Source organism: Aulonocara stuartgranti, assembly GCF_965226115.1.
Source record: "Aulonocara stuartgranti genome assembly, chromosome: 3".
In the NCBI taxonomy this organism is placed as follows: domain Eukaryota; kingdom Metazoa; phylum Chordata; class Actinopteri; order Cichliformes; family Cichlidae; genus Aulonocara; species Aulonocara stuartgranti.
Genome location: NC_138941.1, coordinates 36,308,130 through 36,438,582, shown reverse-complemented (window position 1 = coordinate 36,438,582; position 130,453 = coordinate 36,308,130). Strand labels below are relative to the sequence as shown.

The 130,453-nt window shown below is 41.4% G+C and overlaps 2 protein-coding genes across 11 annotated transcripts; both read right to left on the bottom strand.

Annotated features, from left to right (window-relative positions):
- Nucleotides 1–30,597: 30,597 nt before the first annotated feature.
- LOC309703937 (protein Dok-7-like) lies at nt 30,598–103,617 on the bottom strand. Of its 6 annotated transcripts, none has more exons than XM_082528848.1 (13): nt 102,609–103,617; nt 102,468–102,513; nt 100,330–100,560; nt 90,869–91,069; nt 82,864–82,983; nt 69,468–69,566; nt 68,480–69,276; nt 66,552–66,600; nt 65,752–66,342; nt 63,494–63,582; nt 61,883–61,952; nt 53,080–53,283; nt 30,598–30,635 (listed from the first exon to the last, which is right to left on the bottom strand). In XM_082528848.1, the coding sequence occupies exons 1-12, from the start codon at nt 102,660–102,662 to the stop codon at nt 53,090–53,092; spliced, it is 2,541 nt and encodes an 846-aa protein (XP_082384974.1). In that variant the 5' UTR covers nt 102,663–103,617; the 3' UTR covers nt 30,598–30,635; nt 53,080–53,089. The 6 variants fall into 6 exon arrangements, with proteins under 6 accessions (XP_082384974.1, XP_082384976.1, XP_082384972.1 ...); XM_082528846.1 differs by lacking the exon at nt 30,598–30,635 and adding an exon at nt 47,328–47,514 and having other exon boundaries at nt 53,104–53,283; XM_082528847.1 differs by lacking the exon at nt 30,598–30,635 and adding an exon at nt 47,328–47,514 and having other exon boundaries at nt 53,104–53,283; nt 65,752–66,339.
- A 1,623-nt stretch (nt 103,618–105,240) lies between these two features.
- hgfac (HGF activator) lies at nt 105,241–122,371 on the bottom strand. 5 transcript variants are annotated; one of them, XM_082528861.1, is made up of 15 exons: nt 121,829–122,370; nt 121,671–121,722; nt 121,242–121,335; nt 118,177–118,250; nt 117,925–118,068; nt 116,045–116,176; nt 113,892–114,002; nt 113,184–113,358; nt 112,353–112,450; nt 111,454–111,495; nt 111,030–111,294; nt 108,241–108,380; nt 107,789–107,929; nt 107,245–107,387; nt 105,241–105,582 (listed from the first exon to the last, which is right to left on the bottom strand). In XM_082528861.1, the coding sequence occupies exons 1-15, from the start codon at nt 121,889–121,891 to the stop codon at nt 105,388–105,390; spliced, it is 1,869 nt and encodes a 622-aa protein (XP_082384987.1). In that variant the 5' UTR covers nt 121,892–122,370; the 3' UTR covers nt 105,241–105,387. The 5 variants fall into 5 exon arrangements, with proteins under 5 accessions (XP_082384987.1, XP_082384989.1, XP_082384988.1 ...); XM_082528863.1 differs by lacking the exon at nt 116,045–116,176 and having other exon boundaries at nt 121,829–122,371; XM_082528862.1 differs by lacking the exon at nt 111,454–111,495 and having other exon boundaries at nt 121,829–122,369.
- Between the last annotated feature and the right edge of the window lie 8,082 nt (nt 122,372–130,453).

Sequence of the window (130,453 nt, the reverse complement as noted above, 5' to 3'; positions counted from 1 at the left end):
CTGGGAGCTCCACTCATACTGATTGGAAATCAGGTAAAGACTATTCAGCAACACAACACACGTACCTTAGCAGCCAGACATAAGAGACACATTTTGGCAAAAAGAGGGACCCAGGGTATACATGCATATGACCCCCGGTTAAACTCTCCAACTAGGATAGACTCAATAGGAGTGCCCAGGGGAGTTACAAACGAGTATAAGCTGGCAGACCCAGTAGCTTCGGGGTTTGAAAGTATATTCCTTTGGATAACGCCTAATAAGAATGATGACCGCATTAACTACGTTCATTACAACTTGCTGAGACTCTCTAGCCTTACCAGGGACGCCATGGAACAACAATACTGCCCCAGATGGCTCAGTAACCCGAGCTCTGGAGGGCCTGAAAAGTTGTCTAAAACCATGCATGAGCACTCAGGTATTGAAAACCCGCTGGCATCCTGGATGGCATCCGTGTGTGGACAATGGAAAGGTGTGGCTATATCAGTGATGTGCTCATTGGCTGTATTTTTGGGAATATTGGTCATCGCTGGTTGTTGTATCATTCCTTGTGTCAGAGGATTGTTTGTAAAGATAGTGGTGAGGGTTGCGAACCCTGGCTGGGTTGAGGGCATCTACCAGATGAACCTGGAACCCATAGAGTGGGGCAGGGAGTGATACAACATGAAATATGGTGACATTCCTGTTGGAATGTCAAAAGAGGGAATGTTGGGATTCAGAGATTCTTTTATTGCTACCATATAATTTGCCTTATGAAGAATGTATTAATAAAATGTTTCACAGTATCATTTATCAGTAATATCTCTTACAGGGTTTATATTGCATTGAATATGTCTGTCATCACATTGACCTTTCTATTTTTACAGGTTGAGTTCATTTTATACACAATGCATAAATGTGCTTGGTTAAGAGTTGATGTTCCATTCTAGAAGGTTTTAAGCTTCACTGGTGAGAGTGTCCAGATGATACATGCTGAGAGAAGATGAGAACATAGCAGGTTAATTGCATGCATGCTTACAATACACATATTAATCTAGTAGCAGGTTTGAGTGAAGGCCTAAGCGTCTTCTACTTCAGTTTGAGACTGGCTGCAAAAGTACTCTACTTAGGGATTAATGACGAGGGTCCATTATTAGCTCTCAGAAATGCTAAGACCTGAAGTTATTACCTTAAAAGGCAAGTAATGTAGAAAAGAGAAGTTATATGTCAGTTTATAGTTATTAAAAGTATATGTGATGAACCCTTGTCTGTACGAGTTGAACTTTTGTCCGTCTGTCGCCAGGTATTTTTGAACTGTATTGACGTAGGTGTGATATTTTGTCCTATAAAACCAGAACCCAATGTATTCTTGTCAGAGCAACCCATTCCGTATGCTGATGGTTGGTTGTTCTCCTGTGATAATAAAACTCATCGTTTGATTGCACTTTTCCGGAGCCTCCGTCGTTTGTTGTCTGGTCTAAAGTTGATCGATCTCGCAACACACCCTATATCAAGTGTGCATAATTATTAGGCAACGTCCTTTCCTTTGGCAAAATGGGTCAAAAGAAGGACTTGACAGGCTCAGAAAAGTCAAAAAGAGTGAGATATCTTGCAGAGGGATGCAGCAGTCTCAAAATTGCAAAGCTTCTGAAGCGTGATCATCGAACAATCAAGCGTTTCATTCAAAATAGTCAACAGGGTCGCAAGAAGCGTGTGGAAAAACCAAGGCGCAAAAGAACTGCCCATGAACTGAGAAAAGTCAAGCGTGCAGCTGCCAAGATGCCACTTGCCACCAGTTTGGCCATATTTCAGAGCTGCAACATCACTGGAGTCCCCAAAAGCACAAGGTGTGCAATACTCAGAGACATGGCCAAAGTAAGAAAGGCTGAAAGACGACCACCACTGAACAAGACACACAAGCTGAAACGTCAAGACTGGGCCAAGAAATATCTCAAGACTGCTTTTTCTAAGGTTTTATGGACTGATGAAATGAGAGTGAGTCTTGATGGGCCAGATGGATGGGCCCGTGGCTGGATTGGTAAAGGGCAGAGAGCTCCAGTCCGACTCAGACGCCAGGAAGGTGGAGGTGGAGTACTGGTTTGGGCTGGTATCATCAAAGATGAGCTTGTGGGGCCTTTTCGGGTTGAGGATGGAGTCAAGCTCAACTCCCAGTCCTACTGCCAGTTTCTGGAAGACACCTTCTTCAAGCAGTGGTACAGGAAGAAGTCTGCATCCTTCAAGAAAAACATGATTTTCATGCAGGACAGTGCTCCATCACACGCGTCCAAGTACTCCACAGCGTGGCTGGCAAGAAAGGGTATAAAAGAAGAAAAACTAATGACATGGCCTCCTTGTTCACCTGATCTGAACCCCATTGAGAACCTGTGGTCCATCATCAAATGTGAGATTTACAAGGAGGGAAAACAGTACACCTCTCTGAACAGTGTCTGGGAGGCTGTGGTTGCTGCTGCACGCAATGTTGATGGTGAACAGATCAAAACACGGACAGAATCCATGGATGGCAGGCTTTTGAGTGTCCTTGCAAAGAAAGGTGGCTATATTGGTCGCTGATTTGTTTTTGTTTTGTTTTTGAATGTTTAGAAATGTATATTTGTGAATGTGGACATGTTATATTGGTTTCACTGGTAAAAATAAATAATTGAAATGGGTATATATTTGTTTTTTGTTAAGTTGCCTAATAATTATGCACAGTAATAGTCACCTGCACACACAGATATCCCCCTAAAATAGCTAAAACTAAAAACAAACTAAAAACTACTTCCAAAAACATTCAGCTTTGATATTAATGAGTTTTTTGGGTTCATTGAGAACATGGTTGTTGTTCAATAATAAAATTATTCCTCAAAAATACAACTTGCCTAATAATTCTGCACTCCCTGTAATGTCATTCAAACAGGGAAACTTGCATTTGTTCTGTATTCATTAAATAGAAGAGTGACTTCGGCAGGGTTCAATCCTTCTGATGTTTTCATTTTAATGACTTTTGCTTATAGCTAATGAAAACCACTGAGTGAAAAAAAAATCACCTCTTGTGAGTCATTTAGGTTTAATGACAACTTTTGTTATGAACAGTAACATTGTGTCAGGAAGGCTCTAAAACAGCGGTCCCCAACCCCTGGGCCTCGGACCGGTACCGGTCCGTGAGTCGTTTGGTACTGGGCTGCGAGAGTTGAGGTTCAGGTGTGAAATGTATGGTTTTCAGGGTTTTTATCGGTTTTCAGCGTTATTTTGTTATCGTTTTTATCGTTAACTCGGTTTTCCTGGGTCTTTTCACGTGTGTTATGAATAAATCTTCTTTTTTTTGGTACTAGTTTTATTTTATTGTATTTATCCGTGACACCTTAAAAGCCGGTCTGTGAAAATAATGTCGGGCATAAACCGGTCTGTGGCGCAAAAAAGGTTGGGGACCGCTGCTCTAAAACATCTTCATCATCCACATCCTCCACGAAACGAACCACGGAGTGCTTGAAGCTGCAGTTTTTTCTTGCATATAAATATAAATATAACACAAATAACAAGAAAATCATGTATATCTTCATACTTAAACAAAAAGGATAGAATAAAGTAATAATAATAATAATGGATTGGATTTATATAGCACTTTTCAAGGCACCCAAAGCGCTTTACAATGCCACTATTCATTCACACACTGGTGGAGGCAGCTACAGTTGTAGCCACAGCTGCCCTGGGGCAGACTGACAGAAGCGAGGCTGCCATATCGCGCCATCTGCCCTTCTGGACAACACCAGTAGGCGGTAGGGTAAAGTGTCTTACCCAAGGACACAACGACCAGGACAGAGACCAGGGATCGAACCGGCAACCTTCCGGTTACAGATACGCTTCCCAACCCCCTGAGCCATGGTCGCCCCGTGTAAGTATAGAGTCATTTGTTCCTATCCACTTACTTTAAATTCCATAATGTATATACAAGTATACACTCATATAAAATACACACATAAAACAATTTAAGCTCACAAACCAACACCCTGTGATTAACACCCCACTAAATCTTCAAGTCTTCACACACAAGAAGAGCAGGAGTCCCTAAACAGGTTATAGAGACCTAATCTTAACAGTAAATGTCAACAGAAGAGTCCAAAAATAAACTTGAATGAAAACTGAACCAAAAGCAGAGCCCAAAGGCTCTCAACATCACAGGGAAACAAGGTCTTTGTAATTTTGCAATTTGGATCTGAGCCCCAGAGCCCCACCACCCGGAAGATGGTGAGTGCATGAGAGTGGCTGGCTGGCACAGGATGGAGCACAGAGCTGCGGCTGCTGAAGGGAGTGGAGAGCAAGGATGGCCAGTAGGCGTAGAGTGCAGCAGAGAGTGGGACGGGCGATCTTTACTGAGAGAGAATGGAAAATGGAAAGCTGGGCAAAGCTCGACTACTTGTCAGTTGGCAAACTGACAAGTAGAGGAAGAAAACCTGAGACCAAGAAGTGAGGATAACTCTGAGGTCAACGATAACTCGAGGAAAGCTAGACAACAACAACTTTGTACCACATAGGAGGAATGAACAACTTGGCATCAAACGATGAGACGTGCCGGGTTTGAAATACTGCAGAGTCCTGTTGAGTGGATGAGTTTCAGGAGTGCTGTTTGACTGGCCTGACAGGAAGGAACCTGGCACCGCGCCTAGACAGATACAGGCAAGGAGAGAGAGAGAGAGAGAGCCAGGAAACACAAAGGAAACAGAAAGAAAGGGAGAGATACCGGCATCATCAGAACAGCTCTTCGTGATGGGTGTGTATACTTCAGTAGTCATGTTGGAGAGACAAAGAGATATCAGCAAATCCCACGAGGATGTAAAGTTACCAAATAAGATGGTCAAGTATGTGATATAACATCTCAGGAGCTTACTTTTTTTTACCTTGAAGAGTACCAATAACACAGTCAAACTTGGTTTCCAGTATGATAATCACGACATTCAGAATCATTGCTTTAATATGCTTTTAATCATGACTTTTTCTTTCTAGTCATACGTTTTATACATTGACATTACAGCACACACCTGGAAAATAATTATGTATAAAACTTGATTTGGCATTTCAAAGTTGAGATTAAATGTGTATTTTTACGCAAAGAGACTATATGAATCAGTAATAGGCAAAGAAACTTTTTAAAAGCATCTTCATTTTACTTTCAAAGCCAAAAACTTTCTTTTTTGAAGGAGTAGAAGTTATTTTGTTATGTGTCTGTGTTAACTCACAAAAATATGTAAAGAAACAAAATTAGTGATCTGCATTGCAACCACCCATGAAAGAAAAGGAATGAGACTTTTCTCGTACATAGCTTTATTTACCTACAGTTTAAGAAAAAATGCTTATTACAAGCTTAGTTCTGAAAAATGTAAATAAAACAGAATGGAGTCATTTGTAAATCTCGTAAACCCATATTTTATTTACCATAGATACAAACAACAGGCAACATGTTTAAACTGTGAAATTCTGCTATTGCATGATAAATGTTACTAATTTTGAATCGGATTACAGTAACAGTCACATAAAGTGATGAAAACTGAAACAAAAAGCTAACAAGTAAGTGGTACTAAAACATAAAGACAGAGCTGGAGAGCATTTTGAGACTTACACGTCAGTAACATGATCGGAGTTAGAAAGAGCATCCTCAAATAGTGGAACAACTTCATAATAATGATCCTCAGCATAAAACTGCATGAAATCTCATCATCTACAGTACATGCTGCAATCAAATATCTACAAAGATCACGGATTTCTACAAATTGACTGCAGATATGTTTCTCTTAAACTGAATATATTTGATTTTGAGCCTTCCCGAAAACTTACTACTAGATGGAAACAATCTGCCGACCTTGACAGGAGTTTTATGTGTTGATGATGTGAGCCGATTATGTGCATTTAATGTACTAATAACATTTGAAGCGTTTGTCTTCAGCATAGTCAGGAGTTATGACTGACTAATGAATGAGCTGTATTAGACCAGTGTTCGCCGGTTTCACGTCTGCCTGGTGTCAGCGTGAAAATCAAAACAGAAAGCATCGTCGAACATCCATATAATCCATGACATGTTTACATAGGTAAATATTTAATGACTTGTGTTTACCGATTTGGTCTTATCTTTGTATGTTGCTCATGTTAAGGATAGAAAAAAGTAGTTGTATGAATGGATATGAATGTGGCTTGTTGTATAAAGCATTTTATACAATATAAGATATACAATATATAAGTGTTCATCTACCATGTCTAATTTTAATATACGAACCAAACTTGATTAACAACTATTTTTATAACTGTTCAGCACAAACTCCAAACATTCATTGTTTTTTCTTTATTATTTTCTTTATTTGAAATTTTTTTCTCTTTGTTGTTATTGTTGTTGTGTGATTGCACATTAATATATATTTTTCTGATAAGCTAAAAAAACAAAAGAAAAACTATCCTGTTAGGTTATGTGGAAATATAACTTAATTATACCTATTACAAATCTATCAGAGGCTTTTTTTTATAAACCAGTTATTAAAATTAAGATAACCATTTGCAGTACTGAAGAACATTGTAGATATAAAGTGATTATTTTCCACATAATTGACATATTTAAAAATCTAGTGTTTTAAAAGTGGGCGCTTTAAACCATTAATAATCTATAGTCACATTACAGCCTTAATGATGCTGTAAATGTTTATGAAATATGATGCCAAGCTGACAATGCCGTCTTAGTCTGCCTTGTGAGTTTTACATTTATGGCTGAAAATTTAGTGTTTCAATTAACTGTTGACTGCATGTCGTCATCTCTCATAGTAAGTGTGCCGCAGCTCTTAGCATTCAGCAGTGTGAAACTGGAGAATTTCATGGATCAGGGAAACAAGGACATGTGGCACGTTTTTGTGCCTTCTCAAGTATTGCAGTTGTAACCTGCAGCAAATGCAATATGCATGCTGTGTTCATGGACAGCAGCTGTCATCCCTTCCATATTTTGAAAGTCTATGAAAAGCATTTGTGTCCGACATGGAGCTGCTCCAGTCATTGTGCCAACAAACCAGAGTCTGACATTAGATCAGAAAATCTGTCACATATGCAGGAAAGAAGTGCTGTTACACAGTGCTGTCAGTTTGAGCTAAAAAAAAAAAACATTTGTAGGAAGACTAAAGTGTCTTTGACCAGCCACAGTGATCAGTGACGTTATATTTTTAATACTTTGTATTCCAGGCAGGAGATGTATCTCTAAAACCTCTATAACACATCCCAGACTGTAGGTTTGTGGTATTAAACTGAGCTAACAACCACACTGAGTCAGACTGTGGTCAATTAAAGTAATTTTGTATCTTAGAGAAACTCAAGTGTGAGCTTTAAAAAGTCCACATGGTGTGAAATCACACTGAAACATTACACTTGGCCCTCATATACTTGAAGCAATAGTTCTGAGTAAAATGCATCTGAAATATATCAAATCAAAGTTTTATTTATTCAAATAATCAATCATTAAGAAAACTGTGCCTGCTATAAACTGAATGTATACCCATCAAATAAACTGAATTTGACCAACTTATAAATGATTTACACTGTGTAACAAAATTACATGGAAAGTTTAAATGCAATCAATTTACTTCGAGTCGGCATTTTGGGCACAAATATGTTTTTGGGTCGACGACTATGTGAGTTGGGACATGTAAATATCTGGTTATATATATATATATATATATATATATATATATATATATATATATATATATATATATATATATATATATATATATATGTGTGTGTGTGTGTGTGTGTGTGTGTGTGTGTGTGTGTGTGTCACGGCTGGCGGAGTGAGCCGTGTGGTGTGGAGGAAAAGGAGGACCCAAGATGCAGCAAACTGATGATACGAGTGATGTTTATTTACACGGTGGCTGTTTATCCTTCAAGCTCGGGTCTTCTACCAGAGGCCTGGGAGCTTGAGGGTCCTGCGCAGTATCTTAGCTGTTCCCAGGACTGCGCTCTTCTGGATAGAGATCTCCGATATTGTTCCTGGGATCTGCTGGAGCCACTCGCCTAGCTTGGGAGTCACTGCACCTAGTGCTCCGATTACCACGGAGACCACTGTTACCTTCACCCTCCACATCCTCTCGAGCTCTTCTCTGAGCCCTTGGTATTTCTTGAGCTTCTTGTGTTCCTTCATTCTAATGTTGCTGTCATTCGGGACCGCTACATCGATCACTACGGCCGTCTTCTTCTGTTTGTCTACCACCATTTTGTCCATCTGTATCTGGAAGTCCCACGGGATCTTAGCTTGGTAAATGGTAAAATTGTAAATGGTCTGTATTTGTATAGCGCTTTACTTGGTCCTAAGGACCCCAAAGCGCTTTACACTATACACAATCATCCACCCATTCACACACTGGTGACGGCAAGCTACAGTGTAGCCACAGCCGCCCTGGGGCGCACTGACAGAGGCGAGGCTGCCGGACACTGGTGCCACCGGGCCCTCTGACCACCACCAGTAGGCAACGGGTGAAGTGTCAAAGGACACAACAACCGAGACTGTCGGAGCCGGGGCTCGAACCAGCAACCTTCCGATTACAAGACGAATGCCCAACTCTTGATCGCCCCAATATTCTTCGGTCATTCTCCACCACCCTTGGGGGCATCTCCCATTTTGACCTCGGGACTTCCAGGTTATACTCGGCACAGATGTTCCTGTACACTATGCCGGCCACTTGGTTATGGCGTTCCATGTATGCCTTGCCTGCTAGCATCTTGCACCCTGCTGTTATGTGCTGGATTGTCTCTGGGGCATCTTTACACAGCCTGCACCTGGGGTCTTGCCTGGTGTGGTAGACCCCAGCCTCTATGGATCTTGTACTCAGAGCTTGTTCTTGTGCCGCCATGATTAGTGCCTCTGTGCTGTCTTTCAGTCCAGCTTTGTCCAGCCACTGGTAGGATTTCTGGATATCAGCCACCTCCTCTACCTGCCAGTGGTACATACAGTGCAGGGGCCTGTCCTTACACACACATACATACATATATATATATATATATACACACACAGTGGGGCAAAAAAGTATTTAGTCAGCCACCGATTGTGCAAGTTCCCCCACCTAAAATGATGACAGAGGTCAGTAATTTGCACCAGAGGTACACTTCAACTGTGAGAGACAGAATGTGAAAAAAAAATCCATGAATCCACATGGTAGGATTTGTAAAGAATTTATTCGTAAATCAGGGTGGAAAATAAGTATTTGGTCAATAACAAAAATACAACTCAATACTTTGTAACATAACCTTTGTTGGCAATAACAGAGGTCAAACGTTTACTATAGGTCTTTACCAGGTTTGCACACACAGTAGCTGGTATTTTGGCCCATTCCTCCATGCAGATCTTCTCGAGAGCAGTGATGTTTTGGGGCTGTCGCCGAGCAACACGGACTTTCGACTCCCGCCACAGATTTTCTATGGGGTTGAGGTCTGGAGACTGGCTAGGCCACTCCGGGACTTTCAAATGCTTCTTACGGAGCCACTCCTTTGTTGCCCGGGCGGTGTGTTTTGGATCATTGTCATGTTGGAAGACCCAGCCTCGTTTCATCTTCAAAGTTCTCACTGATGGAAGGAGGTTTTGGCTCAAAATCTCACGATACATGGCCCCATTCATTCTGTCCTTAACACGGATCAGTCGTCCTGTCCCCTTGGCAGAAAAACAGCCCCATAGCATGATGTTTCCACCCCCATGCTTCACAGTAGGTATGGTGTTCTTGGGATGCAACTCAGTATTCTTCTTCTTCCTCCAAACACGTACTCAAACCAGTACTCCACCTCCACCTTGCTGGCGTCTGAGTCGGACTGGAGCTCTCTGCCCTTTACCAATCCAGCCACGGGCCCATCCATCTGGCCCATCAAGACTCACTCTCATTCAATCAGTCCATAAAACCTTAGAAAAACCAGTCTTGAGATATTTCTTGGCCCAGTCTTGACGTTTCAGCTTGTGTGTCTTGTTCAGTGGTGGTCGTCTTTCAGCCTTTCTTACCTTGTCCATGTCTCTGAGTATTGCACACCTTGTGCTTTTGGGCACTCCAGTGATGTTGCAGCTCTGAAATATGGCCAAACTGGTGGCAAGTGGCATCTTGGCAGCTGCACGCTTGACTTTTCTCAGTTCATGGGCAGTTCTTTTGCGCCTTGGTTTTTCCACACGCTTCTTGCGACCCTGTTGACTATTTTGAATGAAACGCTTGATTGTTCGATGATCACGCTTCAGAAGCTTTGCAATTTTGAGACTGCTGCATCCCTCTGCAAGATATCTCACTATTTTTGACTTTTCTGAGCCTGTCAAGTCCTCCTTTTGACCCATTTTGCCAAAGGAAAGGACGTTGCCTAATAATTATGCACACCTGATATAGGGTGTTCATGTCATTAGACCACACCCCTTCTCATTACAGAGTTGCACATCACCTAATATGCTTAATTGGTAGTAGGCTTTCAAGCCTATACAGCTTGGAGTAAGACAACATGGATGAAGAGGATGATGTGGACAAAATACTCATTTGCCTAATAATTCTGCACTCCCTGTATTTCAACAGGGGGTTTCCAGCCCAACTGTTTTGGACAAGTGTTTTCTTGATAATTTTTGCACCACATCAAAATATGGTTTTATGACTTAAATCTTTTGCTTATCTCTTTTCCTCTTAATACCTAGACCTTTTGAAAATATCAGGGTAGACGTACATTTATTTTTGGCTTTTATTCTGTGATCAAGCAAAAGTTTCACCAATATTTGATATTCATTTTGGAAAGCGCATACACGGCGTCCTCTGGATTAAAAAGCAGAAGACTCAATCCAAAAGCCTGCATCTCTAATGCTGTGGAGATACCTATAGGAGCTGAACTGTCATATCAACAGCATTTGCCAATCTAACACCATCAGATTGTAGATCAACATAAGTGCTCATCTAAAACATCTTTTTAAAGTAAGGAACACCATGCTAAACCACACACTGTATCCATTACAACAGCAGGGCTTCATAGAAGAGTCTGGGTCCTGAACTAGCCAGCTGGCAGTCCAGACCTTTTACCAACTGGAAACATTTGGAGCATCTAGAGCTGCTAGAATCTCGTATCAGACGAGAAAGGGACAACACGCCTCTCCCAAAACTCCGGCAGCTGCTCTCCTCGGTTTCCAGATGTTTTCAGAAGCTTGTTAAAAGAAGCGGGCATTCTTCACAGTGGTAAACAAGGTGGTGTTCCAGCTCTTTTGAGACATGTTGCTGCCATCCAATTAAAAATAAATGTAAAATTTCTCAGTGTAAACATTTTAAATATGTTTTGTGTTCCGTAAAAGGCAGGATTATGGGATTTGCAAACTCCGTTGGGATTGGGAGTGTAATTGTTCTGGCCATAATCTAGAATTAGCAGAACACCTGATAGCTGTGTAAGACAAGAACACAAAAAGCTAGTTTTGGTCAATTTTCTTACCATGGAAAATATTTTTCGCATAAAAATCAATATTTGCCTGAATCTTTGAGCCTTACAGCAACGTGCAAATCGTAGACATGTGTTTGCACAATGAGGTTTACATAATATTTTTGAGTGAGTCAGTGTAGGTTTTTTTTCTAAATCATATAAACAAAACATCCAATCAGGCGGTGGACATGCCTGATTAAATGACATCCCCTTGAATGCAACCTCAGCTTGACTGTGTGTGACAGCTCTTTGCTTTGTTATGATAAATTTCTCCATATTTGTTCAAGGACTAGCATGCAAATGAAATGTCAAGAGGTTTCTTGTTTGGCTGCACATTAACTAATGGTTGTTTACGCTGTCTATTGCCTCCCATTGTTTTGAAGTAGACTAGTTCAAGTGGGTTGAGTTTTGATAAATTTATTCAGCGATTTTCTTTTTCTTTTTTTCTCCTTTTCTATTTTTTTATGTGGTTTTTATTCAAAAGCTCAAGCCGGCCATGATCTGCAGATCTGAGGATAATGCATGTCTTTCCATTTCAGTCAAACACATACAAACTGTCCTTTTACAGTGTGAGTCATAATGTGCAAAAAAGAGAGAAGGGCATGCACTCTTTATGTATTTTTTCCCTGTTCCCTGTTTTAAACCTCTCTGATATCTCAGTGACAGTAAGAATAAGCAACATTTAGAATATTTTTCATTGCTACTGACATCACTACCAGCAGTGATGTCAGCAGAGATGAATAAATTGTGATTACATTAATCAAATAAATCATCATAAAAATTATATAAAAATAAAATAACTTCTTTTGTCTCACTAATTAAAAAGTCCTTGTGTTTTATTTAGTTTTTTAGTCAAATAAAATATACTTACTAGTATCCCTAGCATGCAAGCTAATGCAAACTTAGTGAAAATTGTGTTTTTCCATCCACTATTTTCCCATGAACCTATGAAGTCTTTTTAAATCTTAATTTAAAAAAAGTATCAGGGCCATGTTCTGTTTTATTCTTCGACTTCTTTGTAGAGGGACACTTACCATATGCTCTGTCTGATTTCATGACCTTGTGAGGCATTCATTTCACTCAGCCTAAGCCGTGCACAGTGTGACAGCCAGGGGTGAGAAGTGCTTGTAGAATAGCTGCCTTTATGAAAGAATAAGAAAAATGCATAGCGACATCAAATCGTCACAAAATACATTCATCATTTCATTTGTCAATGGCAATAAAGATCGTTTTTCCACCAACAAAGACAACAATGACTGTTACCCTCAGTGAAGAATTGCATGTTCAAAAAAGTGCACCATAAACATTACTACATCATACAGTGCTGTGAAGAAGAGAGTTCTTGAAAAATTAAGTACATTCCACAATTCAGTAGCTGCTAGAATGTGGAAATTTCAACATCGCTTGAAAAAACTGACAGCTAGCAACGTCTCTCTCACCAGTAGGCTAAGTGATTTTTAGCCAATTACAAGCTGAATCTGATAGTTGGGGTTGTTAGCTAAGATATCGTCATTAAGAAGCGGCACAACTATGTCTATGCGAGCTAATTTGCAATGTGCACCGCTGGCCCGGCCATTTATTTTTTAATGCGCCCTCTCAGATTAACTCACTGCGTGTCATGCCCAGGGCTGGACTAGGACAAAAAATCGGCCCGGGCAGTTTGACTACAGACCGGCCCACCAGGTATTAAAGCCATAAAGCCTTTAAATGAAAACAAACGCTGTTGTGACAGTGATGTACAGTCTTGTTGGTATATGTATGATTTCTATACGTTGTACATCAGATAAAAACTTTGGTTGTAAGATTCAGATAATTATTTAATAAAGGCTAGACATTTTAAACGAGAATTAGAAAGAAAAGTATTTCCTTGTGCCCACCTCTCCCTGTTAATGCCCTACCTGGCCCCCTCGCAAAACTTTGCTAGACCCGCCCCTGCACAGTTACCAGCTGTCAGCTACATAAAAAAGGATCCTGGTGTTATTTGTCTCTCAGAAACAGTTCATAACTTCCCTTCAACTCATCCATGTCACCTAAAAGGTAAACCTGTTTCTCCATCACCTGTTCAGCTCTGATGATTCAGTAAGGACGTCTCCTGGTTTCATCTTCATGTTTCCCTCTCACCAGATATACAAACCGATATCATGACCAGCAGGTTTACAGCTGTGGCTCCAGCAAACATCAGCTGATACTAGAAATTAATATTAAATAAATTCTAACAACAGCTGATCAAGCTTAAACGTGCTGCTGTTGTTTAGCGCGACATCCGCTGGTTTCCTCTTTCTGGCGCAAAGTGGGCGATAAACAAACAAGAGAGAAAAGCCGATATGCTGATCACTGATCAGTTTTATGATTGAAGTAGAAACAGGAGAGGAGAGAATGAGAGAAGAAGAGGCAGCTGTGCAGCGTAAACACAGAATAACTTGTGCTTTGTGTCTTTTTCATTGTAGCTGAAGTCCGGGACAAAATGTTCCTTTTCACCTCAATACGAAACGCGTAATATTTTCTCTGAATATGAGACGATTCTGTTTTTTATTGGACGGTTGGCAACTCTAATAATTAACCTGATGAACAAAATAAAGTTCAACATCAGTAACATAGCACCACCCAGCTGTATAGAAACTCTGTCATGCTAGCTAGCACGCAGTACGAAAATAAACTCCACCTAAACTTGGTTCATATCTGACCCAGATGGACTGCAGGTTATAACTTCTTACCTGAAGTTCAGTTCACCTGACACTCTCGGACCAGCGGCCGCTTCGGGTCTCTCCTCTTGCCTCCCTTTTCCTTCATCCACCTGGCATCCACCACTTGCTAATGTTATTGAATCTGTGGAAGCTCCGTGATAGCCACCACACGAAGTAACGAGGATATTTAAATCCCAGTAACGAGTAGCGCGTTCCTGGTTTTGGCATAATAACTATTTACCGTGCTCGTTACCACAATAATAACGTAGTTACTGTAACGCGTTACTTAATAACGCGTTAATCCCAACACTGCCCGTGACCAATAAATATATAATTTTCTGTTGTAACCCTCAAAATGAAGGGTAATGTAACAATACTAATTTTTCACTTTTTCACAAAATGAAAACATCAGTACTTCCTGCATGCTCCCAGCACAGGGGAAACAAATTCTGTCGGGGATACCTACTTTGGCTGCGACCTGTATGCCCGATGGCCAGTCCAGCTATGGTCGTGCCATCAGTTAACCCCTGAACTATATTATTATGTCAGCCTCCCCTCATTCACTCATATCCCACTGACGAGCTAAAATGTAATTGAGGTAACTGAGAATGAAATCTAGGATGTATCCAGACATGTAAAAGTGCCAGAGAGAGTGAGCTCCGTAGACACTCTGGTTAGACAGACATTTACAATTATAACAAACCATTCACTGTCAAGTTCAACCAGTGCATCTTACATCACTAAGTGTAAACCGAGACAGGACTTTCGGACTTTAGCAGCAGCTTCAGCATCAGATTAGCTCATCATTTGAATCCAGTGGGGAGGAAATGGGAGCTAAATAAAATCAGAAGCACATATCAACATCCTTAAACTATCTACAAGTGAGCCAGGTGATGTGAGTGCAATTCAGCGCATGGTCAAATGAATTTCACTTGCCTCAGCAAATGACATCCACTAAAAGGAGCAACAGGTGGTAACAGTGATACTTGAGCTACATTTCAATAAATGCACCGTTAAGTGGTACAATTTGGAGACAGATGTAGAACAAGATACTTTTTTTTATCTGCGGTATAATTGTACATAATCTGACTGAAGTTGTTCTGTCAGTCAGCAGTATTCTTATTTTTTTAGCCGACATAGGCTAAAGTGTGGTAACAGCACGCCTGTAAAGCTTTAGCTTGTTAAGAATTCTTTTTAAGAGAATTTGAAGTGATGTGGTGTTTATTGCATTTGCAAACTCCAACCAACAGGAGCAAAAGCGGTAGATATGTTTTAGACAAGCTTCTAATGTAGCTAAAATTTGCTCATTAGTAGTTAGTCCAACTTACTAATTTAGTACCTCCACTAGGGACCAAGGGTTGTTAGCAGTTCCAGCATTCTCCAACGGGCTTAGTTTGTGGGTTTACAAATTGCAAGTTTTGAAAATGCCATGTCACGTCCACATCCACTCTGCTCTGCTGCTCTCACTCTTATTGTGAGAGCAGGCCCTGAGAGGGAGCAGGTCCTGGATCCTATTAGAGTGGGAGCTTGTTTTGCTCTTGATTAGATTTATGTACACCGTCCAAAAAATCCCGGCCAAATTTGCGTGGAGTGGAGCAATGCTTGTAAATCGTACTCCTCATCCTAAGAAATCACATTTCTTCAGATGTCCTGCTTGAAAATGCAAAGTAACAATGTCGACTACTATATTATTCTGTCACATGCTGAATGCAATGAGAATGCTGTTTCTTTATTTCTTTATGGATCAGTACTAGCTGCGGCTTTATGAGTTGGTCAGTGTGTCTGTATGTTTCATCACGGTAGAAATGAGGTCCTGGGGAAACAGAGGCGCTCATGAGTGCTTTGGCAGGTGTTTATATGTGCGTCTGTGGACAGATTGTGTTACCATATGGCCTGCAAACTCATCTCTCTCGACTGTATTATGGCTACCTCGAATAAGTGCTGCGTGACACTCGGCAAGTGCAGGAGCGCTCAGGGGACAGCGCCTTGCAGGCAGTTCTGTAATGTGGGCAAAACTTTTAGAATGCATTGACACCTTAATAAAACATTTTGTGATCTGTTCACAGGATGAAGGAAATAGAGCTGTAGAGTTTCACATCAGTACATCTGTTGACCGTTTCGATGGAACATTCGTGCATGGGATTATTTTTAATCACAGCTCTTTTAATTGAACATATGCCAGCATTAGAGATGCACACTGAAGAGGAGGCGACTGCACTGACAATACGCTGGGTTTTCCCTCGGCCCGCCGCAGATAGCAGATTAATATTAATGCACTTGTCTGTGGTAATGGGCTGTGTGTGCTGGCTTGAAACACTCTGCTGCAAGCTTCAGAGGATGAGTTTTGTCAGCAGTTTAGGAGTTTTGTTCTGTATCTGCGAAAACAGACACTGATCATTTTTGATAGCTGGCACTTTATCTCTAAGTGGTTGCTCTTATCGAATACCGAAAGAGATAAAACAAACCTGAATTCGTTTAAACTGATTAAAGAAACCGTTGTAGGGAAGTGTAAACAATCTAATTTGAAATAGACTGCTCACAGAACATGCTGACTATGACTTCCAAGAATATTTTTCACTTCTAATGAAACGCATTTAGATTTGGAGAATTTCAGGGACCTCACAAAAATCACACACAGGTTATTGAACATTCTGAATATTGAGCTATTACAACATTTTTATCCATCCGAGTTGCCCTTCTGTTTTGAGTTATCTTTTCTGAAGATGAATTATTTTTGAATTTACCTAAAATAATTGAAAATTTGATCAAGGGAGTGGCTGACAACGTCACACCCTGACATTCTTCCAGATTTGGGCAAAAAAGAGGAGGATAATCCAAACAAGGCTGATTTATCAGTTCACTGAGCTGTGAGCGGCTCAGCCGTGCTATACATCAGTGGGTCTTCTGAACCATCTGTGTAAATAATGTCTGACGCTGCATGAAAATGAAATAATGAATCACTGCCATCCCTCTGATGTCTCACAACTCTATCTGCTCACCCGCAATAAGCCACTTGTTTGAATCACTCCGGCGAAGCGAGGAAAAGCACGTGCGTGCCGGCGTTCTCCCCATCGTCGTTCCTGAAAGGCAACAGAGTCGCTGCACAAATTGAATTCCCTTAACAACAATAGCTCATTCTGATCATAACACTCAGAAAGCCAAGACTAATAGATCTTTAACTCAGCTGCCTGGCGCCTGCATTAGTGATGCTGCTCCTTTGCAGTGGAAGGCTGCGACCAAATTAGAATTTGATTGCTGTTGCATCACAGAAATTTTACCAGTGGAGACTGGGTTAAAAAGTCCGTTAATTGACTCCAGAAAGTAAATAGATTAATCATTAAGGCCATCGAGACCTGCCATGAATCACATTTATTAGTAATCGCATCAACAACAATTATAGGATGAGAAATCAACATCCCACAGCAAATGTTTTTCACCTCAGACATTAGTTAGGCTTAAAGCACAAACTCTCTACATTGACATCGGTATTTGAGACTTTCAGGATCAGTTTTCTTAATCTAGAGGCAAATTTTTTAAAGCTTCACCAGGTAGCAGGTGTTGGATATTATAACAGCATCATAAGTTACACATAATAGCCGTTAGGGTTAGAAGCAGTTAGAAGCTGAATCCTTTAAGAAGCCTGGAGAAATATTCCAACTACACCAACTAGAGGTTGGTGCTGGACTTATTGATGGAGATTATCAGATTTTAACATTTCCTCCTCAGGAGACATCATGAGTGTGCGCCAGTCAACCATGTAGTGAGTGTTTGTACGAAGTTTCATGGTAATCTGCACAATAGATTGAGTTTGTTCAGTCTAGCCCAGCTAATGCTACAGTCCCTGGAGCCAACTCTCCAACGTGGCAGTGACAGCTGATGGTTATCGCCATGTAACAGTTTAATAGCTACATTATGATCATCATTAGGATTAGAAAGACTTCCTTTCACACATGAATATTAGATAATACCACAAAAAATAGAGTCATGTCAGTAAATACTGGGACATTTATGGTTCAGTTTATATATTTGACATTCAAGTATCTTTTAAAGACTTTTATCTGCTCCTTTCATCAGCTGTATTAATTTAGTACAGCTGTGCGTACATACTTAATAAAAATGAAGCTGTGATGTACAGCCAGTGTCTTGTACTTCAAGATAGAATTGGACTAAAGCTTTTCTTGTTTTCTTTACCACTAAAAGTGCTTTAGACTACAATCATACATCTCTTATTCCACTGGTTGTCCACAACCATTTCAGAATGATCACATAGCCTAACATGTATGTCCTGTTGGATGGAGCTGGAGCTCCATGAGAGGACGTATGCAGGCACAGGAAGAGGATCCAAACCCCACAGTGAAAGGCGTCAGGCAACCAGGAGATGGTGAACATTGTCCTCTCAAGGGCAATCGCTTTTCATTCACAAAGCACCTCCAGGAGCGACGATCTGTTTGACATGTAACTGACATTTTACCTATACCACCAGGTCGCCTGTATCCTTAATGAATCTGCTGTACAATAACAAAAAATTATCTTACGCTGCATCGAATTAAATAAGACTGAACATGAGTGGTTTTTTTTACAAAGCAGGGCTCTGAATTTTAAGTGTGTCACCGTTAGATAAGAGAAATGGGCTCTTCTGTTTTTCTCAATCTTGCTGCTTGGTTACAAAAGTATTCACAATGCCTCAGGACTGATAAAAGGGACACACTTGGTTGATTATTAGTTGATTAGGCTTCTTATGAATCATCACACATTGTGCACAGAATGCATTTCTTCTCCCCCGAATTTAATTAAAATCAAACCCGTTGATGAGCCTCAGAAGTTTTCATTTTGTGTCGCACACAACTGTTAGCGAGTCCGTGTCAGCAGTGCCGCACACATCGCTTGATTTGCCATAACGACTTGTAACTGCGTGCCAAAGGCTTTTCGTGCAGGCAGAAATGCCATGAATTTCAAATTTTGTGCCCTTTATGAGGCCAAGCAAGATGCTTTGAAGCCTTAGAGCGTTTTCTGGGCAGCCCTAAGGGCAGAGTCCCTAATTGAAAGAGACAAGGAGAACTAGGAATAGGTAGCGTATAAGAGGCTAGAGCACTTCTCCTTCAACCAATCAAGTGTGGGATAAATGTCAAGCCATGGAAAGGCCAGGCTCAGAAAAGAAGATCGCAGTTGAATCCTTGAAATGTCAGCTAATATTTGTTTGATTGGGAGAAAAAATGTGTGCACATGAGGAAAACTCAAAGGCGAGTTAATAACTAACACCACACACAATCAACGCCATTATGTTGTGTTTTCGTTCTTAATCTTTTTTTTTTTTGCCAAGTGCTTAGTACAGGACTGCCTCACAAATTAATTGAAGGGTTTTCTAAATCTTTTACATATATTAGTAAAAATGGATTACAGTGGGATCCCGAGCCTTTTCCTCTGCCCCTCTGTGCCCTTTAATAAAGAGATGTTGCTTTCACTTCGTATCAGTAATCACATTTTTATGTGCAGAACATTTCTTAGTGCCTTTTCTTGCCAAATTCGATCAAATGTTCCTAGATAGGGTGGGGGTGGAACTGCACTTGTAAATGAGGGTAAAAGAAAATGACATCTCGCCACTATTTAACCTCACCAAACACGAGCCCTTTGAGTGTTTCTGCCACTTCGTCACACATGCAGCAAGAGAATAATGCATGCATGTCACAGTTTCAAAAAGTGCAGCTTGTACAAATTGCGTGACTGATGTTGAGAGGAATCTATTATGTTTTTCCTTATTTTCTGTCACATATATTGTCATGTTAAACATTGCCAAAGTTCTAAATAACTATGACCAGCTATGCAGGCTTCAGACTGCATTAAACACAGCCCCACCCACCTGCCTGCTGTTCAAACCTTATATTTATGAGGGGCGACGAATCAGAAGAGAGTTCAGGCAGATGAGCTGAGAGGCCTCACCGAGCCTCGGTATATAAAGAACTTAATATCTGTGAATTATGCATTGCTAGAGTTCAAAAATAAAAATATGGAGCTGGAGTACATGATAACTAGCTCACTCTAATGTTGCATATGACTCATGTAAAACTTAATTATGTTACTGAGAAGTTGGTGCCTGCAGCTTTTTAGCTAACAGCTCAGTGCGTCTCCATGTAATATTTAAAAATGATTAATTGCTGAAGAAAAGACCACTTTGTGGATTAATTTTTCATGTGAATCTAAACTCTGTTTCCTGCTTCGAATGGAAAAAGCACCTGCTCACTGCAGCAGGAAATATACATGCAGTGGCAAAACATGGATGCATGTTTGTGAATGGGGCTAAATGTCAAGCAAACAGAAATGGTTTTATTTTTTGAAAATTACAAATGGTCTGATCTTTTACAGACGGTGCACTGTACCTGTTCGTGGCAACAGCCTGACTATGGGAACCACCTGGATTTCAGTTTCCCCAGATCACTTCAGTATGTGGAGGATCTTGGGATCTAACAGCCAACCCGGTCACTAGCAGAAAACACAAACTATGTCAATGTAAAGAGATACTTTAAACCTCACAATAACTTTAACTTGCGTGATTCTGACAGAGGGAGGCAGAAATTAACCGTACAGGTGTCTCTGTAAAGTGCTGAGCCAATAGGTGTCACCAGGAGAGCTTCAACGCTCCTCAGCTGTGAGTCTCTGAACTCTACTAAATCTACTAAATATCTACTTACTTCTTTCAAAAGATATTTGGTGTTGCTCACGAAACATTTTAACAATGTTTGTTGAGCTGTGTTTAAAATTCCAATCCATGACATCTCACAGGTGTTTCGCTGGATCAGGATCTATGGACTGCATAGGTTACTGCATATCTTTTCGGTGCCATCAAACTACTCAGTGACCTATCGCGCCTTTGAACGAGGTTACATCACCCAGCGACGTTGCAGGTTTACATTCCTGCGTGTTTTCCCTTCAAGATGCCCTAAATCCTCTATGGTACAAACAGCAGTTCCCTTTAAGTGCTAAACCATGTCTGGGCAAAGATAAGTTACACCACTAAGCCTAAGCATCAACAGTAAAGAGCTTTTCTTGCTCGCTTGCAGAAGAGACAAGTGTCCATCTGCTCTTTGCTGGCTGGAATTGGAGTTGCCACTCTCTCTCCAAAGATTAAAAACACCAAGTTTTTGGCTGACATGTTTAAAGATTACAACAGTTTCCACAATCATGAAATATTTATTCCCGTGCATTTAGGCTTCGAGAAGAACATCTCTATTTTGCATGCAAATGAACTTGTCCTAATGTTACAGTGAAGTCAAAAAAGCCTATTTTTCCAACATTACCACAATCTGACTGCTCATAAGTGTCAGCTGCTTTGCCTTCCAGTGCATAAACAAATCCTTTCAAGCATTTTCAGTATTTCCCCCCATGTCCCTTGTCTCAACTCTGCCGCTTTTATGTTTGCCTGAAGGACTTTTGAGAGAGGAGTCAGGTTAAAAGGGGGTCAGAGGTCATTCTTTGAAGAGCTGGTACATCTGCGCCTGTCCCCCAACACTCCTCCAACCTGCCACGCTTGAATACTCGCCTGCTGCTTCATGGGTTTCACTACCTGATGAACAAAGGACGAGGGAAGGATACCGAATTTGCATCCTGCACACATGTGAATTTTCATTTAAAAGTAATATTAACTCCCGCAAGAAGGGAATGTAATTTATTTTTGGCATCTTTTGATGCCTCTTCCTTCTTTGTTCATCATATTGAAGGCAGGCATTTTTTATCTAAGGGCAGTGCTGTTTTAACAACTTGACAAAACATAGTATAGAAGATGGACGCAGCTACAATGATGTCAGCCCATAATTTTGAAGTCTCAAGAGCATTTCTGTTATTGCCATCCAAAAAATTAGATGTGATGAGGAAGGGCGAGCTCGACTGTGAGACTGCATGCTCACTGGTGATTGGTCGATAGGCTCTTAACCAGTGATCTGAACTTTCCCTTAAACTTAGAACTGGAAAATGTTTTGCAACCAGCTATCGCAATCTGGTGGCCCTCGGAGAGAATTTATGCTTTAAAATTGAGTCTGTCTTCAAAGGCCCAACGTTACGGGATTAAAAGCATTTTTACAGGCTGGTTAAAAAAACAAAGAGGTTTGCTGTTGATGGATAGTTCCCCTCTTCATAACATGTTTACAGTGGCTGAATTTTTTATAAGTCATCCATCTGGATACTGGAGTTAGGTGCATGGCTGCTTTGACTGACAGGTGTCTCAACATGGGCAGGTGGCGCTGCCAGGGCTCACCTCGACTAGCTGGAGTCACCCAGTCGTATCTCTCTACCTTCTTTGAGTTGTTGGTGTCGTTTTGGAACATGTCACAGTCTGTTTGTGTTTAACTTTTGGTGAGAGAAATTGGTTTTAGTCTTTAACAGCTACAGGCAGAAGATGGAGAACCAGCTTCAGCAAAACAACGTTGGTGAAGTCTGGAGAGGCCTCAGAACCATCTCAGGCCACAAACAGCAGAACTCTCTGCCTGGGAGGGATGTGAGGTGGGCAAATGAACTTAATCATTTCTTCAACAGATTTGATTCAACCATGAGACAGTCTACAACATCGGCTGCAGACTCACCCACCCCCACTGCTGCTGTTCCACCTCTGACACCTCAGACACTTCACACCTCCTCTATTCACCCTGCTCACTCCTCCCCACCCCCAACAACAGCATCCAATACACACTCAACACAAGGCTCCAACCTGTCTCTCTCAACCACCCAGGTTAGGAGGGAACTGAGGAGGATTAATGGCAAGAAGGCAGCGGGCCCAGATGGCATCAGCTCGAGGGTCGTCAGGTACTGCGCGGACCAACTGTGTGGGGTGATGGAGCACCTCTTCAACCTGAGCCTGAGGTTGGGAAGAGTCCCACAGCTCTGGAAAACCTCCTGTGTTGTACCAGTGCCAAAGACTTCACGCCCCAAGGACCTCAACAGCTACAGGCCGGTGGCTCTGACATCCCACCTGATGAAGACCCTGGAGCGGTTGGTCCTGGCTCAGCTTCGGCGCCTAACAAGCTCATCACTGGACCCACTTCAGTTTGCCTACCAGCCTGGCATTGGAGCGGATGATGCCGTCATTCACCTCCTACATCGTTCCCTCGCTCACCTGGAGACCGCTGGAAGCACTGTGAGAATCATGTTCTTTGATTTCTCCAGTGCCTTCAACACCATTCTTCCCTCGGTTCTGAAGGACAAGCTGGAGAACTCTGGAGTGGACCATCACCTCACTACCTGGATTTTGGACTACCTCACCGACCGACCACAGTATGTGAGGACTCAGGGCTGTGTGTCGGACAGGGTCGTCTGCAGTACGGGGGCCCCACAGGGAACGGTTCTGGCTCCGTTCCTCTTCACCATCTACACTGCAGACTTCTCCCACAATTCCACCCAGTGCTTCCTGCAGAAGTTCTCTGATGACTCTGCAATAGTCGGCCTCATCACTGATGGGGACGACAAGGAGTACAGAGGACTGACTCAAGACTTTGTGGACTGGTGCCAGCTGAACTACCTCCAGATCAACGCCAGTAAAACCAAGGAACTGGTGGTAGACTTCCGCAGGCACAAGCATTCTCCACTGCAACCACTGAACATCCAGGGTATGGACATTGAGGCTGTGGACAGCTACAGGTACCTTGGTGTTCATCTGAACAACAGACTGGACTGGACTCATAACTCAGACGCCCTCTACAGGAAAGGGCAGAGCAGGCTGTACCTGCTGCGGAGACTCAGGTCGTTTGGGGTGGAGGGCCCACTCCTGAAGACCTTCTATGACTCTGTTGTGGCTTCTGCTATCTTTTATGGTGTGGTCTGCTGGGGCGGCAGCATCTCTGCTGGGGACAGGAAGAGACTGAACAGGGTGATCCGAAGGGCCAGCTCTGTTCTAGGATGCCCTCTGGACCCAGTGGAGGTGGTGAGTGACAGGAGAACGGCGGCTAAGCTGTCATCCCTGTTGGACAACGTCTCCCACCCCATGCAGCAGACTGTGACAGCACTGAGCAGCTCCTTCAGTGGGAGACTGCGGCACCCACGGTGTGGGACGGAGAGATTTCGCAGGTCTTTCCTCCCCACTGCTGTCAGACTCCACAACAAAGACTTTAACTGAACAAACACACACATCCACACATGTGCAATAACACTAAGTGCAATAATCTTTTCTGGCATCGTTGTATTTTTACTCAGTTGTATATAGCATTCGTATTCTATTTTTATCTTATTGTATATTTTTATTCTATTTTATTCTACTGTATATAGTATATTATTTTATTCTATTCTGTACAGCTGTGTACAGTATTTTATTTTTATTGTATTCTAACTTTTGCTACATAACTTTTGCACTGTCCACTTCCTGCTGTGACAAAACAAATTTCCCACGTGTGGGACTAATAAAGGTTATCTTATCTTATCTTATCTTATCTTAACTGAACACTATTAATTTGTTTCTGTGCACTGGACTAGCAAGACTTGTAACTTCAAGTGGTCAAAATGCTTGAGACTTTGAAACCAATAGCCTCAAGGTTCGCATTAAAATATGTCATTTTTTTTATACAGTCTATCTTCATGAAACATTACATTTTCTTGAAAAGTGACCTCTTGTGTGAACAATGTCTCACACCACCAACAGAAGGACCCAATGGCAACAAAATATCAGATTTTAAGCATTTGATGTCAAAAATACTGCTTATATCCACCAATGTGATCTTCCAAAGCCTTCTATATTTGACCAGCCTCAAGCCACCTGACATTTATCATCATACCATTATTGAGGTACATGGTAGTGTTAGGGTGGTTACTGTAGCATTATGAGGGATGGTTTTGTGAATGCTGACTCTCCTTCTTCAATGGCAAAATGTACCAGCTTAGCCTCAGATCAGGTAGCGTGTGACTATGGCGCCTTGACATGTGGATGTTTGATGTTACATTGAAATACTTTCCATATTGTTAATTTGCATATATTAATAACCTCTGCCTCAAACAATGCTCACCTTGAACTGTGGCGCAAAAGGATAACGAGCACAAAATAGGTTTTGCATAATAGTTGTGTTTTTGTGAAGTGGAAAAGCAGCGTTCAGATGAAGTCTGGGGAAAACTAAAACAAAGCATCTCCTCTAATTTAATGAAACTGTGCACATTCATTCCACGCTAATTAAAAATCATCATCATTTCAGATTAAGGGTGTAATCATTTCATTCTTGAGATGAAATTAAATTCAAAACTGCTCAAAGGCAAGGAAAAAGAAACACCAGAGAGTGTACATAGCAGTGGAATGAAATAACACTAAATCCACGTATCCACGGGAAAATGTTGTGCAGCTGTGCCAAAAAGAAAACACAGCTTCTTTCAGGTCAAAGGATTAAAAAAAATTGTGTAGCTCTTCTCAGGTCATGAAATGAGGCAAATACAACCTGAGATGATCATCATGTAACATATTACAAGTGTAGAAGTATAATGTGTATAAAACAAATACAGCATGTAGAACCACCTATAGCATCAAGAACTCAAAGCCATTGTTTTCTGGATGACTGTATCAACCTTGTGGTTTATTCAGATGCTGTTGTGCAAATCAAAGCTGTGCTGCCATATTTGGGGTTTTTTTTAGAGAAAAGGGACATCCTCCATCCACCCTTAAAACAAACCATACTTGTTCAGTATTTTTCTAATTGCACCGACTTGAACTTTAACATTTAACATGCTAACTGTAGAGTATGAGATGTAGCTCTTGGGTATTTGTAGTTTCTCTGAGGTACGTTTAGTCTGACCTGAGGTGAATTTGCTGGTAAGCACCCTTCTAGTAAGACTGACAACTGTCTTGTGAATTTCCTTTATCACGACAGAAATGCCCACCTATCTGTCTTCACCTTGACAACATTGCTTCTTTAAGATCACTGATGGCTTTCCTCCTTTGTGTTGTTGGTCCTAATACTAACTTGAATGCTCCAGACCAGCAAACTGCCAAGATTTCCCTTTCACAGAGGTGCTCGTCGTATTTGCTGTTGATCAAATAATCACGTGGATTTAATTATCAGAACGTTACTGGAGGCAGTACACTGCTTCTGCATTATGGCATAATTAATGTTTAATAAATATATTCATTAAATATATGGTGTAATATCTTATGTGTTGTTGTTCATATGAGGTTAGATTTGTTCAAATATGTTCATTTTTCAGCCTGGTAAGGATCAGATGTTTGTTTGTTTTTAAATTATGTCCTGATATGTAAAACCTCAGAATCAAAAGAGAGTGTACTCTCTTATTACCACGACTGTATTTTAACTGTTACCTTGTAGTTCCCAATCCCAATTTCTTGCCATACTTTCGTGTTACTCCACCATAAATTTTGCATTCTCATTTAACAAGAAGGTGCCTGAGCTGCACTTTGATATTTCACCAGTAATCCACCAGTCTGTGCCTCTGCAGTTAGCTCATTATAAGCCCTTGTTAACCTAGCCCTGACAGCTGCCAAAGCCTTTTGAAGCTGGAAATAGCTGTGATTATGACCATCAGATGAAGCTGCTGCTGTGATTGTGTCTATAGCCACAGCTATGCTTTGGTTCTTATAATTAAGCACCCGCTTTGAATGTTACAAGCCCACCGAGTGGCTGTTATCAGTTGTGATCACTCCCGTATGTCCAGTAGACGCCCTCTTTTAACTACTGGTAGTGCAGAAGATGCATAATCATTCATTTTATTCATTCGTAAACAAAAAAAGCAATCAGATATTTCATATTTCAATTTACTTTTATCTTAGAAAAGACTTGGATTAAATATCACTGAAAACTTGCCAAGGATCATCTGTGAAGAAAGATCCTCCTTCATTAGACTCAGATGACCCAACATGGCAGAGCAGAAAGCCAACGATGACAGGAATTAGGACAGGACGCCCGGAGTCTAAACGCCGGTGTTGAATACCACTTGCTGCTAAACCGTAACAGCATTTGTTGTTGCATTTGTACCGTATGAGTTTAACATCGGCACTTCAAATCCTCAGGTCAAATCCTAAGATATATACGTGTAATTAATGGTTATGTCAAGCTTAATGTCTGACTTATGTGTCACAATGACTCTCTTTTTACCTGGATAAATCACTATGGCAACTTGTGCTAAAAAGATAACCTGGTCAGGAGCAGTTTATGTTCAGTGTTGCAACATTTTCTTTTATTTAAAGCATGTTTTAACCCTTTAATGCCCAGTGTATCACAGATCTATCAAATACAGTGCAAATGAAAAGTCACATATGGGAATTGTTTTTAACAAATTTGTCAGATGGTTCAATAAACTCTCCATTTAAAAAATAGATTTTTCTGGCAATTATTTCATGGCTCAGACTAAAGAATAAAGTGTCACACAGCTGTAAAGTTACAGCAATGCAAACTGTGCAACACTGGATTTTCCATATGACACACACAGCTGGTTATACAGGAAATATACTTATTCTTGATTCTAATCTGCTGCTCAAATTGCTTCTACTAGAGCACAGAGTAGAAAGTTATCATCAAATTTATCATCAATCATCTATTCAATCAATGAAATTGATTTCACATTGCTCTGCGGACAGATTAAATTGATTTTCACATTTCCTTTATTAGGTTATAGAATAGTAATCTTTAATGCTTTTAGTGTTGGAAGGCATTTTCAGAGCTGTAATCATGTCAGAAATAAACAGAAACACAGAGAGTGCACTCAGTATTAAAATAAATATATTAACTTTTTTTTTTTACTTTTGCTGCTCTCTGTTAAAATCCCAAGATTGAGTGATTTTCTGATGCAGTCAGGGAAGAACAGCAGTGATTGCTCCAGCAAGCACACCAAACAGGATTCTCTCAGAGGAGAAGAAGGAGACAAGGGGGTGAGTACACATGCTGTACAACAGCTTGAAGTAAGTAAACTATCTGCCAACAAGTAGCTTTAAATACTGCAGTGACTGGAGATGGGAAACAGGTGCGCCGGCCGGGCTCCTCCCAGGACTGCCTGCTCCTGGATGACGGTGGTTCGTTCCACCTACACACTCATGCACACATGAGAGAGAAAGAGACAAAAGCCAGGTCTACTCATGGATGACATTTTTACACAAACCACCAAATAAGCCAGTGAAACTAACTAAACAGTGAGTGAACATCAACAGGCAACAGTGAAAATAAAAATCTAAAAGATGAGTCTGAAGTCATGTGACAGTCATGTGATTTGGGGAAGAATGTCATGAACTTCCCCAGCAAATTTAAGTTTATACTCAATAAATTGTCATAGATGGGTAAAAAAAAGAGTGTCTTTTAGCAAATGGACTGATAATTAGAGTTGCTACAGTACACATTATTTGTGATCTTTTTTTGGTGGCATTGACGTGCAAACTTTCAGCCTTTTCAGGCTTTCTTAATTCAGGTGGTTTAACAAGAGCATTGCTTTGACCTTTTAAGAATTACTGCCTTTTTTATACACAATCCCCCATTTTCACAGGTGACTCACCAACAGTTTTATGGCTAAGTGTGGCCTGTTCACTTACTATACCATAACAAATTACCCCAAACGATTTAGGTCCACATATTTATGGATCTAAGCATATACAGCGCTTTTCTCTTCTAACTGAGCTCTCAGAGTCCTGACACCCCAAGCAGCATTCACAGAGTGTTTCATAGCGATCACACGAACAGTCACACACTATTTCAGAGGCAATTTGAGGTTCAGCGTTTTGCTCAAGGATACTTTGACATGCACACTACAGAAGCAGGTTTTCAAAACCACTGATCCTCCAATTAGTAGCGACCCGCTCAACCTCCTGAGCCTCCGGTGCAATTAGATTTTTTTTAAAACATTTTTTTTAGCTTCAAGCTTTCCTACTTTACCTGATCATTGTTTGTCTGCTTCCTGTGGAAAGCTGAGCCAGTCTGTATTAGGAGAGAGAGCGTACTATTTGAACACTATAACATTTTTTGCAAGTCTATCCTAAACTTTGGTTTCCAGTTACAAAAGAGAGCAGACCACTGATGAAACCCCCACTCAGACATCATGTGGCATTTCTGCAGAAATGGAAAAAGAATGACTCGCCACTGAATCTCACTGTTGCAAATGGCTCCTGATTGCTGTTGATAGATTGCTTGCATTCGTTTTCATTGGGGTTTCTGAGAGGACTGTGCAATCCAGGCCGTTCCTCGTGGAGGTACAGTGGGCTCTCTGGTGATGGTTTCCTGGCCCAGAGTAGGGACAGCCGTATCGATTTTGTCCCCCTCTTCAATCCATTATCAAGCCGCTATCAAGACAGCCAGGAAGCCTGTGGTTATCTGATTTCTCATCTTATAAGCAGATTGGAAAACAGCTACCAAACTTTGCAATTATAATGGGGTGGTCTCTGTATCAGTGTGCTCCCTCATGATGCTTTACTTTTAATTTTATATACACACGGAGAAACACACACAGACACACACACCTGCTACTTCTGTTCCGGTATTGTTGATTGCAGTGCAAAGCAGTAAGTGACTCCTATATGCCTGCAGCCTGGTGTCTTAATTACACTCCTAAGTCTGATAATTACTTTATAATGACTTTGCTTTCCCTTTGCTCTCTTTGTAGTTATATTATTCTGACGTGGCACTTTTCATAGCTTGGAGTAATTCCCCGGAGTGTAACCAAAACAGAAATCAAAAGTCTCCCTGAGTTTTTCTGGGTTTCTAAACAGTAGCTGCAGGTCTTTCTTAGAAAGCCATTTGGATTTGGGTTGGTACAGGGTGTGGTAGTTACCACAGGATTCAAATCCAACCTGAGGCTGTTCTGTGTGGAGTTTGTATTTTTTCCCAGGGTTTTCTCTGGGTACTCTGGCTTCCTTCCACATCCTGAAGATTGTTTTTAGGTAAATTATTGAGTCATAATTGACCGAATGATTGTCTGTCTATGTAATAACCCTGAGACAGGCAACCTGTCCAGTTTGTACCCTGTCTCTTGCTCTGACAGAGGCTCCAACGCTCCATCCAGAGAACTGAAACGGATGAACAGAAGAAAATGGATCATTTTTCTCTGCAACAATTTCCAGCTCTTCCTACAGGATCTCAAGGCACACTCTCCGGCAAATTCTTGGTCTAATGAAAAGCAAGCCATCCAAACCAGAAACTGAACCTCTTCAGCTGGTTCAGTCTGACAGAGATGCAGAGGTTCTAATCCAAGATTTCTCCAGATCAGCTCATCATGGTATCAGTAAAGGCTGAGCCCAGCCGCCCTAGAGACAAAACGTAATTCAGCTGCTTATACTCACACCCTTATTCCACTTACTAGTTACTAACATGGTGTTTTGAAAAGGAAATTAGATCTGCAACAAGAAAACTGCCACTGAACACCACTGTGTAATTTTTAACAAGAATAGGTGGACTCATCTATGGGAGCAGACCCAGACAGCAGCCACAGGTTTACAGACAGGCAGGTGAGCAAGCTTTCCTTTCTGACAAGCTGAGAGTGATCCAGTGGAGATGAGGAATGGGAAACAGGTGTGGCAGCCATCCTAGGGTCGGGCTCTAGGAGGAGGAATGGTTTCCAGGCTACAGCGGCTGAGTAAGCGAGAAGGCTAGCCTGTCAAGATAAGGACAAACTGTTGTTAATGAAGAAATTGTACAGCTGCTGACTGAACACCTACAGCCACAAATAAAATTTTCATATAACTATCTGTGTAGGACCACATGTTTAATAATGAGTGAGCTTTAGAGCTGCTGTTAGTCTTTAGTTGTTCCACCCAGGGCGCTTCTGGCAATGTCTCCTCAAATAATGCTGAGGAAAAATGAAAATTGCCCAAACTAGTTATTTAATCATATGTGCTAGCATCCTATGATGTATTCGTTAGAACTTTTATTGTCATTGTACAGTTTCTTGAAAAGCGAAATTAGGTAGCAAGACCACAAAGGTGCAAAAGTAAAGAAATTAATATACAACAAAGAAAAGCAATAAGTAAACTATATATATGGTGTATGAGTCACAGAAACATTGTGGGGGTGAAAGGGCTCTGGTCATTTAGGATGGGTATGGTAATTGCACATCTGCCAGAATATTGCACAGAGAATGGCAGCAACATAGTCAATAGCAGCGACAGAGTGAAAAGAAGTCTGTTCACACTCTTAATTTGCATTAAGAGTTCAAACAGCCCACCAAAAGAAACTGTTTTTTTTTAGTCTATTGGTTTTGCACCTGATGGATCTGAACCGTTTTCCACAGGGCAGGATTTTGAAGAGGTGCTGGTTAGGATGGAGCTGGTCTTTTATAATCGCCCTGGTTAACAGGGCCTTCCAAAACATCACTAGTTTGAGCCTGGGGGAAGACAGAGACCCAGCCTCAGGGCATCAGCACACTGTATAAATGGGAGGGTTGGAACTGGAAACTCACCCACCGTCAAATCTGTGCTAAATCAACATGTGGATCCACTCCGGACACCCCCTGGGGAAATAAGGTAGCAAGCAGAAGCACTACCTTCTGCTACTACATACTGCAGCTTTGGAAAAACTCCCACACAAATAAATGTCTTATCTTATGAGCTTTGAAATATTACCAGTAAAACATATCATCATTTGCAGATCCACAACCTAGCAGTTGATACTCGTCTCCACTGGTATGGTTTCCTTTTACTGTGTCTCTCGCTGCTCATCAGCTCTGCGAGTCTGCAGTGACACCTCATCAAAGTGGAATATGTCCGAGGCTTTACTGTGGCTACTGTAAGCCAGCCCGTTATCTTCAGTGAACAGGCTATTTCAATGGCACTCTTTGAAACCCTGCATCCAAATCTATTTGTTCCAATTATTCAAGAGTGTTAATTGCTGAAAGAGGTCCCATCTTTTTTCTTTCTTTTTTTTGCGTAGGTCCATGTGCAAAATCTGTTTGAGGAGGCCTGCTGTGACAACTCCCACTCATCCTCTTGTTCAAGTGAAGAGAAAACGGAGACACGTGGAGAGATTTCAGCACCAGGCTACTCTAAATAATGTTCCTGTGATTGTGTTTCATCAATGTGCTACTGTATTTTACACTTTACCTCCATTATGCCCCCTCGTTTCCAGCTACAGACACAGTTAATATCAGGTTTTCTATATAGTATTCTCAGCCATGCACCAAAGACATAAAAGGGGCCTGCAGTTCTTAAAAGAGCATGTTAAATGTCGATCTGTCTTGCCATTAACTTGCCCATTATGTCCAGCTGTGATGACAGATAATCGTGCACCGCTACAGTATGCCGTCTCTCACTGAGACACCAAAAGTAAAATCAAAGTAACACTGAAGCAACAGCATGAGTAAATCTGCTTAACCTCGAGCACCAATATTTTTATAAATGTGTTAATACCGCCTTAAACAGCCGATTCACTGTCAGAGGAAAGCCATTCATCTTGTTCCACTGATTCACACACAGTAGTGCATAAACAGGAGAGAAGTGACTTCTAATGTTGCGCAGTGAGTTTATGTCAGTAGGATCGTTTAGATGATGGATGGACAGCATGGATATATTTTTAAATGTAATTTAAATAACAGAGAAGTTCCTGTAAGTAAACAAAATAGTAAAAATAAGGAATTTTACGTGAATTAGCAGTCTGAGAAATATGAAGCCAGAATTTTCTGTTATTTTACACATAATATGCTGACAGATTTCCTTCTTTCATTACAGCAACTTCATCATAGAAAAACTGAAATGTACTGTTGAAACTGCACTTGCAATAGCTCAGGGATTAAATGTGTAGTTATGCTAGTTTACACTGACAGAGAGGCGAGTTTCAGTCATCCGGCCCACTGAAGACCAATGTGGGTTGTAAGTGATCCATGATGTAAAATGAGCTTGACATCCCCTCCTTAAACTGACGCAGCTGATCTAACATTTTCGGAAACGAAATGATTTGCTTTCATGCAAGTGAATCCAAATTAATCCAATGCATCAGCCTGCTTTAATAAACGGAAAAGTCCTCCAAATATCAGCCAATAAATTAAGCTGACAAAACATTAGGTTTTTCAAAGTAAGGTCAAATATCTACACTCGCAAAATGATTACACTAGTTTAGCATAAACACTGGAAGCAGTGAGGGAAAAAGTACTTTGCCTGTCTGAAAGTTTAAAAAAAATAAATAAATAAATGCCTTCCAGCACATCCGGAGGCTCAGAAACAAGCACCTTTTGTTCAGTAATTCCATATAAAAACCAAACTGCAAAGGTGCCAAGTTAGAAATTTCAGTTTATATTGATTTCTTTTTTTCTTTTTTTTGAAGCAGGGTATTTTGTGTATGGGAGCAGTTACTTGCTCGGGTAAATTACATTTGTTGTAGGTGTGAGAGAAACATTTTTATATGGATTTTCTGAAGTCTTTCTGAATCTCTCCAGCTCACGCTTTTCCAACAGAAATATTGATGATTCTGCAGTGGTTGGATGTATAACTAATGGGCGAGAGTAGGATTGAATGATTTTGTGGAGTGAAGTGGTCTGGAAGGGAGAGTTATCGGCCTCTGAATGTGAAAAAGGTCAGAGAGATGGTGAGGATCTCTATATTTACCTGAAGGTACCTGAACGTCTACATCGATCACAGGCCGAACTGGAAGACAAATCCTGAGTCCTTTCAGTGTGTGCCATAAGATGTTGTGAGTGCTGTGCACTTTGCTGTGGTCTGCTGAGGGAGCACCATTAGAGTTGATCACACCAACAGACTGACTAGACTGATCAGGAAGGCTGGCGCTGTGATACTGAAGCTGTGGTGGAGAGGAGTTCACTGATCAAGCTGTTGTCCATCACAGACCACCTGACCACCCTCTGCACCACCTATTGGGCAGGCAGCGGAGCACCTTCTTTAACAGACTCGTTCAGGCCCACTGCCACAAGGACAGCTCCAGAAATACAATTTATCTGTATTACAATTTTTATGCAATTTATCTTTTTTCAAAATTATGGGATAAAAAAAATTATTTCTCACTTCTCATTTTTAACCACTCCACTATCCCAGCATCCACCTGCAGCCTCCAGGAAGGATATTTATTCATTACTCCCCAAGTCTATATATAACATCTTAGACAGCAAACTTTAACTGTATTCAGCTGTGGATCAATCTGCAGATCAACCACTTGAAATGCCAGTTGTCAGACTGTTTTAACTTTATTGTAACTCTTGGCCAAAAAGCAAATTTGTATTTTTCTTTTCCAAATTCCAAACTATTATTTTCAATAGATGGGAAAAATGTCTGTAGATTAACTCCAGATTTTGAAAATATAGTGATTAAGAAAGTGTGTGAGACGATGACATAGTTTAATTTTTGGAAGTCTCAGGAGAGCAAAACAGCTACAGCATCAAATGAGATGAATGAACCTGTTGTGCAATTAAAAACACAGTAGTGCAAAAGACATTATCAGTAATTGAAGCTTCCCTCTTGGATTAGAAGTGTCATCTTAACATCGTCAGCTGGACAGTATCTGCACACAAGTCACCTTCACTGGCTAAACAAAGATAATCTTACAAACATTTTGCTGAGCAATGGTTGTCTTTTTTTCTCCTTCCAGTCCACTCAACTGAAACCTTGTGACTCATTTCTAAAATACCAAGTTTTTCTGAAAGTGTGATGAGTGTCTCATCTGCCTTGAAGGTTTAATCAAAGGTCATGCTTCTGCTTCACACAAATGTGCCGGGATCCCCTTCAGATTACTGAAAGCCCAGCAGGAAAGAAACACCCCTGCTAAAGGTAACAGTATTTTCTCAACTTTTTAACCCCATCTGCAACATTAGTAATCTTTGATAACAGTTCATTATCAGCTGAGCAGAGAGACGTCTGAATGCAACTGGGGCTTTGCCTCAACAAAGCAGAGACTATAAAACCAAATACTATGCAGAGATATTTTAAACATTAAAGCCTGCAAAGGTCCACAAGATCTGCCTGGAAAGACAGATGACAGAGTGTTTACTGAGAGAGCGCCAGACGTAATGCCAGACATAATGTAACTCAACAACAAGGCCTCTGCTCTGATCTCACTCCTGATGGTGCTGTATACCATTTTCATTCACCTCATCATATGTGATGTTTACAAAGATCAGACAGACCTACTAAAGCTGACACATTTCACAGGGTCAAGGCCTTTAAGCTCAATAGGGCACTAAGTGCTGCATGCCCTATTTTGCAGCATAAAGATATCATCACTTCCCATTTAATATACTTGAGATTCTTTCCATAAATAGAAGAAAAGTAATCCAAACTAAATCACAATACAGTGAAAATATTCATTTTGGCAGCACGTCAGACAAAAGTGATGAGAATATTCTGGGTATGGGTGTATTTGTTGGGAATAATGACGAGGGGAAAAAAAACAGAAATTAGAGAATGACGCGAAAATAAAATCTATGTTTATGCACCGTATTAGACTTTCAGCTTTTTAATTTACTATTTAAAAATACATGTTTTCCTTGGACTCGACTGCTAATTCTCGCCCCCAGCTGCTGTGAAAACACTTTACAGTGACTGTTTACTTTAATGGTGGGAAGCAGCTGAATTGAAGAAAATACATCCCAAGTAGTGTCAAAAAGCAAAACAAGCAAAACCGCAGGATGAAGTACCAAGAAGGTAATAGACGTCGCTCACAATCATCATCATTTTTCAGATTTCCTTTTCCCATTCTTTTTGAATACGTGATAACTTTTCAAAAAATCAGCAAGCCATTTAAAAGATCGTTTGTATCCTGCTGGGATGAGTCACACTGTGTCACACAGCTGTGACTGCGATAATTAGTCTGCATGTAAAAGCTAATTTTCTGACACATTTCTATCATCCAGGCAAACACAGAGAGATTTCAACTGATTAACGATAAGCTGAAGACAAGTGAGAATAAAGGGAATGTTTGCTGGTTTAAAAAAACAGGAGAGAGGAGGGGTTTTTTAATTTATAAAGTAAAAAAGTATCTACAGCGTCCTTTTTCTGCAAACATGCCAGCAGCAACATTATGGTGAAAGCCTTTACAAGTACGGCCTTACTTTGGGCATGTAAATCTCTCCACATATCCAACCAATCTCACACAGAGAATGTTACTTAAGCTGCTTTAGTTTGCTTATATTATTTCTGCTTAATCTGCAAGCCACTGTGCAACCCACCTCTTCTATTTCATGCTGTGTCTGACTTGCTCAGTCTCATATTTATTGTTACTGATGTCTGCTGTAGGCTCCTGGTAGGTTGCCAAACAGGTCCACAACAACAAAGATATAATCACTGCTTCCTCTTTTCTTCACCACCAAGCTGATTGTTTGTATCTATTTCATCCAATCTCTTAGATCCTCTTCTGTGTCACCAGCCCTCTCCATGTCCTCCTTCACTAAATCCACGAACCTCCTCTTTGGTCTTCTGCCTGGTAGCTCCACCATCCTTTGTCTGTCCATCCTCTGCACATGCCCAAACCATCTCAGCCTTGCCTCTCTAACTTTGTCTCCAAAATGCATATAAATTATGCATATGGAAATTATTTTCTTTGGCTAAAGTGGTGCTGGCTTCAGAGAAAAAATGAGCTTTTGTGCTAAAGTGGTGCCACTAAGCTGATTATTGTTTTTGTCAACCATTTGACCAATTTTGTTGTCTTTGCCTCATAGGGAACAGCCATAAAATGAGCATCGATTTATAAGCTGAAATGTTTGGCTGAATGCTCATTGCTCATATGACAGAGAAATAACAGGCCTCCATTTGGTTCGTTACATAACTCACACCCAAACAAAGCTTACTACAGCATCGCAGCTCAGCTGAATGTGCCAAGGAGAGGTCACAAATTGACTGACTTTGCTAAAGCTTTGGCTAATTTTTTACACATAGTAAAATGTAGCAGCTGCTAGTCCATTCCACGCACCTCTCCTGCAGCGATATCACAAAGTTTTGAAGCTCAAGGTAGTGTTAGGCAAACAATATTTGGGACCTTAATCATCAGTCCTAAAGCTATAAATGAGTGAGTCATGCCCAAAAACTTAGAAGTCCAGCCTGCAGCTGCATAGCTGATGATATGTGAGATTGAGAATTGAAAGATCGAATTTGTTCACATCTTAATGTGTTTTATGTTGGGGTGATTAGACCCAGCAGAGAACATTAAGCCTGCAAACAATACTGTCACTATCTTCTTTTCAGTCAAATCCACCTTTTTAACAACTGGCTATAAGAAAGTTTGTTGCAGAAACTTCAGTGGAGCTGTATTATTTATGGGCCCACTGTTACGCAAAGTGTGACCCCTGAAATGAACACTCGGCACCCAGCACACTGAGAAATATTCAGGGTGAGTGAATGAACACATTAAAGAGCTACTGTACCAGCGCTGATGCACAGTTTGGCGTGTATGTGTGTGTCAGTGTGTTTTTTCAGCCTTCAAAAATAAGATCCTGCAGAGATAATGATGATGTTTGTATTCCTAGCTGTCTATAAATCACCATGCTTAATGCCTGGAAGACTCTTATTAAGCTATAATGTGATTATTGCAAATTATAATACACTCTTATCAGCATATGAGCACATTTTGAAAGTGAGCACAAAGAAGGCAATAATGAAAGCGTCAGGCGATAGAGCAGCTGCAGTGCAATGAGAATGAAGGCTGCATAAGGAGAAAAAAAAACAAAATTAGGCATTTCCTCCTGAGATGCCTTGTGGGCAGTGACTGCAAGAGGCTCTTTATGTGTTTGTGTGAGACATTAGGGGTCATAATCGAGTTGGGCTGAACAAGGCCAATGACCAGGCCCAATGACCAGAGCAAAAAGGTCAGTGGCTCGAGTTTATTGGGTTGGCGTTTGGAAATGCTACCAAACCCTGCAGGCTTTGACCATTGCAACAAATCACTTCCGACAGATAAACCGATCAGCTGCTATTTGTGGATGCATAACATTTACTTAGATGCTCTGAGGTTGTTGGATCAAGCATCAGTGCATCATGAGTTAAGAGACTGTAGCTCATTGCTTAGCGGACTCAACACTTCTGCCATGTATTACTTTCGGGTTTTGCCAAACTGTCTCATTGAGACATAGCCTCACCTTTGTGAACTGTTTAATATGATGTAAAATATTCTCTTTGGATGACTTTATTTCAATCCCACGTACAGCAAGGCAAGGTCAGTTAAGCTAAAAGTCAATACATTTCAGTGTCTTTTGTGCTCTGCCAAATAAAAGCTGATGAAAATATGTGGTACAGAAAAAAGAAATCGATTTAAACGAGAAGAAAGAAGTATGTGAATAACTGTATCATGTAGTCAGATTAATATATTGAGTTAGTTGGAAATTGTTTGGATGCTTACGAAACATTGGTTACATACTGTAACCCTAGTTCTTTGACAAATACAGACTGAGCTGTGGGGGCTCAAAACTTTTTGAACTATAGCTAAATTCCTCTGAGATTACAGTGTGTAACCAATGTTTTATTTGACAACAATACCGTCTATGAGCTGCTGGGATGAGGGCATAGCTGGAGGTGGTGCTCCCCTATAGTGGTGGTTTGCCCTCTAAGGAGACTTGTTTTTCCTTTGCTTAGTTATCCAACTTTTCTCATTGCCTCTGGCATGCTGCTCTTTGTTGGGTGACATAGATGGTAGATTAGGCCAAGAGATGGCTGGAGGCTGGTGCTGTGGAGTGGTGTTGGGCTGCCAGAGGATGCTGTAAGGGAGATAGTAGTAGGATACACCAGGATGGGATATCGGAGGGTTTCTTCTTAAAATGACCACCTTCTGGTTTTCCATGCTGAGATATAGCTGTCTTTGAGAGATCGGACCTCCTCAAGCCTTCTGTGCTTCATGTTCCACTTATAGACGAGGCTTTAAATAGTGGTGGAGGGATAAAAGCATATCAGCAGTGAGTACAGGATCTTTAGTCCTTAAATTGTTTTTTAAAAAACTGATTTTATTTGTTATTTTCTGCTCCTCCACTGCTAAATTCATCCACTTATGCAAAGTCAGGTCATGGTGGCTTCAGGCTATGCAGTGTATTCCAGACATCCTTTTCCCCACCGCAAAGCTTTTCTCTTCCTCCTGTGGGATCCCGAGGCGCTCCCAGGCCAGACAAGATCATCTCTTTAGCTAGAGATCTGTAGAGATACTGTAAGTTTTTAACCATCGTTTCCTCCCAGTTGGACAGACTTTCCTCCCAGAGGGAAGCATCGTAATCAGATGTCTGAAACACATTAACTTTCTCCAAGCTCTCACCACATGTCTACACTCTCCACTTCTATCTATTCCTCCAGTGCAAAATATTCCATTTTATTCACCAGCAAGATATTAACCTTGTCTGTCAACGTTGACAAAGATTTTGACAAAGAAAGGAGAAACTCCAGCGAGGTTCATCACCAAGAACATTAGCTTTTCACACATACTCATTTGATTCGTGGTTATGAGAAAAATATTGATCAATGCAGCTTCAAGTTACACAGTGCTGCTACAGATTCATTAAGGTGTCGCATTGTAGCTTTTTTTTTTTTTACCCCTATGATGTAGAAAATTTCCTAATCAATGTTTGCAGTAATCCACTGACTTTTCCAGCCATATTAGCCACTGCAGAGAGTGGACTCTTTAAGGCTTTATGTTCCTGAAGAATCATCATTGCACAATAATTTGTTGTTTGGCCTTTAAGTGCTGTCGTATGAACATAATAGCTTTGCATGGTTTCTGCGTAATTTATTACATTTAGGTTTTATGTGTCCTATGAAAACAGCAACATCAATGATAAAGTATCACAAAGCAGAGGGAGAAAAATGACCTTACATTAATAAATAAACAGACGGAGTTGTTTGAATTTGTTTTCTGACAAGTATAAGAATGGTGACGCAAATTAGACTAATTATTTATTCAGTAGATGTAATTTAGTTAGAGGCGGAGAAACAGATTTCAGATAAATGAACAGGCACAAGGAACACAGCTGAATGATCCTGGATTTTAATACATAGCCTTTGTCTGTATTTAACACACTGTAGCCCATGTAAATCTAAAAACAGTGGCATTTACAGTTATTGCAAATATTCTGGAGTGAAGACCACATTAATTTACTTCCTGGGCACAGCCATCGGTCATAGTAAATGGCCTGTATTTGTATAGCACTTTACTAGTCCCTAAGGACCCCAAAGCGCTTCACACCCATTCACACACCGGTGATGGTAAGCTACATTGCAGCCACAGCCAGCCTGGGGCGCACTGACAGAGGTGAGGCTGCCGGACACTGGTGCCACCGGACACTGGCGGCACCAGGCCCTCTGCCCACCGCCAGTAGGCAACAGGTGAAGTGTCTTGCCCAAGGACACAATGACCGAGACTGTCCAAGCCGGGGGCTCGAACCAGCAACCTTCCGATTACAAGGCGAACTCCCAACTCTTGAGCCACAATCGCCCCAGGAAAAAGAAAGTAAACCCTCTTTCAGTTTAAGGCTTTAAGTAACAAAACATATGAAAAAAATATGTGCTCCTCTGATGCTTCATAGGGATTGAGAGCTTAAGTACAAGTCAGGTGCTATCAAATAGACTTGATTAACTGATCAGTACTTCTATAGCTCTACTCCATTCAATGTTCTGTTCAGTTTGAATGATATAGCCTTTATATATCCTCCTTAAAACAAACTGGGGTTCTTTTGCTTGCTAGGCAAATGTGTAAACCACTACACTACAGAGCCACTACATTTGAAGCTGGCTGCATGTGTAAAAATGGACGTTTTAGGTCAAACCTGGCTTCTGACTAATGGTTTTGAGTCAGTGAACTGTAGTGAACTCCGAGTAAATATTTCCTGACGTTTTCTTAAAGTAAGTTGAAAAGTAATTTTTTGAATTCCTTTGTCAAGTTTTCAGTCTAGTCTTAAGTGCCACTCAAGATTTTCCAGTCCTAAGTTGAGTCTCAAGTCTAGGATAAAAGATGACTTTCGGGGCATGTCAAACAAGTCTAAAGATCTTAGAGGAAAAATATGCAGCCTTTTCTCAGTAGAATGTCATTTGGACATTTTGCTCCTTTTTCTTTTTTTATAGACAATTTGAAACCTTTTGGCTTGACAATGGGTTTAAAGTCCGGGATAGATGAGGAATACAGATTGTCAGGATAAAGAACTTTATTCTTGCTTCATTTTATTCTAGATGGCTGCAGCTCCTGTAATTCCAAAACTACTTCACTGTTCACCTGGCCTCTGTACAACAACACATAAAAGAGCACAAAAGCCTTGCAGCCTACTAGTTCACCTTTTATACGATTTGTAAGTACGACTATTTCATGTTTTAAACTGTGTTTTTGTTCTTTACTTGCTCCCAGGAACATTTAACACCATCATGGTGTTAAATGTTCCTGGGAGGCCATAGGAATAGTTGCTTAGAACAGTATCTAAGCAACACATTAAGTTAATGGGAAGACAATTCTATTTAGATCTACCCGTGGCTTAATGTTGAGGCAGTGATATAGATAAGCCCAGCTGAACATTTTCTTCCAGCTTTCCTTCCAGGTTTTGGCTGCTGCAAATGTGTTGCTTTTAGCCCGTTTTAAACGTCTGCTTCCTAACTTGCCCACGTGTGTGATTAAGCATCCAGTGGCAGCACAGCCCCTTTTTATATGAACTCATTCCTAGACTCAGAAAATCAGGGTGGACTTACCAAGGTTTAAACCACTGTGGTGTGACCACGTAAAGAAGTCAAGTGTTTAACAGCACATGAAGTCATGTAAGGCATTCATGGCCTCATGTGGTGTAAATACTAGTTTTGATTTTCCTCAGGTCAACACCTACACATAATATTGCAAGGGAAATCTTCAGGTAGAGAAGTCTCAAGTAATTTAAGCCTGCAAATCCTCATTTTTTATGACTTAAGTGAGTCCCAGGTCTCCAGCTCTTGCAGACAGATGGTAGTCCTGAATTAGGCCTGTGGTGTATGTCGCTGTTGGTAGGCACAGCGGGAGAGATTAAAACCGCTTTTCCTTCTTTGAAAGCAGGTCCTGCAATTACAAGCTGTCTGTGGATTTGCATAGTTCATTAAACTGTTGCCACTAGTTTCTCAATGACATTAACATTAATTTATTTATATCAATATTTGTCCACAGAGGCGGTCCATTATGCTTTATGAATTTAACAGCTCTCTCCATTTAAATTTATTAAGGTAAATGAGTTTTCATGAAACACTTCACTGCACCATATGGTTCCGTTCCAGTTCAGTGACATTAATGTCCAGGGTGCAAGTCTGTGACAAGTCACTGTTAATCATTTTTCACTAAGAGTTGGTGGATAAGATACGACTACCTTAAAAATACGTGGAGCGGGAACAATCCCCATTGATAATCTCTCTGTAAGGGAGCTTTTAATTTGAAATTTGTAAAGGCTGATGTGCAGCTTAGATTGAGAATAATGGGCAACTGTATGGGAACTTTCTCTCCCAGAGCTCCTGCAACGGCAAGCAGCTCACAGATCCTTTCCTGGATAGATGGACTGGAGACAATTAGTGTATGCTCCCACACTGGACCTGTGGCTCAGTCCATGCATACACTGCATTTCAGGCACAAATGAAGTTTGGCATCCATTAGAGCATTGCCACTTTGAAACTCAGATTAATCAATATCTGGTCTCGGTAAGACAGTTTCTTAAAATTAAACGTTTAATAACCTTACCCTTGCTGACTACATTACATTCTGTCAATTAGTTGGACACACCATAGAAGAATGGACAGACTGCTTTGAGCTGATAGGAAAAGATCCCTAACTCAAATAACCACTTGTTAAAATCAAGAGCATCTCTGAATGCACAACATGTTGAGCCTTTAAGCAGATGGGCTAATGCAGAAGACGACAATTCACAGGGGTTCACCAAAAATGTCCAACAGAAGATTTAAAAAAAAAATGTCTGGTCTGATCAGTCTTGATTTCTGCTGCAAGATTTGGATTGCATAGAGTCAGACGAACATAAAACCATGGATCTATCCTGTCTTGTTTCAACAGTTTAGACAGGTGGTTGTGAAACGAGGTGGGGGATATAGTATCTTTTCTGACCATAGCCATCTGATTGTGACCACAGTGTAACCATCTACCGCTAGCTACTTCCAGCAGGATAACACACCATGTCAGAAAGCTCAGATCATCTCAAACTGGTTCTTGAAGGTGACAATGAGCTCCCTTTGGAATGTGATGGAACGGGAAAATCACATCATGGATGTGCAGCCTACAAATCTGCAGCATCTGTGTGATGGTATCATGTCAACATGGACAAAAATCTCTGAGGAATGTTTCCAGCACCTTGTTGAATCTGTGCAATGAAGAATGAAGGCAGTTCTGACAGCAAACAGGAGGTCAACAGTCCTGGCAATGTGTAACTAATGAAGTAACCAGTGACTGTATATTACTTGTGTTACATTAGATTACTGTGTTATGCTAGCTTTCAGGACAATAACTTACCTAACTATCATTAGTTTAAAAAAAAAAAAAAATCAACCTTTGAACAGCTTACTGGATCCCGTGTTTAAATGTGAACACCACATTAGATATTGTGTAAACCAACACAACCACCTCACTATGATTTTCTCACAGGTGTTCTTTATATGTTGATATCCTCTGTGCAACAAGGGGACAAATATCTGCTGCGAGCAAAGGATTTTCATGGTAAGCTACCTCGCACAGCAGAAAGTGGAAATACACTCACACACACCAAGAAATATATGATGTTCTGAGCACCTCTGCTACACCCAGCAGAATGTGCAGCACCATATTAAATCATATGATGCAACTGACATGATGAGGTCACACAGGCAGTCTCCATTATCATCCATGCTGTCTGTCTTTGGCTGATATTCCTGCATCAGATCAATAAAGGCACCTTTGCAGTTTTGTTTTGTTTTTTCAATTATTTAATGACTGACTTCAAATCTGGGCAAAGACTACTAAGGGTTTTAAGTCAAATTTGTACATGGAGGAGTGTTTTGTAATCACTTCACATTATTGAAACTCTGTCCATCAATGCAGTGTGACATATAATACCATATATTAATTTGTGCATGTTCACGTTTTCTGCACATAAAGCTGGACATTTATGCTCAATGTATTATCAATGTAATACTTCTGTTTACTTATGTTTTACTTTCCCAGTTTGCCCAGAAATTATCAAAACATCTCGTCTTTCTTGCTGTAATAAATGAGTAAAAATTAGAGCTACAGAGTGTCTGCAAGCTGCACCCTCAGTGTTACTGACTCAGCTTTCAAGCCTAAGTCTTCAGTGTTAACAGAAAAAAACATTTCCAGCATGATAATAAAAAAAGTTAGATATGTATAGCTAGTTTGTAATAAGATGATCAGTATTAATATTATTTGTGCTATCTGCATTATAAACCAGTGGTGTTACAGTTGAATGAAGCAAACACATCAATGGTAAGGCTGATTTATATAATATGGTACCCAACAGGTTTACAGCTGTACATGGAGGGAGAGCCATATGAGATCTACTGTTGTTCTAGAAAAAGAAAGAACACATCAAAGCAGTGTTAACATAAATAATTTACAAGAAAAAGAGTATTACATGAAAAAAAAGTAGATCCTTAGGAAGCAGATGCCATCCTTGAACCCTTTCCATACATGCTTACTGTACAGAAACACCTTCACATTTTATGACAATCCACCCAAATAGAAAGAAAATATATTTACAGCTAATCAAATCAGTGGTATGTGAACAGAACATGAAAAAAAAAAAAGCAATACTGGCTTTATCAAGAGGAGTAGCTCTACAAATACAAGCTATTTTCAATACTGCAGTAAAATGCCAATATCCACACAAAGACACACAGTATGGAATAACAAAAATGCTAATAGCTTCAGGGAGGTGATTAGAAAAAAAACATTGTATAATATAATTTTGACAAAAACGGCCACTGATTTAAAAACAAAACAAAACAAAGCTTTGCATTATTTATGAAGACTTTCCCAAATTAAACCCAATTGTATATGAACTGGGAAGCAGGAGGGAAAATGTATGGCAGCAACTGATCTTTTTCCCATTAGTTAGAGCCAGGCTAACAAGAGTCACCACGCATAGAATGGAAGTGTTATGCAGAACCATTACCGTATTTTCTGGACTATAAGCCGCTACTTTTTTCCTAGGTTTTGAACCATGAGGCTTATACAAAGGTGCGGCTATTCTGTGGATTTTTCTTCCACCGCTAGGGGCGCTCTCACCGGAATTGGAATCAAAAACAAGACAGACGAAAAATCAATGCAAAGAAGAATACGATACTTTTTCTTTAGCAGACAGAACACGCACAACAAATTACCAACTGGTAATTATTTTCAAATCCTCGCCCCTTCATCGTGGAAACCACACAAAGAAGTTCATATGAGTTTTAAGTTGAAGGCCATCAATCTTGCTATCCAGGAAGGAAACCGGGCTGCTGCACGCAAGCTTAGCGTCAATGAATCTATGGTGAGACGTTGGAGGAGGCAGCGGGAAGAGCTCATGCAATGCCAAAAGTAGAGAAAAGCTTTCAGAGGACATAAAAGCAGGTGGCCTGAACTTGAATATGTCCTGGAGGACTGGGTGAATACACAGAGAGCAGGTGGCCGAGGTGTACTCACTGTACAGATCCGACTGAAAGCCAAAACAATCGTCCGCGAAATGAATATTGAAGATTTCAAAGCTGGGCTGTCGTGGTGTTTCAGATTTATGAGACGTAAAAACTTGTCCATCAGGGCAGATGGACAACCTGTCCATCATGCATCATGGTGCCAGGATAACCATCTCCAGCTGAACGTTGGCAAGACCAAGGAGCTGGTGGTGGACTTCAGAAGGAGTCAGCACAGAGACTACAAGCCCATTATCATCAATGGAGCTCCAGTGGAAAGGGTGCAGTCCTTCAAATATCTCGGTGTCCACATCTCCTCAGACCTGACATGGGCTGCCCGCATTCAGGTCCAGACCAAAAAGGCTAGGCAGCGCCTGTACCACCTACGACAACTGAGGAAGTTCAGGGTCTCTCCAGAGATCCTTGGGATTTTCTATACAGGCGCTGTGGAGAGCATCGTCACACAGAACATGACATCCTGGTTTGGGAACAGCTGTGTTAAGGACCAAAAAGCTCTTCAGAGAGTGATCCGTACAGCAGAACGCTGCTGCAGGATTGCTCTCACCCACTTCAGGACACCTACACCAGGAGATGCCGGACTAGAGCAGCACAGACACTGAAGGACCCGTCCCATCCTGGCAACAAACTGTTCCTACTTCTGAAATCCGGTAGAAGGTTCTGCATCATCTGGGCAAGGACAGAGAGACTCAAGAGGAGCTTCTATCCCCAAGCCATCCGGGCCCTAAACCTGGAGGTACAACAAAGTATTTGCAGCCACTTGACATCAGTGTGAATCGGGCATTTAAAGCTGCACTCCAGGTTGAGTGGGAGACTTGGATGACAAGTGGTGAGAAGCATCCTTTTCTGATGTCTGTCAGTGGATCCTAATACCGGTTATTTTCTTTTGTTTCTGTTCCGTTTTAATCAGCTAAGTTGCTGCCGTTAAAAGGCACTGAAAGAATCTGTTCAGGTACATACATGTACATTTACAGTACAAAATCGTTCTGTACATGCAGTAAATATCTAATTTTTCAACATAGATATCTGCGGCTTATATACTGGTGCGCTCTATAATCCAGAAAATACAGTACTTGTGCTACTTTTACACAAAAAATCTTTTTTTTTTTACGCATCAAGCTACTCTGAATTTTGCATCACTCTGAGTAAGACCGGCTGGTAAGCTTTCCTAAATTTGAAACACAGAAAGAGTTATGTGCAACTACATATGGAATTACAGATCACTGAGGAATAAATGTGTGTGAACTCCTTGTGAGAACAAACACTGTTTCCACTTCCTTTCCTGCAAACACCCTACCTTTCTTTTTTACCCACACAAGGACAAAAACAGCACACAATTAGTGATGGCTTGAGTGAGCTGTAAAGTGCCTTTGCTCTGGGGTATTAGTGAGGCCCCTGACTCAGCCCAGGGTTTGCTCATCCAACTTCTAGAGAGCCTGGAGCTCGAGGAGCAGCGTAATGCCATTTAACGAGATGTTGTTCACAAAAAAACGTTGTGAAATCTCATGACTAAGAGCCAAACCTTTCTAAAGCCAGCTCCATATTCCAGCTCCTTTGTGACTACAGTCTCGATCTAACAAAGTAGACATTGGACGCAATACATTTTTCTGGGATTCTGGGTTTTGTAAACTGGCTGAGGTTGCTTTCAAAGATATCTGTATTCAAAAGATGGAACAGAATAGAGAAGGAAACCCACAGGAAGGCCCACAGAGCCACGTTTCTTGCTAACGTTATAGTCTGATGTTGTAGTTCTGCTGTTGTGAAAAAAAAAAATCCTGCTGAGATCAACGTTTGAGTGAAGGAAAATTCAATGTGGCGTCCCCTTTCTTCTCAGCTCCAGAGTGTGCAGGCCCTCCTGCCGACCCAGAGCGTGCAACGTGCCGACTTTGTGGGCCATCTCTGTGGCAGTGATGTCAATCTGGGCGTACTTGGTGGAGCTCTTTCCTGTCAGGACACAAAAGTGGGACTTCTTTTAACTCAATCAGTGTACCATTTAATTATTCATCAGTGTTGTGCTGCACACAAAACTAGCTGCACAGAGCAGAAGCTATTAGATGATTAATCTGACAATGGAAATTTTAAAAATTAGCTTGTCATTTTAGAAATATTCCAACGAGTGTATCAGTATCATACAATATCATATCGTACGTTTACCTCACTCACAGAAGCTTTTCATGCGCTTTGCTAAATTCCTGTCCTCTTCTACGATTTTATCTTGTGGTGCGCCCCAAGGTTCATTTTTGGGGCCTGTCTTCTTTGAAGACATCTCATATCATTGTTTGAGATGATGCCCAGTTGTACATGTCATTCAATGTTACCAAATTATTTGTCTTATAAATAACCGGATGGCAGCCAATTGTGTATTTTGTCTCACTTTATTGTTATTATTGTAATTTGTTATTACTTCCGCTGACCAAATTATCTCTGGATCGCATCCTTGGATAGCCCAGAATGCTGCCCTAAGGTTTCTCACCAGTTCCTCTGAAAGGTCCCTTGTGACACTGATTCTGCCCTCTTTAAACTGGCTCAAGTTCAATTTCAGATTCTGATTATCACTTTCCAAGCTCTTTGTGGTGCCTCCCTATATTAGTGAATTTCTACATCCATACATAACTGCTAGGTCTCTGATGCAAGTTGATCAATGCTTCTTGGTTGTACCTCAGTCCAAGTCGAGGATAAAAGGAGGTTTTCGCTGCCATGTTGTGGAACTCACTTCCACTAGACTAAAGATCTGTTGACACTGCTGATACCTTTAAAGGGAAGGTGAAGACCCACCTATGCAAACGTGCTTTTATTTGGTTTTATCCTTTTATGCTATTTTAATGCTCTACTGTCTGACATTGTGAAGCAATTTATACTATTCTTGAAAAGCACTACATAAATAAACTTTACTTTCTTATATCAGTGCTGTGAAAAAACATTTCCCACCTTCTTTATTAATTAGCTTTTTTGCCTTTTTCTCTCACTTAAATGTTACAAATCATCAAATTTTTATATTAAACAAAAATAAACTCTGTGAATATAAAATGTAGTTTTAAATGATGATTTCATTTATAATATTAAGATTATTTCACTCCTACCTGTAGCGACTGATTAGCCTAGCTAAGTCGGAGATAAGCATCTAGCCTAAGGCTTTGGTTTCCCTTCATGAGCCATCAATCATATACAAGTATGCAAGTTCACTTTCCTGATATAAATGGCTGCAAGGTGGCATCAGCAAAGTGTTGTTTATAAATTTTACTCCATAATATTTCTTTTGTTTCCCTTTGGTTTACACATTTGCAGATGTCTTTGGGCATTTTTCATTAATCCCAACATTCTTTTGTCAACAAGATTATGGAAATGAATTGTTAGGGGATATAATCATTTCTTGAACTTGAATCATTAATTGTGGAAGTGACAAAAAACACTCCTAGATCATCTTAAAACATTAATACATACATATATATACACACACCGTATTTTCTGGACTCTAAGCCGCTACTTTTTTCCTAGGTTTTGAACCATGAGGCTTATACAAAGGTGTAATTATTATTAATTATTTTCAAATCCTCGCCCCTTCATCGTGGAAACCACACAAAGAAGTTTGTATGAGTTTTAAGTTGAAGGCCATCAATCTTGCTATTCAGGAAGGAAACCGCGCTGCTGCACGCAAGCTTAGCGTCAATCAATCTATGGTGAGACGTTGGAGGCGGCAGCGGGAAGAGCTCATGCAATGCCAAAAGTCGAGAAAAGCTTTCAGAGGACATAAAAGCAGGTGGCCTGAACTTGAAAATGTCCTGGACTTATACATCTTTTTTTTTTTAATACGGCAGATGCGGCTTACAAACAGGTGCGCTCTATTGTCCAGAAAATACGGTATATACATACATATACACACACACACACACACACACACACACACACACACACACACACCTCTGCCCTCGCTGCCAGTCTGCGTGCTTCAAGAATGAGACAGCGCATCACAACACAAATCATATGCAAATGATTTAGCTGAAGCATTTAACATTCCTGTCATGCACTGTCTTCCATATGCACATTACCATAATGTACAGTGGGGCAAAAAAGTATTTAGTCAGCCACCGATTGTGCAAGTTCCCCCACCTAAAATGATGACAGAGGTCAGTAATTTGCACCAGAGGTACACTTCAACTGTGAGAGACAGAATGTGAAAAAAAAATCCATGAATTCACATGGTAGGATTTGTAAAGAATTTATTCGTAAATCAGGGTGGAAAATAAGTATTTGGTCAATAACAAAAATACAACTCAATACTTTGTAACATAACCTTTGTTGGCAATAACAGAGGTCAAACGTTTACTATAGGTCTTTACCAGGTTTTCACACACAGTAGCTGGTATCTTGGCCCATTCCTCCATGCAGATCTTCTCGAGAGCAGTGATGTTTTGGGGCTGTCGCCGAGCAACACGGACTTTCAACTCCCGCCACAGATTTTCTATGGGGTTGAGGTCTGGAGACTGGCTAGGCCACTCCAGGACTTTCAAATGCTTCTTACGGAGCCACTCCTTTGTTGCCCGGGCGGTGTGTTTTGGATCATTGTCATGTTGGAAGACCCAGCCTCGTTTCATCTTCAAAGTTCTCACTGATGGAAGGAGGTTTTGGCTCAAAATCTCACGATACATGGCCCCATTCATTCTGTCCTTAACACAGATCAGTCGTCCTGTACCTTGGCAGAAAAACAGCCCCATAGCATGATGTTTCCACCCCCATGCTTCACAGTAGGTATGGTGTTCTTGGGATGCAACTCAGTATTCTTCTTCCTCCAAACACGACGAGTTGAGTTTATACCAAAAAGTTCTACTTTGGTTTCATCTGACCACATGACATTCTCCCAATCCTCTGCTGTATCATCCATGTGCTCTCTGGCAAACTTCAGACGGGCCTGGACATGCACTGGCTTCAGCAGCGGAACACGTCTGGCACTGCGGGATTTGATTCCCTGCCGTTGTAGTGTGTTACTGATGGTGACCTTTGTTACTTTGGTCCCAGCTCTCTGCAGGTCATTCACCAGGTCCCCCCGTGTGGTTCTGGGATCTTTGCTCACCGTTCTCATGATCATTTTGACCCCACGGGATGAGATCTTGCGTGGAGCCCCAGATCGAGGGAGATTATCAGTGGTCTTGTATGTCTTCCATTTTCTGATGATTGCTCCCACAGTTGATTTTTTCACACCAAGCTGCTTGCCTATTGTAGATTCACTATTCCCAGTCTGGTGCAGGTCTACAATACTTTTCCTGGTGTCCTTCGAAAGCTCTTTGGTCTTGGCCATGGCGGAGTTTGGAGTCTGACTGTTTGAGGCTGTGGACAGGTGTCTTTTATACAGATGATGAGTTCAAACAGGTGCCATTCATACAGGTAACGAGTGGGGGACAGAAAAGCTTCTTACAGAAGACGTTACAGGTCTGTGAGAGCCAGAGATTTTCCTTGTTTGAGGTGACCAAATACTTATTTTCCACCCTGATTTACGAATAAATTCTTTACAAATCCTACCATGTGGATTCATGGATTTTTTTTTCACATTCTGTCTCTCACAGTTGAAGTGTACCTCTGGTGCAAATTACTGACCTCTGTCATCATTTTAAGTGGGGGAACTTGCACAATCGGTGGCTGACTAAATACTTTTTTGCCCCACTGTATACCTTGTGTGAAAATCATATAAGCAAAATGTCAGAGTTTAAACCCACAACATCAGTCCTCGTGCACCAATATGTGTCTCCTGTTAGAGTCCTGTCGCCTTACAGTGCCAGAATTGAGGACATCAAAACCGGCTCCTCACGACACATAAATAGTCCCTGGAGGAGGGTCCCATTAGGGCCACTGAGTTTACAGCTGTGATCTGAATGCCCTGCGACCCCCTTTCAGTGCCGAAATAGGACACTCCTCCTCCCAGGTGACAGATTAATGAGGCCGCATGCCGGGATATAAACTGTATTGCTGACATTAGACATTAACCTCATGTCAGAGCTCGAGCCACGCTGTTCGTATTCTCGAGGGCAGTGACGCTAGCGGCCAACGTGTCTGTCAATTACGGCTCCGATGACAAGGACTCAGCTGTCTTTTACCAAGATGAGAGGAAATCATCTCAATTGTTTGCGAGCGATTCCAGTAACTCTGAGTAGGTCGAATAGAATTACACATAAATATGTAACTACAATGGCTTTCATCCTTGCGTAACGCTGATACACCAGCTTACTGTAAGTTGGCTCTTGCACAGAACACTTTTGCACATTGAGCAAAAGCAAAAAATACCTCACACTATGAGTATCAGGGCATTACTGAGGTCATTTTGTTTCTTAAATCAAGGAGGTGGTCTCTAAAATTCAACAATTTGCATTTTGGACAGTCCCGGGAAAATCTCACAAATATACAAAGACAATCTGAAGAGAGAATAAAAGGAAACAATGATTTTACAGCTTACTCTCCAAAAACGCAGGACGTGGTTCATCAGACCTGACTAACACCAACTCTAATAGTTCGCCCGCAGCTTCTTTTACTTCCTCTTACGCCAACACGTGCTTGTTCATAGGGTAACTTTGCATTGTTGGATTTCTGTCCATAATGGCATTTGATGAGCTTTAGATGAACATTGTTTTGAATTTGCTCTGCATAAATAAAATGGATCGACTGCAGGATGTGCTGCGCACTCTGGCACTCTGACTCTGTCTGTGGCTACACAGCAATGTGTCCCACGACAAGCTTTATCACAGGCAGCAATCCATGGTGGTAACAGGCACTAAAGACAAACTATAGCTTAGGTTAGTAAGAAAGTTTTACAGGAAATTGGTGCTAAATGAAAACATTGGACAAATGTTACTGCTTACTGGCTGGTGGTGCTATAACATGCAGCCAAAAAAAGAGGTGCATTGAGGTGGACATAAAAATTCAGGATTAGCAGAGTCATTAGGATTCATCTTCTGTGGGTCATGAATGTGATTACAACATTTCTTAGTAGTTTGTTCAAAGGTTAATGGAAGACGTGCGCTGCAGACCGACTGAAAATAACTACACAAGTCTGAGAATTTGTTTCAGTTTGTAATATTTGACAGTTTAACAGCCGGTCTTGAAGACATTTCCTTGTGCCAAAAAAGACAACAGCTCACTTCAATACCCAGCCTATTAAAATTCAAAGATTTATTAATGAGACAAACTTTTTTTGCTCTATACTTAAGCTTACAGCATCATGTGGTGGTTGCAGTGAATTGCCACCGTCTCTTCTTAGAGCAGTTCCCTTTAAACCTGCTTTCAATAAGCAATTCTGCACCACCAATCAAAAAGCTCTCTGTAGATTAATGCTCTTATTGGACAAATAAAACACAGTCTTGGTGACATCCTTTAAACTATAATCTTGTAACATGACAATTTTCCAAGTGTCCACCCTGACTGGTCCTCACAGCTGCCGTTTGCAGTTATACGGTATGTATAAATCGAAAGCAGAACATTCATTCCTCAGACACCAACTATCTGGCGTTTATCTCCTTTACTAACCAGAAGATATTCATGCCTCCTTACTCTGAGCTGGCAGATGTGCGGCAGCCGCTTTAGTGCCATGCACAGGATCCTGCAGCTCCAGCTCCATGTAGTTGAGCTGCTTCTTGGACGTGGGGCTAACAGGAATATTCACATACGTCACACCTTCACCGCGAGGTCTTTCAGCAAGCGGAGCCTCTGGGGGGAACACAAACACGGCCCCTGAAAATGCGAGAGTAAATTAAGCTCAGACGGTGTTAGGTTCGTTTCTGTCATGCTTTTTCTTTTTTTAACGTGTGAACACTTGTTTTTAACAAAAATCCCCCACAGAAACTAAAAATAACAAGCAATTTGTCCTGTTGATAATATGCTGTTTTTTTTGCACCTCCAAGCCTTCACTGTCAACCAAAATCTATTAAAAACATAAAAGAACAATGCCACCTGGGTTCAGCACAATGAACACACACTACACGTATTTCTAGATTCACTTGTGTCTTCTAGACAGTTTGTGTTTCTTAACATGATAAATGCTGCCCGAGTGCAACAGCCCATGTTTAGATTTCCTGTCGTGAGGATTCCCGTGGCATAGAGAGACAAGCTCAAACGGGCTATGACGGCACACAGTACCAATCAAGTCTTTCTCAGAACTGATAATAATTATAAGATTAAATTGAACCAGACTTACACTTTGACACTTCTTTGAAACTGGATTTGTTTTTGTCATTATAACCTTAATCAAAAGCTAAACTTACCCTCCAGTCTGAGCAGCTCTCCAGGCTGCAGCCCAGTGTCAATTAGATATATTCAAATACAGACGTCCACAACACAAGTATCAATACGGTTTCCAGCAGTAAAAACAACGGTAGCTATAATGGGATCGGCAGTCGCACAGGAACACAGCGTTTCACGATGAATTGGTTCTCTCCCCGCCCCAGAGACTAATTATGTGAAATTAGCTGATATGCCCCAGAGATAATTTATGGGATACACATTACGTCCTCGAAGCACAGAATGCTTTGAGGAAGTAAAACTCAATTGTTCTTTTAATCATCATCAAGCTGTTTTGTCATGCGGCTGTATAGTGTATGAACGTGTCCAGATCAAATATCTGAGGGTTTATGGAGCAAAATCTCATTTTTCTATTAGCAAACGTTCATTAAAACTTGAATAGGAACACCCAAACCTCTTTGATTTTCCTGTCAAACACACATTATTGCCAGATTTTTTGCCTACAGTGGATTGCACATCTAATTAATTGTGCCAGAAAAATTGTTTCAAATCACAAGAAACAGCTCACGGCTTTATCTTCATAAACCTAAAAGCTGAGAAAGGCAGATTTGCAGTCAAGTTTTCTGCTGGCTGCAGAAATGATTAGTTCAGCATCTCAGTGATACAGCTTCAGAACAACCACTACATAAAATATGTGCATATTTCAGCTCTGTGACACACATCACATATTTTTTTTGTGGTGCCTGGGTATGCATTAATGCAGTGATAGCTGCAACCTTCAAAACCAGAGTACAGTACGCTCAAGGATATCTTGAAATTAGCATAACTTGAATACTGCTCTGTGAATAGAGACCAGTGAAAATCACTTATCCTGAACGGTGATATAAACGTTTGCTGTCACTTTAATTTTGTGCAAATGAGAGTCAAGAAAGCCAAATGAATCTACATGCTTTGTGGTTTTACTACAACAAGTACTGCGGTACTGTTCATAGGAATCATCTAACCCGGTTGATGGGCTTACATGACAGGTACAAAAAGTTGTCTACCAGCACAAAATAGATGAGCCATGGCAGTCACACACTATCAGAGTTTCGATGTATAAATATCTCTTTTGTTCTTTTTAACACATTTGCCCATTTGAATTTGTTGGGACAGGGGCATGATTAGCAACACGGTGTCTGGGAACTAAGGGAAAGAATTACTATAATGCTGAAATATAAACATTTTCACAGACTCACCTATGCTTTCTTTGTCAAATTCATTGTTTCATAATGCACCAAATCCGATCTAAAGGTCTGGACTTCGGATACATCCAATTTTCAGACACCTTCACTTTGATGTTTTCTGGTAAACATGCAGAATGTTGTTTGGCATCGCAGGCAAGACTTTTCCCTGATAATCAAATCATCTGCATGGCAGCATATGTTGCTCCAAAAGCTGTGTCTATTTTTCAACATATTGTTAGTGGTGCCTCCAAACATGTTACTCATGCTATGTGCATTAATGACCCTTTATACCATCACAGATGCTGGCTTTTTAACTGCGTGCTGACAGCAAGCCAGATGTTGCCTCTCATCTTTAGCGGTCCATAATTTAAAAAAAGAAAAGGAAAAAAAAAATTCACATTTTGAGACCCGAAGACTGTTTTCCAACTGAACTCAGAGCGTGGAAGGAAGGACTCTAATCTAGCCTCAATCACAGAGCACGAGGGGTCACTGAATGTTTGAGGAGCATGCAAGTGATGCAAGTCGTACACTATGGCCTGCAGTGACCACATAACTAGAGTGCAGTTCAAGTAGCTGCAATTCAAGTCTTTAATAAACCCAACAGAGCTGACACAGGACCTGAGAGATGCATCTGGGCCTTCAGGTTATCCATCGACTGCTCACTGAAGCTTCATCAGAAATGGTTTAAGTGGAAGCGTTGCTGTCAAGAAGCCACTCTTAAAGAAGGGAAACAGGAAGAAAGTGGAGTGGGCCTTATGGAGTGATGAAACTAAAGCTGAAATGTTTTTGTTCAAACCATCCGTGTGCATGGAGAAGTTCAGGAGATAGAGACAACAGTGAGTATCTATAGCCATTTACAAAACATGGCGAATACTGTGTCATGGTTCGAGGCTGTATTTCTGCCAGTGGTGTTGGATCATGATAAGGCAATTCCATCAACTTGTGAAAGTTGGAACAGGGCCTGCAGGCTCATTACTGCTTCCAAAAAGAAAAAAGTCAGCAGCATAATGTGGTTGTTTCTGTCCTGGATGCAGTTTTCGACGTTGCACACAAAGACCATTTATCTCGTCTTTGTTCATATCCACGTTCTAGACTGTGTCGCCATTTCCTTCCTCTGACACGAGAACTGAAAACAGTTCATCGTTGCAAGAGTGCAAGAAAGTGGGATCAACTGGCAGGCAGACCAACAATCCCAAGGAATTGGAAGACTGGGAACAGGAACCAGTTTACAATTCCCATCCCTATTGTTCATGAATATCTTTTTTTATCTGCTGATTTTTGAAATGCAATGCAAAACTGATCAAATGATTAACTAATTATTTAATACTATAGTTTTATAGTTTCACTTTATTTTCAGCACTATTAAAAAAAATATGAAAAAACACACAGTCTTGTATTCATTATGTACAAAGTGGAGTCCAAACAGTAAATCATATATAATTTCTTTGAAATTATTTTAGGGAAAAACAATATCTGTTTTTATATTAATATCTGACCCCCCAAAAAAAGAGTGAATTGTTGAAAAACGCACCAATGCAAATACATTTTTCCCTGATTTACCCTCAAGGATCATAGTTGAGCTACAATACACAAACAGAGCCTGTGTTATCTTTTTCAAGTATAATGTCAACAAAAAATGTTTCATCATTAACTAAAAAGAAAACAAAAAGAATTCAAAAAGCCCAGACCCTTACAGACGTAGCAAAACAACGCACTGTTCCTAACAATGCAAACACCGCTGATCTGAGCCTGTGAACATTTATCTATCTTTCTTTGAGTCCGTTGCTGTGTGTGCATTGATGTTTAAAGATTAAAGAGTAGATCTGGATCACAGAAAAGATTTATTTTTTTTGTTTTTTTATCTTCCGTCATTATTTGTCAATCAAAGCAACACAAAGTAGCTTGGTTGAGGCATTTCACAACTACAAACAGAAACAATCAGAGTGTGGACTCTGTAGTAGAACGTCTATAACCGTCTTATAGTAAATAAAACAATAGATGTTGGCGCATATATAATACCTACAGGATTATATATGCGCCAACATGGATTCATATTTCTCTTGTTGCAATTACCCTGTCACAGATAGTGCGTTACCATTGGCATACAGATTGTATAGAACAACATTTGGGAAAAAAGATTTCACCTGCTATTGACTCTTCCTAAATGGTAGTAGGCAGTGGCCATTACCCGCAGCTCAGAAGCATCAACCCCAGGGGACACTCTTACAATCAGTGAGAAGCCATTAGACGCCAGCAAAGTCTCAGTGGGTACAGCCTTTGGCAAAGTCTAACCTAATTGATCAGACACCAACCAGCCCTTGCAGGAGAGTGTGGTGCTTTATAATGGCTTCCATTACAACAGTGGATTTGCCCACAGCTCTAAGGCTGGGGGACGTCTCGATAATACACTTTGCAAAACCTCCAGGGGAGAAGTTAGAGGCAATACCTGACAGAGTTTAGTGACCCCCAGCTTAAAAAGTCAAGTGCTTTCGGATGGAAAACACAGTTCAGATAATAACTGTGTATTCAGGGTGAGTGGGTTTTGCACCTTTCCCACATTATTGTTGCAGAAGGACACTAAGCTGTGGTATGTACACAAAAAGGATTACAAAGACCTGTAAACCTCCCACAATGTACAATTTATGGCAACGTATGCATGTGGAAACCTTTGGGAATGGGAAAGCAAAATGCCCTAGTGTAGGTGTTTGTTTTTCTTTGACTAGAACACCTTACCATTTCACTCCTGCTCCAGTTTCAGCTTTAAATGAGACCTTCACCAGGACAACAACATCCACTTTTTGATGTGATAAACTTGTGTAAAAAGTTGAAGAGGCGGGTGCGTGAAATTAAAATAGTTTTTGAGAGCAAGACTACATCACAGATGTGCACGAGCCACAAAGACGGTCCTACCAAAATCCTATTTATGATAGTGTAGTCTATGTGGTCTTTAGTAAAGGCTGATTTTTAGAAATCAAAACTTATAATCAGCCCCTTGGAGGGCTGGAGGGTTTTTGCGTAATCTTGAAAACATGTCAAAGAATATTATTTGAATAATACACAGATTTATAGATGACATACTGTTTAGACCTTGCAAAGTTTCAGGTGGAAAACCATCTTCTTTCGATAATGTCTGCGCTGTATCAAGCGTAAAGCACGGAGGGGGAGGGATGATGATTTTTGCTTGTTTGGTAGTCATGGGACCTGATTATGAACTCTTCTGTGTACTAAAGTATTCCAGTGAAGCAATCTGTCTGATAGCCAAAGCATGTCTCGAACTGACTCCAACAACTGGGCAATGAGCCCAAGGACAGCAACAAACCTACAACAGCACGGCTGAAAAGGAAAAGAATCAAGGTGTAGCAATGAGTCCAGACCTGAACCTAACTGAAATACTGTGATAGGTACATAAGGAGCTGTGCCTAAACAAATGCCCGGAAACCTCAATGAATTAAAGCAACATTATAAAGAAGATTCAAGTAATTCAAGGGTTCAAACTGCTTACTTTGGTGTCATGCTGTTGGCAGGTTTTTGATTACGATGCCTCTTCCGCTGAACTTGGAAAGAAGCCCCTGCCTGTAAGCTAAAAGCTTTAGCATAAAATGGTGTATTTGTATTAATTCCCACCTGAGACTTGGTGGTATTCATTTTAATATCAATGAGATACTCTCTTCATGTCAGCACCAGTGTGATTATTTTGGTGGGAAACAAAGAGTAGGAGATAAGTTCAATAAACAGTAAAATTTGAATAATTAAAGACAACATAATGGCTATGGGCTGGTTCTACAAATATCATTTCAGAAATGGATTAGCAGTGTGAAGCCTAAACTGTCCTGAGGTGCAATTCACACCTCTCCAAGCCGACCACTTAGTGTGTAACATGTAATGACCAACACAGCAGCATCTAAAACGCCACGGGCAAAGCCAGTGTTTGTTTAGCTGCGTTCTGATACAGTGACGCACTCATGATGCAAGCATGTGTGTGTCCGCTTGCATTTTTCATCACATAGAGCTATGATTTATTGCAAAGTCTGGAATGCCTCAAACCTGATATTTTATTTATTTGACCTGTGTGCATTGCTTTAATATGAAAAGTTCTTAAATCATATGACAGTTTTTCTGTAGCTTATCTTCCACTAAGCCCACATACCTTAGCTGCTGGACTTAGCCACATCCGGTCTACCCCCCATCCATTAAGTGTCCGCTGAAGCGGGATGATGGGAAAGATGACGAGGGAGTCGTGAGTCGTGTGTAGGTACGTGAAAATGACTGATGGGTTTGGTGCCACACTGCGACAGCTGCAGGGACTTTGTAGAGCAGGTGTGTGTTTGACTGAGGGCATGTTTCTGGGTGTGGGATGCTTAAGTGGCCAAACGTCCCCTGACAACTGTCCTCTCGCCTCATATCAGGGGAGGCAGCCCGTCACACATCACTGCACTCTCTGGTTACACATCTGTGAGTTTTCTCAGCACACAATGGGCCTTTACGTAACTCGAGTTTATGGCTTTGGATAAAAAGCCAATGAAGACATAAAAAAAAAAAAAACCAAATAGCAAAGACTGACTCATGCCGTTGTCTGTTTTGCATGCGATTTATCTGTCTAACCATAGATGGGGTAAATTAATGCCATTTTAAATTACACCTCTGTTTAGCCCTAATTTGTCCCTTTGTGTATTCATTCCCACATTGGAAAGAAACAAAAGGACACAATGATGTGCAAAAAAAATGGGAAAAGAAAAACAGCCAAATGCTGAAATTAACCTCGGGTAAACATCACATTAATTTAATATTAATTTGTTGTTTGGACCTCGAGCTTTACGGTTCCTTTTAAACGAATAAAAACTGTAGCGCTTGCATAGCATTTCTTTAATTAGTATCAACTTAACAAAAAGGGAACTGCTTTGGAAAGTTTTACAAATTTCTTAGAACTTTTTCCTTTAAAAGCAGGTCATTAGTAAAATGTAAAAAAGTTCAAAGAGTGAATACTCTCTCATATCCTTTTACTACTTCACATTATCTACAAGAGAAGTGTGTCTGGAAGTTTTGCCACACAGTAGCCATCGTATTTATTTGTGCAGTTATTTCACATATCTGAATAAATAGGAGGTTCACCTTTAATTTCAGTGGTAATCAGGCCAGGATCAGAAACAGAACCAACTAGTCATGGAGTCAGTCACTTCCTTTAAGTCCTGTTTTAATGCATATGTATTTACTGACTGACTGACTGACTGACTGACTGACTGATTGATTGACTGATTGATTGATACTATAGCTACATATCTCGCTCTTATTTCCTCAATACTCAAATTTCTAACATTTTCAGTTTATTGGTCTTCAGTGTTTCTTTTATCATTGCCAATTGTTTGTTTTATGTTCGTTTTTGTACACATTTTGTAAAGTCTTATATAAATAAAATACATTCATGTTTTAAAAAGTTTAAATTATCAGTGTGTATAGAGGAGGTCAGCTGAGTGGAACCCTGTAAAATACAGTGGAGGCTCTGTCCTGGTTTCAGCCAGTGGTGTAGGGATTATGTCAAAATTGATGAAATTATGAACAGAAAAAGTAACATCAGACTTTTATCATCCATGCAATAGCATCAGGAAAGGCTTCATTTTTTAGTATAACAATGATCTCAAGCACACTGCCAATGCAGTAAAAGATAGACAGACCTGGATAGAAAAACTCATAATCAGAAACCATCAGTCATCGATTGTAGCATCATCATAACAGAGAACAGAACAAAAGGTCCAAAGAAGAACTCTGAATGTCCTTCAAGAAGCCTGGAGAACTATTCCTGAACACTACTTAAAGAAATTACAAGAAAGGTGTTCATTCCAAACACTGACATTGATCTTTACACATTTAAAAAATGATTGCTGCACCTATTCCCTATTTTACTTGCAAAAAGCAAAGAAGTGCAGGGAGTTTTGCACCATACTGTAAAATAGCATTTCTATAATTTTATTATATTAGTATTCGTGTAAAATATTATTTAGTAAACGAATTCTAATAAGTTCATTGTTTAGGTGAATGACTGTTTCTAATGTAATACTTTCTCCAGGGGTGTTTCTTATTATGGAGATTTCCCAGAATCCTCTCTCCTTGAGTGACCAGGAGCTCCCCTTTAGTTTTGAGCAATTTTAGCTATTGATGCTACACTTAAGCAGCTTTTTTCCAAACAGTGACGTTTACTACAGTGCAAATTTGCAATGAAAAGGCTTAAAAATTTAGCAGCAAAAAATTTCTCCATACAAACTAGTTTGCATGGCACAACTATTTTACATGTAATAAAGTGCTAATTACCCCTTTGTTTACACTAATCTGACAGCTGGTGCTTGCAGAGAGTCTCTGTAATGCGCTTCATGTGCTATGTAGTGATAGCCACTTCATGAAGGCAAGTCCCCATCAGCATTACAGTTCACTGCCCTGACTGAAGTCAAGCAGGTGTATGGCGAGCGCGCCGAGATATAACATGTTCCTATGTTCAGCCTTGTGGATGTTATGCTTAGTGCCAGTCTGCTTTTCAGACTCTGAATGAGCCTCGTTTTATTTATTCATTTCAGTCCAAGCACACCAAGCAACAGGTGATGGTTTACAGCGATGTTGATTCAGGCGCATGACTCAATTTAATTCACTTTCCGTAAGTGGGCCCGGTTATTGTAAGAAGCCTGGGTAATGCACAGCTGAAAAGTGTTCAGAGCACTTTAAAAAACTAAAATGGTCCATTCAGAAAAAAGAAAAATCCATTTGTGCCGCTACGGACTTGAAAATCTGCATATGTTTGAATAGCTTGGCTGAAAAAAATAATGAACCAAATCGCTGAAACAACCTGGTTATGTTGATTGCCTGGCGTCAGTCTCACTCACCTTCAGTCTCTTGAAGGAACCTCTGCTGGCCGTAGCTGCCCATTAGTTCATACTTGTGTTTTTCCTGTGCCTGCAACACACATTAAAGTAAGCACTGCTGATTATAACTTGCACTGAGTGACATAAGTTTATTACATAAGTGTGACGATGACTGTTCAGTGGGCACATGAGGAGTATTTATAGACATTTGGAATTTACTCAGAACTCAGGGCTATGTCTTACATGTGCGAACACTGTGCAGCATCGCTACAGACAGATAACCATGAACTTTAGGCCCACTGCAGTGCAGAGCATTAAATAAGATTGTGCTCCAGTTTTAGTGAGCTTACCCATGTCTGTATGATGAACTGTTAGCATTTAATGCTAACATTACCTGATATGCTTTTCTTTGTTTTTGTATTGTTCAGCACTTTGGTCTGCCTGGTGCCTTTTTAAAGTGCTATATAAATAAACGACGATGATGATGATATTTAGCACTTTACTCTCTGGGCTATAGATGCTAATATTAAAGTTTAAAAATACAGAGTCCAGACACTAGTAGGTGACATAATGGTAGCCATCTTTTACAGTCACATAAAAAAGAACGACAGCACAGGACAAACATGAACGTGTAATATGCTTGCAGTAAGTGTGTGTGTGACTTTATCAGTGCTGTGGAGGAATTCTGGCCCACACTTCTTTACAAAGCCACTTCAGCTCATTGAGATCTGCTGGTATTCATTTATGCACAGTCCTTTTGAGGTCACCACACCCTTTCCTTAAGGGTGGAGTCTTGACTTTGACTGGATGATTGCAGCACCTTGATTCTTTTGTTTCTCAGTCATACTGTTGTAGATTTGCTGCTGTGCTTGGGATCACTGCCCTGTTGCATGTCTTTAACATTTAAAATCCTAACTGAGGCCGTTAAGGTCTAAGGTGTAGCTCTTGGGCTTTTTGCAGTTTCTCTGAGCACTGCACAATCTGACCTTGGGGTGAGTTTGCTGGGAAGCCCACTCCTGGGAAGAATTCCAGCCATCCTGAGTATTTTCTGGTTGTCAATAGTCTGTCTCGCTGCAGAATGATGGACTTCAAATGTTTTGAAATACCCCATAACTCTTCTCCGACTGATGAGCAGCAACAACTGCTTGTTTAAGATCACTGCTGATGTCTTTTCCTGTGTGTTATGCCTCAGACCAAGAAACTGCCAAAATGTCTGCTTTTTGTTCATGCTTGATGATGATCACGTAATCAAGTGTATTTGCGGCTGTAATTGCGAGTGCATTAAATACATTGTTTTCATGCTAAAACTTCAGTTCATTATAGAGAAAATACAAACCCTTAAACTCGCTTATTCTAATCCAAATGCTTAATAATATCAGGACAATAGGCTCAAAACTACAAAATGCTTATTGGACATATTTTTCCATGTCTAATTTCAGATTTACTACTGAAGCCTCTTAATAACAAACCTCTATGGGTTGCCCTTTATTCTGTGTATTCAGTTAATATTCTCATGATATCAGACATTTCCCCCAAATGCTTAGCTGAACTAAGAGCACAATGAGTTGCAAAGTAAAAATGTGTGAGTTGTTGATAGTGTAAAGCGGATTACAGTGTTTTGGATGTGTCTACCTCTGGGTTCCTCTCCAGCATCCGACTCTCCATGATCTCATAAGCAGGATCGGCTCTGCGTCTTTCCTCTTTACTACTAAGCCTTTTGTCTGGTGAAAGAGACGATATTGTGCATTTTACATATAAGAAACAAAAACACATTTTATTATTGTAACTCATCGGAAAAAAATTATACCACATTGTGTTGCTTTCTTTTCTTTTTTTGTTTAAATGCACTTTGTGAACCAAAGCAGACAATTTTCTCCATGCAAATGGAGGAATTCGTGCAGATCGAGTGGTGAGAACAAACAACAAAGGCTTGATTCATCATCACACAATACTAAGAGTTTTTTTCCTTTTTTCTTTTAAAGAACAAATAGTTAAATAGGATCCTTTTGTTGCTCAGTATGAATCATGGATAACAAGCAAAGGACAGAAATTGCACCCTGAATTTTGTTAAAATGTTTAAGATGTGTCATTTTGGCTTCATTTACTGTCAATATTTATAGATATAAATAAAATTATCATGTTGTCATCATTTGATCTGTGGAACAAATAATAACAGACCCCATCCTAAAATTTACTTATAACACACATATATAATTCCGACAATAGATTAATAAATGGTTACTCCTTTCCTAAAAAGTGGTCTTTCTGTGCTCACAAAAAACTTAAAAATTTACAGATGACATTTCATTTAAAAAGTCTTAGTTAATCTTTCTGTAAACAGGATTAAATTCACGAGAGACCACTTACACCCACTGGCCACTTTATTAGGTATAATGTTCAACTGATCAGTGATGCAAATGTCTAATCAGCCAATCACACGGCAGCAGCTCAGTGCATTCAGACATGGTCAAGACGACCTGCTGGAGTTCAAACTGAGCATCAGAATGAGGAAGAAAGATGATTTAAGAGACGTTTGACATGGCTACACTTCACACAAGCTCACTAAAACTGGATACTAAAATATTAGAAAAACGGTGTCTACTCTGAAGAGTTTTGAAGGGTCAGATTTTTGGTGTAAATAACATGAAAGCGTGTATCCGTCCTCCCTTGTATCAACAGTTCAGGCTGCCGGTGGTGTAATGGTATGGAGGACATGTTCTTGGCACACTCTGATCCCCTTAGTACAAACTGAGCATCATCTAAACACCACAGCCTACCTGACCGTTGCTGCTGAACATATCCATCCCTTTATGACCAGTGTACACTGATGGGAGGATAACACACCATGTCACAAAGCTCAAATCATCTCAAACATTCCCATGAAAATAAGTTCATTGTACTCAAATGACCTCCATAGTCACCAGAGCTTAATCCAACAGAGCACCTTCAGGATGTGGAGGAACAGGAGTTTCCCATCATGGATGTGCAGCCAACAAATCTGCATCTACTGCGTTATACTATCATTTCAACATGAACCAAAATCTCTGAGGAATGTTTCCAGCACCTTGTTGAATCTGTGCCATGAAGAATTAAGACCGCACTGAAGGCAAACGAGGGGCTCCAACCCAGTATTACCAAGTGGACCTAATAAAGTGGCCAGTGAGTGTATAAACCCTCTAAAAGCTGTGTCATTTTTTATTACACTTCTGCGAGACTACATGCATGGCACTATAAATACCCAGGCAATGTAGCGTAATGGTCAAAGTGTTTAGTGTTGGTTTCTGTGCACCTTTGCCATCTTAACTACAGAGGTAGAGGCAGTGAAGAGACCACCATGAGAAGAGGATGTATTACTAATGCTAAAGCTGAAGCTAAAATTATGGACGTTGTTGACAGCAGTAGCTGCTATCCAATCGTAACATGCTCATAAGGCTTTTTGTGGTTTTGTTCAGTGTTGTACGTAAACATCTTCAATGCAAAAGTACCACAACAACAGTTAACGATCACAGTTAATTACTGCAAACTTCCAAAAAGGACACAATCTGCTGTGTTTGATTTGACACATGACTCTCTCTCTCTGCTCTAGCAGGTAAAAGACTGACTGTAAATGACTGAGTTGGTACACAGTGACAGTCACAGGATAAACTATCATTCCTGATTTTGCAACTTTGCGGCAAAGCTCACCTCAAGGCTCAGCTCTACAAAGCAACACAAGTGACTGATTAGAGAAAATAAGCCAGGAAGAAAGAGTGGTTTCACTGAGAGAAACACAAGGAACGGGACAGAAAAAGATCCTCAAAAAGGAACAGAATGGGGAAAAAGAGGAAACCAGCCAAGGATCTGAAGTTTGCGATCAGTTGAAGAGGAAACTGTCGAAGGTGGCCTCTTACCTTCACTGGTCACTGTCGATCCATTTATCTCTTCATACCAACACTGCCCATCCGCGCTCTGTGATGAATCGTTTAGGGCTTGGTACAGTAACTCCTCATTAGCTGGATGTTCTTGGCCTTTCTTCAGGTGCAGCCAAGTCGGAAAGCTTTTTAAAGGGGAAATGTTCCTGTTGCGCCACTTTTGAGCGGGCACGGCCCGTGGTGGAGGCTGGCAGTGCTCTCCTTGACACTTCAAACAGTTTTCATAAATGACAGCTCTTTTGCCTTGCTGTGAGTCTTGTAATGGTACTGCTGGTGCCAAATTAAGCTCATTACCAAAAGCAGGGCTCATTGACTCATACAGGTTCAATCTGTGTGTCTTTGCCTCTGGCTGGCTATCTGTGCCTGGAAAGCTGAGCAGATCAGCTAAAAGACAGGCTAATTTCTCTCTTCCTTTTTTTGGCAGCCGTGACTCCTCACTCATCTTCACAGTTGGCATCCCCGCACTGTGGATGATTTCAGAGCCAGGAGAGGTCTCCTGAATTTTCATCTCCGCACCAGTGTGTTCACTGGTACTGGGTCTGCATGGTGATTTGTCACCACTTTGATCTGCTGGATTAAAAATATGATGTTCTGGAGGCAAAATTAAAAAAAAAAAAAAAACCAAAAACCTACAACAACTTTGATTTCTGTCCCAAATCAAAACAGCAAGCTGTGGCTGCTACATCAATGTTTTTTGCCCAGCGTGCTTTAAAACCGTTTATGCATGCAAGAGAAACCACACGCAGCGTGCATGAAAGACTTCAGAGGAGTATCCTTACCTGGTGTGGCAGGTATCACTGAAGAACTACAAGGGCTGTATGGAGTCCCCTGTGAAATATTGACGAAAAAAATGACTTTTATTTTAACAGTCCACTCTAGTATTGAAATATGAGGGAAAGGCTCGCAATGACCTACATATTAGTTTATTTTTTGTCAACAAAGCTGATAAAAAGAACAAAAGTGACTCAGGGACTTCACGCTTCAACAGCCTGGCTATGGCTCACAAGCCCACTACTTCCTCTGAGAACAAAAATCTATAAAATGACTCAAAATTATATATTTTTATTTATGCACTGAGTTTAAAAAGGCCCAGTCATTTCATTAAACATCTGCACTGTATTATTTGAGGAAATGCAGTAAAATTATGTTGATTTGACTGATTATGATTTCCAAATTATTACGATTCGCCTGATTTTGAGTGTAAATCAGGCGTCATGGCTGTGAATGAGTGTTATATCGGGGGCTGTCTGACTTCGGCATCACATGATCACAGGCGAGCGCTGCTTTGTTTTTTCTTATAAAACAATTACACAAACTCCCCAAGTGAGAAACCAACCAGGTTCCTTAAATCTTATTACATCCATGTGATTGTAATTATAATAGTCACGGTTTAATGTGTCCTGTGAACTAGCCCTTTTCCACTGAGCCAGTCAACACTACAGGGGTAGATGGTGTTGTTCAGGCTGAAGGAGTTGGATCCCCTCCCGTGGCATTCATGTCTGATCCTCCTGGCCAATAACTAGTATTCATCTACTTCACTGTAGACCAACGGAAAATACAGAGCTGATTTTTTTTTTTTTTTTTTTTATCTACCCAATCAAACAAATGCAGCTTGCACTCTTAAATAAATGCACTGCCAGCAGGTGGAGCTCTCTGTATTGAGTAAAAGTGACTAATAAGGAACAGAAAAAACCTTCAGCTACTTTTGTACCTGAAAGCAGCAAGCCATCAGATAATGCACTGTATATGTGTATAACTCCCTGTTACTCCAAAAGTCAACAAATGATTAATCCTTAAGCCATCGCTGGCCAATCAGAACATGTATCATGTATCATGCAATTCTGAAAAAGCAAAAAACTGTCTCCAATTCTAGCCCTGAATGAATTATAATAGTACTTTATTCACATAATATGCACAAAATCTTTGTCAAAATAGTCCCCAGATTCATTAATAAGATAAATAATTATCAGCTGTACCCCTTACAAAGACTACACTCTGAAAAAGAAAAATTCACACCAACTCTGACACCACAGAAGAAGTCAGCCAAAGCTCAAACAAAGAATACCACCAAAGTCTGTACTTGAGTATTTAAAAAAAAAAAATAAAACAGCAAAATAGTTCGGCGCTCACAGGCGAGTGAAGCACGCACGGAGTTAAACAGCTTGAAGTGAGCCTAAAGGGCGTTAAAGGCATTAAATAAAGATTGTGTGTTTTGACCTAGATATGCATACACAGATATACAGATGCAGAGGTGTAATAAGGATAGAAAATTGCAAGTCACTCATAACTTACAAGGTGTGAATCTGCCATATTCAGTGACAGTGTAAAACTGAACCGAGTGCAGAAACACTAACGTGTTGGACAGATGGGCCGTGGGACTGTTAGTTGTTCTGACACCAAACGCAGCGCGGCATCACCGTCAGCCCGCACGATACCACAAAGGTCACACTGACAAGCAGGCTACAGAACAGATGATACACTGATGATAAAGCCTGTGCACACAAGCTGCTACTGCGTGACAGCAGGTTATATAATGGAGTGTGTTCACAAGACCATTTGAACAGGACTGATGACTTTTTTTCCTTCGTTTTTTGAAGTTTGATGGAAAAACAGATGGTTCATGAGAGCAGCTACGCTTGTTTAACCCAGATCTGATCAACATTCCCTTTTGCCAGAAAACAAACAGAATACTTGTGTTTCCACTTACCTTAACTCCACCGCATACAGAGCAGATGGTCACGATGGTTTTGGAGACAGAAGTGAAGGAGGTGCAGGTATTACAAGAGTCACTAGAGGGTGCCACCTTGGTTTTCTTATTCGTCACTGAAAGGCCCTGAAAGAGTTCACTGACTGACTGACTTTCAGTAGCTTCTGAGTGAGCCTCAGGGGTTGTGGCACTGCTCTTGTCCTGTTTTGCTGCCTCTGCTGTGAACCCTAAAAGGGCTGGAGGGTCTTTAGTTGAGGCGGAGGCTTCATTGTCTTTGGCACCTCCACCTGCTTCCTGTAAAACACTCCTGGGAGTGTCATAGACATACCTAAGTGAAGTTGGCACCTGGTAGTCACGTCCAGGAACAGCAGGACAAGTGCAAGGGCTGAGATCTTGAGCCAAATGTGGAGGCAAGCTTAAAAAAGAACCAAAGTCCTCTCCGGGGGTCATATCCAGACTGCCTGTGTAGGAGGAGAAACTGCCAGTGTACGAGGAATGGCTGCCAGTGGCGATGCCACTGTCTGATGAGCTCTGACGACCGATTTCCTGAAGTTGCCGGGGCGGCTTAGCCGCAGGCCGGTGTCCACCTCCCTGGTTGGCAGAAAGCTTCTCGCTGATCTGCAGTGGCACTTTAGCGCCCGTGTGGCTGACGTTTTCAGGTGGGTTGGAAGCCGGTTCAGTCCAAATTCCCAGCCGGCTGCCAATGCTGCAGTCTGAGTGGCTGGTGTCTGAAGTGTCAGAAGAACCGGAAATGCTGCGGTCGTCGCCCCCAGCAGACGGGCAGTAAGTCAAAGAGACTGCCAAGACGAGCAGAACATAATTAAACCTTTAATGAATTTAATCAACAAAAACACTGCTTTCATCAACAAAGCACATTAAGGAATCATGACACACTCTCTTTGCCTCGGTCTTTTTTTCCTTCCACTTAACGGAACAATAAATCAAAGCACCTGCCAGCGCACCCAAAAACTTTAGTCGTGTTTTCTACCTGTGCCACTCCCATGAGAGAGCATGCTCAGTCGTTTCTCTAGCTCCTGGGCCTCGAGGTTCAGCTTTTCCTCTGAAGTGGTCTGGCTGCCACTAGGATCTGTAAAAAAAAACAAAGGGCTGTATTATAAATAGCAGCCAGCATGATCTCAATCATGAAAAGTCGGGCAGAGAAAAATGAAGTGTAAGTGCTAAGTGTGATGAATCTCGACACTGTCAATGAGATATGGGATCAAATGTGACGCAGCTGAACCGCGGCGGTGACACGGGCACAGCTGCAAAAACACATCCAGCTACTCTAAAGACATGAGAGGGGACACTCTAAACTGCAACGGTCTCACTCAACTGTCTGTGAACGCGCAAACAGTGTCAGCCACAAGGTGTAAGTGAAAAGGAGTAAACAACTTTGCGGACGTGTGCTATTATTTGATCCCTGAGTGTAGTGTGCTGTTGGACAGGCAGAGAAAAGGGTCACACAGGGGAACACCTAGCAGTATTTGTGCAACACTGAGGGGTGTATTAATAGTGCTGCCACGTGGCTCTGCTGGTACGCGTTCTGCTGCTGGCGGCAGTGCATGAATCTAATGTGCCTTGGACCATCAAGGTCAGTTCTAACACTGGGCTGATATATTTTTTTATATCCATCTGAATCCTGCATCAGTAAAGTGGTAAATATACCATAAGTCTGAAATCCCAGGTGATGAGTAATGACCTCCAGTGTACAGGAGTGTCTAAAAAGGTGTTTGAAAAAGGTCACACTGGGAAAAAATAAAAAATAAAAAGTGTCTTTTTTTCCCCACATATTGACCACACATTCCTTTAATGGTGCAACTTGAGAAAGCAGGCTTCCTCATATACATATATTTATATTTATACATATAGGCTGAGGTTCCTCCATTATTTTTCCTTTAAGTATTTTGTAGATTTTTGTGGATTTTTCCTGTTTCTGATTGAACTCCATGCTTACATTACTGGACTACAACATACCTTTGCATGAGTCAAAGTTAGGGTCTTGTTGTAACCCCTTAGATCAGGGGTGCTCAATCCCAGTCCTCGAGAGCTACTGTCCTGCAGCTTTTAGATGCATCCCTACTCCAACACAGCTGAATCAAATGTTTGATCACCTCTTCAGCATGCCATCAAGTTTGGAGAAGGCCTGATAACAAGCCATTCATTTGATTCAGCTGTGTCGGAACAAGGATGCATCTAAAAGCTGCAGGACAGTAGCTCTCGAGGACTGGGATTGAGCACCCCTGCCTTAGATCATCCTCTGCCTGAAACAAGCAGCTATAGCCTCTCCCTTTAAGCCGACTTTCTTCTGATTGCCTGCCACTCAGAAACAGAAGGTCTGGACAGCAGGTGGGTGGAGTTTCAGTGCTCATACGACCATATTTGAGATATCCTCTGACATCACAGTGTTTAGAGCAGTCTGAAGCCTGAGCTTTTGGCTCACAGAGATTACTGGCACATACACTAACCTCATTACTTGAAATTCTGGCCATGTTTAATATAAGCATCCCCTATTGTGGCAGTATAACAGAATATTGAAGCAATACTGTAGAAACTGCAAAAAAACGACATCTTAGAATCTACAGGCCTCAGTATGTTAAATGTCAAAGTTCATAACAGTACAGTTAGAAAAGGGCTCAACAAGTGTGATGTGTTTGGAAGGATTGCAGGAGAATGGCAGCGAGGTTTGGTTTGCAAAGCTGCATGTGAACAAGACTTCTGGAACAATTTCCTTTGCACAGATGAGACCAAAGTGGAGATGTTTGGCTGTGCACGTCTGCCAAAAGCCAAACAAAGCACATCAGCACAAACACCTCATACCAACTGTCAATGACAGTGGTGTAGGGGTGATGATTTGGGCTCGTTTTGCAGACCTCAGGATCTTGGCACCATGAACTCCTCTGTGTAGCAAAGTTTTCTAGAGCCCATCTGTCTAAAGCTCAAGCCTGGCTGAAACTGAATCATGCAACAGGACAATGATCCCCAGCACGGCAGCAAATCTACAACAGAATATCTGAAAAGGAAAAGAATGTGTTTGTCCAACCCGACTAAAATGCTGTGGTAGGACCGCAAGAGAGCTGTGCATACACAAATGCTGAAACTGAAAAAGGGTCTGCCTAACCATAACAACATGAGAGACTGATAAAGTCACTCAGTAAATGATCACTAAGTTAATGCTGTAAGGTTTTTGCTACTGATATATATATATATATATATATATATATATATATATATATATATATATATATATATATATATATATATATATATATATATATATATATATATATATATATCTATCTATCTATCTATCTATCTATCTATCTATCTATCTATATATTTATTTATTTATTTATTTATTTATTTATTTATTTATTAGGGGTGCAACGATATTCGTATCGATATTGAACCGTTCGATACAGTGCTTTCGGTTCGGTACGCATATGTATCGAACAATACAAAATTTGTAATTTATTTTATCAACTTTCCTTCTGACGATGCTGTCTGTGTTGAGCGCTCAGTGAATCTGCGTTCGACTACTCCGCCTAGGCTCGACAGTGCAGCCTAGGCGGAGTAGTCGAATGCAGATTCACTGAGCGCTCAACACAGACAGCATCGTCAGAAGGAAGAGCGCAGGGCAAGCTAGCGAGACAGAAGTTAAGCTCTCCTTACAACATGGACCTCCCCCACCCTCATTCAGATCTGGCGTTTGGAATTATTTTGGTTTTCATGTGACGTATGACCCTGAAGGTAAGCGAGTCATGGACTAAAGTAAAACAGTATGTTGGATGTGCCATGCAATGCTCAATTACATGGGTGGGAACTAGTGTGTTAGCGCAGTTAGCTCGTTAACGTGTTGGCCGTCTAGCCCCATGCACGGGCGATCGGCGGTAGCTCGTTAACGGAGATTTGCCGTGTTGTGGCGTTAAGGTCATTTCAACGAGATTAACCTGAAAGCACTAGTGGGAACACAACGAATATGACTGCACATTTACGCCGACATCATCCTAGTGCAAAGACAAGTGGAAGCAGACAAAAAAAAGCAAGCATGCTACTAACTTTAGCCGAGTCATTTAGACAGCTGTTTAATATGCTGCTGAGAATATAGCCCAGAAGAAGCGGATAGTATAGCTTTTATTTTGGAAAGAGACATTTCTCTGTAATAAACTCTCTTTTCCAAAGATGAGTGATTCCTCAATCAGATACAGGGCTTGCAATATCGCTAGCCCGACGTCCTGGGGCTAGCGATCTTTTTCAGTCGGGCTACCAAAATCTATCTCTGCCCTGCCCGTCGGGCTATTGTAGGAAGGAAAAATATATGTCAATGCTTTTGCATTCTTTCAGAAATGTAGCTGGGTAATTATGTCATTGGCATCGGTGAGCCACTGTCAATATGTGACATATTGAAATCGCGTTTGAATTTGCGCTTGTTTTTTTACTTTCACTTTGCAATCGTGCGAACTGTGTATAGAGAGCGACAGCACTGATCTGTGAGTGATGATAATTTGTGCACCAATTCCTCTGACATCGTCTTATTAATCGTTAGCTTACTATGCAAACATGACAAGTGAAATCTCCCGCAGCTTAAACATGTAAGAGGTTGATCGCGCAGAGAATCGCTGAGCTTATGTGAGTACGTGTGTAAAAGCAGCAGGATATATATTTTAGTTCTGCTGAGCCAAATAAGACAGGTCAGGGTGAAGAAGTGACAGCCAAAGAAAAGCTTACCACAAAACGGAGAAGTTATGACAAATCAGACTATAAGGCAAAAAGAAAGTGCAGCTTTATGGTTTCATGGACAAAAGAATTTCTGTGGCTGCAATATGACGAGCTAAATAACCAGGGCTGCACATAAGTGGTCCGCAGGTGCGCATTCGCTGTCAAAATAAAAAACACGCACAAGGGTTAGGGTTAAATTTAAAAACTGTACTTTTGAGTTAAAATATATATTTATAATTTTAATAAATGACAAATTAAAAAGGCATGAACATTTTTTTTGTATCGAAAAAATATCGAACCGTGACACCAAAGTATCGAACCGAACCGTGAATTTTGTGTATCGTTGCATGATCAACAAGGTCCGCGTCAGGTGTTGAGGAACCAGGGCACCCTGACGAAAAGTGGGCTACTGGAACAAGAAGGCATCGGTGGGCAAGAGACGAAAACAGGGCGTTGTTGGAATGCTACTACGCAAGTAACCCCAGCGGAAGGGGCTACATGAATAGGATGAGGGACCTATGGATTCTTCGATACCCAACATCCACAATGACGGCGAAACAACTAGTAGCTCAGTGTTCCAACATTCGAAAGAAGGGACTGCTCTCACAGCTAGAGATTGACGAGGTACAACACAAATGCTACGGCAAGGAGGAGTCAGGAAGCCAGGTCAGGGGGGCGATATCATCACCCCCACCCGAGATTGGGTACATAGCCCCAAGTGCGATAGGAGAAGGATCGTTGAGTGCGAGAGGAACTGACCTGAAAAATAGGATCATGGCCAAGCTTGAAACCTGGATCCCCCGTAGCCGGTTACCAAGATTACGTGAAGTACCCTCAGAAGGTCTGCTAGATGATGTTAATGCAGCACTACGGACAATACCTACAACCACGATTACCGACACTAACAAGCTGATCTACAATACGGCAGCAGTGATCAGTGAGATGCTTGGCTACAAGTTGAACAGCCACAAGGGGCAGTACCCTCCATGGAGAAGGAGGCTAGAGGGCAAGATCAAAGTAGCACGGAGGGAGGTTAGCCAACTAAGGGAGTTGCAGAAAGGTGCGACAAATAAGGTGCCTAAGAAATACAGCAAGCTGTCCATACCTGAGGCCTTGGAAACTGCCAAGCAAAGACTCACAGCCTTGGCCAGCCGCTTGAGGAGGTACACCAGAGAGATAGAAGGCAGGAGAATAAACCAGCTGTTCTCCACAGAACCAGCAAAGGTGTACTCTCAGTGGCAAGGGAACAATAAGAGAACAGTACCACCAAGGCTGGAGACGGAGCAATACTGGAAGAGCATATGGGAGAAGGATGCAACCCATAACGGCAATGCTCAGTGGCTAGAGGATCTGAGGGCAGACCACAGCGACCTCCCTGAACAGGGTCCAGTAACCATCACAGTGGCAGATATCCAAGAAAGGGTCTCCAGTATGAAGAGTTGGACAGCACCAGGGCCCGACATCTGAACACAATAACAACAGACACAGACCTTCAGAACAGAACAGGAAATCCAGAACACGAGCCTTCAAAATAAAACAGGAAACAGACTGATGTACAACACAACACGGGGACATGAACAGAGCACCAAGGACAGACACAGGTAGGGCTGACAATACACCAAACTTCAGGTTAACCCTAACTAATACAGATCAGAAAAAACGCAAAACGCTGGGTCAACGACCCAGGACAATGACAGTACCCCCCCTCCAAGGGCTGGCTCCAGACAGCCAAAAACAAAAACAAACGACCAACCCAGGGCGGGCGGCGGGGGCCCAGGACGGAGGGACCAACACCGAGCAAAACAAGCTCCAGCGGACCGAGGGAATTGTCCAAAACAAAAACACACATGCTGGAGTACAAGGACAAAAAACACAGTTCAGGAGGCCGGCCCAGGGGCTGACAGCTCAGAAGTCCAGGACAGTTCATCTTCTGAGGCCGGCCACGTCGGCGACGCAGATCCATAAGCCGACCGAGCGGAAGGCAGCGGTGGCGGAGTGGAGGCAGTTCAGGGGGCCGACCGTGCACACGGCAGCGGCGGCAACAGGGAAACCGTTCAGGCGGCCGACCGTGCGGACAGCAACGGCGGCGATGACAGAAGTCTGGAGGCCGACCGTGCGGACGGCAACGGCGGCGATAACAGAAGTCTGGAGGCCGACCGTGCGGACGGCAACGGCGGCGATGACACAAGTCTGGAGGCCGACCGCGCGGAAGGCAGCGGCGGCGTCTAGGAGGTCGTCCATGTTGACGATGACGCTCCACCAGCGGCCTGGCAGATGACCGCCGATGTCGAGGCGGCAGTTTGGGACCCGAAGGTGGCGTGGCCGTCGCAGCACCAGACGAGACCGAAGCAGAGGCTGGACCAGACGAGGCAGCTGATGAGGATGCTGAAGCAGAGGCCGGACCAGGCGAAGCTGAAGCAGAAGCCGGACCAGGCAATGCTGACGAGGATGCTGGAGCCGGGCCAGGCGATGCTGAAGACACGAAGGCTGGAGCCGGACCAGGCGATGCTGAAGACACGAAGGCTGGAGCCGGACCAGGCGATGCTTTAAGACGAAGCTGGACCGGGCGAGGATGAAGGCTCGGAGGCTGCAGCTGGCGAGGATGATGAGGCTGCAGCAGGCGACGGCGTGGAAGCCGGAGACTGTAGCGCTGCAGGCGTGGAAGAAGCTGCTGCTGCCCGCGGCGTGGATGAAGCTGCAGCTGGCGAGGATGATGAGGCTGCAGTTGGCAGCTGGACGGGCTCCTCGGGCCCTCCAGCTGACGAGGCAGGAGGCTGGCTAGGTTCTCCTGAACCTCCAGCTGACGAGTCTTGAGGCTGGACGGGTTCCTCGGGCCCCCCAGCTGACGAGTCTTGAGGCTGGACGGGCTCCTCAGGCCCCCCAGCTGACGAGACAGGAGGCTGGCTAGGTTCTCCTGAACCTCCAGCTGATGAGTCTTGAGGCTGGACGGGCTCCTCGGGCCATCCAGCTGGCGAGACAGGAAGCTGGGCGGGCTCCTCGGGCCCCCCAGCAGGCGAAGCAGGAGGCTGGACGGGCTCCTCGGGCCCCCCAGCGAAAACAGTCTCTGGACCAGTGGGCACCGGGGCCCCTGGAACACACAGGTCAGAACCAGTAGGCGCACGGGCCTCTGGCAGGCACAGTTCAGAACCAGCAGGCGCACGGGCCTCTGGCAGGCACAGTTCAGAACCAGTAGGCACACGGGCCTCTGGCAGGCACAGAACAGAACCAGTAGGCACACGGGCCTCTGGCAGGTACGGGTCAGAACCAGCAGGCACACGGGCCTCTGGCAGGAACAGATCAGAACCAGCAGGCGCACGGGCCTCTGGCAAACACAAGGCAGACTGCAGCTGCACAGAGCATTGAACCAGCTCAGGCAGCGACAGCCGGATACAGTCCTCAGCTGGCTTCTTAATCTCCAGGGGTCCAGAGTCGGCCGGGGGCTGGGACCCAGCCTCTGGGGAGGCCCTGGAGTGTGTCACAGTCTCTGGGCTGGCCAGCTGTTGCGGACTGACAACTGCGTTATGTGGTGTGTCTCTCTGCTTGACATGAACAGGTGAAAAATAGTTCTTTCCGGGTTGGATGGACTTAACTTGTAATACAGGCGGAGCTGGTGAAGATGGTGGCTGAATAGGTGGCTGAGCTGATAATAAAGCTGATGAGTCTCTTGCCAATTGAGCTATTGACTGAGCTATGGATTGTAACCAAGTGTCTAATAGGTCTGGCTGTGACTGTAATGGAGGTGGCGATTGAGAGGCTAACAGAGCTAGTGGCTGCTGGGCGGCTAACTGAGCTACCTGCTGGGCAGCTGGCTCAACAAACACAGCCCTGGAATAAACAGTCATTCGAGCTGGCGAAACAGACGGAGTGTCTTTTCCACTCACCACAGCCGGCAGTTCCGAAGTCCTAATCTCCGGCTGTGGGGCGACGCGCCGACGGCGCGATCGTCGCTTCCTCCCGGGCAAAACCTCCGGCGGGCCGGGCAAAACCTCCGGCGGGCCGGGCAAAATCTTCACCGCCGGGCTGGGTTGGGAAGCGGTAGCGGCTGGTGGGTGAAGGTGCAGCTCGTGAAGGATGAAGTCCTGTGCGAGCGGGTGAAGAGAGTCCAGCAGCCAGGAGTGAGCAGAGATGAGCTGCTGTAGCCTGGCTTCTACGGCGTGGTGAAGCTCTTCCTCCTCATGCTCGAGCCACAGGTTGACCAACCTGGAAACTGTGTCGATCACTTCCTCCCGAAACTCCTGGGACGGCGCGGATGCTGCTGGGTCCATGTTGGTCGGCTCGTACTGTCACGGCTGGCGGAGGGAGCCGTGTGGTGTGGAGGAAAAGGAGGACCCAAAATGCAGCAAACTGATGATACGAGTGACGTTTTATTTACAGGGTGGTAGTGGCAAAAACAGGCAATGAAGCACGAGTAATTACAAACGGAAACCTAAACTGGGAGAAACTAAGTGACAAACCTGGGACCATACAAAGGGGTGCGGGGCAGAGAGACGCAGAGACAGGAACACCATAGAACGCAGATGAATGTAGATTAACGCAGTGATACATGGATGAACGCAGACGAGCCGACAATGAACACAGACCGACACCCACTAAATATACCCACACAAGGTAATCAGGTAATCACACACAGGAGGGAAGAACAGCTGAACCTAATACACATGGGGACCGGAGGAGACAAGCTGAACACAATAACAACAGACACAGACCTTCAGAACAGAACAGGAAATCCAGAACACGAGCCTTCAAAATAAAACAGGAAACAGACTGATGTACAACACAACACGGGGACATGAACAGAGCACCAAGGACAGACACAGGTAGGGCTGACAATACACCAAACTTCAGGTTAACCCTAACTAATACAGATCAGAAAAAACGCAAAACGCTGGGTCAACGACCCAGGACCATGACACCAGCACCCTGAGGCTGTACGCTAAGCGGAAGGAAGGGGGCCGGGGACTGGTGAGTGTCAGCACCACAGTCCAGGATGAGACAAGGAACATCCAAGAATACATTGGGAAGATGGCCCCAACTGACCGAGTGCTCAGTGAATACCTCAGGCAGCAGAAACCCAAGAAAGAGGAGGGAGACGAGGAACCATCATGGAAGGACAGGCCCCTGCACGGTATGTACCACCGGCAGATAGAGGAGGTGGCTGATATCCAGAAATCCTACCAGTGGCTGGACAAAGCTGGACTGAAAGACAGCACAGAGGCACTAATCATGGCAGCACAAGAACAAGCTCTGAGCACAAGATCCATAGAGGCTGGGGTCTATCACACCAGGCAAGACCCCAGGTGCAGGCTGTGTAAAGATGCCCCAGAGACAATCCAGCACATAACAGCAGGGTGAAAGATGCTAGCAGGCAAGGCATACATGGAACGCCATAACCAAGTGGCCGGCATAGTGTACAGGAACATCTGTGCCGAGTACAACCTGGAAGTCCCGAGGTCAAAATGGGAGATGCCCCCAAGGGTGGTGGAGAATGACCGAGCTAAGATCCTGTGGGACTTCCAGATACAGACGGACAAAATGGTGGTGGCTAACCAACCGGACATAGTGTTGGTAGACAAACAGAAGAAGGCGGCCGTAGTGATCGATGTAGCGGTTCCGAATGACAACAATATCAGGAAGAAGGAACACGAGAAGCTGGAGAAATACCAAGGGCTCAGAGAAGAGCTCGAGAGGATGTGGAGGGTGAAGGTAACGGTGGTCCCCGTGGTAATCGGAGCACTAGGTGCGGTGACTCCCAAGCTAGGCGAGTGGCTCCAGCAGATCCCGGGAACAACATCGGAAATCTCTGTCCAGAAGAGCGCAGTCCTGGGAACGGCTAAGATACTGCGCAGGACCCTCAAGCTCCCAGGCCTCTGGTAGAGGACCCGAGCTTGAAGGATAAACCGCCCGCAGGGGCGTGCTGGGTGTTTTTTTTATTTATATATATATATATATATATATATATATATATATATATATATATATATATATATATATATATATATATATATATATATATATATATATATATATATATACACACATATATAAATAGAGAGAGAGAGAGAGAGAGAGAGAGAGAGAGAGAGAGAGAGAGAGAGAGAGAGAGAGAAATAAATTTAAACTAAGTGAAAATCATTTGCACTTCTAACAAGCAGTAACCCAGCCTCAGGTCATGCTTCCTTGACTGACAGGTATCCAATCTATCAAGGTCATCAATATTTTTCAGGTTTGCACATCCCGGCTGAGCTCTGTTCAGGCCTTCAGGGTTACTCCCCTTTGGCCACTTATGGATTTTATGGCTCCAGAAGTTGGCAAAGATGGCAGTGAGCTGTAAACAGGCTTCATAAATGTCCTCACTACATTTTTCTAATGTCTTCGGTTGTGGAATAAAGAATCTACATGAAATAAATCTACAGTGATAAGTACAAATGATCAAATGTCAATCTTAGTTTAGCCCTTTATGAAGGTGAATCTAACCAGCCATCAGCGTTTTACATAATCTTTCATCAATTGAGGTGTTTTTTCCTTGTCTGACAGCTTAAAATGCATGTAGGTTACGTGTCCACCTGCTTTTACATGTTTCGTATTTACACACGAATGTACTCATGACTAAATGCAAAAAAGAAGCACTGCAGGAACAATTTGTATGCTGGGAACTAAACACAAAGCAGGAAAACTATAGGTTGACACACTGGAGCATCCAAGGACGAAAGACAGATAAATAAGCCAAGAACATTAACAGCAATTAATCAAAATAGCAGCTAGCACAGAGATTTAATCATGTGACACAGACAGACTCGGACATGGACTGAGAGGTGAAAGGTAAGTGAGAACGAGAGACGCGGTTAAGGACTGCGAAGGGGGATGAGACAAAGTGAAAGATGAGGAAAAAGGGGAGGGGAGAGCCAAGAGCACTGTGACCAAGAATGATGGGGGGAGGCAGCAGTGGAATGCTGTGGATGAGGTTACACACATGCCCGAAGCGATTAGGAGGCTTTGGCTGCTCTGCTACCATGACTTTGACACCTCCACCCCCACCCCAACCCACATCCTCCCTACTATTTATTCTACTATGCATCACAATAATAGGAATATGAGCTCAACATGCGATTGGGCGGTTAGATGTGTGAAAACCAAAATATCCACAAGGCCCTGCAGCTACTCTCTCAACATTTCCTAATAAGTTGGCGGCTGGGTGAGAAATGTTTTTTTTTTTTTTGTAACTGCTAGTGTGGAAAATCAAAAGTGTTGCTGGAAACAGCGGGGAACCAAATAATGTTTAACCACTTCAGTAACACGTAATCTAACATTTGAAAGTGTTTAAAGGAAGTGACCAAATATGGGGAAATGTAAAATACAAAATATATCCAAGAATGGCTACAGGGTTTTTCTGCTTTGTATCTAATGTATGAACAAATATAACATGGATCATGACGCCGTACCAAATTACAACTTCTATTTTATTTTCCATCTTACTAGACCTGGTGTGCGTGTTTACTGAGATAATCTTACACAGCCATTCCCAACGTGGAGAATGTTTCAGCCCACTTAAAAACCAGAAAATTCCCACGAGGCCCACCCAATCTTAAATCTTCACTCTATTCAAAATTCAAGAAAAAGCAGTAAATGTAGATCAAAGTAGTAAGGGAGATTGGATGGATGGAACTGTAACCATGAGTAATTTCAAACTAAGTCTCTGTTCTTGCTGCAAACCACCTCTAGTACCTTTGTGGGCACCAGGAGGCCCTGGGCCGCACTTTGGACAAACAAATAATATGCTATGCTGTACAGTAACTGTACCAAAGACAAGAGATCTGTGCTCCACTTTGTACAGTCAGTCAAAATTTGTTAGCAAGTATTGGTGTTTATATGATACACCCATGCAATTCATGGATGCCCTTTCTACAACAAGCTAGCAAGCACTGCGAGATAAATTAGCACAGAACCCTCCCACTCAAAAATGGTCACTCATCAACAGAGCTGGGCAGTAACGCGTAATCCGATTACTTTTTTCAAGTAACGAGTAAAGTAAGGGATTTTTAAAAAAAAACAAAAAAAAAAAACAGTAATTAGATTACTGTTACTTAACGTAAGCACTCTGCGTTACTGCGGTACTAAACCCTGATTTTGTTTGTGAGAGTGTCTCATGACCATGACGTACAAGTGTGCGACATCCGTGGCAGCAACAGACGTGTTTAGATCAACAGTTGATAATATGGAGTGCAGGAGAGAGAACGACCATGCAGCGTTTAAAGCTCAGAAGTAGTGACGATACTTTGCGTTTGATTTAGTAAAAAGTGACAAAAACCATTAGCGTCCGCTGTTCACTCTGCGTGGGAATAAAAGTTCTTTCTACAGCGAAAAATTAAACTTCAAATCTAAGCAAGCACCGAGCACGCTGCGGTGGGAATGTGAAATTCACAGAGAAACACTCAGATCCCCCCACTGACATGAACGCCGCGGTACTGGGCAAACCTTCACAGGCCCCACTCCTGCTAAACAGGTAAAAATAGATTTAAGGGCGACAGGACTTAGTGCTGCTGAATCTATGATTTTATTTATTTGCATTTATTTGAAAGAGTGAGTGTAGACACAAAAAAATAATTTTATTTTATATGCTGGAATATGCAGAAAATAGGTTTAAATGTTAAATAAATTTCTTCAAGTCAAAGACTGTTGCATATAATTAAATTCTTGCTTGATTCAATGTGCATAAAGTTAAAAGATTAAAACTAATAAAACAAGTTTTATAAAGAGATTTTTCCATTTGATTCAATTTTATATGATGGATTATGCAGAAAAAAAATAGAATTTTTTCACTTCACATTTTTTGATGAATTCCTTTCATCTACTTTCACTACAGTGTTTTAAATAAATAGTGATATTATATCACAAAAGGCAGATCTGCCATTAGTGAAGACAACTGACACGTGTCAGATTTTCACAGCAGATTGCAAAGGAACAGAAGAACCATTTACACTTTGGTGCTTGGCATCTTTCACAAACTGAAACCTGACAACAATCTGGAACTAGATCCATCCTCTAACGTGCCCACCAGTAGCACTTCACCCTGGACTATACATAGAATACAATTGAATTTGTTACCTAATCAGAGTGAGTATAATAGTCATCCTCTTACTGAAGTTTAAGGTGACCTAAAGCTTTACATTCATCACTTAAGTCAGGGGTTAGGACGTTGATAAATTGGTTCATGGGGATTTATGTAATTGCATTTAAAAACAAACAAAAAAACCAAAACACAGCTGCCAGACATAATTTAGGCAGATCAAAGCGTATCCATCATCAAAGAAATCCTCTGGCTTTATTCTGCCAAAAATGGGTGGATTTCAGGAAGCTAGAGCATGTCAGCCATGATGAATCTCTATAAGCAACACAAGCAGAGTTAGCTAAAATTATAATGGTAAATGTTGACTTTAGTATTTATACTTAGAAGTCCACGTCTTGTCTTTGAGGCAGGAATTCTCAGAAGTCACTCCCCCCAGCCTCCGCTAAAAGGCTAAAAGTTACATTTTAGTGCAACAAGTCAGCGAGCCGTTTGCTTTCCCCAAGAAGCACGGCTTTAAAACAATTACTCCTTCATCTTGACATTCCCCCTCCGTATAACTTCAGTTCTTTTCAGCCAAGCAATATGAAACACCTCTGATACTGACCTGGCAAAATGGGCCGCAGTCCAAAAGGGCCTCGGGTGGGGGAGATGCCTCTGACGATGCAGTCGAATAGAAAGCTGATCTGCTCGCTCTCAGCAGATGCGAGCAGAAAAACACCAGCCCCTGAAAATAGACTTCATTAGTTTTAAGCTAATTTATGAAAGTGTATTTTACGGTTAATAATCAACAAGAAAGAGTGCAACATTGGTGATGCCAGTATAATAAAAAAAAGAACAGGCTGTTTCTTGCTATAAATCAGTAAAACGAGACAAACTTTTCAATTTTACAAAAAACATTTCTACTTTTCAACTACCATCAAAATGTCCTAAACTGAGATATATTTGGTTACTATTTAAAATTAAAAACTATTTGTCTTTTACTTTTAAACCAGGACAGTCATTCAACACGCTAACATGCTGAGGTTTTTGACCCTTTCTGTTTTCGTAGCTTACTATATGAGCAAATTAATATTGCAGCAACACAATTTTCACCCGGGACCAGTGAGAACAGCTTTAATTCTGATGTTTAAAAAAAAAAAAAATGGCGGCCGTAATCTTTACGTAAGTGGGACATAAAGTTTTTACTCCAAGCCACAACTTTCCTCGATGGTTCTACAAGGAAAGTCAACAGCTCGCCAAAATCATGGACCACTCAGATATTTTACAAAACACAGCTGCTAATAATAACAATTAATCAAAGAGCATCTGTTAGTTATTGTTTTTTTATGACATCAAATTATTATTTTTTTCATATCAATATAAAAATAATTTCCTGAATAAAATACCACCTAAAAGTAGAATTTGTTACAATAGATAGATGTAGATGTAGACAGATATAGAGATAGAGATATATAGAGATGGATATAGATAGATACAGATAGATTATTTATAGTGTGTAGTATATGTAAACGAGCACTACATGAACCTTTTCAGAAAGAAACTGAGGCATGATGCGTTTCACAAAGCTGCAGTTATAGAGTATTACATAATAAAAAAGTTCCTTCTTTATGGTTCCCAGTTTGTCTATTTCAACAATTTAGAGTGTAATAAAGGAGGATTTAATATAGTGGAGAGGTCAGAGAGGTCACGTTCTCCTGAGGTCTCTTGACCTCCCTCTGACAGCACAACGGCCTGCGCTTTACAAAGTGTTGTTGTGTCATTCTGCGGCTGAAGCCACCCATGTCAAAGCTGCCCTTACACTGCTGTGGCTGTGAGCAGGGGTCAAAGGTCAGCACCAAAGTCTGCTCAACTGTTTTAACCTGTTCAAACTAAAGATTTATTGCCTCCTTTGTGCTTTTACGATGGAGCTGATTAAGTGGTGTCTCACCTCATACACGTTCATCTTGCAACGTTACAAATTTATATACACGTTGGTTTTGATAGGTGACTGCATTTTAGTTACACTACTAAATGCACGATTACCAAAAAAATAAAAAATAAAAAATCCAAAAACAAACATTCAAAACAAAACAAAGAACAGGTGGCAAAGCTTTTTAGTTCACATTAATCTCTGCAGGAATGAAAACAACTCAAATGGACCCTTCTGGTCTCTGCTCCAAGAGGTGATAAAAACACAGCATCCATACAAAGTAACACAGCTTATAAAATCCAACTTTGTTAAGTGGGAAGTGTAAATGAGCAAGCGCCGAGAGCCAAGGTTGGCATTTTTATTTCGAAAGCAGCAGAGTCATCCAAACGGCTCAAGATGAAAGTCTAGCAAACTTTAATTACTTTAAAGTGAAATTCAGATTTCCTTCACTACCATGTTTGCAACCTTCAGAAATGCATGTAAACATTATCCAGTTTAACTATTCCAGGACGATAAAATTCAGGAACAAATAAAGAAAGTAAATAAAGTAACAAAACTATTAAAGCACTAATTACTGAGAGGTCATTTTGACTGCGTTTAGAGAAAATCGTTTTTCTGAACACTTTGGTACAGCAAAGTGCGCTAAAGTGTACAGTCACTTTAGCGCTAAGCATTTCACACGCACACCTACACTTTACTTAAATGACCATTCGCCCGTGGCGTGGACAAAAGGCAGGACAAATGCAGCTTGCAGTTCTACAGCTGCTCTAACCAAAAGTGAGACACCCAGCACAGCTAAATCACTTCTCGCCGTGCTGTGGATAAACTGTGCCGAGGGATTACATGTCACAGGAATGCTCGGCCTTCGCCGCACACAAACACTGAGATGCAGCCTTACTTTTTCCCCTTTTCTGTATAAAAGTAAAGCAGCTTTGACCTTCTTTAAGATAAGCCAGTAGACTACTGAAGGCTTATTGGCTCTTAAATTTAAAAAAATAAAATAAAATGTCATGTTTCCAGGAGGGTCATCATGTATCTTTAATGCTCCAATGTCTGTCTGTCCCCTCCAGGTGTTCACATACGGTCCTCTTCACTTTAATAGTTTCACATCTGTTGAATTTTTCAAACGTTATCTTATCACAGGGACGCACGCGGCCCGACGTGTTCAAACAGACCTTAAGGAAAACTCCAGAGTGATGCATGTTGCTGAGTTTTGGGCACAGCAGGGGTGATTATGCACAGCCTGAATCATTTCCTTTCTTGTTGTTCTGAACAGATGTTTTTCTAATGCTTCATCTGCCGAGTCAATAAAACGCAACGAACAAACAAGAACGACTGAAACATAGTTTGCTGCCTGTCATGCTGTGTGCTCTCCATTACACTTCTAAGCAATTCAAAGCAGCCACAGCAAGCCCACTCTTTGAATTTTGACTGATATTACACGTGATCAAAAGTGTGTGGACAGGAAAAAAGGCACAGAGCAAAAATCAAAGCTTAGAAATCAGACTGATGAAGCAGTAAAGGCCACCGGAACACTTTAGAAAGAGCGTCATGACCTGTTTTTTTGTTGTTGTTTTTTTAAATGAGTCGAGTTGAAGCTTTTGAATGCGAGTCATTCAGAGAGTACTTTGAGTTACCTGGGGTCTTTGGTACTACACGTCTGTGGAAGCACGAGCAATCAAAAGCAGGATTTCAACAATCTTGCATCTCAAAGGAAAAAGCAAGTACAAGAAGAACATCTGAACAAAGTACAAAATATTACACGAGTCACAGCGTCTCCATTCTTGTGATCACTGCTTTGTAATCATACGCTGTAGTATTCAGAGCCCGACCTATACGTAAGGCTATACAATATTATTAGCCGATGTGGCCTTATTGGAGTGTATGCCACTGGATATGAATTTTAGACTACATGGAAAAACTTACAACCTCTGGCAAAGAACATGAAGTCATCACACTTGAAAGATGTTCACTGAACTCTTTTACTTTGCAGCAATAAACAAACCACAGATGTGATAAAGTGTTGTTTTTTTGTTCCTTTTGTTGTTTACTATCTGAACAACTCTGACTTCATGAAACAAACTTCAAACTAATTAAATAATTTTGTGTAATGGCACATTTTTTTCCCAGACATTGTAAATTTTCTGTTTGGGTTAAGATCTGGACTATGTGCTGACTGTGTCAATGAGTCTGTCTGCATTTCCTTTCTTCTGTGACAACAAGACGCATCGTCATCATCGTGATGTCGAAAACTAATCCTAATCATAACCAAAACCACGCTCTCAGTGCAATAAGAAAAGCATAAAGCAGTCTACACCTGTGCATTTACTGTTGAGGTAAAGACTTTCATCTCTCCTGCTCCATTTTTGCTTGATTTCTCAAGGCCTTCATCTTTTTTATGGCACCAAATAAAAAGTCCCAGCATCATCCCCTTTGGCAAATGCAGATTCATCACTGAACGTGACTCTTAGCAAATCATCCACAGCGCACAATTGTGTTCGCCCGCTCTAACCTTGTTTTCTTCCCATTAGGCGTTAATGCTGGCTTTCCTTTGGCAATCCCAGTTTTTACACTTTTATCACAAAACCACTGATTCTTCTTTCTGCCAATTTATGGGGAGTTTTGAGCATTTTCAATTTTCTTCTGACTCTTTGACATCTTCCATCTACCCTTAAGTTTTCCTTTTTTATTCTTAACACTTTGCACTTTTCTTAGACACAGCTGACTGGGGAAAAACAAGGAGTTGTATAATCCTTTTGACTGACACCTCTCTTCTTGGAGAGCTGCTTCCTCTTAATCAAGTGTAACAGCTTGCTGAGGTCTGCAAACGCTCTTTTAACTGCTGACTATTTTTAATATTAAAAAGTGTCTGTTTTACACATCCAAATCACAAAGTGATTCCATATTTTCCCTCCTCTGTGCTTAATCTGGGAAAAACAGATCAATAATTAAATTAACTTGTTTGGGGCATGTTTCATGAAGCCAGAATGTTCGGCTTTTAAACAAACGTGCATTTGCGTCACATCTGTGGTGGTTTGTTTATTTGGTTCAAAGTCAAAGAGTTGAATGAACATCCTTCAAGTGGGGTGATTACATAATGCTTCAAAGAAGGGGGTCATTTAAAAAAAGAAGAACCACAAGGCCAAAATACATGTATGACACGACATCTCTAAGGTGACATGTTGAAGTTTCTGAATATGTGCTCTTCTAGCATGCGACTAAAACATCCATCCATCCATTCTCTTCCACTTATCCTTTTTAGGGTTGTGGGGGCCTATCCTTGTTGTCTTAGGGCCTTAGGCAGGGTACACCCTGGACAGGTCGCCAGTCTGTCGCAGGGCTTGACTAAGACATAATAAAGTCAAACCTAATTTCACTCAATAAAACTGCAATTTTAAGAACAAAACCCTTTTAACTTTAAACCTACAGACTAAATGGACAGACTCAAAGGTAAGGAGCTGCCTGTGTACCATATGTACCATACAGACCATAATGAGAACAACAGACAACTTATATATAGTTTGACCAGCAGAACAACTCCAACTCAGTTTCTCATTTTCACAGCTGAGCAGACAGCAGTGTGGATTCAAGTGTTGTCTTTATGGTAAGCTGATACCTAGCATGTCAGACACATTGCTGTGACATCGTTACTCCACATGCTTTTTACCGTGTAGTGTTAAAATGGGTTATGTGGCAAAAAAAACAAAAGGTTGTGGGGTTTGGAAACAATCTAAATCCAATTTCCTCTCAGATTTAACCAAGCACGTGTGATCAGATGATTGTGTACGTGTCTTGTTACGTCACTATAAAGCCAGACGCTTCGACAAAACTTAAAATATCTGCATCATATTGTTGCTCTGATTATACTCTGGAAATTTTGATCAGAAGTAACGATTCACATCTGCTCATCTGCTGCTTTAATGCTCCTATGAGCACAGTTTGGAAAAGCAAAGTGTGGACAGCTCTGTGATTTACTTAATGACACAACTGTGTGATTCATAGCTTTCGAAGTCCTGCAGGGTGAAGCACCGTTCCAAGAAACTAGATACTCCATACAAATGCAGCACTAGCCTTTCAATATATCATCTGTTTTAATCCATGAACATTCAAAGCACCCTGCAAAAATAAATAAAAAATAACAAACTGACAGTTTTGAGCAGTTGAGACCCACAGAGACGAACTGGTGGAGCACTTTAACTAGTAAAAAACAGAAAAGATCTGCCACTGAAACATTTTAGCAATGGTTTTACACACATCCCTTCTACTTCCGTCAAGATTAAAGTGCATAACAAGAACGCCAGTGCTAAATGTGCTAAATATATAACGTTCTGTGTAATGCTGAGCCAAACTGGCCAGTAACGCTCCCATTGGGGAGGGAAAGGGGAATGAATTTGTTAAAGCAATAGTGGCTGCTTTTTAGCTATCTAATAGCTAATATTGATTCATCAGTAATGACCAGACAACAATATTTCTGGTAGGTTATATGGACAAATCAAAACATATTTCCAGTGTCAGTTTAGAGCCACTGAGCTGAGATGTTAAATTCATTTCACATCATGTCATACAGCACACTTTGATCTTAATTTGGCCAAAATAGAAAAACTCTCTTTTGTGTCACTGTAAAGACCCTTAACTACAAATCTATCACAACTAATCCTCAAAATAGAAGTGTAGTTTTAACAGTAGGACTCGATAATGACAAGCTGCTAATAAGATAATGAAAAGGAAGACATCTGCCAGAATGAATAAATAAATGTGTAAAATTACAGAAAAGGTTCTGGTAGCTCATCGCTCAGACTCTCCTGTAATTACAAAACTGAATTATTTCATTAATTCACAGAAAAATTTCATTTCTATTTTTTTGTTTGTTTGTTTGTTTTACTGTGGGTCTATTGTAAAGAACTGAAACTTCTATAGTGGATAGCTTTTAAAATTACTTAATAACTTTGGTATGGTGCCAGTCTTTATCAGTAGGAAAGGCTGTAAAACCTTTGAAAACACAGCTTCCAAAATCTATGTACTCCTTTGTGTTTCCCAGGCCGTTTCTGGCCCCTGGGCCTTTTGTTTGACACAACATGGTTTAGAGACTGATGGATTGGTGGGATTTGCCATTGGTGGAAGGGTTTTTAGAACTGTGTTTCATTTGCATTGCTATAGTAACACTCTTATTATACTTAATGCTTTGCTTGCAGTTTCTCCAATGACATGATGTCATTTGAAAACAGTCACTATAGGATCTTCCTACATTGGGAAATCATGGCAGGAATCATCATAGTCAGAAAAACACTTCCTAAAATCTAAATATATACTAAAGAAAACCAAAATTCTGTATTACAATAAAACATCTAAAGACGAATGACCAACTCACACCATCAGCTGCCTGATAAAAGTTTCTATAAGAAGCCTTTCAAAAAGGAAGCAGAAAAACAAGGACCATACAGTCTTTCGTGACGATAACAGCACATGTAGTTGCTGAGGGCGCTCTTTTTTTGGTTCATGAAACTCCACTGAGCATCTTCCTCAACGTGCCCGCCCGAGGGATGCCAGATGTACAACCAGAGAGCAAAAAACACACCCAGTGACTGACCTCAACCCACTAATCCTGATGTTTACAGCGATCTTCTCCATGCAAACATGCAAATTCAAAGTTTGAGCATCACACAGGAATCCAAATCAGGTCCACGGATGCTTAACAGATGACCACGGGGTTTTAAAAGCGCTAAACCAAAGTACTAAAAGTTAAATTTGTTTGCAGGACGCAGCAGAGGATACTGTGTGTTGCTGTCTTCATATGCCCACGTTTGATAAATTATTCATCAGCCCAATCGTACGGACAGAAGCATGGTCAACATTAAAAACTGCTGAGTTATTATTTCGCTGCAGGATGAGTTTTCATCCAAGAAGTTCTACGCTTAACAACGGAGCCTGAAAGAACATAGCCTGAAAGATTAATTTTCTCTGGACTGCTGGACCAAAATATTATTCCGGCAGACTATTTACTGTTCCTGTCACAGGAAAAAGGTTTTAGGTCCACTCTATTTTGCACAAGGCACATTTGCAAAAGTAAGGCAAGGACAAACTAATCATCAATAACAAAGACTCAAACTTCCTCTCCTCTTCTAGCTATATTTCCTCAGGCTAGAAAGCATATTTTTTGAGTCAGATTTATTGTACTGAGAAAGAGCTTCTCTTTCACGGGCAGAAAGATAAGCATGAATCACCGCAAATCACAGCCGGTGATTATTTTGTGTTTTTGAGAGAGAGAGAGACACAAACCACAGCACGTATCATGATTTAATGAGCCATTAGCCTCTAATGATGGAGAGATATTAATGTTATGAAAGGATGGAGATGTTTAACGCAGTCATACTTGAGTCTCTGTCTTTTCTTAAAAGCACATTTTCTTTGAAATTCACTGTTGGGGTTTAACATTCATGCTCTTCTTCTTCCAATTGTGTTATTTTAATATTATTACATTTTTGTTTAATGTCTTTTACTGTTTATGTGTTTCAGATGCCTCACTTTACAATCGGTGATTAAATTTTGCATTACATTTTCTTTGTCACTGTGCAGCCTAATAGCTAATTATCCCCTAAACCCTCTGCCAAGCACAAAATATTATTTTAATACCCATTTACATAAACTTAACACACTCAAATGTTGCACAAAACAGACAATAATTAAGCAGCTATAAACTTACAGTAGCCACATCTTGTTCCTCCTTCAAACACGAATCCATTTGGTACAGGTCCATATCTACGCAGGTCTGGAAGGTTCCAGTGGCCAATAATAACAGGAGGGACATCCCGAGCAAGAGCCAACAAATTGTTGCACAAATGGAGAGTTGCAGGCCCGCTCTCCAACTTGGTCCCTGGTAAGACTCCAATACTGAATCTGTGAACTGAGAAACACACAGATCCTCAAATTTAACGCATATTCCAATAACTGTAAATGAGTTTTACAATAAGTAGAAAGAGTGGAAAGAGTAAAGAGGAACATAAATGAGGCAAATAACCCTGAACACATTTCTTCATAAGCTGCGAAGTACCTCCTATTTTGTCACTCTCAAATACCCAAATGTCCGTTCTGGGTGAATATATTTTTGTAAGTAAATCTGAAGCATCAGCGTTCGACTTGCATTGCAGTGAAATATGTGCCATTTAGGAAGCTATGAGTAATTATGTTTGCAAGTACATTACCTAAATATAGTAGCTTGCTAACACATCGCTAACATTAGCTTCTAGCAGCTAATTAGCAAGAGGGAGCTGGAAAAAAGATCCTCTGGTATAATGAAGTGTAGGTATTTTGTAAGAGTTTTAGCCTCACTTTGGTATGAGGCTGAAAAATAAAGCTAACACAGAAACCCTGCAATACCTTAAGTGTCCATTGGGGCTGGTCCAGAAGTATGGTAATTCAATCCACACAGCAACCATGTTAAAATATTCAAGTTTAGAGTAGAACTGTTCAGAGCCAGGTAGGTTGCATAAACACTTTTTCTGTAGAGATAATTGTTTTCATAAACTGATATACCCTGAATATATTTTTCCAATTCTATTTTCCATTGTTTAAAGTGTGGCCACTTTAAGTGGCAGGCATAGATGGTATAAAACTTAGCTAATATAACATCGTCGACTGGTTTTCTAGAGTTCTGTTCTGAAGGCTAGGGATTAGCATTTTCACGATCTCTATCTTGGTATTTAAAAAAAGCAAGCAAGCAAGCAAGTAAAGAAACAAACAAACAAACAAACAAAAAGTCTACGGGAAAATGGCTTTCTGACTTGACCTCTTTAAAAGCTTTCTGATGGGTTTATGGGCTCAGTCATTCGTTTTGTGTCATAATGAATAAAAATTTAAATTTCATGGAGTTTTTCCGTGAAAATGCACACCGGTTTCACGGAAAACAAACTAACAAACTATGACTATGATGTTTTTAGCCAATGAGTAAGAGTTTCACAGTCAACCATTTCGAAACTCTATGATACTATCCTGTCTTTTAGTAACCACTCTATTGTTAAGCTTAAGGAGAACTAGGAATTCAAATACATGAGGAGTCTTGGGAACAGGCTATAGCGAGTAGGGATGGGTATCGAAAACCGGTTCTTGTTGAGAACCGGTTCCCACTGTTTCAATTCCTTGGAATCGTTTGTCACTTTTAAAAACGATTCCCTTATCGATTCCAGTCGCCCCGAATGACGTCATCACGTTGAGTAGCGTCTTTTACCCAGTAGGAAACACGGCGCCTGAGCGGCACAAACGCTCAAAAGTTTGGTTACACTTTATGAGAAAGGATGACAACAGGGCAACGTGCAATACTTGCAAAGTAGAGATTTCATCAAAGGGAGGAAACACTACGAATATGCAAAAGCATTTGCTCAAAAAACACGCGATTGCTTTCAACGAATGTCGTGTTTTTGATCCGCTCCGGACTAGCGAAGCTCAACCCAGCAGCAGCGGTAGCGTTTCCACGTCCTCTCCCGTTAATACTGCAGGTAACTAATCAATTAGCATTGCATATTATGTTAGCGCGATTTACCTTATTACAAAACCTGCCATTACTGTGCATTTAGATAACCATGATGAGACAGACAGAGTCTGGCTGGCTCAGATGCTGGCAGTTCTCGCTGCAGTCTACCGGTAGCGTCTCCTTTCAGGCCAGGATAGACGAATGTCACCCAGCAGTGTCTAAGTTTGTGGTCAAAGGCTTGCACCCATTTGCCACAGCAGATGCCCCCGATTTCACTTTGGTAAGTGAATGTGTTTAATTGTAGGCAGGACATTACTGGATATTCTTGTGTAATTGCTACAGAATAATTTATGTTAAACTTTGTTATTGCTACAGGAGAATATTTATTTTATTATTTTACATATACATTTTTTTTCCTGGGGACCCTGTGACACCCCATTGAAGAGCCGTAGGCTGTGGCTCTCTTAAGATCTCACTGTTGGGTTTGTAAGGTCATGTTACTCCTAAATTTCTATCTTGTTCAAAGAGAAGATATAAAACACAGTTCTAAGCTAATCGACTTTAGTGTTCTCCTTTTTAAAAAAAAAAAAAAGAATCGATAAGAGAATCGATAAGGAATCGAATCGTTAAACAGAATCGAAAATGGAATCGGAATCGTTAAAATCTTATCAATACCCATCCCTAATAGCGAGGGTACGATCTTCCACCTCCTGTGCTCGTCAATTTAAGGTCATACACAGGGCGCATTTCTCTAAGTCTAGACTTTCTGAATTGTATCCAGAAGTGAAAAATAAATGTGATAAATGCCATGGCTCTCCTTGTCACCTTAGCTACATGTTTTTTCTGTGTCCTGAGCTGGAAGGTTTCTGAACAGGGTATTTTGGTATTATGTCAACTGTTCTTGGGGTAACTCTTCATCCTTGTCCTCTGATTGCTGTATTCGGGATTCCTGATCGCTCACTTACACTTGATACCACACAAAAGGATATTATAGCCTTCACATCCCTGTTAGCGAGACGTCTAATATTGTTACATTGGAAGTCTATTAAGTATCCTACTACTTCCCGGTGGCCTAAAGATGTCATGTTTTTTTAGAACTTGAAAAAATTAAATATACGTTGAGAGGTTGCACAGCCACATTTTTCCACAAGTGGCAACCCTTTATCTCTTATTTTACGAGTCTAGAGGTATTGCCTGTTTAAATGTACTTCTGTTATTGTTATATCGCTGTAATATGTTTGATGGCTGTGTTGATCTGTGTGGGACTTGGGGGGGGGGGGGTCTTTGTTTTAGAGTGTGGGCATATATATATATATATATATATATATATATAAAAAAAAAAAAAAAAAAAAAAAACACCCAGCACGCCCCTGCGGGCGGTTTATCCTTCAAGCTCGGGTCCTCTACCAGAGGCCTGGGAGCTTGAGGGTCCTGCGCAGTATCTTAGCTGTTCCCAGGACTGCGCTCTTCTGGACAGAGATCTCCGATGTTGTTCCCGGGATCTGCTGGAGCCACTCGCCTAGCTTGGGAGTCACCGCACCTAGTGCTCCGATTACCACGGGGACCACCGTTACCTTCACCCTCCACATCCTCTCGAGCTCTTCTCTGAGCCCTTGGTATTTCTCCAGCTTCTCGTGTTCCTTCTTCCTGATATTGCTGTCATTCGGAACCGCTACATCGATCACTACGGCCGTCTTCTTCTGTTTGTCTACCACCACTATGTCCGGTTGGTTAGCCACCACCATTTTGTCCGTCTGTATCTGGAAGTCCCACAGGATCTCAGCTCGGTCATTCTCCACCACCCTTGGGGGCATCTCCCATTTTGACCTCGGGACTTCCAGGTTATACTCGGCACAGATGTTCCTGTACACTATGCCGGCCACTTGGTTATGGCGTTCCATGTATGCCTTGCCTGCTAGCATCTTGCACCCTGCTGTTATGTGCTGGATTGTCTCTGGGGCATCTTTACACAGCCTGCACCTGGGGTCTTGCCTGGTGTGATAGACCCCAGCCTCTATGGATCTTGTGCTCAGAGCTTGTTCTTGTGCTGCCATGATTAGTGCCTCTGTGCTGTCTTTCAGTCCAGCTTTGTCCAGCCACTGGTAGGATTTCTGGATATCAGCCACCTCCTCTATCTGCCGGTGGTACATACCGTGCAGGGGGCAGATAGAGGAGGTGGCTGATATCCAGAAATCCTACCAGTAATATATATATTTATTTATTAGGGGTGCAACGATATTCGTATCGATATTGAACCGTTCCATACAGTGCTTTCGGTTCGGTACGCATATGTATCGAACAATACAAAATTTGTAATTTATTTTATCAACTTTCCTTCTGACGATGCTGTCTGTGTTGAGCGCTCAGTGAATCTGCGTTCGACTACTCCGCCTAGGCTCGACAGTGCAGCCTAGGCGGAGTAGTCGAACGCAGATTCACTGAGCGCTCAACACAGACAGCATCATCAGAAGGAAGAGCGCAGGGCAAGCTAGCGAGACAGAAGTTAAGCTCTCCTTGCAACATGGACCTCCCCCACCCTCATTCAGATCTGGCGTTTGGAATTATTTTGGTTTTCATGTGACGTATGACCCTGAAGTAGGGCTGAACGATTATGGAAAATAATCTAATTGCGATTTTTTGCCCCAATATTGCGATTGCGATGCGATATGCGATTATTTTTTAAGGTCTTTGTCTTCTGTATTATTAAACAAAGACAAGCAATACATCATATAGTATGGCCAATACTATATTACATTAATTTTAAACTGTTCTTTCCTGGAAGACAGACCTCTGTTATGATGACATGAGGTGATGCATGAATTGATGACTGACATTTTTATTTAACTTCTTCAATCACAACAGTATATTTGAACATACACAATAGTTTATTTTTAGCTTACAAACATCTGAGCATAAAGTGCTGACAAGGAACCCTGGTGTAAACATTAAAATGAAAGTCAGTACAATGTGCAGATTGCAGAAATATATATAAAAAAAATCAGTGGCTTTACCACACTCAGTTTTTCGACATCTGTGAACTACTAGACAGTCATTCAATTAAAAAATAATATTAAATAAATAAAACTAATAAATAAAAAATACACACATCTTACTGATCTTTGCAGTCAGTAACATTACACATAAAGTGCAAACATAATAGCAATTGTATAAACACACACACAAACACGCCTTTAAAGTTTAAAGGCGTGAAATTGGACGGTCTAGCCTCCTGATTAGCGTCACCGCTGTCTCGGTGGAGTTTAATAAACTCGGCCGTCTGCTTCTTGCTATCTAAAATATAACCAGACACTGGTGTAAATTCTCGACTGTCTCATACTTCTGTTTAATAAGTTTTCTGTTTGACGTTTAGTCAGCTGTGTGAAAACCAAGGAGGAACCCACCCGGGGGATTAATAAAGTTTTATTTTATCTAATCTAATAACTTTAATCTCAGCCAAACCGATTTACTCACGAACAAACAAAACACTGAAAAAAGCCCAACAATAACATTTTTAGGTTGTCTAAGTGACTTATATATTACGTTTAACCCGAGCAGCGAAACTCCGCGGTGATCTGAAAATGATGTGCCGGGAGTTGTGCCGTTCTCGGCCGCATCAGTAACCCTCGAGCTCCCGGCTAGCTGTCGAGCTGGTGGGTAGCAGACGCCTCTGAAAACGTCAAAGCACTTTTGCAAATATGGGATATCTTGATAAACTGAGCAGATATTTGATGTTTACACAACTACTTTCTCGCCTGAAAATATGTTAAAAGTTTATTTTGTGACCCAGAAAGATTAGTATGAGTAATTTTAAAACTTAGTAGCGGCCGCCATTGCTGGAAACTGGAGTTTGGCTGGGCCGCGCTATGAATTCTGGGATATGGTAGTAATTTGGACAGCCTTCGGCGCGTCGCTGTGACGTAATCGGTCTACAAATGCGGCCTCAGGAGGATGCAGCCCATGAATTGTATAATATAATCGCAGTATAATCGCAGCCTTTGCGGTTAGAAAATTGCACTTGATCATGTCGCGATATTATCGCAAATGCGATATATCGTTCAGCCCTACCCTGAAGGTAAGCAGTCATGGACTAAAGTAAAACAGTATGTTGGATGTGCCATGCAATGCTCAATTACATGAGTGGGAACTAGTGTGTTAGCGCAGTTAGCTCGTTAACGTGTTGGCCGTCTAGCCCCATGGACGCCCCGATCGGCGGTAGCTCGTTAACGGAGATTTGCCGTGTTGTGGCGTTAAGGTCATTTCAACGAGATTAACCTGAAAGCACTAGTGGGAACACAACGAATATGACTGCACATTTACGCCGACATCATCCTAGTGCAAAGACAAAAACAACAAGCATGCTACTAACTTTAGCCGAGTCATTTAGACAGCTGTTAGCACATGATTCTCCTTATGCTGCTGAGAATATAGCCCAGAAGAAGCGGATAGTATAGCTTTTATTTTGGAAAGAGACATTCCTCTGTAATAAACTCTTTTCCAAAGATGCATGATTCCTCAATCAGATACAGGGCTTGCAATATCGCTAGCCCGACGTCCTGGAGCTAGCGATTTTTTCAGTCGGGCTACCAAAATCTATCTCTGCCCTGCCCGTCGGGCTATTGCATTCTTTCGGAAATGTAGCTGGGTAATTATGTCATTGGCATCGGTGAGCCACTGTCAATATGTGACATATTGAAATCGCGTTTGAATTTGCGCTTGTTTTTTTGCTTTCACTTTGCAATCGCGCGAACTGCGTATAGAGAGCGACAGCACTGATCTGTGAGTGATGATAATTTGCGCACCAATTCCTCTGACATCGTCTTATTAATCGTTAGCTTACTATGCAAACATGACAAGTGAAATCTCCCGCAGCTTAAACATGTGAGAGGTTGATCGCAGAGAATCGCTGAGCTTATGTGAGTGCGTGTGTAAAAGCAGCAGGATTTATATTTGACTACGATGACCTGGATGACTGAGAACCTTCACAGACAGATATATATTTTAGTTCTGCTGAGCCAAATAAGACAGGTCAGGGTGAAGAAGTGACAGCCAAAGAAAAGCTTACCACAAAACGGAGAAGTTATGACAAATCAGACTATAAGGCAAAAAGAAAGTGCAGCTTTATGGTTTCATGGACAAAAGAATTTCTGTGGCTGCAATATGACGAGCTAAATAACCAGGGCTGCACATAAGTGGTCCGCAGGTGCGCATTCGCTGTCAAAATAAAAAACACGCACAAGGGTTAGGGTTAAATTTAAAAACTGTACTTTTGAGTTAAAATATATATTTATAATTTTAATAAATGACAAATTAAAAAGGCATGAACATTTTTTTGTATCGAAAAAATATCGAACCGTGACACCAAAGTATCGAACCGAACCGTGAATTTTGTGTATCGTTGCACCCCTAATATATATATATATATATATATATATATATATATATATATATATATATATATATATATATATATATATATATATATATATATATATATATATATATATATATATATATATATATATATTTACTTAGGAAAATGAAGAAAGGTTAATTGTATTTCGGTAACTGCAAGTACTGTGTTGTTTTCTTTTTTCAATAAAAATATTTGACAAAAAAAAAAAAAAAAAAAAAGAGTTTCACAGTCATATCTGCCCATCCACATGCATCCTGCTTTTTAAAATCTACTTGCTCATTGGCTAACAACTGGTCAATCATAAGTCATCAGCCAATGAGCATACAGAACGTAAGACAAAGATTTAAAAAGGAATTAACTAAATTAATTAATCAATTACACCAGTAAACTAAACTAAAGCTGACCATCTGGTGTCTTTAAGACACAATGCAGGTTTGAGACACTTTTATATTAGCTTTATTTTTCCAACCTAGAACCTACGCCCATGTTTGATGCTGTGTTTTGGAGCATAATGTTGCAGCTAGGTCAGTAATAGTATTTGGGCTGATTAAAACCATTGTACTGAACCTCGTTAGTGGTTTTGTTTCTTTGTAGGATGTTTTTTGCAATTATCTAACAAATAACACACACTGTTGTGATGGTTAACTGTACTTAAAAGTCAAGACAGTACTCCTGTTTTTGTGAGTGAAATCACATTATTTTATTAATCTGTTACTTATGACTAATGAGCACATGCATCCGTATATACAGTTTATGGATGTAGTTGCTAACCTTGCATTAAATGATAACTTCAGGCTCAAAATCCTTATCAAAATATTTACTTCTGTTAAAAAAAAATACAAGATGGCTGCTAGCTAAATCTTCCGTTTGCAAGCTCACAAACAGGGTGCAACATTGGCTGCATCCATCTTTTACATACAGTCAATGGCTGCACTTTATCTCTATAGGGATTTTTTGAGGGCTCTACAACTATGTCCTAATGAACCATCAAAGAAACCACCAAACAGTCTACTGGGATTCACTGTGATTAAAGTGAGCAGGATTGCAGAACTAATGAGTAATGGAAAGACAACGGTCAATGTAATTTTGCATACTGACAAAAACAGGAGAAAAGCTTCACAAGGGGCAGAAAACACAGTGTCCTCACACGATGATTACTTCAGCATGGATTTGATTTCATTCACAAATAAAAAGGGGAAACAGCTGCAGACAGAATGAAATCAGCAAGCCGAGCACAACGGGCTCAGATCTAAAGCCCAGCGCAATCAATCAAAGCGTGTCACAGACATCTGTGTTTTATGAGTCTGAGTCTCGACAATAAGAAAAAGGGGAAAGTCGGGTATAAAATTAGAGCGAATCACAACACTTCACTGGCGTTTCTGCCTTTGACTTTGCTAAATTTCACACACAGCAAGTGTGGATCTTGTGGATCTTCCTCAACAACACTAAACTAAAAACTTTCGTGGATTTGAACAAACTTGGCCAGGGAGATTGATTAACGGAGGCGGCGACGAGGGCATGTTGGCCAGGTGCGGCACATCATCGCTCAGGTTAAAAAGGATTCATACAGTCTCACGTAAGACAACAAAAGCTCTGTGCATGGTGGCCCTCAGCCCAGCAGCTGGCAGGTGACATTTCTGCCAGCTTGGATGCACTCCACTCAGTGACATTAGGACACACACACACACTTATCTAACTCTCAATGCAAGCCTGAACAGACACAAGTGCATCTGTCCAAGCATGCACACGTATACTTTAACACAAAACAGACGACAAACTGGAAGGAACAACTGCAATGCAATTTGTCTTAAGCCTCTTCCACACAATCAGGTCCCCCAGCACTGTCATTAATGTAAAATGTAAAATTCAGCTGCCACCTGCTGAACAGTTCGTTGCTATTAATAGCTCCTATTGCTTCATGATGCATGTAACTTATATAACAAGTCCACACAGTAAACAATATGCACACTAAAGAGAGTCAGTGCTTGACTAAATGACATTCTTAAGAGTAATCAGACATGGAAAAAAAAAAAGTTAAAATATCACTTTAGACAACAAACGTAGTATGATAGTAGATAACAGATATTCATTAAAGACAAAAATCATTTGTTTATCTAGGAAATTGATTCAGAAGCATGTAGATGATTGCACGGGGGTAATTTTGAACAGCTGGATAGGAACATCAAATATCATCATTTAAATTCCTTGAAAGGTTTTGAGGGGAAAGAAAAAGAAACACTGGATGTTAAACACAAGTAAAACAAACACTCATGGTTCTTCTCACCTTCTCCTAGGCTATATCGCAGGCGGGCGTCCCATGCCTGCAGGGCCTCCCTGCTGTCAAAGCCCAGCAAAACAGCCTGATTCAGGCAGAGGATGGTCAGAGTAAAAGCCACACCCTCATACCACTGTCCAGCTTCCAAGCCGCAGATCTCCTCCAAGGTGATGCTCGCCCTCTCCTTGTTGCCGTGAACTTTCTCTGATTTGTCTTTAAAAACCAGCAACACGAGGCAGTCTGCAGGACAGACAATGAGCAGGAGACGAAACAAAGACAGAAGAACACAGTCTGCATTAAAACATTATTAAATTCTACTCTTTTTTTTAAGATGTAACAAAAAAAAAGTAAAATCAATACTGGAATCCCCAAATGACACTGACAGTTACTAACAGGATGTATTTTGACCCACAGTAGCTACTGTAGTGTCCTCTGTTTGTTGCCACCTTTCAAACAATCAGTGTCAACTGACAAAACAACACTGTGTGTGTCCGTGTATCATCCCTCTCCTTCACACACACTCGCATAACTGAGGCATGAGCACAGACAGCTGGGATAACATGACATCAAAGATTTGAAGAGCAGCAGCACTCAGCCTCACTGTGGAGCATGTTGAGCTGTGCAGCGCAACATACCCAAGAAACCTTTCTGCGGTAAAACTGAATGCGGTACAAATACAAGTTCATGCTAAATCCACTCACTTTTCCATAAAATATTTGAAAATGTGTGCAAATATAATGACTACTAGATTTTATTTCCGCAGAGCCAAAGCCTCGCAGGTAAGCGTGACTGTTCACATTCATGGTACATCTAAAAATACAGCGAGTCTCTGGCTCAGACCTTAGCACATTAGCTTTGAAGATGGGATCAAATAAGAACCACAGGTTTGAAGCTTGTGATTTAGAAATAATCTGAAAGCCTGCTGTTGTACAGCAGAAGCAGTACACGTGGTAAAAATAAATAATTTATAAATGTAATTGTGTAAAAAGAAAAAGTAAACTGTGCAGAAATGCTTTCAAGAGTGAGTTTATAGCATATGGAAAAAGACAGTGTGTGGATTAAAAGCACCTTTGGCATCAGTTTTCCCATTTTTTTAAAACACAATCCCACGTTAAACGTTTGAGTCATTAAAAACGTTTAATGAAATTCTTTTAGCTTGTGCTAATGCTTCAGCTCTTTTTCAGAACCATTGTGTAATATAGGTTTTACTAGAGATGGGCAAGTGTGGATAGTATCAATATCATCTCTGGTATTGGTGTCAGATTGATACTAGCTCAATAATAGGCTCCATACTTTGTTTCTATCCACTGGGTTCAGTATGTAGCCTGCTGAACTGTATTAAATAAATTATTATTATTTTGGAAACGAAAAAAAAATATACATATGTCAAAAATCCACTACGTCTGAACTTTTTTGTGTTGACAGCCACGTCTATTTTATTTATAGCCCATAACACATTTAAACAACTGAAGTTTCCCCAAAGTGGCACATTTACATTACAGGCAAAATAGAAGGGAAAAAAACTGTTTATCTGCACGAAACTGCACAAAAACCTAATAATTGTGTTTTGCTCTGGTAATTACTTATTGGGAAAAGTTAAAATCATTGATTTAGTGTTCAGAATTTACAAATTAACAACAATTCACCAAATCTCCCCTAGATAAAGTGCCTTTATAGGTTAGGTTTCAAAGTATCGGCAACACTGGTCCCGTATTTACTTGGTATCGGATCTACAACACAAGTTGCAGTATCACCCCACACATATACATACACACACACACACACACACACACACACGTCTTTTAATACCAACTGTGGTTTGCACACATGTTGATTTTGAAATTCAAATGTATTGAATTTGTCATGCAAGCCTTATTTTAAAAGTTTTAGGTCTTTTTGTCCCTCCTTGGACGCCATAGCCTCCTGGGTCAAAGCTGTGTATTTGAACACAAACGCAGGCCCTTTGAAGCCGAGGCTTGTTGAGCTTTCACGCAACAGAAAACACAAGCAGTGCAACACCAGCTCACTGTCCTCCTCCAGCTTGTCGCGGCAGATTTGTGTAGCCGCTGTCAGATTTAATTTCAAAACAACAATGCGAGCGAGAAATGCTAAAAACAAAATTAGCTAGTTTTTAAGTTTTTTTTTACCTGCTACAGGCGACGGTTTGCGGAGCACGAGCCACCTAGTTTTCCACTGTGAAACAAAAGAAAAGTTTTTTGGGGGGTTTTAAAGCACTGGTCAAAGTGTGCATAGGAGATATCCGCATATTAAGACAAAGTAAAAGCAACCTTTTTCCCGTCTCTGAGTCTGGCGTATCCTTCCACGACAACAGAATCCGTCATCTTCAGTCATGGTTCCTGACAGCTGCAGAGTCGCTGCCTGAATGAGGGGTCACTTTCAAAATAGCTGCGCTCTCCTCTAGCGGGGCGCAAACTCGCCCCCCAGCAAGGAAGGCACATGGAAAATGGCATGACCAGTGTCTGTCTGTCTGTCTGTCTGCCTGCCTGTGTGTCCGTCTGCCGGCCATGCTGCTGCTGCCACCTGGGCTGGTACAGTGAGACGCTCCCGCGTGTTTAACATGCCACACGCCACTCTAACAGTAAAACCGAGCACGTTAATACATCAAACTAGGCATATACACTCGCCGGACACTTTATTAGGTACACCTTTTCAACAGCTCGTTAATCAACCAATCACAGGGCAGCAACCATCTTTAGGATTCACGGAATGAAACGGAGGAAATGTACAGTGAGCGTCAGTTCTCAGCGAGGTCGCCTTGTTGATGAGATTAGAGGAAGGAAACAGTAACTTGAATAGCATAAAAGAACATTGTGATGCTGGGAGCAAATGGGCTATAGCAGCAGAAGACCACACTGGGAGGGAACTAAGGAAACAGGAAACTGAGGCTATATAATTGTCATGGGCTCACCAACATTGGACAACAGAAGATTGAAAAAAATTGGTCCAGCGGGAAAACATCACCATGTCAATGAGCCGGCTCACTGTACTGGCATGGCCTCCACCGTCACCTGATCTCAATCCAGCAGTGCACCTTTGTGGAGATGCATGTGGAGCAAATGTGTAATGCTATCATATCAGTATGGATCAATATGTGTACTAATCTTCTAATAAAGTGGCCATTGAATGTAGCACCACCCTTTTGCGTTCATGTGGGGTCAAAATGTTAACGAGTTAAACTAAGCAGTTGCCAGGATTCGTGGGTTGTTTTTTTGTTTGTTTGTTTGTCTGTTTTTGTCTCACTGTGCTCTGTTTTTGTCTTTTTCTTTATTCCACCCAACCGGTTGTAGCAGACTGCTGCCCCTTCCTGAGCCTGCCTTTGCTGGAGGTTTGTTCCTGTTAAAAGAGAGTTCTTCCTTCCCACCATCACAAAGTGGTGATGGATTGTTGGAGTTTTCTTCAAAATACTGTAGGTCCTTTACAGTATAAAGCACTTTGAGGTGTTGCTGTGTTTTGGCACTAAATAAATAAATCTGATTCTGAATTGCATCAAATGGAAGTAAACTGGACTGAAGGTTAAGTCAATGGAAAGCAACCAGAACAAAACACAAAACAACTGGAAAAAGGTTTGACAATTAACAAGTTATAAGGATTTTAACTGTGGACATATCACCAGCCTGTGTAAATGTACATTAGTAGATGTGGCCAAAAAATGGACAAAACCTTTGCACAGTAAAAGAGGCAGGAGGCACTGATTCACCGTGTGAAGGGGTACTCATTGATACACCTACTTCATTTACTCTAGCCCACTTATCAGCTGATGAGTTTGCAAAAATGCAAAGTTTCATTTTCATTGTCGGCCACACATCTGCAGTGGGAGCAGCAAGAGCAAAAACAGGAAGACAGCTGTGTATTCTGGACGAGTGGTAACATGGAGACTTCAGTCCTAACATTCATATTTTTCTGTTAATTATTATTTCAGCCAATAATGTTCAGTGTACCTCTGTGGCACTCTGCTGATTAGTGTATACCTGGTAACTGGGTTGCATCGAGGTGAGATCGCATTCTCACCAGCGAACTGCTCTGCAGTTTGTTTGGTCCGCCTCCTCTGAAAGGCCTTGGTACAGTTGTTTTAGTCTGCACACCTGTGCAAAAGAACCACACCAAGGGCGGAAAGCAATCTGAAGTTCAATTTAAACGGATTAAACAACTAAACACCATGAAGGTGTATTTAGAATTTCCAGAAAAAAGGTCACCCACACCCCGAGGTAATTTGTATCCATGCACTTCATTGATTTGAGAACCAAAGCAGGGCAGTCTAACTTCAGGGGTGTGTTTGGTGCCACCCAAGGTCTCCCAGACCCTGGAGCTAATCACATACACTCAGTGTCTCTGGACCTATTAAGGTAATTTTAAGCTTTTAATACCCCTTTATTATCTTTACATTCAGTTGTTCTTGGAGCTACTTTCTATATTTGGCTTCATAGTTTTAGGTATCTGGAAAGTTTATCCACAAAACAACCTTAAAACTGAACTGTGCATATTAAAAGTACCACATCAAGTCTATACAGTCTTTTTATGTAATTGTACATATATCAGCAATAAATATATATTGTTTTTTACCCAGTTTCTGTTATTTTCTTAGAGATGTTTCACTGTTTCAAAGCTAATGTGCTTAACTAGTACAGTAAAAGGACTCAAGACCTTGAGATGAGCTATTTTTAATCCATCTATTATTTCTAAAGCCCATTTATATACTTAATTTAAAAAAAAAACTAAAGAGAGAAATATCTGATGAATGAACTGAACAGCAATACATATCAAATCTCAGAAAATCCAGCCTCATGATAACAGAGAAAAGTCCACTTGGAGAAAAACATCATGGTAACCTTGAGACTGGCTTGTTTTAATTACATTCACAACATATCACAGCTCTTTAACAAAGACACTCAAAGTTTGATGTCACTGAAAGTCATTGAAGGTTTATTCAGTCTCAAAATATTTCACAGTTAAACAAATAACCTGTAAACTTCCAGAAGCTTTACAATAATAAAAAAAATTGTAAAAAAGTTCATATATAATATCTCTAAACATCTCATGCAGGAAAGGTTATTTCCAGGTAATGTCGTTTGGTGAAGGCTTGGGTTTGCGTTTGATCACTGAATCGATCCAGTCTATGTAATTCACTACTTTTGTGTAAACTCCGGGTTTATTGGAGCGGCCGCAGCCCTCCCCCCAGCTGACGATCCCGTATAAGAAGCTGACGTCATTCCTCCCACAAGCCAGCGGGCCCCCGGAGTCGCCCTGAGGAAACGCACAAGTGGATGTAGTGGATGATCACAGTGAAGGCACACAAACGGCTGAGTCACACACTTAAAAATGAATATATTGCTCAAAATTGCTCTCTACCTATGAGCTAAACAGTCAGTTGTCTCATTTCATTTAACAGGAAGGAGTTCAAATATTTTACACAGCAGGATGAGGGGGTAGTGTCACACCACAGACATCTCTGAATATCACTGAGACCCTCGTTGCCTTCCCCCAACATTTCACTCAGGGGAATCCCTCCTGCCATCTTAAGTGCTGTTCCATTACTGTGAAACCTCGAGCCTGGCCTCTGATGTCATCCCCAACAGAGCCAAGGCGGCGGGTTAAGTACTGTACCGTCCCAGCCACAGTGAAATAAAGACATTTGTTTTCTTCTTTCTTAAATTCACGTGTATTTAAGTTTGTGTAGTCACGCATTAAATGAGATGTTGAAAAGGTAACGTTGATTTTTTTTAAACTCTAAAATCTGTCATTGTAAAATAGATTTTTGGTTAAAATGTGATCTTCATGAAGCAAAGTAGTTCATATCTCCAACATCCAGCAGCTTCATATAAATGCAATGACCTGCAGCGGGATCACATGACTGTGCATCAAAGTTTGTTTGATGCAGCGTGTAAGAGTGTAGTTGAGAGCAGGAGCATTAACACTGTGAGTTAGAACTATTAATACAATCTAACTCTTAATTTAAATACTGTTAAATAATTAAAGAAAAAAACTAACAAAAATATACCATAAAATAAAAAAATGTAAAAAGTATGCTCAGCTTTTTGGTTCTGGCTGAGAGTAAAATAAGTGAAGCAGAATCTGAAATGAAAAAAAAAAAATGTAATGACAGAAAAGAGATTAAATCGCAAAAAAGTTCCTGAAGTTAAAGTCCTATTGATATTCTTTATAAATAACTTGATAATAAGAGATAATATTGTCACTATTGCGCTCAATCGCCCACTTTCCCAAGTGAATTTGCCACCCTGATAAGGATAAGCGGAAGAGAATGGATGGATGGACCTACTCCACTGATGTTTCCGAAAAGCCTTATATAGAGTTTTAAGCTTTTAACCCAGCCAACCAGCTATGAGGTGAATCATGACTATAAAGGAAAAGATACAGATAAAAAAATTAAAGGGAAATAAAAAGAAAAAAATGATTAGTTAAAACCCATAATGTTTTGCAATTCATCGAATTTACAGCAAACGACTTCTAACCTTCTAACCTTCCTTTAGATATGTCCATGGTAACCTTCATATCCAACCACGAGAGATACCGCTGTTTAAATTCAGCATTTTCTTCATGACATAGTAAATAAAACTTGTTTCCCCAAAAACAAAGTTGTTATCATATAGACCTATGGTTTCTTGTGACACATATCATCATTTCACAATGTCATAGCAGCTCTACTATGTATAGTTCTAGTATTATGGCTCATAATCAGAACGGGACTATGAGTTTTATTTCCAGGACCTCACTGCTGAGCTCTATAGTGCTGGTGAATCTGGTGTCTTAACTGCAAATAGAACATTGAGCCAGGAGCTAATTTAAAATTAAAAAAGATGTTTCTATCATGGGACTCTGTTTTAGGACATCAGCATTTCCTTGGCAGAATTACATCAAAACACGACAGTCCTCAAAATGCTTCCCTACCTGGCACGCATCAACGCAGCCGTTAATCCCTGCACAAATCATGTCACTGGTGACATGGTTGCCATACACTTCTGGCTTCTTGCAGTTATCGTGAGGAGTCAGTCTTACTCCAGCCTCCTGCAGAGTGGAGTATCCCATTCCCTCTGTCAAATAAAACACAAATGAGTCGTGTTAGATAAAAGCCCAGTAACACCGAGCTGTCACCCCATATTTTTTCCCGGTCCTTATGCTAAGCTAAGCTAGGCTAATCGTCTCCCGGCTGTGACAGATTTAGCCCTCAAGATGAAAGCAAATTATTATTTTCCAAAGTGACAAAATGTTTCTTTTATGTGCGTTAAAAATAAATCTGAAACTTTTCTCAAAGACACATAGCAGCGCAAACAATTTTGGCCCCACCCTCACGGTTTAAGCGTGTAAACAAATAAATAATTCACTGGAGGTGCACGACAAATGTGCTCCCTGTGATCAATGCACGAATGTAAATAGTTGTCATTGTGACAAAACGGAAATGACACAGCTCTGCCATGACCTCCTCATTACTCACTCTCTTGTGTATGTCCCCAGCCACTAATGGTGCAGCAGTAGTAATCGGGGAACGTCATGCTTTTGTCTGGGAGACAGATGGGCCTGATGAACGGGGTTTTCTTCACACATCGCCCGTCCTGCTTCTTCAGTTTGATTAGAACTGCCAAACAGAAATGAAATGTTATGAAACAGGAAAAGAAATGAAGCAAAGGTATGAAGCGAGTGGCTGACTTCGCCTTGGGAAAATGCCACACCCAACTGTCAATATACATATATGTGTGCATCTGTGTTTGTGCGTGTTTTTATTGCGGGGGTGCAGAGGGACACAGCTGTTCAGTGAAGCACAGCTGTGCATACAGACTGGGTTCTTAAGTGGGTTTGTGTGTTTCTGAACAGGGACAAGAGGTCTTCCAGTTTATGTGAGTCACTGGCATATGTGTGCGCGTGTGTGTGTATGCGTTAAATAATTACCAATGTCATGCAGTGTTGGGTTAAACACTGAGAAGTGCCTTGGAAAGATGTAGTCCTCCACTCCAAATGTCCTCGTGTTGGGACTGGTGGTATTAAAGCTATGCTGGCCCAGGACCACACGGATTTGAGATTTCAGGGGGCTGAAGAAAGACATTCTTAATTAATTCATTATAGTATACCAGTATACCAAAGTCCACACTCACAAAGCTCATCAAGTCAAAATAAACTTGAGGTAACTGGAGTACTTCACCTTGTTTTTCGTGAAATCTGGTGGGAAAATTAGAGAACCCAAAATACCTTCACAGAACATTTGTTTGAGCTTTTAGCAGCACAGTCAATCACATTTGGCCTTTAAGGGGGGTGAAAAAGGAAGCCAATGCAGAACTTCCAAATGCTGCAATTAAACGGGTGTTTTTCCTGCCATTTGGAAAGTAGTCGATGAGTATTTGTTCGAGTATTAAGTGCAAACTATGGACGAACGCATGAATCTGCTAGCAAACAAAACAATACCAAAAGTTAAAGTTATGCATTATTAAAGAGAATATAGCTTCCAGGTCTAAAAGGTGAAGCAAATGCAGACGTGCCTTAAACCAGCCCTTGCTTGGCATTATGCTTACATTGCTTGAGAGTTGCCTGCCCTTTTGGATGTGATATAACTGCATGTCACTCAGGAAAACTGTCCATTTTGCGACCACTTGGTGAGTGGTTGCTGGAGACTGCTAGCCCTCATTAGCTAAACTCAGTTGCAAAGAAGATGCTGTATCAAAAAACGTGTTGGCTGCAAGCAGATTCTTTGCAGTTTGCATGAAAGACAGCATTTTGTATAATTGCTAACTGCTAGCAAAGCGGTACTTAAACTTGGAGAAAGTGCAACGCAAACCAGAAACAGTCTCCGTTTCTGGCATCGCACTTTGTAAAATCTTACTGCTGTTTGCAAAGTAGTTGGAAAGTGTTTGCAGACAAGTTGAAAACACGACCAAAGTAATAACAAAGAGGTTTTCACTAATTAATTCACATTTTATGCTGGTGACTGGCAGTTGCTAAGGATTCAGTGACTGGTCTCTAGCCCTGTTTGTCTGGGGCTTTAGCCATTACTTTTCCAGGAGCGGTAAATAGCTACAGGATGCTAACCAAGCTTACCAACCAATCATTAGCTGATAATTTAGCACAGCGTCCTACCATCCAAATGTGGTCACTCAAGATGGCAAAAAGACCATTCTTATCATGATTGTTACACCTGTAGGAACCATAGTAGCAACAATAGACAGGAAGAGAACAATGACACACAAAGGGAGTCAGACTGGCTGACCGATCTTTTAGCCATGTGGCATGCATTCTTACCACTTCGTCACTTGGGCTAAAAATCAGTCTAATTTTTATTACACTGCTTTAAAGTCTAATAATTAAAATCTAATGATTTTAATGTCACTTGTGCTGTAAAAAAAAATCCACTTAATTCTGTAATTTTCCTTCCTAAAGCACCAACTATCTATAAGATAGTTAAACCCCTGCGATGTTGATAATGCTATTTTATATTATGAATTTTAATTAATACTTTCTAATAAGAAATCCAATCATGCCCCAACTGTACTAAAACACAGTTGTAGCAGTAGACATGGGGCTTAAAAAGAAAGCCTTGCAGATACCATATATTGTATTTTCCTATATGCACTCTGCTGTGTAGGTCCAGTGCAACATTCAGTTGCTTTAGCTAAAGATTTAAACTTGTGGATGTCAGTAAACAGACATCTGTTTTACTGACATCAGAGGAAGGTGCTAACATTTGCATGTAAACATTACAACATGCATATTTAGACACTGTCATGGTCCTGGGCCGTGTTGGCCCAGTATTCTTAGTTTCCATGTATTTTTGTATTTCGTTCCTTATTTAGACCATGTTTTCTGAGTTGCCCTGTTGTGGTGTTCCTTATGTGCGTTCCCTTTGTGACTCTCACCCCCTGTGTGCCCCTCTGTGTATCTGTGAGCCTTCGTCTCTCCTTATGTGTTATTCCATGTTTCCCCTGCCCGTTATGTCTAAGTTTTCCCCGTGCTCTCTCTCCCCCCTGTGTGCCCTCTCTGTATTTATGAGCCCTCGTCTCCCTTTGTGGTTGTTCCATGTTTCCCCAGCCCGTTATGTCTGTGTTTTTCCCCGTGCTCTCTCTCCTCCTGTCTGAACCTCTGTACTTCCTGTTTGACTCTGCCCGTCTCCCGTCAGTGTCTCGTTATGGTTATCTGTGTCACCTGTGTTCCCCGTGTGTTCCCACTTTCCTCGTTAACCCTCTGTGTATTTCTGTCTGCGTCTTCCTCTGTTCGGCGTCGCGTTCTCCCTCATGCCGTGTGTGGTTCTCCCCGTGTCTTCCAGTATATGTTACTTTAGCTTTTCCCAGTTTAGTGTAGTTTTGTATTGCTTTTTGTATCATCGTTATTGTTTATCACTTATCAGCATTAAAGCTGCATTTTGAGTTTATCCCCCGTGTGTGTGAGTTTGCAATTTGGGTCCTCATCCTGCCTGCCACACGGCCGAAACATGACAGACACGTTTGTTATATAATACAGAGAGAATATATTACTGTTTAAAATTCAAGAAATGTGACTTTTTTTGTCAAGCTTCCTATAGTCTTTCATAGACTGACTCAAAAGGGGATACGATTTCTTAAAAGACTCACACTTTCCAAGGTTAAGAGATAACACTGTGTAGAGGGGAAAAAATGGCTGGAAAAACTCATAGCGTTGCCTTTTTTCCACTAATGTGTGTAACATCCTCTGCAGCGGTAGAATTCAATACATACTTGCTGAAGAAGCAGTGGGCCGCAGACACGACCCAGCAAGAGGAGATGAGAGTGCCGCCGCAGAAGTCTGACTGTCCGATGTAAATGGCTGCCATCCATGGATGACTACCTTCCAGAGACGAAGTTCCACCCATTATCCTCCCTCTGGCTGTCGATAACCTCTTCTTGTGCTTTTTCCCGCATAAGGGTTTTTTGGCCGGCTTGGAGGGTTTGGGTTTTTCAATGGTGGGCAGGACGTTGAATGGAGTAAACCTCAGAGAAGAAGCTGAGAAAAGTTCAAACAGAGGATTATTTTCAGCTTAACTTGGACACAGCAAAATGCCACTTTCTAAAAAGAGCTAAAAGACGCTAACAGATAAGAAACTACAAATCAATCAACTAGCTTAGATTTAGACTTTTTTTTTTAAACTAGCTTCCTAAATACCTCTTCTGAATAATTTTGAATCTACTGCTGGTTGATTTCCCCCTGCAAGAAGCACAAAAAACAAAAATAGTCATTTCTATAAGGTGATGATGTTCAGTGTGGCAAAGCTTCCTCTGGCTGCAAATCATGTGTTGAGGATGATCAGGAAGAGGATTATGAATTCGGTGCATACCCCTGGCATCATGACAGACAGATAGACAGCTGTTGCAAACCCCACTCACCACATCAACATTTGGCTCCACCTGACGTGACGTGTTGATTCAGGGTGAGTAATGTCTTATTATTTCCCCCATATCTAACCTAGCCAATGTTTTTCCTTTAAAAAAAAAAAAAGCTCTTTCACTAAACCAGTCAGCTTGGCTGAATTTAACTTTCGAGAGCAGCGTGACTCAGCGGCACAGATTAGCTGCCTTCTCTGCACTTTTTTTTTGTTTTTAAATCTAAAACTGGATTTTAATTAAATGTGAAGGCATTTAATAAGCCTCCACATTCGAGAAATGTTTCTCGAATACGGAGCGTCAGTGTCAATGTCATATGAACGAGGCCGAGAGAGAGAGAAGACGCTGCTGCACTGCGTGACCTTTGTGTAAGATCATTACTTATTGCATGTTGTAATGATGGAATGAATGTTCAGAGAGTGGCAGCTAAATAAATCTGATACTCTTAACGAGGAAACAAAATTAAGCCAAGAGTTGGATATGAACATTATTACAAACGAGGGGTATTAGAATATGTACATATATAGATTTAAACGGCAGAACAGCTCAGGTGTCTGGTCAAGCTAACAGATGTATGCCTTAATCTTATGCTAAAGCATATCCACACTCCAATATAACGCCTCAATTACAACATAATTACATTCTGCACACAAACTCCTTCCCTGCGTCCTGCTTACTCACACGCAGCCATTACACAGGAGGGGACGTCACAGTACTCCCAGGAGATGGCGTTGTCTTTTATTGTGTAACACCAAGGCTTCTTGTCCTCGTCTGGGTTCCTACACACAGAGATACACAACGGACAGAGTGTGTGCGTGCTTCTGTGCGTGTAGCCTCGCTGCTTCCTATCTTTATATATTGCTTCATTAGCTGAATGTCTCACAGGGGCTCCATTGCCATTCAAATCCACACACTCACACGCAGATAATTCGCTTTCTTTCTACATTCGTTTCACGTTTTAACAACCAGGATTCAGGTTTTAGTTTTAAAGCTGCAATATGCAATCTTACCAATAATTAATGATCTATCCGAGCCTGGGTGTAAGTCTAAGTCCCATTGTTTGCTTTGGCCTGGGAAAATTTGGGAAACGTGCCATTTGCTGTCAGTATGTCTTCCTGCTCATGAGAAGTCATAGTAAGAAATCAGCTGATGGAAGAAGGCAGGAAGGGTGAATGTGCCAGAGATAAGCCTTTTGGCATGATGGTTTCAGGGTTTCCCCCTCAGTAGCTATGTGCTCGTAAGTCACACGAATGACAAGAGTTGACACATGGAATTGACAGATAAGGAGCATACGGCTTTTGCTAGCTCAGGGTAAAAAAAAAGTTGGATACTGCAGCTTTAAAACAGAAATTATGTGCAAACTGTATAGAAATGTGGCCTCCCAGATAAGACTGTTTGCAGCACAGCAAGCGACAAAGGCTTTAATATCTCATTTTGATTAACTGTTGGAGAAACAACTACTAGAAAATCTACCATAGCTGCTATTAAGGCAGGATGATTTAGCACACACACCTGCAGTAGGCATGCTCCCCAAGGCCTTTAACAGGTGATGCAATCACTGTGCCCACATGGAGCTCATCAAACAGCAGGTCTGAGTTCCACGGCAGACACTGGGCGCCGGACACGGTGGTGCCCACCAGGCCTCTGTAACCTGTGCCCCTGCTGCTATAGCACTCTGTCTCTGGCTCTGCTCACACAAGCCACAGAGAGAGAGAGAGAGAGAAAGAGAGAGAGAGAGAGAGAGAGAGACATGGAAATAATCCCAGCCGTGACCACAGTAAAACACAGGTATGTAAACAATATGAAAGCGATCACACAAACTCCCGATGCAGCAGATATGTGTGTGCGATGACAGCTCTTTTCTCTTCAGAATGAGTTAGAACACGTTTTAAAACCTCTCTCTGAACGCGTCAATGACAGCTGGCTACAAGCTCACCAGCACGCCCTCACCTGTGACCATTAATCAAACTATTGTCATCCACACATGCACGAGCATGCGTCTGTGCATACGTGACACAATGAGGATTCCATACATCTGCTCTCGCATATGACAAAGACTCTGGCTCTATGCAGACTGCAGTGACTAGAAATTCTGCCCTCTGCTATTTTTAGCCCAATACAAACATCATTTCATGTCAACTGTGCTTTCTGCTCAGAGCAAATTTTGCATTTCCATTTGAATGAGGAAAACGGGAACGTAGCACTCAGCGTATGACTTACCGAGACTACAGTGAGGTCCACTGTAGCCATGCCTGCAGTTACACACTTCCTTTCCGGTGGATACGATCAGTCGACACGTTCCGTCGTTCTGACATGGGTTTGTACGGCACACTGGACACATCAAGACACACACTGTCACATCCTAATGCCATTCTCTTTAAAATGCTTGTTTTTCAGCAAAACTTTATTAACATTTAGCTTGTTTAACGGACCCATTATGATAGTCGCTATGCACAGTTTAAAAGTATTGTATTCTGGTTATATTTCTATAAAATAAAATGGTTGCCGAGCACCTAGGTCATTTTGCTGGGAAATTGCAACTATTAAAATTGCCATTCCTACATTACTGTCTTTGGAGGAATTTCTGTTTCAAATCTATGAGATTCTGAATTCTGAATGTAAGCAGTTAATGTAGAGTCCTGAAGTAGAATTCCTATAGATGCCAACAAAATTGTAGCAAATGGCCAGACATTTGCAATTTTTACACTTTGGAACAACCGGTCTGAACTAAACCAAGGAAACCACCAGTTGCTAAGGTAAAAAGTGTATTGCCTGACTGACCTGTTGCTTGCTGTTGATGCATTAAAGCTTCCTTGTGATTCTTTTTGGACACTAGCAATTTGCTGTTGTCACAAGTAATTTGTGTGGTAGCCACAGACTCATCTGCAAACACTCACCAGCTAGTTGCGAAGTGTTAGTAAAACAGAGAACGTAAGTTGTACAACTTTTACTTTGAAGACGTGTGCAACTGGGGCGTTAAGGGAACTTTATGCTGATTGGCTGCCCCTCATAACGAGAAAGCTTAAACAGCACTTAGGTGGTTGCTGCTGTTTTGTGTATGAGGTATGAATTATATATGTATATAATATATATGTATTATGTATGTACTATATGTATTAAATCATGCATGACCACGTCTGAAAAGAAAAACTGTGTGAAACTGAGCATTTACAGCAGTATGAAGCCTGAGCTTTTGGCTCACAGGGATTAGTCTGACATACACTGACCTCGCTATTTAAAACTTCTGTATTGTGGCATCAATCATTGGAAATCACTGTAATAGTACATTTATAACAGACAATAATTCAACAATAATTAGCATTGCTACACCATCATGGTTTTTCCCACGCAGGTTTTAAATGTAATTTTTAATATTTTTAGATTACCAAAAGAAAACTGCAAAAGAAACCTCTGAGTATTTTAACCTGACTCTACAGTTCCGCTCAGGTGGACTTACTAACATCTTCCGGTCTCATTTTTTGGGCTTTGGTTCGCTCTCACCCATGCATCTGTGTTCTTATGTACATGTAATATATCTGGGTCTGAGCAGCCTCTTGTGAAATAATATAACATACAGAAAATATGCTGGGGATCAGAGATGCCATGAGTTTATTGGGTTTTACTGAAAGTGAGCAGTCCTGATGTGCTTTGAAGAAAAACAATGTAAAGCACATTAAGGGTCAGGTTCAAGCTAGAAAACTTTTTTTTTTTTTAGTTTTGCGACTCCTGTAAGCTGAGCCCCTATCATCATGACAAAAGCAGTTTCAGCTGAAGAAGCATGAAAATACCTCTCTGATTGTATCTCCTTTATGCCAGGGGAATCTGCTAAACGCCCGTGAACATTGAGATGAAAGCACCCTATGGACCCATGGGGTGTGTCCTAAAACACCATTCCTGAGTCACAGTGAGTCATATAATCTGCCTTTTCTTCAATGCAAAGTTACTCTTGTAACTATGGAGCTGTGATCAAAGAAAGGGTAGGGCACGTCTTTCAAACCCCCTCTTATGAGAGTGAAAAAAAAAACATTTCTTCAGGCTAGGAGGAGATCTGATACTTTTTTGGAGGCCTGAGATCAAGTTGTATACTATTTTTTTAAAATTATATGAGTTGCTAAGGTTGCTAGGTTTTTATCTTTATGTTTATTTAATGTAAAAACAAACAAACCCCAAAACATTCCAACATGTAGCAATATTTCGTTTGTCATTCGCCGATTTGAGCATCAATTCAAGCAGCTGTCAAAGCAAATAGCGCTGAAGTCATTGCAGCCTATTGAGTTTTGCTCTCATCATCCCAAAAATAGCAAAAATGGCCAAGAAAAAAAAAAACTGGACACATTCAGAGCAGAACAACAAAAGCAGAAAGCATGTCTTACTCGTGTAGTGGACTCTCTCACACTTGATTTCCCCTGCCACACATGTGCACTGTTCCACATTACGGAGGTGAATTCGTCCCCAAGACTCTCCGATGTCATAATAGCGCAGGTGTACGGTTTCGTAGCACTTCTCTGAAAAAGCCGACACAACACATGAAAGGCGTCGGGGCTGAAATGGGAGAGCAGATTGAAGAGCTCAATGGAGCGTACGGAGCAAATCTCCGATGGCTGAGCTGCTGCGACGGATCCATTTTTCTGTGTTTTTCCATCTTCTTTCACTGCTTTGCTTTCAGCTGAAAAGTGAAACCTGTTTACAGGTAACTCATAACTAATTTGCCATTATTTTGGCCTGAAGGCAAGCACGCGAAATTTCAGCAGCATTTTAACGGAAAACACAGATTAAATGAAACTGGCATGTCATTTCAATGTTATACACGTCACGTTATTGTGAAGCGTATGCCGCATTTATAGGACTGTGGCGAACATAAGACTGCCACTCAGATCTTTCAATCACATCTCAGTGTCTATATCAGCAAATAGAGATTGCTCAGTTGTCATCTTAATAGCATCAGGTCACGTCTGTCAGTGGCGTGTGAGGCTATAGCTGAATGCAGCTAAACCAGTTTAAAGTCAATTAAACAAACTACATTTGCTGCTAAAAAAGAGCGAAATCACTGTGTCACTGCTGGTCTGTAACCAGTTCTGCCTTAACTCCTTCAGGATATGAAGCTCCTGCCCGGATAAGTTTGGGAACCAATAATTACAAAAATTGATAATCACAGCTTGCCAGTCATTGGAGAATTTATTGCATCAGACATCAGTGATTCCACCTTTGGGCACGGCAACTTTGTGGTGCTTTGCTAGTGGCAGCTTTTTGGCATCGGCCACAATCTTTTTTTATTGTAAATGTGTAAATCTCTGGAACTAACAGATGGGGTGGTGCTACTGGCAGCGGCAGAACAGGGTTACATGAGGTGGGGTTGAAAGCCACGCAGACTCTTAACTACTGTGATAATCAAGAGTGAACTTAGACTGTCATGCTTTTGTTTGTCTTCACGGTTTGTTTCCTTTTTTTAATCAACCTTTATTTATGCAGGAAATTAAGATCAAAAGTCTCTTTTGCGAGTGTATTTTGGGACCATACAGGCAGCCTTATAACCTAGCATGTTCTTTGACTCCCATAGAAAACCTTGTGCAAGCACAGCGAGTCCAGATTATAATGTAAATTTTCTATCTATGAAAAATCTCCAAATTTAGTTGTTCACAGCTGGGAAAAGGTAAGCTCACAAAGAACAGCGTTGGGCTCTGTGGATAAAAGTATCCTTATTCTTGTCACCAGTGAAATTTTCAAACCTCCAACAATTACTGACAGCAATTTTCCTCCTAATCAAAGCTGTAAATCAGTGTAAATAACAGCACTTACCAGTGAGCCAGTAAACTACAACGTTATTGAATGTAGCAGATGTAGCAGAAATGAAGCACGTCAAATGCCACACCAATTTAGTCATTGTATGATGAGTGGCCTCTTTGCATAATGAGCCACAATCTGCAACCTTTCTGAAAAGTCAACAGTTGAGCATTTTTAACAAATATAGCCTCTCTATGTGGCTCACTGGTCCCCAGAGAAGAAGGAGTTAACTCTTCACACTCAACTGCCTTCACTAAGCATGAATTTGATTACAGAGTTTTTAGCTGGCATGCTTTTGATTTTGGTTTACATCTGTGGACAACAGATGAATGACAATGGGCTGCCTAATGTGCACTTTGATGTGAATATGTTCAGGGAACAGACAAAAAAAAAGACAGTCTGACAAAACCAAATATGAATGGATGACAAGCACTATACCTTTAATTCATAGAATATTAATAAAGGTGCCTACTTTGTTCACATATTCTCCCAGAGAAGCTCTCAGGGCAGGAGCATTCGAATGTGCGTCTGTGTGGGATCGCTGTGCAGACGCCTCCATTCTGACACGGGTTCGCCTGACACGGATCTGTGATTCTGCGTGAAGTGTGGACAAAAACTGAAATCAAAACATCAAAACATAATCAGCAGGAGAACAACCGCAACACTGTAGTTTCTAATTAAACAGCAGTGGAAATTCAATCTGCAGCTGGTTTGGTGAGCTAACCATTTGGATGGCTTCTCTCTGGTGCGCAGAAACCCCACTTCCTGTCCCGATCAAAATTGTGTGTAAGAGAGCACCTGGGACAAAGGAAACAGGAAGAGAGTCACCTGCAAGTCAGCAAATGCAGCAAATATGCCAAAAACAGAGTCTGCACAATTCTAACAAGCTTGAAAGTTAATATTTGGTATGATCACCTTTATTCTTCAACATAACCTGAACTCTCTTAAGCAAGTTTCTGTAATTTCTTTAAGTATGGTTGGATGTTTTTGTTCTGAATTTGTATAAAGGAGTATATAGGACCACTCTTTTTTTTCATGTAAAAATAAATAAATAAATAATAAATAAATCATCAAACGTCTTTTTCACAAATCACACCCTGATTACAACCTTAGTAAGCATATCCTGACTAAGCGTGTAAGTTAGCGTGCCCGCTGACGGTTAGTCATGCTATACTGTTGGAGTTGGGCATATAGATATTGTGACATAAAATTGCGTAAACCATGTGCAGAGGATTTTACCCAACCCTTAATCAAACCCACAAGTACTGACACCCTGCTCCAGAACGCTGCATCTTCTGCCAACACACACTAACTAACTCTGTCAATCATCCACTAATCTAACCTGCGTAACATTAACATACCTCTTCTCCACTCACTGTAACTACAACACTCAATGACAAACCCATTCTGACGGTGAGCTGATGAGCACATCACAAAAACAAGCAGGGTCAAACCGCCGCAACTTTACATGTAGGTGGACCAGAAAATATTGGCCCATGTATAATTGCATAAACGTTGCTCCACCTTACTGGCATCCACCCTTTCTGCATCATTTCCAAGTAGTGAAGACTGAAACCCTGCCAGCGTGTCTCCTGTTGTTTTGGGTTTTTTTTCCAATATCATAAAAAGATGATTGTTGCTGTGTCACAATATGAAGCGATTAAAAAAAAACAAATTACACCATGATGGTTTTACTGAGGCAGCTGTTTATGCACCCTCGGGATAAACGCTGTGAAACGGCTAAACTTCAGCTATAGTTGCAGTTTCACAGAGTACCTCTGCATTTTATCTTCACAGTTATTAATGATAACACTGTATTATGATAAAAATCATCACAGGCCCCAGCAGCAATTGAGCAATAAGCATTTTATTAAAGCTTTTTCGCTCATTACCTCATTAAAATTTGTGATCAGATGGCACTGTCGCATAAATCCCTCATCCCCGCGAGCTGTAATTAGGTGTGACTACACACCCCAAACACACTGCATCAGTGTACAAATCATTGCTATTACAGCAGTGATGGAAAACACCAGTGTGTTTGTTCTTTTAAGGGCATGCAAAAAGCCAGGAACTATCAACCAATTAGAAATAAGAACACTAACTCGACATTTCTCCCTTGAGAAGAAAGCTGCACTTTGTATCTTCCAGCCCCACAAAGGTTGACTGTTTCCAGTGCTTTCTTTTAAAGTTATAAAATTCAAAAGTCTGATATAAATATATTGCCTTTTATTTTTTACACAGACATATTCTGTATATATATATTCCAGTGATACTGTAATCCACTGTAAGACAGTCATCTATGACACCGTATCTGTGTGACTTAACAAGAAGAACTATACTTAAAGAAGTAAAGAGTTTGTTCTTCTTCAGTGTCAGCTCATTAAGCTCATTTTAAGCTCTTCAGTTGATAACTGCCACCACAAAGACTGAAGTAGTGTCTGCTATAATGAATACATATATTGATATCTGAAACCAGTACATCAATAAATGTACTACAAGAAAACGGTATACGATATATGAAAATATCGATATTTTGCCCCACCTCACATGGTAGCAGCTCAATGCATTTAAACATGTTCAAACCGAGCATCGGGAGAAGGTGATTTAAGTGACTTTGAATGTGGCATGGTATTGATGCCAGACCAGCTGGCTCGAGTATTTCAGAAACTGCTGATCTACTGGGAATATCCCAGCACAACAATCTCTGGGGATTACAAAGAATGGCCTGAAAAACAGAAAATATCCACTGAGTGGCAGTTCTCTGTGTGAAAATGTGTTGTTGATAACAGAGATCAGAGGAGAATGGCCAGACTGCTTTGAACGCATAACACGTCAAACCTTGAAGCAGATGGAAAACAACAAGAGAAAAAAAACACATGATCCTGTCAGCTAAAAACAGGGAACTTGGGCTACAATTTACAAACGCCTGCCAACAGAAGATAAATGCTGTCTGGTCTAATGAGTAGGCTCAGAATTTGGTGTAGAAAACATGAATGCATGAATCTGTGCCTCGAGTCCATGATTCAGGCTGATGGTGGTGGCGGTGTAATGTTGTGACCGGATATTTTCTTTGGGTCCTTTAGTACTAAATGAGCATCATTTAAGCACCACAGAGATTTGCATCATGGATGTGTAGCTAACTGTCTGACCTGTGTGTATACAGTAAGTTTGAGATTGAAAAGGGAAGATTATGGCTCATTGTTTCTTAACTATCAAGCAATCAAAACACACAGCCTGACTCCGCTCCATCAGTCACGATGCTATTCTGCTACATGTGCCTTGACCGTGCTAAGGGTATTGTCAAGTCAAGGCTAGTTGCTTTTATTTAATTAGCACATTTAAAAGCAGCGGGAGCTGCTTTCAAGTCGCTGTGGTAGAATAAAATATACAGTGACAACACTAAGTGGGAAGTGACAAAGGCAATGATAAACACGCATCATCAAGACAGCAAAAAAATAAAAGATGTATTAAGAAAATAAGTTCAATACAAACCATGCAATCAAATAATCTGTAAATTATCCAAAGATGATTTTTTTACATTTTGTGGAATAAAAGTTTCAAATCATGCGTATCAAACAACGTGTGTGTGCGTGTGTGTGTGTGTGTGTGTGTAAGAGCGAGAGAGAGAGAGAGAGAGAGAGAGAGAGAAGAGAGAGATCTGTCAGTGTGTGTCAGAGGACTGACACTTCTGTCAGAAGTGTGTTTTGACTTGACTACACACACATTACAGACTGTTTGTGCAACCAAAACAGTAGATCCAGACAGACAGGCTGGCTAATAAGGACTCACCATGGTCTTGAGGAGAGGACAGTGATGCAGTGATGATGAATCCTTCCACCCTGACGAAAAGGGAATTTACATTCTTTGCCCGTGGTGGTAACAACTGCAGAGGACGTAAAGGGGAAAACACAAAACATTAGCAGCAGAAACTGTCTTGGAAACCCCGACCCACCCACTCTCTCGCTGGTTTCCACACACAAAGACCCCTTTCACTTCAAATGAATGTACAAAAATCCATAAGCAAGCTACACCCCCTCCCCTACAGGTAACACCTATGCAAACATCAGCTCACTCAGGACTTAAGAGTGCTGCACCACCAACTAAGTAAAATAATAATAATAATAATAATAATAATAATAATAATAATAATAATAATATAGGAAAAATGATTTTAAGACCAGAGTAAAAACAAACAAACAATAACAAAAAGAAACTCGCCTGTATGGCTCTCCCTCACCGCCTCTGCTTCATATGTAGGTGCTAATGTGTGCTGAAATCAAGGGAGAGACATTATTTCACTCCTTTCACGCTCTCAAAAACACGCAATAACAATAAGCACAGACTCACTTGAGTAGAGAAGTGTGGCTAAAACTTACCACTCCTGCGAAAACGCACGAGAGAAAAAGCATCACGGCGTGTGCCATCGCGAAAGTTTGCATCTGATGTTTCCCTGGTGTCCCGAGAAGCTTATTTCCCGTGTGCCTGTCACGTAATATCTGTCAGTGTCAGAGTCCTCAGCCCGTTTTTGGTCATAGGAAACGTGGGAAATCCTGCAAGTATTATCCTGTCCCTCACAAGTTGAAGCTGTATTGAGTAAACCCGTTGCGTCATTAGGCTTGTCTGACGCTGAGGCATCCTGTATCCCGGCTGGTGTTCCCCCAGCTCCCCCTCTGCGCTCGCCCACGGTTTATCATTACGACTTATCGACTCACGAAAGAAACAAGAAGTTTCTTGAGGCAGAGGCAGGCAGAGAGGTAATACCGCTCAATCCTTACCCCTTTTAGGTTTAACACTGCTTTCTCCTAAAGTCGCCCAATTTTAGCTTTTCTTTCACCTGTGGTGTAGGTGTGCGTCGTTTCTGTACTTAACAGAGATTTTGCTTCATATCGACGCGAGATATGACAGCATCACACGGTACCTGCAGGTTTTCGGTTGCACATCCGCGATGCCAATCTTCCGTGCTACTGTGACAGGTTGAATGACTATTGCATATAAAACTGTTTAGTTAATACTAATTCATATCAGTTGATATAAGGACGAAAATAATGTAAATATGGTAAGAAAATGGTTAAGAGTTTATTATTTTTCATGTTATATTAATGGCTTTCATGTTACTTAAGAGAACTGCAATCTATACATCAGTGATCGGCTAGTAAGCCTTTTCTGGGATCGATTAGTAGTGTCTCTATTCTCCACTAGGGGGCTTTCGCGCGTTCTCCTCACTGCAATAAACTACTGCATGAGAGACGCAAGTCATAATCACTCTCGTGATTCTTTTCCCCCTGTTTTCAGGTAAAAGTGTTTAAAAGTTGATATATTTCCAATGTGTACACTGTTAAGATATTTAAGAGGTAATCCTTCATTGTTTTGTAAGCGTTAAAAGCATTACATTGCAGTTTTGTGCACATATACGTGGCGGTTTTGAGCTGTGTTTTGTACTGTGTAATGGCCATTAAGATAACGGCAGGAGCTAAAAACACCACGATTGTCAGCCATTTTGTCAGGAAACCTGCTCAAGTATATGTATGATAAGCACTTTGGTGTTTCGGTTTATTGTTTGGTGTTTTTCTTCCACCATGTGACATTTAGCAGTACAGAATGTGAAACGTTTCTGCTCATTTTCTCTGCAATAAACTACTGCATGAGAGACGCAAGTCATAATCACTCTCGTGATTCTTTTCCCCCTGTTTTCAGGGGTGTAACATTTGGAGGCACCGCTGGGATAGCTGCTTAGATGTCCGGTGTCCACAATCTGCACATCGTAGTCCAAGCCAGCTAAATCCCCCCCACTACAACCCAGGCAGACTGCAGTGAGGAAAGTGTTGCTGTCGAGGCGAACTGGTAGCTGTGTTTTAGCGCATGTTTCCTGAGGCCAGCCAGAGATCATCAGGGGCTGCAAAAGCGACTCAGCTCAGCGTCACCCGTACATGCAAAATTCTTCCAGCCTACTGCCACAATGTCTTCGGTGGAAGAGCTGCGAGAAGAGGTTGTGCGTGAAATGCACACTCTGTCCAAAGACCAACTAGTGTCAATCTGCGAGTTCCTTGGCATTGCAGAGAAAATAGATGTTAGCAGAAAAACACGACTGTCACTGCTAACACACATCCAAATACACATTGAGAGAGAAGGTATAACAGTACTTGAGGATGAAGGAATGTCAGAACTGTTGTTGCTTAATGATAAGATTGCTGAAATAATGAAAGAGACAATTGTTGAGACTGAACCAAATGCAAATGAAGAGGGTGATTCAGGACACAGAGAGCAACCAAATACTGCAACCTCACTGGTAACAGAGACAGCTAATGCAGTTAACACAGCAATTATTTCTCACTCCCAAGGTAATCGCTTTGTCCCTAACTCATCTGTGTCAAGTACCCCCCAACGACCAAGCCCTTACTGGCAGAAAGATTTCAAAATATCAGGCCAGATTGGCGAACCAGGTCAAAAAGACAAACTGACATTTTCCAGTCTTGCTCACCAGATTGAAAATGGACTGAGCAGAGGTTACTCAGAGCTTGACATTGTAGATGCTGTCATCAGAGCTATCTTGCCAGGTCTACAACTACGCAGCTATTTGGAGGGAAAAGCTCAACTCACCCTTCCGACTCTACGCCGCATACTGCGCTCCCATTTCCAGGAGAAGAGCGCCACCGAACTGTATAAACAACTTGCCTCTGAGGTACAGACCCCAAAAGAGACTGCTCAAAGCTTCCTGATGAGAGTTTTAGATCTAAAGCAGAAAGTCTTATTTGCTTCCCAAGAATCTGAGTCAGGACTCAAATACGACCCAGCTTTAGTTCAGCGTATGTGTTTGCACACCATACTCACAGGCTTCCAGAGTGACAGTGTCAGGATAGATATGCAGCCACTCCTGTTAGACTCTAAGACACCTGATGAACTCCTGTTAGAGAGGTTAAATATGGCTTGTGCCAATGAGGCAGAAAGGAAAAACAAGAAGAGATGTTTAGCATCACAGACTGCTACAAGTGTGAGTGCAGTGCAGTCAGATGATGTGTCACCAGCTAAGAACCCTGTGAAAGAAGTTAAAGCTAAGATACCACCCGAGCTTTTAACTGAGTTAGCGGAGCTTAAGACAGGTGTAGCCTCCCTGAAAGGTCTCAGTGCAGAGATAGCTCAGATTAAAGAGACTCTACAGCAGCCGGTGGCTGGTCCTCAGTCATATGCCCCACCACCAGTTATGCAGTATGATAGGGACCAGCAGTATTATAGCTTCCAGGGCCCCCGTCAAAGGCCACCACCCCCTCAGTATCCTGTACAGCACTACACAGGTAGTCCAGCCCGCCGTGAGAGGAGGTGCCACATCTGCCAGCAGAATGGAGTCAACGAGCGCTGCACCCACTGCTACCTCTGTGGGAGTAGAGAACACTTTCAGGCTGGATGTAGAAGCAGAGGTATGAGACCATATAAAGAGAAACATTTAAACCAGCAATGGTTACCACCGAGGGACGAGTGTTAACCATGCCCATCATCCACAAGTCCCAACATTGCTCCAACTGTAAACAAGAAAAGTCAGGCATGAGACAGTGTTCAGCATGTAAAAACGCACTTTATTGTTCAAGAACATGCCAGAAACAACACTGGAGACAACATAAGAGACAATGCACTGGCTTAAAGACTAAGAAAGAAAATGAGACTGTCCAGGTACCACTGTCGCCAGCTCATGTAAATTCCCCTCACAAAGTCACATCTCTGTTGGGCAGGCAATGTCTGGTTGAGTGTTTCCTGGACGGCCACAGGCTTCAAGCTCTATGGGACTCAGGCTCACAGGTATCAATCATCGATGAGAAGTGGAAAAAGGACTATCTGCCACACACAGAGCTGAGAGATGTAGCAGATATTATGGACACATCTGAACTCACCCTGACCGCAGCAAATGGGACCAACATGCCATATCTTGGGTGGGTTGAGACAACCTTCCAACTTGTTTCCGGAACTGAACAAACTGAGAAATTGACCATCCCCATGTTGGTAATGAAAGGCTTTCAGCTCACATGCCCTATTATAGGCTACAATGTAATTGAATACATTGTGAATAAGACTGACCAAGCTAAACTGTACAGCACAGTGAGAAAAGCATTTCCCAGCCTCAAAAGACACAAGGTGAAAGCTTTTATACAGGCTGTTAGTGCAGATGCAGTTGACGAGTACAAAGTGATGACAAAGAAAGACTGTATTACTGTACCTAAAAAAAAAAACCACATGCATGTTGAGGGTCGTATAGCAGCAGGGCCATTTAAACAAGATATGGTCATGATATTTGAGCCAGACTTAAACCCCCAGTGGCCAGACAATCTTGAGTTTTTTGACACTTTGGTTAAAGTTAAGAAGGGTACTTTACCTGTCATAACACTAGGTGTCTCTAACCCAACTGACCATGAAATTGTCATTCCAGGCCGTACATTAGTTGGCTCGGTTCAGACTATTACAGCTGTTTTACCTGCCCAGGTGTTTGAAAAAGCCACATCTGTAGCTACTGTTAACCAGACAAATACACAAGCCCAGTGTAGCGCTAGCGAAGAGTGGGACCCACCTGTAGATCTTAGCCACCTGGGTGAAGAGCAGAGAGTATTAGCAAAACAGATGCTCAGAGAGGAATGCCAGTCTTTCTCTAAAACAGACAATGATATAGGCTGTATTGAAAAACTGAAAATGACCATATCACTCAAAGACAACGAACCAGTCAAACGAACATACCTGTCTGTGCCACGGCCGCTCTACCAAGAGATGAAAAGTTACCTGCATGATTTAATAGCACAAGGCTGGGTCAGGAAGTCAGACTCGTCATACTCCTCACCAGTTGTTTGTGTTAGAAAAAAAGATGGTACTTTAAGACTGTGCATAGACTACAGAGACCTGAATCGGAAAACCCATCCTGATCGCCAGCCCATCCCACGCGTCCAGGACATTATGGACAGTTTGGTTGGAAACTCCTGGTTTTCGCTTTTAGATCAGGGGAAAGCGTACCACCAGGGGTTCATGTCAGAAGAAAGTCGTCCACTCACTGCTTTTGTGACCCCCTGGGGATTATATGAGTGGATTCGCATCCCCTTTGGACTTATGAATGCCCCTGCAGCATTTCAGCGCTGTATGGAAGAGTGCCTGGATGGGCTGCGCGACAACATCTGCATCCCCTATCTGGATGACACATTAGTTTACAGCAAAACGTTCAAAGATCACTTGGAGGACGTGAGAAAAGTGCTCCAGAGATTGAGAGGCTTTGGTATAAAGCTTAAGCCAAGTAAGTGTGACATGTTTAAGTCTGAGGTGCGCTATTTGGGCAGAATAGTGTCTGCAGAGGGCAGTAAAGTGGATCCTGCAGATTTTGAAGCAGTCAAAGCACTCAAAGGTATAAAACCACAAAATGTTGGTCAGCTCAGAAAAATGTTAGGCCTTCTCTCCTACTACAGACAATACATAAAAGACTTCTCCAGAAAAGCAGGTTGTTTGTATGAACTGTTCAAAGCTGACAAAACCACAGAGAACTCAGACACCACAAAAGGGACAAGGGCAAGACCAAAGAGAGCCAGTCAAGTTGTGCCCTCCTCAAAACAAATCGTGTGGACTGACCAGCATCAACGTGCGCTTGAGGAACTAATAGACTGTTTGCTCCACCCACCAGTGCTGGGGTTCCCAGATTTCACACAGCCGTTCATCGTACACACAGACGCCTCACACAAAGGGCTAGGCGCAGTGTTGTACCAGAGACAAGATGGTAAGCTGCGAGTTATTGCTTATGGCTCCCGTACTCTAACAGCGGCTGAAAAAAACTACCACTTCCATGCAGGAAAACTAGAATTTTTAGCATTGAAGTGGGCTATCACTGACAAATTCAGAGACTATTTGTACTATGCCCCAATATTTACTGTCTACAGCAATAACAACCCGCTAACGTACATTCTGTCAACAGCCAAACTGAATGCCACCACATCAAGATGGGTCGCTGAGCTCGCTGATTTTCACTTCACCATTAAGTACAAACCAGGGAAGGAAAACAGTGATGCAGATGCTTTATCAAGAATGCCACTTGATGTAGAAACCTTGATGAGAGACTGCTCTGAGGAAGTGCCACCGGACACTATTGCAGCTGCTATCCAGGCCATTGAGGTACAGAAAGACACACCTGCTGCATGGACACTCTCAGCTGCAGCAATGTCAGTCACAGCAGAAGGTGAGCCAGCAGAAGCAACATTCACACCCATACCAAAAGAACAGCTTAATGAAGCGCAAAAGTCTGATCCTGTTATAAGCCCTGTATTACAGTGTAAACAGACAGATTCAAAACCACTGCCCAAAGAGCTAAGAACATTTGACCCTAAGACAAAATGCTTGTTCAGAGAGTGGGGCAAGTTAAGACTAGATAACAATGGCATCTTGTACAGGCTCACTTCTGCCCGGAAACAGCTAGTCCTGCCAGATCAGTTCAAAAAGACTGTACTTGAAGAGCTGCACAATAATATGGGCCATCAAGGTGTTGATCGCACAGTGTCTTTGATACGTGAACGCTTCTTTTGGCCACACATGCAGGCAGACATCGAGCATTATGTGACCAACGTTTGTTCCTGTGTAAAGCAGAAAAAGCCCAGCCATGAAACAAGAGCTCCTTTAACAAACATTGTAACTACGCAGCCCTTTGAGCTGGTGTGTATAGACTTTCTCCATCTTGAAAAATGCAAAGGCGGTTATGAATATATTCTAGTGATAACTGACCACTTCACACGTTTTGCCCAAGCCTATGCCACCACCTCAAAGTCGGGCAAAACTGCTGCAAACCTGATATTCAATGACTATGCCCTAAAGTTTGGCTTCCCCTGTCGCATTCACCATGACCAAGGAGGTGAATTTGAAAATCAGCTATTCAGTCAGCTCAAGAAACTGTGTGGCATGGCCGGTTCTAGGACAACACCCTATCACCCAATGGGGAACGGTCAAGTTGAACGTATGAACAGGACATTGTTGCAAATGCTTAGAACGCTAACTGAAACACAAAAGTCAAACTGGAAGGAATCTATCAATAAGCTAATGTATGCATATAATTGCACACGTTGTGAAGTCACTGGCTACTCCCCATTTTACCTACTGTTTGGACGGTCACCCAGGCTACCAGTAGATATGCTCTTTGGACTGTACTCAGAAACAGATTTTAGTGACCACAGAGACTATGTTGAAAAATGGAGAAAGGGCATGGAACAAGCATACTCTATAGCAAATGAGAATGCAAAGAAAGCTGCTGAAAAGGGCAAAAGACACTACGACACAAAAGTAAGGAGTTCTGTGTTACAACCTGGCGAGAGAGTTCTGGTCAAAAACCTGACACCTAGAGGAGGCCCAGGGAAACTGAGAGACTATTGGGAGGACACTGTTCACACAGTAGTCAGACAAATGGGGCCTGACCTCCCGATCTATGAGGTAAGACCGGAGAGAGGCAGAGGGCGCTCTAGAGTGCTTCACAGAAACTTGCTTATGTCATGTGACCACTTACCTTTTGAAAAAGTGCCTGAAAAAGATAATCGTACAAGACATGAACAGAAAAAGACTGATAAACCTGTCGCTGTTGTGCCAGACTCTGATGATGAGGGCAGTGTTGATGAATACCGCTGTCATTACACACCACCTCAACCTGTGTCCCAGCCATCAGAACAAGAACGTCTCACAGCAACGTCTCAGCCCGCAGCTTCAGTCCCTGCTCTTGCACCAACACCAGAGCCTCTTGCTGGAGACCATCTGGAGGCGCCTGACCCAGCTGCCGTGGAGACAACTTGTGAGGAGGCAGAGCCCACTGCAGGTGACATACCTGCCCCTCCTCCACCTGTGGTACTCGAGAGACTTGAGGAGGAGACACCTCAGCGGCCACAGCGAAAGAGACACCCGCCAAGACGGATGACGTATGACCAACTGGGCACCCCATCTTGCTACAGTGTTCAGCCAGCACCGCAACTGCTTCCTGTGTACCCGGGCCTGGTTCCATGGTTTCCAGCTGTGCAGTCATACTGCACCCAGCCCATTGGTTTGTATGGACTCCAGCAAATGTAAGTTGACACTTTTCCACTGATGACTTGAGAACTGTACTTAAAGACTGTCATCAAGAAAAAGACATGAACTTTTCCCCATCTGTGGATTATAACCATAGACAATAGACTTTGTGAAGACTCACATATGGACTGGTTATAGACTTTGTCTTCAGTCACCAGTGATGGACTGTGGTGAAACAGGTGTTAAACCCACAGAATTAAGGACATTGGTTCACTCTACTGTTGATGTCCTGACTACAAGAGAATATAGACTGAAAAGCATCTTGTTGGTATAATGTCGGGACGACATTTTTTGAGTGGGGGAGAGTGTGACAGGTTGAATGACTATTGCATATAAAACTGTTTAGTTAATACTAATTCATATCAGTTGATATAAGGACGAAAATAATGTAAATATGGTAAGAAAATGGTTAAGAGTTTATTATTTTTCATGTTATATTAATGGCTTTCATGTTACTTAAGAGAACTGCAATCTATACATCAGTGATCGGCTAGTAAGCCTTTTCTGGGATCGATTAGTAGTGTCTCTATTCTCCACTAGGGGGCTTTCGCGCGTTCTCCTCACTGCAATAAACTACTGCATGAGAGACGCAAGTCATAATCACTCTCGTGATTCTTTTCCCCCTGTTTTCAGGTAAAAGTGTTTAAAAGTTGATATATTTCCAATGTGTACACTGTTAAGATATTTAAGAGGTAATCCTTCATTGTTTTGTAAGCGTTAAAAGCATTACATTGCAGTTTTGTGCACATATACGTGGCGGTTTTGAGCTGTGTTTTGTACTGTGTAATGGCCATTAAGATAACGGCAGGAGCTAAAAACACCACGATTGTCAGCCATTTTGTCAGGAAACCTGCTCAAGTATATGTATGATAAGCACTTTGGTGTTTCGGTTTATTGTTTGGTGTTTTTCTTCCACCATGTGACATTTAGCAGTACAGAATGTGAAACGT

Coding starts and splice junctions, on each gene's coding strand:
- hgfac (XM_082528861.1), bottom strand. CDS start 121,891: ATGCAAACTTTCGCGATGGCACACGCCGTGATGCTTTTTCTCTCGTGC. Junction 121,723..121,828: donor CGTGCGTTTTCGCAGGAGTG/GTAAGTTTTAGC, acceptor CCTTGATTTCAG/CACACATTAGCACCTACATA. Junction 112,451..113,183: donor GGGGAGCATGCCTACTGCAG/GTGTGTGTGCTA, acceptor CTCTGTGTGTAG/GAACCCAGACGAGGACAAGA.
- LOC309703937 (XM_082528846.1), bottom strand. CDS start 102,662: ATGACGGATTCTGTTGTCGTGGAAGGATACGCCAGACTCAGAGACGGG. Junction 100,561..102,467: donor CAAACCGTCGCCTGTAGCAG/GTAAAAAAAAAC, acceptor TCTGTCCTGCAG/ACTGCCTCGTGTTGCTGGTT. Junction 69,277..69,467: donor CTCTCATGGGAGTGGCACAG/GTAGAAAACACG, acceptor TCGTCTTGGCAG/TCTCTTTGACTTACTGCCCG.